We start from the raw sequence: 144,179 nt of genomic DNA, 5'->3' as shown, positions 1-144,179 counted from the left end.
TTTTTTGTCCTTAAACTTACTAACTTCATTGCTTATTAGCATTGTCCATCACTGGTTTATATGATTTCATTTAGGTCACAAAAATCTTTCAAGATAAAGGGGTACATGATTAAAAACAAAATAGAAGGAGTCCTTGGATCGAAAGATGGGATGACTAGATAAAATCTCTAAGGTCCCTTTTAATCTAACATTTCATGTTTTACATTTTTAAAATCAGCTTTATTGATGTTTAATTTACATAAAACAAAATTCACCTATTGGAAAGTGTAAATTTTAATAGGCTTTAAGAAAAGAACTTTTTTTTTTTTACTGGAAAGAAAAACACTAATTAGTAACTGGAGAATTGTGAGTTCTCCAACTTTTTATTTTTATATGAAATAATTTTATTTGAATATTTTGTGTTTAGCTTCAATATTGATGTCATTATTATCACCAGGGTGGCTTGCTCCATTTTTTAAGACCTCTAACAGAATTGTCCAAAGCACATTATCTTCATTTTTATGAAAATTATTTGATCTCTTGCACTTTTTAAACCAGAGCATTATGCTAGCACTGCAGGCATATTATATTAGGAAAGCAGGTTCTTCATTTCATGTTGTAGGTGAATGATCTCTATTTAGAGTTTATTTTATTCATTTAGTTTTAATTTAACCTTGAATAAACAAAGAATCACCTGGTTAAAAAATCAAGGTATACAGAGAAAATCTCCCTCTTACCTCGTAGCCCCATATGCTCATTGTTCCCCTAAATTTGAAATCATTTTACAGTTTCTTGTGTATCATTTAAGAGTTTATTTACTCACATATGAATAAATATAAATACAGGTCTTACTTTCCCACCTTCTAAAAAACACTGGCACCCTTTAACATTCACCATTTTCCTCTAGCCATCAGAGAGTCATTGTTTCTTTTCTTTTTCTTTGGAAAAAAAGTACTTTTATTATTTTTATAATTTAAGATTATTCAGGTTGAAATTTTCTGAAATGAAACACGGACATTCCATATGTCCATATATCCTATGTTCATTCATCTGTTTAATCCATCCCTTTAACAAAAATCTACTGATTTTCTACTGTGTCAAAAATTGTACTCATTTCTTAGAGGATTCAAAGATTATGAGTCTTGCCCTTAAAGAACATATAGTATAGTAGGAGATATAAGACAAGAAGCTATTAATAGATATCCATGAGAGACATATGAAATGCCACAGCAGTTAAAAGACGGCTTAACTGGGAAGAAGGTTACGGATCAAGGAAGGCACAGGGAAGAAAATGACCTTTGAGCTGAGCCATGAAATTTGAGTCTGTGTACCTGTGGAGATGAGGTGAGAGAAAAGGAAGAATATTCTATGTTATATTTGAACAATCTTGTTAGAAAGTGATAGGAACTCAAAGAAAGAAAACTTAGCAAGGTAACACATTAGCTCCTGCAGACAAAACCAGAAAAGACAAGACTGGTGTCAACAGCATACAAGAGTTTATCACTGTTAGCCTTTTCTCCCCCCTCCATCCTGCCTCTTTTTCTCGAGGCACACCCCTTCCTGTAACACGGGGTATGGTTGCCAATAATTTTGGTAGTAGCAGTAGTGTTAGTCACTCTGTTGTGTCCGACTCTTTGTGACCCCAGGGACTGTAGCCCACCAGGCTCCTCTGTCCCTGGGATTCTCCATGCAAGAATACTGGAGTGGGTTGCCATTCCTTTCTCCAGAGAATCTTCCCAACCCAGGGATTGAACCCAGGTGTCCTGAATTGTAGGCAGATTTTTTACTGTCTGAGTTGATACTGATAATTTTGGTGTCATGTTCTTATTTCTCTCAGTCTGAGAGTAAAGAGATAGTTGTCTGATTTGCTTTCAATTCAGAAATTTTGGGAATGAGCTGGTCCAGCTTGGTGATTGTACCCACTGTGAGTTGGGAAGGGAGATCCTGTATTTGGTAGCCTCACCAGAAACACATTGAATTGGGGAGCAGTGCTCTAAGGGTGCTGCTACAGAAGAAGGTAGGAAGGGGTGCAGGGCAGGTACAAAGCACGGAGGGTCATTTTCCTCTATAGCATGAGTGAAGGTATGAAGGCAGAAAAATTGCATGCTGTGCTTTGGGTATGGTAAGAAGCTCAGTTATGCTTCAGAAGCAGGGCTGGGGGCACTTTCAGATGCCAGTCTTGAGCTTATAAAACTCTGAAAGAGTGCTTCCTTAAATTTTGTACTTTAGGCAGGTTGTCTGTCTCAACCTAATCCTGGCCCTGTTTAGAATGAAAGAATGTTCAACAGTGTTGAAAGTCAACAGGCTGAGTACTTTGAGGACCAAGTTCAGTTCAGTTCAGCCGCTCAGTCGTGTCTGTCTCTTTGTGACTCCATGGACTGCAGCACGCCAGGCTTCCCTGTCCATCACCAACTCCCGGAGCTTACTCACCCTGCTTGTCACCCTGCTTATTTAACTTTTATGCAGAGTACATCATGCGAAATGCTGGGCTGGATGAAGCACAAGCTGGAATCAAGATTGCCAGGAGAAATATGACATTTGAGGGAAGTTTTGATGGAATGATGCAAGTAAAAACCAGATTGCAGGAGGTCAAAGCATCAGTGAAGAAATGGAAACCAAGAATGTTGGAATGGAAACCTCCTCTCTCATGAAGTTTAATGGTGAAGGGAATGATAAGGAAGGAAGTGCAACTTCAGGGGAAAGCTGGGAGGAGGGGGCAACAAGTTTATTTTCATTTTATTTTTGGTATTGGCAGTATCTGACCCCGAAAACAGTCGTCTGCTTCCATAGAATGACTTGAAGCGTTCCTGGCTCTCTTCCAACCAAAACTAATTTTCTACTGGCCTATGAGTGATGTCTGAATTGCTACCATTAGTGATCTGGGGTTATTGAATTAAAGGATTATCTCCTAGCAGTTAGTAAGTACCCTCCCAGGCCCTCATCTGTAAGTAATTCATTAAGCTTTTAGCAGCATTTGTGTGTTGTTGTGAATTGGTTTATCTGATTTTTTTTGGTGACAACTGAAAATGGATTTTCATACAGGGAGGGTGAAGAGCACTGAAGAGTTTTTGACAGTTTGGGATCCAACATCTGTAAAAAGGCAAAGGGAACAACCCACCAAAAAAAAAAAGAAAGATATGTGTTCAGTCACTCAGTCGTGTTAGACTCTTTTGCAACCCTACGGACTGTAGCCCGCCAGACTCATCTGTCCATGGGATTTCCCAGGCAAGAATATGGGAATAAGGTGCAATTTCTTAATCCAGGGGATCTTCCTGATCGAGGGATCCAACCCCCATCTCTTTGTCTCCTGCACTGGCAGGCGGATTCTTTACCACTAGCGCCACCTGGGAAGCCCCAAAGGAAAGGTAACCAGGTTCTAAGGCATAACCTGTTTACCTCAATTCTATCCAAGGCCAGCTTTCCATTTGCAATCTTAACTTCTCCCTTCCTTCCCAATGGATCTTTTTCTTTTTTAAAACCTTTATTTTTGGTTGTGCTGGGTCTTTGTTGCTGCATGCAGGCTTCCTCTGATTGCAGCAAGTGGGGGCTACTCTCTATTGTGGTGCACAGGCTTCTCCTTGCAGTGGTTTCTCTTGCTGCGGAGTCTGGGCTCTAGGGCACACAGGCTTCAGTAGTTGTGGCTTGCAGGCTTTAAAAGCAGGCTTAATAGTTGTGTTGTACCTGCTTAGTTGCCCTGTGGCATGTGGAATCTTCCCAGACCAGGGATGGAACCTGCACCCCCGGCACTGGCAGGTGCATTTCTATCCACTGTACCAGGAGGGAAGTCCTCAATGGATCATTTTTAAAGACACCTTTTGAGTAAAAACTTGTCAAAACTTGCTGGGAAAATTCATTTTGTCCCAGATAATAGAAAAAAGTACAGAACTTGGAGTCAGAACACCTCTTCTCATCAAACTCTCACGAGGCATGTGCAGAGGCAGAATTATCTTGAGGCAAATAATACTTGGGTTTCAAGATAACTCACTTGCACCTTCGGAGGGATTCTAGCAATCTGTTCACATGATCATGCATTTTTAAAAAATTAGCAAAAGAGGATACTTTAACTACAATAGGCTCTTTCCATTCTTATTTTCTGTTTGTCACATTTCCCCTAGTGCTGGGTAGCGCCTAAGTAATTACCGTAATTTTTGTGATCCAGTGGCTAAAGGGAAGTTGAGTTGAGTTGGAGATACAGGTAGTTTGGATTTAGTAGTTTAAATTGTTAGGGTTTGCTGTCGCTTCTTTGTATTGCTAGGTTGTTGCTAGCTGCTTCAGTGCAAGGATGTCTTGCAGGAATACTCCTGCCCACTGTACTGATTAATGTCATAACAGAATGTTTAAGGCTTTTGATCACAAGCTGGTTAATGAGTGTTACCAATGCAAATATTGTTTAAGGTGGGTCACTGTTCAAGGAAACTTGAAAAATCGTGAAACCTTATTGCTCATATATGACAAGAAACTTCATAGAGGCCTTCCCAAATTTAATACCAAATTATGTATGGTATTACCAACCATAAGCTATGAAGCTGAAACAAACCTTTTAAACCATGAATTACAAAAAAAATTTTTTTTTAATTAACCCACATTACAGGAAAGACTGAACTGTCTTTCTGAGATTGCACTATAAAATTGTCGTATAAAGAAATAATCAAAGAACATACGGAGGAAAAAAAGTAGGGAAAATTATTCTAGAGGTTGATACAACAGTTAATTAATAAAATGATCTCGTTACTGTTTGAATTTGGGATGTTTGTTGTATTGCCAGGTTTTAAAAATTTTGTAATTGTTCTTATTTCTTTTAATATCCAGTTTTGTATTCACAATTTTCTGTCCTTTATCTTAAAGACTATCCCCACTCCAAACTGTGGTAATTTCAACTTCTACAAATCTGGATTCTTTCCTGATCCCGTGACTTTGAGCAAGTGATATGAGTCCTAGTTTTCTTATCTGGAAGGTGAGAATCACCATATCTGCTGATTTACTATACAGGGTTTCTTTGAGGAAGTGAGATGATGCAGATGAAAGGACTTTGCTATTAGCTCTAAGAGCAGTACAAATGTAAAGTGGGAGCTCTGCTTCCTCCTCAAAAAACAAAACAAAACACAAAAACAAACCTTTCTCCAAGAGGTTATGTTATCTTTTCAGGATCACCTGTTACACTTGGGCATATCCTAACTTGCAAGATGGGTTAGGATCTCTGGAGAGTTTCACATAGAGAACAAGCATCTCCAAGCAGAGTAAAAAGCCAGGAAAGAATGGGCATAAGCCCATTCATTACCACTTTTGGAAAACCAACATACTGGGTCTTCCTGCTGAGTGTGGTGAGCAAAGCTGCTTCTGATACTAAGGATAGCATTTAGCATTTAAATTCAATAATATTCCACACACGTAGATGACATCTATTTAGAAAACAAATTTAAGAGGAGTTGTATAGTCTATTTCTTTGCCCTGGCATTTAACCAGGAAAAATGGGAAAAGGAAAGTTCCCTTCACTGAACACCTGTTATATGTGTGTGGTTTTGTGCTAGGTGCTTTATAGACATTATCCCAGGCACCTAGCACATATAATAGGTGTTCAGTGAATTTACAGAAATATCTCTGGGTAGTGTCAACCCCTTTTTGAAAAAGCAAAAACCAAGGCTCAAAGAATTGAGTGACTTGCCCAAATTCACAGTGATTTGGTATTTTAAGCAAGGTGTGCTTGATTCCACCCTCCTCAGATACCAGTCCACTGCTATGTCTTGCTTAGTCTAGTTTTCCTTTTTCTATTTGCTTGTCTGTTATAAGCTGATGAATCCAGCTCATATATAGTCACAACTGCCTGCAAAAATAATTTTATAGATCAATGTCTAGTGTATACACATAGATATTAGTTGAAATGCATACCTTATCATGAATTTATGGAAAATCAAGAATATATCCAATGTGATAGAATATGCTTTAAATGGTGCTTAATTTAAACATAAAATATGCTTTAAATGGACAAATCTTTACTAGTAATTTTAAATATCTGAAAATGTTTGAGCTGCACAATAAACTACCTTACTACCAACCAGACTTTTCATACATCAATTTAGTATGCACCACGTGAACCTAGATATTTGATTTGTGCTAGAAAATTCAAGACTAATCTCTTCAGCCAGAAAAAAAAAAAAAATGTAAACCAACATTCTCAGATTGCAGATTGACAGGTTAAAAAGACTTTCCTCTTGGCAGCTTTATATATATTTTATCAGAATTCAAAATTACACACAGTTCACTTGCTTCTTTCCATTAAATTTTAAAACTGAGATGTTTGGTAGCACGTAGATTTTCACTGGACTTTTGTGATTTATGATTTTAATGAAAACTCTGCCCCCTACCTCACCCCCAGGTTAGCCTAAGAATGAGGTGGAATGCAACACACTGTCTCAAAATTGTATGCTTTTTCTGAGTCTGATTTGTGTGTGTGTTTCTTTTTTAATTTGTAGGTCAAGAGTAAAACTGGGGAGGGAGTGAGGGAGAAGAAAGAAAGTTACTTGGGAAAGGGAAATTTCTATCATCTTATAGACAAAAATATTAGGAATTATATAGAATAGGGTTCAGAGAATGTAACAGAATTTTCAAAATCTATGGAAAAGACTATTACCTTACTTTTTGGGAAAATGTGTTTATGAGAAGATAATCTTCATATTATGAACCCAAAGCCACAGGATTCCGAAAAGCCATGTGCCTAGAGGGAGAGTCATCCCAGAAAATCTGAGAAGTAGGTACAAGTCATTAACCTGAGCTGGCAGGATTCAAGTGAATTTTGGGTCCAGTCAACGTAAGTCATCTTTGCAGTTCAAATGAGTATAGAGTTGCCAGAACTCCACTAATTCGGAAAAGAATCTTCAAAGAAGATCCATTAATTCATTCAATTTTAAAATGTTTATTGAGTAACTACTACTTAGTCGAAGCACTAGGAATATAAAGATGACAGATTTGGTCCTTGCCCTTAAGGAGCTTACACTCTGGGGCAGGGGAGTCAAACATACAGACAAATGCACAAATGTATTACAAACTTGAAGACGTTTAGGTAAGGTACGGTAGCAGCATTACGAAGAAAGTAGACAAGTCTCTGAGAGAAGTTCAGTGACTCAAGAAAGACTCCTTCAAGGCGGGACAGAAATGATGGACTGACAGGTTAGCAGTGGAGGTAGGGGGGCGAGGCTCCGGGTGGAGGACACCACTGGGCAAACGGAAACAGCCAGAGCAGCGGCAGGAAGGCGTGAAACTGCTTGTTCTGCCCTGGGATCGCCCTCACACCCCTTTGTCTCCAGACAAGGAGTTCGATCCCTCATGGTGGAGTATGTCTTAAGTAATTTGGGACTATAAATCCTAGCAAGTAGATCTGCAAAGCAGGATCTAGCCTGAGGAGATTTCTAAGAGTTGAAACAGAAGCGGTCAAGTTTCGAAAAGAAGGGGGCTCCCCTGGCGGCGGGGGCTTGCCAGAATATAACTGTGCGGTCGCGGACACTTGGTGCTCAGGGAGCCCTGCCCCAGGTCCTCGCCCCGAAGGCTGACCCCACGAATCGGCCGGGCGCGCAGAGCCCTCTCGACGCCTCATCTGCAAATCCCGCTCTCTGAGCTTGGAGACTCCCCAGCTCGTCCGTCCCTTCTCGGACGACTCACTCGGTGCCGCCGAAAGCCGGCGGCGGGAAATACTGTTCTCCGGCTCGGCCACGCTAAGCTGCTCTGGGCAGTGGATCCAGGCCAGACGCGGGTGCAGGCCCGACGCTCGCGACAGTCCCGGGGCACCCGCCGCGCCCTCGCGCTCCAAGCTCACAAACCGCCGCGCAGTCAAGAGCTCGAAGGCGGGCGCGCGCCTCAGCTGCTGCCAGAGCGCGCCTGTGCGTGTTTATCCCCTCCCCTTGGTTTTTATCGAATTCCTCCCCGGGGTTCGTTTCTTCGAGGTTTCTTTCCTCTAGCTGTGTGAATCAGGCAGTCAAACAATAGGAGAGGCTTGAGGCCTACGAGTCTGAAAAGTTCCCAGGGCGCCGGACGGAAAAGGTGGCTGTGTGGAGTTGTCACCTCAGAGAGTCGCGATCCGGACCCTGGAGGAAGGACCCACACCTTCCCGGGTATTGCAGGCCTACTGTGGGCTTCTGGGGAGCAAAGTTCGGGCCCCACCTCCTCGCTGCAGGCCTCCCCTCCTAGGGGACCGGCGCGCCCGCCGCTCCGGCCGCCATTTCCCAGCAAGCCTCCAGGGGGCCTCCCCGCCGTGGCCTTCCTGTCTGCAGCTCCGCGGCCCGGGGGCGGCCGCGCAGCCGAGGGACGCGCCCCGGCGCCCGGGCCAGTGCGCGGACAATGACCCCTTCTCCCCTCGCCGCCTCCTTCTCCCGACGCCGCCCCCCTCGCAGCCCCCAGACAAACCTATTAGCCATTCAGGCCGACAAAACCCCGCGGCCCCGCGCATTGTCCCGCGGAGCGCCCGGCCACCGTCATTAGCCCTGATTACGCTGAGCCGCCTGACAGCCCCGCGGGCAGCTCGGCGGACCCCCCATTCACCGCCAGCCCCCGGCCCCGCCTCACAATAGGAGCGGAAATCGTCCGAGCTCTCGCGTCCCGGCTGAATAGAGCGAAAAGCTGCTTCTCTTCTCCTCCCGCCCCATTCACGCTCTCTTTGGATACAATATTTTTTTTCCTTTTTGTTAAAATCGGGGAGGAAAAACGAGGTCAAGGAAGATTTGCTTGAGCTCTTTGCCTGTCATTTGTTTAATGTAAACAAAGAGGAGGTCCTTCCCCCCCCCCCCGCCCCCAGCCTCTTATCCCCTCCCTCGCGGATTTTTATAAACAAACTGGTGATGGAAAGGGCAGCGCGGGGGCTGGGGGTATGGGGTACCAGAGTGGCGGTGGAACCCGAGTGGGTCGCTAAAGTGAGGAGAGAGGAACTGCGGCATTTGGGGAGCTGGAGCTATATAGGGTTTTTGGTAGAATTGGACGGTGGTTGAAATGTTTAGAACCCGTAAAGGAGCGTGAGCTGGGGCTGAGGGTTAAATCTTCACACTGCTCAGGTTTGTTGAAATGTAAAAATTCAGCTTCTTTCTACCCTGCTGGAGTAACTGCTTTTGGGCAGTAAGTTACAGGAAAAGAATTTTAAGAAAAGAAAGAAAAGAAACCCATCATCATAGGTATGTCTTCAAATTCAGAAACCTTCAGCACTGCTACTAGCTGGAATTAAAAACAAAGACAAACCTTTTCTAGGCCCAGATAAAACTGACCAAAAAAAAAAAAAAATCTTCAAAAGTAAACGAAAACCTTTACAATACCTGTCCATGGGAAGATCTGGGCCAATTTAAACAAAATCTGTGTGAAGATTTGGACTAGTTTCCAACATGTAATCATCAATGAATTGATTATCCACAAAGAATCGTTATTTATATTTAGATACCACCAGCTTTAGATAAATATTAAGTCTTTTAAATAATATGTCACCCCTTAAGATGCTAAATAAAATTATATATAAATAAATCAACTAATTGGTGAAACTACTTTATAATGTAACTCTTAGGCAGCATGTTACTTTAAGCAAATTAGATGTACTTTAAAGAAAGGTGTACTTTATAGGCTTTCACCAAAGCAGGAAGAAAAATCCCCCATCACTGTTTTGTTGTTGTTCAGTCACTCAGTGACTCTTTGCAACCCCATGGACTGCAGCACGCCAGGCTTCCCTGTCCTTCACCATCCATCTCCTGGAGCTTGCTCCAACTTTCATCCATTGAGTCAGTGATGCCATCCAACCATCTTGTCCTCTGTCATCCCCTTCTCCTCCTGCCTTCAATCTTTGCCAGAATCAGGGTCTTTTCTAATGAGTTAGCTCTTCGAATCCGGTGGCCAAAGTATTGGAGCTTCAGCTTCAGCATGGGTCCTCCCAGTGAATATTTAAGATTGATTCCCTCTTTTTTTTTTTTTGCCACACAATTAAGCATTATTTAAAATTTATTTATAAAGAGAAAGCTTAGTTCTTACTAAGAATTATGGTTGTGGTTATGTTATGTTAACCGCCCCTCCTCCTTTTTCCCCCCTTGAAAATGCAGAATGGATACTTCCTTCAGCTTTTAGGCATCATTTGAACTGCTGAGTGGGGTGGGATTTTTAGACTCTTAAATTCCTTCATATCATCACACTAATTAGTCCTTTCCCTTCCCTCTTAGACTTGGAAGCGTCAGCTTAAGAGAGAAAAATTGCCAACTATTTTCTCCAAATGCTGGTGTGGACAGCTCTGTAGTTAGGATGGAATCTGACTGGGAAACAAGACTAGACATCTCTTGATTTTTCACTGAAGTGTGGATTCAGAACTAGGGTGAGGCAAGGGAGGCACCTGGAATGCAAAATTTAAGGAGGTACTCTCTCCCAGATGCTGTGCACTTGCTTGACCTTGAGCATGAATGCCTCCTTAAATTTTGTAGTCTACATGCCTCCCTTGCCTCTTTGGAGTCCTGGCCCTTCTCCTTTGCATTCTAGGAAGTTCTAGGAGTTCTAGAAAAGAAAATAGAGCCTTAAGGAAGCTCTACCATCCTAGCCTTTCAGGACACACAGAAGAGTATTTGCCTGCTTTCTAGAAGAACACCAGCTTGATCACACAGGCTTCCCTACTCCTTCTTTTAGAGCTCTTATGCAAGAGAGTTTTGACTGTCAACAAGTCTCTGAATAAGGGCCCCTGTATACAAAGAGAACTATTTATAAAACCCAAATGAGGTCAAATCTGTTTAAGTGATTTAGAAACCAAAAATCAGTCCTTATTCATGTCCTGGGCTTTCTGCATATATCTTGCCATTTGATTGCCTTTTGTCTTCAGTGACTTCACTATTTTTATTTGATTTGCACATCGGCACTTCTACCCAAATAAATTAGCAGGTTTTGGAACCAAAGAGCATCTGCTGAGGACACTGAAGCAAACTGAAAGAAGTCCAGTGGCGGATGTGGGGGGAGGGTGCTCCAAGAGGAAGTTCAGCTCAAGTGATTTTAAAGATCAATGTCAAATTTTATAATATGCAATCCATTTCACTAGGGAAAAGCTTAGAGTCTCCCCAGATAGCATTTACTTTTTTAGTGTAAGGACAATAGGTGTTTTTTTTTTGTTGTTATTGTTTATAGTATGTGTGTGTCTGTGTGCCTACACACTTTGAAAGGACAAATTTAATCCTGACAATATTTGATATTTTTAACTGAGGCCATTATAGGACAATGAGGCTCTAAATGACTTGTTTCATGTTTAATACAACGATTAGATTTTTAAAATTGCCAGTGCTTTCTCTGCAGTCTTCTATTTGACCTCACTATGTGACATGATTGCATCCTTTCCCTCATCTCAGTATGCCTTTTGTTGAAAATAATGCATTTGATTAAACCTGCTTCTGTGTTGAGAAGATGCTAGTCTAGTTATTACAACCTCTCCTGTCTTCTTTTTTTCCTGTCTTCTTTTGTCTTTATTTTAATGCAAGTTCAATCCCAAATACAGTAAATGCTCACTTGTATGATTATGGGTACCTACCATTTTTTGTATGGGCGGGGCCTCAAAGGAGATGGAAAACCTTTCTCATTGCAGAGCCTTTGCTGGAATAATCTTACTTCATAAAATAGAATTCACTTTTAAGCTGAGTTTGGCTTTCGAAATTGTTCCTGAAAGCTGAATGACTGTCAAGTGGACAAGCTATAGTTAGTTACTTGTTCTGGGAACATAGGGAGTTGCCTTACAGGGGGTAATTATGTTGCCAATTTCTAGGTTTAAATATATCACACATACATGCATATTTACATACATACATACATACACACACACATGCATACAATTTGACAAGGAAGTGGTTATGGACCTACCTTGGACTGTTTTAAAAATAATATAGCAGGAAACATCAGAAAAGGCAAAAGACATAGAGAAGACTCTCCTGAGACCATTGCGCAAGGACCCCTGCCTGGTGAAAAGAACAGATCTCTCAGTTTTCTTTTTAGGAATCTGAGAGCAGCTCCCTTAAGGTTGCTCACCAGGCTTTTATTGTTTGGCTTTTTCACACAACCAATTGGCTCCACCCTGCACCCTTTGAAACAGTAAATTCTCTCCATACAGAGAAACCTACCACGCAGTCTCTTAAATAAGTAAATAAACAACATATATATGTTTTGTTTAAAAAAAAACTTTAAAGCAAAAGTTATACATATATAATAGCGTCCTTTCGAGGTGAAATACCCATGGGAGATTCAGGGGAGGCGCTCAGCGTGCAGTTCGGGTTCTGGAGGCATCTTTGCAGCAAAATCCTTGGGAAAAAGCAAAGCAAGGAGAACGTGTAACTGGGTCGGGCCTCACCGCGGGCCCCTGTGGTAGCGGCCGGATGGCGCCGGTGGAGCAGGTCAGGCTAGGGCGGACATGGCAACCAAGCCCGCGGGTCCCTGGCCACCTGGATTCGCTGGGTTGCTTGGTCTCTCATTCTCTCTCTTTCATTTTATTTGTCTCGTTTTTTTTTTTTTTTAAACGCCGAATTCTGTTTCTTAGTGTAATTGGTGGGCAACTCAGATGTCGCACTCGCTGTCGCTGGAAGTGATGGAGATGGCCGAAGTGGCTGCCTTGCTGGACAGGCTGGCGGCCGGACTGGCGGCGGCACCCAGCCCCTCGGGCGTGCCGTCTTCCTCGGCCCTTAGCGTCCTGCCGGACCCCTGCGACAGGACCTGCTGCTGAAGTCTACCGGGAAGGAAAAGAAACTGGTCACTGTGCAAAACTAGCCACCGACCTCCCGCCCACTCCCACCCCTTGGTGCACATCCTTTAAGCCTAGCAGTCAGCCCCTCTTTCTCTGACCGGGGCAGTTACAGTGGGTAAGAGGAGGCAACAGAGGCTGGGCAGGGGGCCTTTGGCCACTGCTCCGGGAGCCTTGTGGATGGAGCCTTGCTCCATCATCCTTCTTAGTCCTTTCTTGGCTCCTTGTCTCCCACTCTTTGGGATGCTGTGCTCACAAGGTCATTCCTGGTTGTTGGTCACCTTTGGGAGATTTATAATACTGTCAGGATAAATGAGACGTCAGTGACAAGGACAGATGAGATTCTGGGCCAGGAGACCCCTTTCCCAGCTTGTGTCTGCCTTGGGCCCACCTCTGTGCCAGTACCCTGGAGGCCAAGTCTGCTCCAAACTAGAGGCGGAAAGGGCAGCCTGAAGGTTCCCAGGAGGGTTTGGGCCTGAGAGAAGGTTGGGTTCTTGGCCAAAATATTTGAGATCCACACACTGGGGAATGAAAAACCTCTGCCAAGTACTTTGCTGTTTCAGACAGGGCTGCCCACCCATAGGAAGAGCAGAACTCGACTTTCCACTTCTTAAAACGTAAGTTAGAAATTTCAAAGCGTTAGAGAAGGATGCCTTTGGACTTTAAAATGACAACACTAAACTGCCTCACTGCTAACAAACCAGGCTTCACCTAATAAATAACAGGAGCTTCGGCCCGGACTGACAAGAATTAACCTTGGGCCTTGCGGTCTTTAGTTGTTTCTGGGGTCTTAATTTTTCTTTCTTTCTCTCTCTCATTGTAGCCTTGGTATGGTGACTGGAACCAGCTGCAGGAGTGACCCCCAGGCGGCGAAAACCAGACAGAAAGGGTGGGGAATCCAGAGCCCGGAAGGAAACCCCCACCCAGGATCCCAGAACGCAGTGAGCTCACACCGAAGACCTCCATCCCATCCCAATTCCTGCGGAATCCAAGTCTCCAGGCCTTCGGTAAGGGCGCCGGGGGTGCGGTCACCGGCTCCCTCCCCGGTGAGTTAAGGCTCGGAGGTCTATAGGTACCAACCTGTTTTTGGCTGCAGCTGCCCGATCCCTTTGCCGGCGGTTTTTGAACCAGTTGCCCACCTGCGTAGGGGTCAGTCCGGTTGCCTGGGCGAGCTCACGCTTTTTGCTTGGGTTGGGGTAGGGGTCCTGCAGGTACCATTCCCGCAGCAGGTGCCGCGTGCGCTCCTTGAAGCAGTGTGTCTTCTGTTCGCCGTCCCAGATGGTGCGCGGCAGCGGGAACTTCTTCCGCACGCGGTACTTATCCACCGGCCCCAAGGGCCGTCCACGCAGCTTCTCAGCCTCCTGGTAATGAGCTTCGAGCCACAGCGCCTGCAGTTTGGCGTGCGACTCCTTGGTGAACTTGTGGTTTTCCAGGATATGGTAGAGCTCGCGGTAGTTGCCACCGTGAAAGGCCACGATGGCTCGAGCGCGCAGCACAGATTCATTCTTGTTGAGCGCCTCGCAGGCCGCAGGGGCCACAGGCAGCGACCAGAGGAAGCGACCCAGGCGCTCCACGTCGCCGCTCTCCTCTAGAGTCTCGCATACCCCGGCCACTTGCTGGGGACTGAAATTCAAGATAGGCAGCTGGAACATCGAGGCAGCGCCGGCGACAGCGGAGGCGCTGAGTCCGGAGTGGGACACGCAGCAGATGCCCGCGGACCCGGCCGGATGCGCCAGGCTCTCCTTGGTGAAAGCGGCTCGGGGCAACCGGGATGCACGGCCAGGGCAGAGGCGCAACCGCGGGGAGCAAGCGAGCGGGAGGGATTGGAGGAGGTGCCGACTCCGGAGCTCGGGTTCGGCTCGGCTTCGTTGGGGCACGCAGGCCAGCTAGCCGGCGCCGCTACTGGGGTGGGCGGATTGGAGGCGCGGGCGCCATGGAGACCCCCTGTCAGTCACTGGCCGGCTCTGCCAATCAAGACTGCGACCGGAGTGCCCAGGCCATTTCAGCACCTCCCCGCTCTCGACAGCGCCCGCCGTTCTCTGGTGGACTTCTCAGTATTTTGCAGAATTTGGAGGAGGAAAAGACGTGCCAGTGGATGGGAGAGAAAGACAGGCTAGAGTCGAGCCGCAGCCTTTCGCTACCACCCCCAGCCCTGTTCCTCCCTCTTCCCTGCAACCCCCCACCCCCACCCCCCGCAAGAGGCGGCGATGTTGCAGAAATCCACTTTAGGGAGAGGCGCTGCCTGGGTCAAGAGGCCTCCAGAGGACAAAGAGGACTGGGCCAAAACGAAATCCTCTGAGAGAACTCACTAAATTTAGTTGTAACGAAACAGAAAACCTTGAAGGGGAACACGAAAGGGGAGGGTGGGGAAGTGGATCATCCCTTTTTCTTGCCTGCACCCATCTCGGCATGCCTTTCCAGCTGCCAAAGCAGTCGAGTGGGAACCTAATCTGAAGCAGAACGAACCGACCTGGGACCTGTAGAAGAGGTCAGTTTGGACTTTACCCCCCATTACCTTCAAAAGCCTCCTAAAATCATGTAAAATCCGAGCTAGGACACTCTTCTGATAACCCAGGCGCTGACCATGAAGTGAAGCACTCGCAACAAAAGGGGCGCTGCACACCCCAAGTTTATACTTTTCAGTTTTTCTCCCCAGTTTAATGGACTTGAACAAATGTGGAGCATAGCCACATCTAGAGTGAGAAGTCACTGGTAGGTCAGGACAGCAACTTAAAAGCTTATTTCAAAGACCTTTTTAAAAAGTATTGATTTGCGCTTCTTGCAGGCTAATTTTGCCATACCCTCTGTTAGAATATTTAACTCTTGAGCTGGGGATAGAAAATCTAACCTTGGCCTTTGGGCCCAACAGTAACTCAGTAAAAGTAAAATAGAGAAGAGGGAACCACACTGATCGAGAAGGGGGTGCAGAAAGTGCTTCTTAAGCCGCTGAGCACTGATCCCTCCTCAAGAGAGGAAGGGCCTTCTTGGCGGCTTGGGACCAGCAGTTGAATTGATAACTTTATTGATTCCCAGTTGACATCTTCATCATACCGTTTTCTGAGAAGTAGGTCAAAAGTAACTACCATCTCACCTGGCTTTTAACAGGGGTTTGTTTAGTTTGAAGAAAATAATTGGGAGAGGGGAATCTGACAAAAACGCCAGGAAAAACCATCTTTGGAGGGCCATCCTTAGAAAGGTATCAGATGGGAATGTTCACTGCCGAACTGGACTGGGCCCGGCTGTCTTTTCTTTAGTATCAAGTACAATTTGTATGCGGCTTGTACAGCTTTGGTAAATCAGAAGGCAGATAGATAGCACAGATGGTTGGAGGTGTCGGGTCAGATCATGCTACGCCTGAGTGCAGGGCAAAGCTCATTCTGACGGAAAACCCTGATATTATTTTCACAGATCTTCACAGTTCACTCAAAAAAAAAAAAAAATTGCAAAGGGGAAGGAAAAAAGCCCTGCAACCATTTACATCATTTCTGTGAGATTGCCAGCCGCCTCAATGGAGAGACTTTCTTTTCTAAGAGCTTATTTTCATGGAATCCGACAGGGCAGGGGCAAAATAGAGAGGGTGATGAGGATAATGTCAAAGCACAAATCTTCTCTAGCTTGAGGAGACTTCCGAATCCGCCGCAAGGACAGCTTTTAGTGAGAAATATTGTAAACAAGGGCCAACAGTGTGCCATGTAGAAAACCCGGCAGGCGGGGTAGCGGTGAAGCGGAACCCCAGGAGGGCTATTTTCCGGTACTCCTGGACTGGGAAGAAAAGCACTCCCTCACTCCGATTTGCAGAGGTTTCCTAATTTTCGCTCTCGGGGTGTCTCCCCTCGAGGCTCTCCTTAGCCGATCGCTTTTAGATCGCCCTCGGCGTGCAGAAGCAGCAGAAGATGCGCGGGACCTTACACCTCTGGAGCCCAGAGGGGAGCCCCAACCTCTATACCTAGCCGCTGAAGGCGAGCAGAAGTTGTGGGTGCCCCAGGGGACCGCGCGTCCGCAAGCATTTTTGCTGCGTAATTTGAAAGTGGTGAATTCCGGCTTCTTACCCTAAGTCTTTGTGAGCAAGTCTTGTAATTTTCGGAGCCTGGGTGCCCTATCCAGAAAATGGGAACGTTTATTTCCAGATGTCCCCTCTGGCTTCTGCGCGTCTGGGGCTCTCTTGAGAATGGGACCGAAAGCCTAGGTTGGCCACGGTGGAGGGTCGGGAAAAGGGCGCTGGCTGCAGCCGCGGAGTCGGAACCCCGCCTGACGCGGCGTCTGGGCGCCGGGGCGCGCGAGTTCTCAGAAGTGTCTGGAGGTCCGGGTCTACGGTCTGGACATCCTATCTTCACCATCGCAGGGGACATCCCGCTTAATTTTATTAACTAAAGGGAAATAAACTTCTTTAGGGCACACTGCGATCGCGTATTCGTGCATCAGCTTCATTCTGGGAAGGGACAAACGGAAGGAATTTGTGAGCTCTCATCCCTGAAAATGAGAGAAGCTGCAAGGATTCCCATAGAAATAACTCCGCTGTGAGGAGGATGACCCCACTCCACGTTTGAAGAGCACTTTCCCAGGTTTGTTAGGTGAAGACTGGATCTTAATTTTGCGGAGGGAAAGAGTTTTACCAATTTTGGGACTTAGCGCCAACCTTGCAGGCAACTTACTACCCATTTTTATTATGTGCTTGACCGGGAAACTTGGAAGGCGTAGCAGCAGCCTTTGGGCCCATCTGGGCAGGTTTGGAATTTTCTGTGGTTGGTTTGCAGTTAGTAGTAGATTCGAGAGGCCTTGGATTCTCCCCGGAAATCCCTAGATGGCTATTCTTTCTGCAAACTCAAGACTTACTTTATAGAGAAAAATTTGGAAAAAGCATGTAGAAGACAATGCCCTGCTCCCACCCGCGGGGAAAATTCTGTGTCTAATTGTTCAGTGCGGAGGCAATTGGGCAAAGCGACTGCAGGGAGCTGTGAGGTTCATACCAGAAATCTCCAGAATTCAGTCTGGGACTTTTTGCACTTACCCGTCCCCCCTTGTTTTGCCCCTTCTGTGACTTTGGTCTCTAGAGTAGAGGGACACTTGGAGCCCAGGTTACACTCTGCTGAAAGATTTACCAGTGGAGACCAGTGTGTAGAGGTCAATACATTCTTATGTCTAGTTTCTAGTCTCTTGTCTTGTTTTGTCTTTCTTTTTTTATTTTTGACTTTTCATAAATCAAGCTGTAAAATAAATGATGTCTTTGTTTTCTTTCCTATACAATTCACATAGTCAGGGATTTTACAGATATAGTAACTGAATGCATCTGGATTCCTTGATAAAGACTTTTGCGCTGCATGTTAGCCACAGAGTGGCTAACAATGAGGTCCCAGCCTTTTGTGTATGTCCATTTTGACTTTGGGGGGAGAGGTCTTTGTTTCTCTTTCCTGAGCCTCAAAGCCATGTGTTGCAGATAGATGAGAATAATGTAAAAAAAAAAAAAATCTAAGAATAAAAAGGCAATTTACTGTCTTTGAAGTTACAGTATTAAAATTTCACACATCTATTCATACACTTAGTATACTGATTTTCAGATGATACCATATACATAAATATGGATACATGGTTTTTTATGTATTTGGTGGTCCAGATCTCCAGATTATGAAATTAATTTAGTATCCTAGTTCTAAAGTACCAACTATCCTAATAAGTTCCCAAGAAAGATAGCAATCTATCTTTTATGCATTCCTATCCTTCCTGTTTACACCTGTAACAAAGAACAGAGATGCCTCTTTTTATTCCTAAGAAAAAACACCATTTGAGAAATGTTTTGTCGATTTCCTGGAGCTGTAAAATTAACTGACAAAAAAGTATTACAATAAAAAATGTTGATCTAATTTTAAGAGATTGAGATATTTTTGTTATTTGCATAATTATTCACCATCTATTTTTTAAATGATGTAAAATTTCTTGTGTTGTTAAGTGAAGGAAATGTTTATAAGTTTAAATGTGGGAAAATGCACCATTTAAAAGTATTGATTAATTATCAGTAATGGTTTTTTAAAATGTTAAGCTGACAGTGCAACTCTGTGTTGACCTCCAGTTTGTGATTGCTCCTAGGTGTTTGGATGGTAATTTGTATCTAAGACAGAGAGTATATTAGAAGCTATACCACTTATTTAAGCTATGGTTTTAAATTCACTTTTCTCACTTTTCTGCTCCTGTGAGGGTAAGTCTAAATCTTGGGGTTAACCACACCACAGCATAGCTTACTTAGGGCTATGTATCAATGGATTCTTATGTGAAGGACTGATTCTTAAAAATGTAACTAGCATGTCATTTATAAATACTTTATTATCAGTAATGGAACATTAGTTGAATGACTGAAAGAATAATTAATTTGTAATTCTCTACTAGAGCTTTCTATTTTATTTTTTTTACCAGCAGGTTATTTTTGGCCATTTTTGAATCCAAGATCAAAATACCTTTTTAAAATATGCATAGATACTTTACAATTCAATGAAGTGAAAGAGTGTAAATCAGTTTATGTCTTCTGGCATGAGTCAAACATTATTCACATTAAATTGTGTGTATTATATGTTATGTATATGTATTAATTACATGTATTATATGTGTGATAAATAATAATTTCCCTTTCAAACAGTGTAAAATCAAATAGGAGCATTAGCCTCCAATAAATACTTTGAATTCTCTGAGTTAATCCAGTTCATTAGCAGAAAATACTTTGAAAGAATTACATTAAAAATATAATTTTTATGGTATATAACTTGCATATTTTGCCGCCCTTCAATGTAGCAAATCTCAGGAGGGCAATTATACTCCCTCCTTCCAGGGAACATTTGGCAATGTCTGAAGACATTTTTAGTTGTCACAAGTGGAATCTAATGTGTGGAGGCCAGAGATATTGTTAAACATCTTACAATGAATAGCATGGCCCTCTCCCACCAACAAAAAAATAGTGTCACTGTTAAGAAACCCTGCTTCAAAGGAACTCAAAATAATCAAGGCACTGACAAACAAAACCTGCTAAAATTCTGTTTATTCTGGAGTTGAAGCACTTTTAAAGGTGTTAGTGCCCTTTTTATTTCACCTTAAGTTTAAGCCACACCAATAAAATCTATTCCTAAAGACTTACTGTAACTTTGTTTCTTTTAAACATTTATAATAAATGATACTTATGGTGACTGAATACTTATAAATTTAGAAATATTTCTGGAGAAAGTGGGATTTTGTTTCTATCATGTTGGAATCTGTGTTCTTTTAGTAATTGGTGGGACAGACAGCAATGATTGAAGCTTTTGCTCAGTCCCTCTGCATTTTACAAGTGAATAAAATATGAAGTCGAAAGAGTTTAAATGATTACTTTCATTATACAGCTAGACAGTGACAGAAGTATGTTTAAAACACAGATTTAATCCTCTATTTATCACATACTTTGTTCTCCCTACCCAAGGAAGGTGGTCTAATTCCTGTTGAGTTTGAGGATGAGGACCTGAATCACATGAGTATTTACTGGTGGCTGCCATGTGTCCGGTTCTATGCTATTTCCTCGTGCTGTGACTCTCAAAGTTTGATGCACTCTAGTTCATGGATCTCAGAGAGATTGAAACAATTCTGGGTCTTGTCAAATAGTGTACCCTTGCAAACCCTAAAAAGGCCTTGAATCTCAAATGTGATTCTGGGATTTCAATTATATTCCTTGTGGGACAGGAATGTTGGAGTCTGGGTTTATTGAAGACCTTTCTCTGAGTCATCACACTGTATACTAACAGGAAAATGGAACTGAATCCTGCCTCTTGGGGAGTAGAGATTGGACTTGAGGTGCTATAAGGCTTGGTTTAAGTAAAAAAAAAAAAAAAAAACCTCCAAACTCTTTTGTCAGGTCTTTCAAAAGAATAACAGTGATGCGCACTAGCATTTCTATAATTAACAAGCTGTCAACATTTCTATTACGACCACAGAAGTCTATTACAGACCACAGAATTGTGATAAATGTTTCTTTAGGTCTGAAATGTTAGCCTTCATCTTCTTTTCAGCCTAAGGCAATTTTTGAAACCAATTTTGTTTCAATCATTTTGGATCAGTTGTGTGGTAATTTTGGAAGTGCAGATGCTCTAGGCCCACCTATTGAAATAAAGATTTTTAAATGGAAACACAGAGAGGAGTCTGCTTAAGCCCCAGTGGGGACCAGCTGCAAAGCTCTGGCAGGGAATTATATGGGCAGATAGTGAGAGTAGATTTGGAAAAAATTAAGAGACAGAGAAATGTGTGCATATGTCCTTTAACAGTAGATTTAGTTCCTTCAAACTATGGAATTTTAGTCTTCTCTTTTTTTGTTTTGTATTTTATCTGTTTTTACTTTCCCTATTATTCCTAGGTTTTGGTGAAATTAATATAAGAGAATCTGTCTTTACAGCAATTAAAATTTGAGGCTGAACTGATTTTTTTGAATTTTAATATTTAATTTTAATCTTCATTTAGTTAAATTTTCTTTCTACCCATCTCCTTTCTGCTTGACCATCTTTTTATCCTTGTCTGTCCTTTTATGGACTCAGAAGGTTCATATTTCCCAATGATTATCATTCTCTGTATTTAATAATTCATGTTTATTTTCTCTTTTTCTGTTTGTTCTGACTCCACAACTCCTTCCTTCCATTCCCCAAGTCTCCATTGCCAAATACCTTTTCACTAAACTAAGCCTTGTTAAATTGTGAGGTTGACAAAGACAAAGTGTTCATTTCTAAAAGTTGATAGGGGATAGGAGTGGTTTTCTAAGAGAAAAGGGGCATAGTGTTACTATAATGATGTTTTAGGGAAGTGATGCTTCTTAAGCTAAATTTTATGAAAGATAAAATAGTAGAAACAACAAGGACTCTTGAAAATTTAAATCATTGAACTAACCACATGGTTTTAAGCCCCAGTTTCCTTACTGGATAAACTGTATAATACTTATCATAGAGAATAGTTGTAGGGATTAAATGAGATTATGAATAGCCATTCCTTGCATAGTGCTTGGCTCATAGTAAATTTCCACATGTTTCCCACTTGTGGAAAACCATCCATTTAATCTATTAGTTTGACCCTCTATATTGGTGATGTCTCATTTTCCATCTTGTCTTTGGTCTCTGCTTTGGTCATCCTTTGGTGTTCTGCTTAGTCTCTTAAAACTTTCCAAACAATAGATTCCTTTGAAATATACCTTCCTGTTCTGTAGACCATTCACTGTTTCTTGCAGTAAATTAATCTAATGAAGTCAATAGATAGCTTACATGAAATTGCCCTGATATTAACCTTAACAGTTTCCTGTGGATGCCATAACAAGTTACCACAAACTGAGTGGCTTAAAACAACAAAAATTTATTCTCTCACAGTTCTGGAGGCCACAAGTCTAAATCAAGTACAGTGCTTATTTCAGAGACTCTAGGGGAGAATCCATGTCTTGCCTCTTTCAGCTGCTGGTGGCTTCTGGCATTCCTCGGTTTGTGGCTGCATCTCTTTGATCTCTGCCTTTTGCACATCCTCTTCTCTTCCCATCCCTTCCCTTCCCTCTCCTTTGCCCTTGTTCTCTCTGTAAAAATTCCCTCTGCTTATATTTTATATGTGCATGTGGCTGCATTTAGGGCCTACCTTATAATCCAGGATTATAAACTCCTCTGAAGATTCTCAACTTAATCACATATTTTGCCATAAAAGGTGATATTCACATATTCTAGGCATTAGGAGGTAAATATATCTTTGAGGGACTTTTTTTTTTCAGCCCACCACATCCCCTTATATGGCAAATATGCTAGTCTCAAATGTTTCTTGAAACTAAGAGAAGGGAACAAGTTTTAAGTAGTCAATCTGCAAGTAGAAAAATAAACCTTTTTGCCTTAAAAAAAATTATAGACTTTCACCTCAACATTATACAATGTCAAGATTGACAGAATAGTAAGCAAAGAATTTTTATTAATTTCATTTTTATATTGAACTTTGCTTTTAAACCTTCCCTTAAGCCATTAATTGAAATGAGCAACAGAAATAGTAGATTTATCTCATGGGATAAGATAAAAGAGAAGAGTCTAACCCTCTCTGCATGTGTTTAGTATAGCGTTAAAACATGTTATGGTACTACACTGAAGTATTATTCATAGATATAAGAAAAACTGCAGTTTAGTTTTCTTCATTTCAGTGAGTTGAAATAATAATTTAGAAGTTCTACAGTATTTCCTGGCTCATCAGTTGTTATCTTTCCTTTTTCTTGCTCTCTTAATTGTTATGTATGACTCTATTATTGCCTATAAACAGGACACTTAATATATTCTGCATCAAGGTGCACTGTTCTTCCTACCATGGCATTACTTTCCCCATCGTTCTCGCCATCCAGATAGGATTAGATTTTGAGAGTATTTTAACTTCCTTACTTTCTTTTTTCCCTGTTACCCCAACCTGAAAGTTTTTTTGAAATGGTATAGTACTTAGGAGTTTTCCTTGTAGTATGTCCCTTATATTTTAAGAATACTTATTTACCAGTTATTACACACACATACAGACACATGTATTCCTCTTCACTCTATCCCTCTGTTATGGTTCATTTGTTGATATTTAGATGTTTTTCTCATGTATTTTCCTCATCTGGAGTGCTAATTTTTTCCCCTACTAGAAGTACCTTTTGTGTTTTTTTCCTCTTTATAAATCGGTATATGCTCATTGCAATAAATATCCATATACTTATACAGTCAAAAGTGAAAGATTTTTGTAATATCTTTATTCCATAGATAAATCTCTATTAGTGCTCAGTGCATATCCTTATAGACTTTTTTTTCCTATACATAGAGATACAGATTTTTTTCTTTTGATAGAAATACTGTCATATTATTCATTTGTTTTATAGCCTTCTTTTTTCATGATAACATTTTATGAATATTTTTCCTGATAATAAATATGTTATCATTTTGAATGGCTGTATTGTATTCCACAGCATACATACTGTAACTTATTTAACCAGTTCTTAATGTTATTTGTTTAAATTGATTCTAGTTTTTCACCATTATAAACAGTGAAGCAATGACCATCTTTATGTATTGTCCATTTTTTCCTTCATATTCTTGGAAGTAAGATGAATGAATTGAAGGTTTTACATATTTAAAAATTGTTGTTTCCAAATTGTCATGCAAAAGGATTTTTATCATTTTTTTTCTTCTATCCATATGGTGTGAGTGCCATTTTCCCCTATACTCTGGCCATTAATCTTTTAAATCTTTGGCAGATTGATAGGTGAAAAATGGTTTCTCACTTTTTCAAAATAGCTGTTTCTTTTATTATTAATAAGATTATGCAGTTTTACATATTTATTGGTCATTTATATTTCTTCTTTTGAGAATTTCCCAATTATATCCTTGATTTGGGATGTTTGTTCTTTTTACTCATTTGTATAGTTCTTCCAACATTAAGGATACATTTTTTCCTGTCATATATATAAATATTTATTCCTGCTTTTTCATTTATTTTTTAACTTTATGGTGTTATTTGCCCTATAGTTTTTATAATTTTCACATAGTCAGATCTATTAAATCTGGTTCTGTCCCAGGTGTTATACTTAGTACAGTCTCCCTTCCAAGTTATAGAGATAACCTGTATTTTCTTCTCTACTCTTTCTAGATTAAAAAATTAAAAAAATTTAATCCATCTGGATTTGTTTTGTGATCTCATGTCAGTTTGGACTCTAACAGGATTTTCCCTCCCCCTTTCAAATCATTTTTTAATTCTTCCTTCTTCCTCCCTCCTTCCCTCCCTTCTTCCCTCCTTTCCTCCCTTTTTTCCATCCATCCATGCTCCCTTTCTTCCTTCCCTAGACCAAAAAAAGTAGAAATGCAACCCCTTTTATACCTGGCCCCATTATCTTTCTAGAATTTTCTTTCTTCAGTAAGAGTATAAATTTTTCTCTGTGACTTTTCTTTCTCCTTCTCTTGCTTCTCAGCTAATTCACTTCAGGCCTCAGAATGTCCTGGTAACCTCCTTCCATTCCAGACCTGAGTTTGTCTTTTGATAGCCAGGGTTCTCTTCTTTCTCTGGCAGTCTAGCTTGGCCTGGGTGTATCTAGACTATGCTTGTTTTCAGAATATTACAGGTGGGGTTGCCTAAGGTACCAAGAAGATTTGCAAGACTGGAAGAAGTTAGGAATGAATATATCATCATACAGGAAAGGAAGGCTCTTGACTTGGGCCTTAAAGAATGAGTAGAGATTTGAGTTGGAGATAATACAGTGATCTGGAGACTTTCTAGAGATTAAACCAGTGCTCTAAGAGAGTTCTTGGATTGAAAAGTGCCTCTGTTGTATATTTCCCAGAGTTTAGTTTTACCACCTCTGAATCCTGCTGTTATTTATCGATTGATAATTCTTTTCCCACAGATTTGAAATGCCACTTTTATCATGTATTAAATTTCTATATATACAGAAGTATTCTTTTGGGCTTTCTGTTCTCTTTCACTGATATGTCTATTTATTCTTGTGGTTCCACTATTATAGTTCAGATACATTTTAATATTTGATAAGGCAAGTTATCCTTCAGTATTTTTAAAGAAAAACTCTTAGGCCATTTGTGAATGTAAGGTCAGTTTTTTCAAGTCTTTATCACAACCTCAGCTTCCAGTGGAGTTTTCATGGAATTGTGTTGTTTTGCTAACTGGCCCCATATTTGGAGGCAGGGAGAGACTGAAGAAAGAGGTAGAGCACTGCAGACTGGTAAGTGGCAGGTTTAATAAGCAGGGAACTTGCTTATGTAAGACTTGTCTTGGTTGACCACAGGATGGGTAGATCTATGCATCTGCCTGCCAAATCTTAAAGTTTATATAGAGGTCTTAACTGGGTTCAGTCACATATTCAGTCCAGATGGTCTCAACAACACCTTACTCTCTTAAGGCTACATCCATGAAAACAGCTTCCACTGTGGAAATGGTGGGCAGAGCATTCATTCCAAAGACAGAAAGGAGGTGAGGAGCCTCTGATTGCCTGGATTTAGCTCCTGGGTCAGCTGATAGTCATGTCCTCTCAATGACCTCCTCCAACACTCCACCCCTGTGACTGGCTTTATGATCTTACACAGCTACTCTTTTCCAAAGAAAGAGTTCCCTGAGTGGCCAGCAAGGGGGTTCACTAGCATGGAGGTGGCTTGTTTGGTAACTATCTGGCCATCCAGGTGAGACATACCATTGCAAATTATAGTAGATGATGTCTTTCCCAGGCAAGAGAGGGGCTTTGGTATTTTCAGCAGGACAGTAGATTGATCCATGGTGAAAGTCAACCAATGTCTGTTTCCTGGAACTTCCATATCTTTATACTACTGAGTATCTCTGCAGGAGTACCTGGGACAACAGACCCTATTGGTTGATCATTCAAAAGTATTAAATTCAAGGTGGTTTTACCTGATACTGTTTTAATTTGCTTCTTTGATATCCTATCTTTCCATTCTATGAACCCAGCTGTTTGCTGGTTATAGGGGAGATTAAACTTCCATTCGATATCATGTTCTTTTGCCCAGTCTTGTATATCATAACCTTTGAAATGTGACCTCCAACTACTGTATATTTAGTGAAGGTATCTGTACATGGCACTCTGCTTCTCTAATCCCCTAATGGTAGCAGCCTGGTTTGAGCCATAGCAGGGGAAACCTTCAGTTAGGCCAGATGCAGTGTTCACACAAACCAAGTCATATTTAGAACCCTCACTTGGAGGGAGGGGGCAAATATAATCAATTGCCAATTCCTCACTGGTTGGGAACTTCAGTACATGGCCCTAGAGTCCTTTGGTAATTGCCTTGGGTGGTGTTTAGAACACAAAAGACATGTTACTGCATTAACCAAGTCACTGTATTTCAAGAGCTATCCAGCACACTTGACAGTATGCCATGCCACCCATATGCTATGGAAGGTGGTCACTCTTTCTGTGCAACCAATCTGCCATATATATTGAAGGGTCAGTTGCTAGGGCTTGTGCCTGAGCTAGGGCATCATCTTCTTGGTTGCCTGGATGTGTCAGTGTCTTGTGAACCAGCATGTGGAAGACAGAAATTATTGCCTGGAGCTTTTCCAGCTTAACCCAAAAGTCTTTCCATGTATCCTGACCCTACAAGGACTTTTACACGATCATCCACTCCTTAGCTTTCCATTGTCCAAGTCATAGGGATTAATGCTTTTATAACAGCCCAACTGTCGGTGCAAAGGATTAGTGATCAGAGTTGGTGAGTGATCACCAGCCAAACTGCTCTGAGTTTGTCTCACTGGCTGCTATGGTTTGTTTCTGTTTCCAGCCATCTGTATTTCAGATATCATCAGGAATTTCCTCCACTCCCTCTCTACAGACTGCAGGGGCTGCCACAGGAATAGGACTGGAGGCATTCAGAGCATCTTCATATTCTACAAGACTTAGTAGCACCTGTATTTCTAGAAATAGTGGGCTGGCAGACAGGGTGCTCTTCAGTTACATATAGGCATGCCACTTAGTCAAAGTGGGAGTCTGAGCCATAACAGAAGATAGTTGATGGAACATACTCTCCTTCTACCCTTTGATAGGGAGGGAAGTTCTTATCACAATATGCTGTTCTTTCATGGAAGATTCTACACTGAGGATAACTGTATACACTATCAGGAGCTGTTGCGCTATGTGTGTGTTGGGGGTGAGTGAGTGAGTGAGTGTTGGGGATGGGGTGGGTATATTGGGTTTCTGCCCACTTTCAGAGCTGCGGCCAAAATCCTAGGGATACTTTCTCATTCTGTTGTATCTGCTGCAGCACCCAACCCAAAGCTTCCGGGGTCGCAGATACATCTGACTCAAATGGCAACTCTGCATCGGAGATGCCCAGAGCTTTAATCTGCTTCACTAGTATTTTTGTCTTTTCAAAGGTAGATTGTTGCTCTCATTCCCAATCCCATACATGCCCTTTCTTACCAGACAGTACAAAGGATGGAGGCACTTTGCCAGGTAAGGAATAAAACCCAGACCTCCAAATTTCTATAAAGGCTTGTGCCTTTCATATTCTTAGGGGTTGGATAGGTTTTGACTTTATCAGTCACAGCTACTAGGATAATGCACATCTTACCCAAACAAATGACTCCCCCAAATGTTATGGCAGTGCCTGGGCTTGAATTTTCTATGGGTTCACCACCCATCTTCTACCTCACAGATATTCTAGCAAAGCCTACAAAGTCTCCTGCAGCAGTAGCAACTCTTCACACATTAACATAATATCACTAATGTAATGGGCCCATCTTACTGTAGTGGAAAGGAGAACAGAGACATATCTTGGGCTGGCATCCTGTAACATATTGTGGGGCTGAGTAGGTAGCCTTAAGGAAGCATTTGGAAGGCCTATTTTTATCCCTTCCTTCTGAACACAAATTGATCTTAATTATCAGAAACCTGTACTTGTCAGTCTTTTCCTTAAAACTCTTTGAAGATGAAGCACTTTTGCAGGGACCAATAACATATATTTATTAAAAATATATAAAAAATACAAAAAGTTTAGCATCACTTCTTATTTGGCAGTGTTTCCCATGTAATTTGATATATCCAATAAGCCTAATTAATTTAATTCTCTTTAAGATGAGATAACATATCTTTGAGATGTTCCAGGGCCCTCTAGAAAATGCCAGTTAGTTCAAGGTCAGCAGGACATTGTTTAGAATTTGATTTGGGTAAGTTTGTCCAGAGTATCAAAAGTTTTAAAACACTTGATTGAGTAGGACCATAGGTCACCATGAAACAATACTTACTTATCTGGTTAACCAAATGATAATTAAAGACCTCAAAGGCAAATACATAAAATTACATAGCTGTAAAAAAAAAATAGCCCTTTTAATAGAGGAGACTAAGTTTTCCTAAGTAATTAAATCCTGATAAAAACAATATGAAGCACAGGAAATTGTTCTGATAAAACACAGAATCTCTTTTTCTAGGCAAATTATTTAAAAGGTAAAAAATCTTTTCGTAGTCCCACTAAGAACAGACCAATAGCCCAAAACAACTTTGTCCTTTTCAGTTCAGTTCAGTTCAGTCGCTCAGTCATGTCTGACTCTTTGCAACCCCATGAATTGCAGCATGCCAGGCCTCCCTGTCCATCACCAACTCCTGGAGTTCACTCAAACTCACGTCCATCAAGTCAGTGATGCCATCCAGCCATCTCATCCTCTGTTGTCCCCTTTTCCTACTGCCCCCAATCCCTCCCAGCTTCAGAGTCTTTTCCAATGAGTCAACTCTTCACATGAGGTGGCCAAAGTACTGGAGTTTCAGCTTTAGCTTCATTTCTTCCAAAGAATACCCAGGGCTGATCTCCTTTGGAATGGACTCCATGCAGTCCATTGGAGACTCCAATTGGACTTTGGATCTCCATGCAGTCCAAGGGACTCTCAAGAGTCTTCTCCAACAACACAGTTCAAAAGCATCAATTCTTCGGCGCTCAGCTTTCTTCACAGTCCAACTCTCACATCCATACATGACTACTGGAAATACCATAGCCTTGACTAGACGGACCTTTGTTGGCAAAGTAATGTCTCTGCTTTTTAATGTACTATCTAGGTTGGTCATAACTTTCCTTCCAAGGGGTAAGCATCTTTTAATTTCATGGCTGTAATCACCATCTGCAGTGATTTTGGTCTCAGGCAATTATGGGCAGTGTTTTATTAATATTATAGTTATCTCCTGAGGTGTTTACATTTTAGATAAAATGTACAACTTCAAGGGACAGAAGATGAATGCACATTTTCCCCTAGGAATTTTGGGGTATATTTTTCTATTTTTAAAGTCTAGGGTAATTACTCTTAACAATATTCCATTGTATTAAAGTTTGGATGCCATGGGTCTATTCTGCCCATTTCATTGTCAATTAGTACAACATCCTCCTCTTTACTCTCCTCACTTTCCCAGAGATTCTACCTCATAGTGTCCTAATTAGGCTTTATGACAAGTGCATGGACCTTCATCCATGGCAGTCTGTGATCTCCTAGCTTTCCAAAATAGCATTCTAAGGTCTCCAACTTACTATTCTGCTCTTCCAAAATTGTCTGCCACCTCTGAAACTAGCAGAGTAGTAGACAGTTATTCTAACTTCAGCTCTTCATCCAACTTTCCAGCTCAAGTTAAATCTCTAGTTGGGTATTGGTGGTCAGCTAAACTGCCCACGATAGAGGCCAGCCTGCTATGGCAACCATTTGTTTCTCTTAAGTTCTTTATGTGTACTTTCTCAAACAAGCTCATTAAAGCAGCCATGTTTTGGGGGTGTTCTCATACTCATGGGGTGGTCCACATGCATCTGACATATGGGCCACCTCTTCTCACATGGAGGTCATGGCCAACTCAGGCTTTCTCTCCCAGATGATTCTTTTTCAAGGCCCATTTATTCCATCTCCTGGCTGGCTCACCAGTTGTTGGTTTGCAAACTGGTTCTCTGAACACAGAGAGCAAAGAGAGAACAAAGAAACAGGTAGACTACTCCAGATTGGGAGCTGGTAGGTTTAATAAGCAAGGGAACTTGGTTATAAGTCTTGTCTGGGGTGACTGCAAGTTGAGTAGGTCTCTGAACCATCTGACCAGATCTTAAAAGTTTATAATAGAGGCCTTAACTGGGGAGAAGGAAATGGCAATCCACTCCAGCACTCTTGCCTGGAAAATCCCATGGGAGGAGGAGCCTGATAGGCTATAGTCCATGGGGTCAAAAAGAGTCGGACACGACTGAGCGACTTCACTTCACTAACTGGGTTTAGTTACCTATATAGTCCAGATGAGCTCAACAACACCTAACTCCCTTAAGGCTACATCCTTGAAAATGACTCCCACTCTGGGACTGGGAAGCAGCGTCCATTCCAAGGACATAGGAGGAGTGAGGAGCTTCATTTGCCTGGGTCTAGCTCATGGGTCAACTGGCGGTCATGTCCTCTTGATGACCTTCTCCAACAAGTTGCCTTACATAAATAGATTAATTTGGGATAAATTGCATCTTTACAGTGTTCAGTGTTCCCATTCAAGTACATAGACTGGCTCTCATTTATTCAATTGTTCTCTCATGTCCTTCAATAAAATTTTAAACTTTCCTCATGTAGGAAAAACAGACATGAGAATTGAAAGAGCATTGTGGCTTGAAGTTATTATTATAAAGGTCTTAAGTCCTATACAACTCTATATAGATTTTAAAGGCATCATTGTAGTACAGCATAGTACAATAATTAACATTTACTATTGTTTAAAATGAATGAAAAAGTTTTTCCGTTGAGTCCCCCTGAATTGGTAGATATAGATAATTGGAAGGGGAAGAGGAGCAGAAAATGAAGTTAGAGCTTGAGGAATTGTCTAGGACAGGGTCATGATAATTGGCCTTTCCTGTCTTCCCCCTACTCCTGTGAATGCACCCAGACTAAAGTCTAAGAAAAAGTCTTCAATGAAATTGAGTAATTAGCCTGGGAAGGTATAGATCTTTCAAAGTGGAGAATTTATGCTTACTCAGGTCTTAAAAATTACGCTAATACATTAAAAAAATGAGTAAGGAGCCTGTGGGATTTAGTGATATGGTAAAGAAGACATATGATTCTTCTGTGTACAGGGGATAAAAAGTACGCTTAGAAACTGGGGAAAGCAAAATCTATATAAGAAATCATGGATCAAATGTGAAACAAACTAAATATGGTATGATTATAATCAATTGTTGAAGACTAAACAAAAAATTTAATTGATTTTGATGCTTGGAAATTTGATGCAAGTAAATTTTCAAACAGGATGTTTAGTGACACAAAATTCCATTGTCTCCACTTCTCTGCTTTCTTTAAAAAAACTATATAGGTGCAGGTGGTATAAACCCAACTTAGGCTGTCTTGAATTAAAAGAGAATTTCTTGACTTACAAACTGATTAGCTCCCTCTTCTCTATCTTGTTTCTGTGTTCACCTGTGTTGCCTTCATTTAGGGCAGGTTTTTCCATATGGTAAGAAAGAAAGTTATCAGCTGCTCACCCTTACAAGGTTTCTGGAGTTCACCAGCTGAGAGAGACAATTTCGTTCTGTTATTCTACACATACCAGTTAAGGAATGACTGGCCTCAGAGATGGAGTGCTGTGATGGGCCAGGCGATTCGTGACCTTGTCACATGTCCATTCCTGAGATCAGAGTCCTGTGGAAGCGAGATACGTAATGTTACTGATTCCTGTTATAAAAGAGGAGTTCTGTTGTCTGAGGACGGAGGCTTGGATATCCTGAGAAGCAAATCTTTCTTGCAAGATTCTGCCCTACTGGATACCAGGGGCAGTCAGGGGGATAACTTTAAACTTCTGATAAATATCTTAGTTACTGCCAGTTTAAAAGTTTCTCTTAGATAATTCTGTCTGTTTCAGAGATATGCTAAATCTTTTAGAGTTCCTCTGTCTTCCTCTCTAAAATGACATTTTAATATATGGGTAATGGAGTAAATATGACTTCATTTTGGGGTAGATGGGGCTTCAGATACATGTGGTTTCCTTTGGATCCTTTTTAGTCTCTGCTTTGGGATGGATGGTTTTACAGTATGGATTGGCCCCCGACTATTTGGAATGTTGTGCAGCCATCTGTTGCTAGAATCTGGGCTTCTAGACGTTTACCTTTGTAATTGAAAGATCATACACTTTGCCCTCTGCCCATACATCTATAAGTAGTCTCTTCACTAAAGTCTTATCACACGAATCATCTGGGGTGATTTTGTTCTAACTGTATTCTGACTGGTACAGAGTTGCTGACTGACTTTGAATTAGTTCACTGAAACCAGTGATTTAATATCCTTAAACTATTATCCAATCACATATGTGTATCTCTGATAGTAGTCATAGCTATCATTATCTGTTTCCATTGTCAAGTGGAGAGGTTTCTGAGAGCCAGGATTTTCTTCATCTTTATAAAGCCAGTGTTCAGCATACTGTGCAATTAAGTAGTACACAAAGTGCCATATAGTTCAGAGAAAATGCCGTAGACTTCAGAGAAAAGGAATATCTAGAATAGTCAGGGAAGGCTTTCTTGGGACTTGAACTCTGAAGAATGGGTAGATCTTGATTGGATCATAGAGAAGAAATTTTCCAGTTGGGAGGAACATTGACTACAAACACATGGAGACCTAAACAGACATAGTGTCTTTATGTGGGCTTCCCTCGTAGCTCAGCCGGTAAAGAATCTGCCTGCAATGCAGGAGACCTGGGTTCAATCCCTGGGTTGGGAAGAAACCCTGGAGGAGGCAAAGGGCTGCCCACTCCAGTATTCTGGCCTGGAGAACTCCAAGGCCTGTATAGTCCATGGGGTCGCAAATAGTCGGACACAACTGAGTGGCTTTCACTTCACTTCACTTCACTTCACTTCTTCATGAATCAGTGAGGGAACTACTTAAAATAGCGATTTTGTTGAGAAATAAAGTTGAGGTCAAATTATAGAAGATTTTCAAATAGTGCAAAGGCATTCCAATTTGAAGTGGAGGAATATATGGTCACATATATTTAAATTACATGAGAATCATGATGAAATAGATGTAAGAAAATCAGTATTGTTATAGGATGGAATAGGAAGAGTATGCAGTAAATCAAAGTGGAAAGGTGGTCCCCAGCCTGTTATAGTAATCCAGATGTGAAATGATGTAACCATTTTTTGAACATTTACCATTCATTCATTTATTCATTTAAGTATCTGTTGAATTTCCATCAGGTATCACGCATTATGCCAAGTGCTGGGGATAAAATAGTGAGCAAAAAAGAAATACAGTTAAAGAATTATGTGACATAAAGGATAGAATATTAAAGAGTACATTAAAATTTAAAATCCCACTTAATCAGATTTTAGAAGTAAGTAGACATATTTGGGGGAAATAGGCTTGCACCAAAAATAAAATCAAAGGTACATGAACAGTAAAACAATGAATGAGTCAGAGTAATATTTATTTATTTTTGGCTGCACTGGGTCTTTGTTGTGGCACAAGGGCTTTCTTTAGTTGCAGCAAGTGGGGGCTACTCTCTAGTTGGGTGCACAGGCTTCTCATTGTAGTGACTTCTTGTGAAACACAGGCTCTAGGGAATACAGGTTTCAGTAGTTGCGGCACCTGGTACGTAGTTGTAGCACATGGACTTAGTTGCCCTGCAGAATGTGGGATTTAGTTTCCAGATCAGGAATTGTACCCGTGTCCCCCTGCATTGGAAGGCAGATTCTTAACCACTGGACCACCAGGGAAGTCCCTAGTCAGATTAACATTAAATGGCATCTACAAGAAACAAAAAGGCTGATTTTTTTTTTCATTTGCCTAATATGGTTTGCACATATTTGGAAACCCACTGGCGTTAGAATAAATATCAATAAAGGTCAGCAGAGTTGTCAAACAAATACCTATATTTTATTGACTTGATAAATCAAGGAGTTGATGAAAGTATAGATCTAACTTGGTCACGGAAGTCAACTAGTTTCAACACAGGGAGTCAACTGAGAAAACAAAGGAGATATTTTTATATATCAGAGACATTTTTATGTTATAACAGAGATGTTTTAATATTAAAATATAAATTTCATCATACATATTTGAAAATCCTGGCATACTTTAATCCTGTTGTTTTCTCCACTGACCTGACTGCCATTCATGTAAATGAATTTGTGTTAGCAGATTCACATTGTTTCACTCCCTTTTTATGACTATTTTCCCTATAAGAACTGTTCTTAGAATGAAGTGGCTTTATTTCCTTGGAATTGCTTGTGAATTGAATTGGGATTATAGCCATTATAACAAAACACTGCTGTAACCTATTCATTGTGGCTGTCAAGGTGTTTGTGTTGAGGGGAGGGGAAAAGTGGGGGGCCTATTTTCATGGAGTCTACAGTATGGTGGGTGAGATAGATATTTATACAATAATTGCACAAATAATTTAGAAGTATAAGCATGTTAAAGGCTATTAAGGATAAATATATGAAATTTGACAATCGATAATTGGTGTTGCTGAGGCTGTGATGCTTTTTAGCTGAAATCTGAAAAATGAGTAGGAGGTTAGGAGCCAGCTAGTGCATTGTCCTTGTGATGGAAAGGAACATGTTAAGAACTGAAAAAAGGATGTGAAGTCTGGATTTCAGGAGGAAGATAAAGTTGGAATTATATGAAGAAGCAGAGATAGATAGGGACAGGATCATAAAGGGCCTTGTAAGCCATAAGAAGAATCTTGCCGTTTATTATTAGAAGACTAGAAAGCCACTGATGCGTTTTAAGGCGTGTGTATGAGAGACAGAGACAGAGTCAGAGAAAGTATAAAATTTGCAATCAAGAATTACTGTGTTGAAGGATGTATGATTAATGGACAAGAAAACTAGAGTAGATATGCAGCAAAACCAGTTTGGAAGTTATTACAAAAACCTAAATGAGAGAATGATGGTGACTTAGCCTAAGATGGTAGCAGTTGAGATGGAGAGAAATGGATGGATTTGAAAGATATTTAAAAGGATTTGTGGTGGATTATCACTGCAGATGGTGACTGCAGCCATGAAATTAAAAGATGCTTATTCCTTCAAAGGAAAGTTATGACCAACCTAGATAGCATATTCAAAAGCAGAGACATTATTTTGCCAACAAAGGTCCGTATAGTCAAAGCTATGGTTTTTCCAGTAGTCATGTATGGATGTGAAAGTTGGACTGTGAAGAAAGCTGAGCACCGAAGAATTGATGCTTTTGAACTGTGTTGTTGGAGAAGACTCTTGAGAGTCCCTTGGACTGCAAGGAGATCCAATCAGTCCATCCTAAAGGAGACCAGTCCTGGGTGTTCATTGGAAGGACTGTTGCTAAGGCTGAAACTCCAATACTTTGGCCACCTCATGTGAAGAGTTGACTCACTGGAAAAGACCCTGATGCTGGGAGGGATTGGGGGCAGGAGGAGAAGGGGATGACAGAGGATGAGATGGCTGGATGGCATCACCGACTCGATGGACATGAGTTTGGGTGAACTCCAGGAGCTTGTAATGGACAGGGAGGCCTAGCATGCTGTGTGTGATTCATGGGGTTGCAAAGAGTCGGACATGACTGAGCGACTGAACTGAACTGAACTGATATGGCAAATGATAGGAGAGGAAGACTGTCTAGGATAATGTCTAGGTTTCTGTTATATACTGCTGAATACTGGCCCCGTTCATGAAAAGAGAGAGAATTTTAAAGGTTCAGGATTAGTTAGGAGAAACATGAGTTGTGTTTTGACTTATGTAGGCAGTTAGATTGATGGATTTGGAACTCAGAGGTTAAGTGTTATGGAAAGCTCCTATTATTTTTGATTTCCCAGCATTTGAATCCATTTCCTATGCTTGGAGAAGTTCTCACCTTAACAGTCTGAAAGGACAAAAAGTGAACCATGAACCTAGGTTTCTCTCATCAAATGTACTCATTCAAAATTCTGGATTGGGAAAAAGTGATACAAAGAATTATGCCCTAGGAAGAATCCCCTCCTGGAAATGGTGGCAGTTGAAATAAGATCAAATTTATAGGATGGCTGTGGTACTAAACCATCTTGTGCTGGTAGTAATGATGTCAGTTGTAGCCCTTGATGTTTGATTGTGGTTGTGGTTTCTGGACCACTCATTCTAAAGTGTGAATTTGGGCATTGTTTCTTGCTAGAGCTTGGTTCTTTAGCTATTATGGAGATTTTGTGTTACACAATATCCTTTTTAACAAATTTGATTTTTACTTAAATCAGCCAGAATCAACTTCTGTTTTGTTTTGTTTTGTTTTTTGTTTTGTTTTGTTTTTTGTTTTTTTTTGCCACTAAATACTTGAATTAATACTAGAAGTCTATGCCTGAGATACATGTTTGTGAGTCATATATATAGTGGTAAGCTATAGACAGCTTCCCTGGTGGCTCTGATGGTAAAGAATCTGCCTGCAATTCAGGAGGTGTGGGTTCGATTCCTGGGTCAGGAAGATCCTCTGGAGAAGGAAATGGCAACCCACTCCAATATTCTTGCCTGGGAAGTCCCATGGACAGAGGGGCCTAGTGGGCTATATAGTACATGGGGTTGCAGAAAAGTTGAACATGACTTAGTGACTAAACAACAAACTATAGACAAAGATGAGAGTACTTAAACATAAGAGAACAGGATGAGAGGAAAGGGCTAGGATTGAGCCTCAAGAATTTATAAGATTTAGTGACTGAGTGGAAGAGGATGAATCTGAAAGAGGAGATAGAGAAATTATTAGACATAGGAGAAAAAAGCAAGTAAATACTGTATTCTAGAAGCCAAGATGTAGAATTATTCTCACTTTACATTTGAGGAAGCTGAAGCTTTGGTTAGAAACTTGCCCAAAGGTTTGACTTCACAAATGACAGAACCAGAAGTTGAATCTCTATCTGTCTAACTACAAAGACTATTTACAGAGTTGATTGGATGTATACAAGAAGTGGGCTAGTGATAAAGAACCCTTCTGCCAATGCAGGAGATGTAAGAGATACAGGTTGGATCCCTGAGTTGGGAAGATCCCCTTTGAGAAGGGCATGGCAACCCACTCTAGGATTCTTGCCTGGAGAATTTCAAGGACAGAGGAGCCTGGTGGGCTACAGTCCATGGGGTCGCAGAGAATCAGACATGACTGAATTGACTTCGCAGGCATGCACACACGCACAGATAATAGGATACAGCTGGAAATACAGATTTGGGTGTTTTAAGCACATTTTGAATGAATAATCCAACAAACATATAGAAGGGGGGTAGAGTTAAAGAAAAAGCTAAGATAAAAGTCTGTAGTTGGGAAGTGATAGTGAGAGGGAGAAAAGTAGAAGCCAAAATCAGAGGGGCAGCTAAGAGAAATGCGAAAGTAGTTCTTTTAAGAAAGTAGTGTCTTAGAAGTCAGGGTTAGGGTTACAGAAAATTTTAATGGGACCAAGTACAAGAAAGAGGAAAGAAGAAGGGAAGGGTAAGACTGAGAACATACCGTTATATTTGGACTAAATTTTTTTTATTATCTGAAAAAGCAGTTAAATGTGTTAGGGTATAGTGGTTGGGTTGAAAATCAATGAGGAAAGGAGTGGAAAGGAATTGTAGGCAAGAGACATGTTTTTAATTGATAAATTTAGCAGTGAAAGTAAGATTAGTACAGTGTAATTTTAATAGGCAGCAGTTTTAAATTAAGAATTTCTTTAGATTCTGATTTACATATGTGGAGCAAGAGGGGAAGGTGCTAATAATAGGTAGGGAGAATTTTAATGATTTGTCAGGGAAAATGTTTATGTGAGTCAACATCCTATAATTTTCCAAACAGAACATTATATTTCATTGAGATTTAGAGGGGAGAATAAAATTTATTATTTAAAACTCTCCAGTAGATGGAATATCTTCATCTTTAATGCTTTTCCAGAAGGAATTTCTGGAATGGAATAAGGGGTAGTGGAGTTGGTAGAACTCAAGTGTATTTTTATGAGAGTATATTTTATAAAGATATACATAGATGTAAGTAAATTGATTTCCAGATCTCAATAAGGTGGTTTTTCTAGGTCTCCACAATTTTACATAAGAAAATCTACTATTAAGTTGAAGTGGATCAGCTTTTTTGATCTGTCAAGTTTTCTTAGCAGTCATAGCAATGCAGCGCCAGCAAGACTAATGATAATTTAGCCTTCATGTCTATTGTCTCATATCTTCCTAAAAAAGGATAACTAATAAATATAAATAAGTATAAGAACAAGCCTTATAAATCTCTTATGTCATCAATTTACATTAAATTAGTTTTGATGACTCACTATTTTGATACTAATAAGCAGCATTATATCACATTATAATAAAACTGGTTATTGCATATATGATCTGAAGTACTTAAGAAAACTCGCTGAAAGTATCTTTTTCATATTAATAATCTGTGAAACAATTTAGGTGTAGGGAATTGAGGCAATTATTTACATCATTTTCACCGGGAATTAATCCCATGGGCAAAGGAGCCTGGCAGGCTACAGTCTATGGGATCGCAAAGGAGAACTTAGTGGCTAAACAACAATACAAATAATGAAGGCAGTTTGGGGGGACTATTTGTCTAAATCATTGTGAACAAGTTATAAACCATAAATTAAAAGTTATAAAGTGAATTCTTTATTTCACCTTAGATATGCAAGGTCTAAGAGTATAAATTACAAAGACAGCATTTTGGAAAGAAAATATTAATGTACATTTTATTTGAAACTGAATAAATACCACTCTCAAAATGTTTGTTAAATGAAAATGTATTTGAATTCTTAGACTTGCTTTTCAGCGAGTTTTGAATGCTGAATGCGAAATTGAATTTTGACGATTGATTCGAGTGGTTTTTGTTGTCATGTTAAGGTTAATGTCAATTTTATTGCTGTTCTCCGAAATGCATTTTAAACTGTTATTTTACGAGAGGACTGGCTAGTCTTAGGGAAAGAAAACAATAGCTCCCGACGGGTTCCCTTGCCTGGGTCTTGGGCTTCTGATCCCAGCAGGTCTTCTCGGGCGGCGGGATGCTTGATTCTCGCTTCGCGGGGGAGGGAGGCGTGAGCGCCGCCGCGCCGGTCTCGCGTGGAGTCAGACCTCGCTTTTCAGCGCGATCTTGGAGCTCCTGCGGTGGGCTTCGCCGGGCTGGGTGGGGCTGAGCGAGGTAGAGGCGGGGCTCGGACGTGTCTGTGTGGAGATGTGCTGTCGCGTCCTCGGCTCTCGCCACCCCGAGTAGAGTGTGGGATCCGGGAAAGAAGGGTGGGCGTTCGGGTCCCAGAGGGGGTCACTGTGAGGTGGATGGGGAAGAACTGTGTATGGCGGTTATTCCGAGGGCAGGCGGCCATGAAGGGTTTGCGGGGCTGGAGGGCCCTGTCCCCGGAGGTGACTGGAGGTTGCGTTCTGGGGGCTTTCCTGGCCCGTGGCCTCGCTTTCGGCCGCACTGCAGCCCGAGGCTTCGGGGGTCGCCGCGAGGCTGGAGTGTCGGGGACGGTCTCGGGTGAAAAGAAGCGAGTAGTCTCTGAAGGGAGTCGGCGAGCAAACTCCCCGCTTCAGAACGCGCGGGAAGAGTAGCTCTTCGACTCTGTGGTGAAGAGTGGTCCAAACTCCGCCTCAGGCGTGTTTTTTTTATTTTTTTTATTTTTTTTTATTTTTTTTAACGCGACTTGGTAGTCCAGTAAATAGCTCCACTTTTAGATTCTTGGTGGTAAATTCGCCAGTGTCAAATTGCACGGTTCCTGTAGGTTTTACCTAGCTGTCGGTGAAGGAATTTCACAATTTTGCTACACGTAATACGCCGAGAAAGGACATTCAGAGATACTGTTTATTGTAAAGAGCATGCCCTTTTGAGAAATCTGGGTGTCTGTGGACTCCAGATTATTCAGTGATTTATGGCACTACCATGTATAAACAATTGTGAAGTTTTAGTAATGCAACGACATTCAATTTACTATGTATAATTGTATATATTTATTTTAATATATATAACGACATTAATTTTTAAAATACCTGCCCAGTACCGAGATGAAGGGGTCTTTCTTTCCATCCACATTTTTATGTAATAATACTGTGTCAAAAGGTTTTTAGAAAATGCTTCCTTATTTTTTTTTTTAGCAAGTGTCGAAGATGAATGACAGCCTATTTGTCAGTCTGGACAGACTTTTGCTAGAATTTGGTAGGTATAAAGTGAAAATAAAGAAGTAGGTAACTATTTGTATTATCATTTGACATTTTAACAATGAAATGAAGTTACAAAAGAGTTATTTTATTTTAGTTTTCCAGTATGAACAAGATATAAGTACTAAAGAAGATATAGTTCAGCGAATTAATAGTAAGTAGTTTTGCATGACAAAGATGTTTTAATTTTTTATAGAATATAAGATGTTATGCAGTTGCTTTGTTTAGGGTAATTTATAGTTGGCATTAGAGCTCCCCCTTCTATCTAGTGACTAATAATAAGCTGTTTACCCTAGCTAGTTTTTCAGTAGTACATGTCAGTATTCTGTATTCAGCATTTAATTATTTTGTGTTTGGGAATTTTAAGTAGAAATCACTCATATTACATAAAAATATTTTTTCCTCAACACAGGTTATTTGAAACATTTGAGTAAAAAATTTTAAATATTGTTAGAAATCATCAAAAGTCAGTGGCCAGAATTAATGGATGCCACATTTTCAGGAATGCTAATTATCAAAATTAATATTATGAGTAGAATGACAAAGCAAATTATATAAATGTAGTGTTTTAAGATCCTACATAAAAACTATCCAAAGAAGCTACAATCATTATTTCTAATAGTTCTGAAAAGTTTAATAAATTTGTTTATCTTTTCTGCAACAAAAGAGAATAGGGTATTAAGAATTTGTTTTAATTTTTTAAAGAAATTACATTTGATTTTTATCTTGTGTTTACTCACTAGTGACAAAGAAATAAGTGAATTGAAGATATATTGAATAATGACGGAATTGATTAATAGAAATTTCACATTTGTCAAAAACAAAACTCTTACATTAGTATCATGTGAATAAATGTTTACATGAACTCATAACATCATAAGATACCATTGATCTTAGACATTTCTTAATCTAGCCCTCTTACATTAGAGATGGAACAGGGGACATTTCTCTTCAATCTCAAATACGACTTCTTAGCTTCTGGGTCTAAGACCAAGCCTGACTGTCCTGTGCTCTTTAGGGCCCTTCCCATCTCAAGCTTCACTTCCTGTCCATTCTTTGGTTCTCCTTTTTTAGGTCAGTTGCCATACCTTTTTTCCTACTGTATTTATTTTGAATTTATGATTTCTCCTTAAGAAAATAAATATTTCTGTTTTCTAGAATGCTTTGAAGATATTAAAGAATACAAAGCTACTGTTTGTAAGATACATGAAACTATAAATATGACAGATGAGGAAATTGGTCATTACTGTAAACATAGTAAAGAGATCAAAGACAACTGTAGTAAGTGAGTATTTTAAAGAAACTTTCAATAATTGTTATTAGATTATCTTATTCAGGGATATTGAGTTTATAGTTGAAGACACTGTTGCTTGAAAGTAGTATTTTATATTAGGAAAATGATGAATCAGGTCTTCAATTTCCTTGTTATAAGACACTGTAAAAGGGATAACAGAAGGTTCAAAAGAAAGAAGTAAGTGTTCTAAGTGAAGTGAAAGTCACTCAGTCATGTCTGACTGTGACTTCATGGACTATACAGTCCATGAAATTCTCCAGACCAGAATACTGGAGTGGGTAGCCATTCCTTTCTCCAGGGGATCTTCCCAGCCCAGAGATTGAACTCAGGTTTCCTGCATTGCAGGCAGATTCTTTACCAGCTGAGCCACAAAGGAAGCCCAAGAATACTCGAGTGGGTAGCCTATCCCTTTTCCAGGGGATCTTTCTCACCCAGGAATTGAACCGGGGTCTGCTGCAATGTAGGTGAATTCTTTACCAACTGAGCTATCAGGGAAGCCCTAAGATCTCTCTAGTTCAAATCCAGTTAGTATAAATATAATATTTTGAGTAGACTCAGAAAATTCCTATTAGATAAATAGATCTAAAATAATGTTCACCTTTGAATTTTCAAGATCTTTTTGTCTAAGGGAACTAGCCTAAAATTAGTAGCTTTTCAAAATAAAATGATTTAGTATCTTAATTCTTTCAGTATAGTCTCACATCCTACTCTAATAGTTATTATATCTATTAATATTATTTAAGACAAACATTTTGAAGCAAAGACTTTTTTTTTTTTACAAAGACTTGTTAATGGAACCTAACTGTATGATCAAGTACTTATAAAAAGAAAGTGTGTTAGCTTTCTGTATTTAATTTTATGTGGGCCACTGTCTTTGTATTAAGTACTATACTTAATCATACCTGTTTTAAAATGTTTTGTTATTTAAAAATTTCATAAGCTTTTGATTTCCCTTATTACTTTTTTTATAGTTGTTTTAAATAAAAGTGACACATGCCTAGTATAAAAATTCAAAGCATATACAAATATATGGAGTAAAAAGTCTCTCCCTGTCTGCAGTCCCCACCCCCACCCTGTCCTCTTTCTTATAGGTAATCACTCTTAACAGTGAGTATCCTTTCAGACCTTTTAAAATATACATTCAACACCATTACTACATATGCTTATTTATATGTCTACCTGTATTTCTGACTTTCCATGTCTCAAAAATGCAATCATACCATACTGATTTTTCAACTTGTTTTTAAAATTTAACAATATGTAATGTAAATGGTACTATACATGTGATGATTGTGTATAGATTTCATTCTTTTTTTAACAGCTCCATAGTATTTTATAGTACTGATGCATCCTAAGTTACTTAATTCTCCTATTAATATACATTTTGGTTATTTACAGTTATTTCCTATTATAAGCAGTATATATAGGTCTCCTTCCATATTTCTAGAACTGCTGCTATAGAATGAACTCCTGGAAATGGCATTGCTAGATCAGAGAGTATGCATGTTTAAATATTTGATAAGTAATTCTAAACTTCTCTCCAAAAAAATTATACTAACTTATACTTTCACCAACAATATATGAGAGTTTCTATTCCTCACAACCTTGCTAACGCTGAAATTATCAATGTTTAAATTTTTTTTGGAAGTATCATTAATGAAACACTATGTACTGTTTAAGTTTTTCTTTGAGGTATACTGCAGTAGGTTTTACCAGTGGTTTCCCTCAATTAGCTGCAATGGGTTCTGGAAAATTACTGGTAGTTTCTCCTTAGAACCTACTGTGTTCAAGATGTACTTTATACAAGATTATTCTCTGCTGGGTGCTGAGGACAGTTAGGATCTGTTGATTTTAATGCGCAAATACCTCTAGTTCATGATTTCAGCTTGTGGCTAAGCGATTTAAATGTGACATGAATTCATGAAAGTATGAGAAAAAAATATAGGTGACTATAATCTTTGAGAGAAGAAGATCTATGTCATCAAAGGTAGAAATCACATTGGAAACAGTGGTAAGTATACATAGAAATTAAAAAGGAAAACACCTCAAATTGATACAAAAAGCAAAAAGATTAAGTAGAAAAACATCAAAGAAGGGTCAATTTAAAAAATATAAAGTGCTTGTAGAAATTAGTAATAAAGAGCCAAAGCCCCATTAGAAAAAAATGGGCAAAGCTGGTAAATAAGTAAATACCAAAATGAAGAAATGTGTGTCTAATGAACATGTGAACAAATGCTCAATCTTACTAATAATCAAAGACATCCAAATTAAAGCAATAATATTATACATTATTGTACATTATTTTGTCTTTAAGTTTTACAGAAATTTAAAGAAGGTTCATACCCAGTATTGGCCAGCAAATAAGAAAATCACCTTGCTCACACAATGTAGGAGTATGTTGTTGTTGTTGTTCAGTCACTCAGTCGTGTCTGACTCTTTGCAACCCCATGGACTGCAGCACTCCAGGCTTCCCAGTCCTTCACCGTCTCCTGGAGCTTGCTCAAACTTATGTCCATTGAATTAGTGATGCCGTCAACCATCTTGTCCTTTGTTATCCCCTTCTCCTCCTGCCTTCAGTCTTTCCCAGCATCCCAAGAGTCAGCTCTTCACATCAGGTGGCCAAAGTATTGGAGCTTCAGCCTCAGTTCTTCCAGTGAATATTCTGGATTGATTTGTTTTAGGATTGACTGGTTGATCTCCTTTCTGTCCAAGGGACTTTCAAGAGTCTTCTCCAACACCACAGTTGAGGCATCAATTCTTCAACGCTCAGCCTTCTTAGTGGTTCAACTCTCACATCCATACATGACTACTGCAAAAACCATAGCCTTGACTAGACAGACCTTTGTTGGCAAAGTAATGTCTCTGCTTTTTAATATGCTGTCTAGGTTGGTCATAGTTTTTCTTCCAAGAAGCAAGTGTCTTAATTTCAGGGCTGCAGTCACCATCTGCAGTGATTTCGGAGCCCAAGAAAATAAAGTCTGTCATTGTTTTCATTGTTTCCCTATCTATTTGCCATGAAGTAATAGGATCAGATGCCATGATCTTCATTTTTTGGATGTTGAGTTTTAAGCCAGCTTTTTCACTCTCCACTTTCATCAAGATGCTCTTTAGTTCTTCGCTTTCTGTGATAAGGGTGGTGTCATCTACATATCTGAGGTTATTGATATTTCTCCTTGCAATCTCGATTCCAACTTGTGTTTCTTCCAGCTCGGCATTCCCAGTGAGGTAATCTGCATATAAGTTAAATAAACATGGTGATAATATACAGCCTTGATGTACTGCATTCCCAATTTTAAACCAGTCCATTGTTCCATGTCCAGTTCTAATTGTTTCTTCTTGACTTGCATACAGGTTTTGCAGGAGGTAGGTAAGGTAACCTGGTATTCCCATCTCTTTAAGAATTTTCCACAGTTTGTTGTGATCTACACAACAAAGAATTTTAGTATAGTCAATGAAGCAGAAGTAGATGATTTTCTGGAACTCTTGCTTTTTAGATAATCCAACAGATGTTGGCAGTTTGATCTCTGGTTCCTCTGCCTTTTCTAAATCCAGTTTGAGTATCTGGAAGTTCCCGGTTCATGTACTATTGAAGCCTCGCTTGGAGAATTTTGAGCATTACTTTGCTAGTGTGTGAGATGAGTGCAATTATGCAGTAGTTTGAACATTTTTGTCATTGCCTTTCTTTGGGATTGGAATGAAAACTGACCTTTTCCAGTCCTGTGGCCACTGCTGAGTTTTCCAAATTTGCTGGCATATTGAATGCAACATTCACAGCATCATCTTTAAGGATCATCTTTGAGGAATTCAACTGGAATTTCCAATACCTCCACTAGCTTTGTTTGTAGTGATGCTTCCTAAGTCCCACTTGACTTCACATTCCAGGATGTCTAGCTCTAGGTGAGTGATCACACCATCATGGTTATCTGGGTCATTAAGGCATTTTTTGAATAGTTCTGTGTATTCTTGCCAGGTCTTAATATCTTCTGCTTCTGTTAGGTCCATCCCATCGCTGTCCTTTATTGTGCCCATCTTTGCATGAAGTATTCCCTTGGTATCTCTAATTTTCTTGAAGAGATCTCTAGTCTTTCCCATTCTATTGTTTTCTTCTTTCTTTGCATTGATCACTTAGGAAAGCTTTCTTATCTCTCCTTGCTTGGATATATCTTTTCCTTTCTCCTTTGCCTTTCACTTTTCTTCTTTTCTCAGCTATTTGTAGGGCCTCATCAGACAACCATTTTGCCTTTTTGCATTTCTTTTTCTTGGAGATGGTCTTGATCATCACCTCCTGTACAATGTTATGAACCTCCATCCATAGTTCTTCAGGCATTCTGTCTATCAAATGTAATCCCTTGAATCTATTTTTCACTTCCACTGTATAATTGTAAGGGATTTGATTTAGGCCATACCTGAATTGTGCCTAGTGGTTTTTCCCACTTTCTTCAATTTAAGTCTGAATTCGGCAATAAGGAGTTCATGATCTGAGCCATAGTCAACTCCCGGTCTTGTTTTTGCTGACTGTATAGAGCTTCTCCATCTTTACCTGCAAAGAATATAACCAATCTGATTTCAGTATCGATCATCTGGTGATGTCCATGTGTAGTCATCTCTTATGTTGTTAGAAGAGTGTGTTTGCTATGACCAGTGCATTCTCTTGGCAAAACTCTGTTAGCTTTTGCTCTGCTTCATTTTGTACTCCAAGGCCAAACTTGCCTGTTACTTCTTGACTTCCTACTTTTGTATTCCAGTCCCCTATGATGAAAAGGACATCTTTTTTTGCTGTTAGTTCTAGAAGTTCTTGCAGGCCATCATCGAACTGTTCAACTTCAGCTTCTTCAGCGTTACTGGTTGGGGCATAGACTTGGATTACTGTGATATTGAATGATTTGCCTTGGAAATGAACAGAGATCATTCTGTCATTTTTGATACTGCACCCAAGAACTGCATTTCGGACTCTTGTTAACTGTGAGGGCTACTCCATTTCTCCTAAGGGATTCTTGCCCACAGTAGTAGATGTAATGGTCATCTGAGTTAAATTCACCCATTCCAGTTCATTTTAGTTCACTGATTCCTAGAATGTTGATGTTCATTCTTGCCATCTCTTGCTTGACCACTTCCAATTTAACTTGATTCATGGTCCTAACATTCCAGGTTCCTTTGCAGTATTATTCTTTATAGCTTCAGACTTTATTTTCACCACCAGACACATCCATAACTGGGCATTGTTTCCACTCTGGCTGAATCTCTTCATTCCTTTTGGAGCTATTTCTTCACTCTTCTCCAGTAGCATATTGGGCACCTATTGACCTGGGAAGTTCATCTTTCAGTGTCATGTCTTTTTGACTTTTCATACTGTTCATAGGGTTCTCAAGGTAAGAATCCTGAAGTGGTTTGCCATTTCCTTCTCCAGTGGACTGAACTCTCCACCATGACTAGTCTGTCTTGGGTGGCCCTACATGGCATGGCTCATAGTTTCATTGAGTTAGACAAGGATGTGACCCATGTGATTGGTTTGATTAGTTTTCTGTGATTGTGGTTTTCATTCTGTCTGCCCTCTGGTGGTAGACTTCCCTGGCGGCTCAGACGGTAAAGCGTCTGTCTACAATGCAGGAGACCTGGGTTCAATCCCTGGGTGAGGAAGATCCCCTGGAGAAGGAAACGGCAACCCACTCCAGTACTCTTGCCTGGAAAATCCCATGGGTGGAGGAGCCTGGTAGGCTGCAGTCCACGGGGTTGTGAAGAGTCAGATATGACTGAGCAACCTCACTTCACTTCACTCTGGTGGATAAGGATAAAAGGCTTGTAGAAGCTCCCTGAGTGGCTCTGGGGCAAACAGGTCTTGCTCTGATGGGCAAGGCCATGCTCAGTAGATTTTTAATCCAATTTTCTGCTGATGGATGGGGCTATTTCCCTCCCTGTAGTTTGGCCAAACTATGGTAGGGTAATGTAGGAATATACACTGGTTTATACCTTTTGGATTACATATCTGCATACTTTAAAGACTTTACAAATAAGCATGACTTTTGATTAAATGGTATCATTTCTGATAAATTTTTGTAAGGAAATAGGTATTTTCTAAATGATATAATGTACAACAATGTATTTATATCAACCTTTTATGATAGGAGAACATTGGAAGCAGCTCAGTGTTCAATATTAGGTGATAGTTTAAATGAATTTTGGTTCATCCATATGAATGAACAGTAAACAGTCTATTAATTTATGCTATATGTCAATATTTATTGACATGAAACGTGTTAACAGTATACAAATTGAACAAAACGTTGAAACAGCATTCATAGAATAAACTCAATGTAGTAATTGTGTATTTATATATGTATAATTAGAACAAGTCTAGACATATGTATGGAGAAGGCAATGGCACCCCACTCCAGTACTCTTGCCTGGAAAATCCCATGGATGGAGGAGCCTGGTGGGCTTCAGTCCATGGGGTTGCTAAGAGTCGGACATGACTGAGCAACTTCACTTTCACTTTTCACTTGCATGCATTGGAGAAGGAAATGGCAACCCACTCTAGTGTTCTTGCCTGGAGAATCCCAGGGAAGTTGGAAGCCTAGTGGGCTGCCATCTATGGGGTCACACGGAGTCAGACATGACTGACGTGGCTTAGCAGACATATGTACATCAAAATGCTTATAATGAGTATCTTTTCAGTGAAAATATAGTTCTTACAGAATTTTAAAAATATTTAGAATGTATGTATATATAACCTTTGATCTTATAATTCCATTTTGGGAAATATTGTTGAAGGAAATGATTGAAAACTCAGGCAAACATTTAAGTGCAAGTTCTTAAGAGAAACTTAGAGTAACTAAAATGGCTAACAATATTGGAATGAGTAATATGTTGTATTTATTAAAACCTTTACAGTGAATTTTTAGTAACAAAGAAAATGTATATAGTTTAAAACTAAGTGATAAAGGTGAATACTTTGGCCACCTGATGTGAAGAGCTGACTCATTGGAAAAGACCCTGATGCTGGGAGCGATTGGGGGCAGGAGGAGAAGGGGACTACAGAGGATGAGATGGTTGGATGGATCGACTCAATGGACATGGGTTTGGGTGGACTCTGGGAGGTGGTGATGGACAGGGAGGCCTGGTGTGCTGCGGTTCATGGGGTCACAAAGAGTCAGACATGACTGAGTGACTGAACTGAACTGAAAGGTGAATATGTTGTATATGTGAATATGATCTCAAATATGTTAAACTATATGTGTCTGCTTGTGAATGCTAAATCTCTTCACTCATGTCTGACTCTAGGTGACCCTATGGACTGTAGTTCTTCAGGCTCCTCTGTCCATGGGGATTCTCTAGGCAAGAATACTAGAGGGGGTTACTATGCCCTCCTCCATGGTATCTTTCCAACCCAGGGATCAAACCCACATCTCTTATGTCTCCTGCATAGGCAGGTTGGTTCTTTACCACTAGCACCACCTGGGAAACTGTTTATAGTAAAATATGGAAGTAAATTATTGAAATATTCAGTTCAGTTCAGTCACTCAGTCATGTCCGACTCTATGCGATCCCATGAATTGCAGCTGAGCACCACAGAATTGATGCTTTTGTGGTGTTGGAGAAGACTCTTGAGAGTCCCATGGACTGCAAGGAGATCCAACCAGTCCATTCTAAAGGAGATCAGTCCTGGGTGTTCTTTGGAAGGAATGATGCTAAAGCTGAAACTCCAGTACTTTGGCCATCTCATGCGAAGAGTTGACTCATTGGAAAAGACTCTGATGCTGGGAAGGATTGGGGGCAGGAGGAGAAGGGGATGACCGAGGATGAGATGGCTGGATGGCATCACTGACTCAATGTACATGAGTTTGAGTGAACTCTGGGAGTAAGAGGAGAGTGAAAAAGTTGGCTTAAAACTCAACATTCAAAAAAAAAAAACATTCAGAAAACTAAGATCATGGCATCTGGTCCCATCACTGCATGGGAAATAGATGGGGAAACAGTGGAAACAGGGTCAAACTTTATTTTGGGGGGCTCCAAAATCACTGCAGATGGTGATTGTAGCCATGAAATTGAAATATTAGTGGTTATTATTCAGTGTTGAGAATATGGATGATAATTATTTTCTTATGTATACATTTGTGCTTCAAAGGTGGATATGAGTACTTTTTGAATCTGAAAAATAAAAAAATATTAGAAAAGATCTGGAGGAAATATTTGAACAATACTTAGAATGTAAGCTGCAGTGGCATATGCTTAATTTTAGATTTTTCGCATTGGCAATATCTTTCCAGTCATGTAATAAAAACAAATGTGTAAGCAGAATATTCATTTTATACTTACTGTCTGATTTTATAATTCATTTTGGTCTAGTTTCTTTCAAATTCAGGAGGGTATAAATTTCTAAATTTGAAAGGAGAAAAAATCCCTTTATCCCTTATGCTAGCCCTGCTTATTTAACTTATGTTCAGAGTACATCATCCATGCAAAATGCTTGGTTAGATGAATCACATGCTGGAATCAAGATTTCCAGGAGAAATATAAACAACCTCAGATATGCAGATGATACCACTCTAATGGCAGAAAGTGAAGAGTCAGGCTCCTCTGTCCATGGGGATTTAACAGGAACTCCCAGGGACGGGAAAGCCTGGTGGGCTGCCGTCTATGAGGTTGCACAGAGTTGGACATGACTGAAGTGACTTAGCAGCAGCAGCAGCAGCAGCAGCAAAGAATCTCTTTTAAAATCATGGCATCTGGTCCCATCACTTCATGGGAAATAGATGGGGAAACAGTGGAAACAGTGTCAGACTTTATTTTTTTGAGCTCCAAGATCACTGCAGATGGTGATTACAGCCATGAAATTAAAAGACGCTTACTCCTTGGAAGGAAAGTTATGACCAACCTAGATAACATATTGAAAAGCAGACATTACTTTGCCAACAAAGGTCCCTCTAGTCAAGGCTATGATTTTTCCAGTGGTCATGTATGGATGTGAGAGTTGGACTGTGAAGAAAGCTGAGCGCCGAAGAATTGATGCTTTTGAACTGTGGTGTTGGAGAAGACTCTTGAGAGTCCATTGGACTGCAAGGAGATCCAACCAGTCCATTCTAAAGGAGTTCAGCCCTGGGTGTTCATTGGGAGGATTGATGCTAAAGCTGAAACTCGAATACTTTGGCCACCTCATACGAAGAGTTGACTCATTTGAAAAGACCCTGATGCTAGGAGGGATTGGGGGCAGGAGGAGAAGGGGACGACAGAGGATGAGATGGCTGGATGGCATCACCGACTCGACGGACATGAGTTTGAGTGAACTCCGGGAGTTGGTGATGGACAGGGAGGTTTGGCGTGCTGCGATTCATGGGGTCTCAAAGAGTTGGACATGACTGAGCGACTGAACTGAACTGAACTAATAGAATCTCCTGAAGAGGGTGAAAGAGGAGAGTGAAAAAGCTGGCTTAAAACTCAACATTCAAAAAGCTAAGATCAGGGCACCTCGTCCCATCTCTTCATGGCAAATACAAGGGGAAAAAGTGGAAGCAGTGACAAATTTTCTTTTCCTGGGCTCCAAAGTCACTGCAGACAGTGACAGGTGCTGCCATGAAATTAAAAGACACTTGCTCGTTGAAAGGAAAGCTATAAAAAACAGAAACAGTATAGTAAAAAACAGAGACATCACTTTGTCTACAAAGATCTGTAGAGTCCGTTTTTCAGTAGTCATGTACGGATGTGAGAGTTGGTCCATGAAGAAGACTGAGCACCAAAGAATTGATGGTTTTGAATTGTGCTGGAGAAGACTCTTGAAAGTTGCATGGATTGCAAGGAGATCAAACCCATCAATCCCAAAGGAAATCAACCGTGAATATTCATTGGAGGGACTGATGTTGAAGCTGAAGATCCAATACTTTGACCACCTGGTTCGAAGAGCCAACTCATTGGAAAAGACTTTGATGCTGGGAAAGATTGAAGGCAAAAGGAGAAGGGAGTGGCATAGAATGAGATGGTTAGTTAGCATCAATGACTCGGCATGAATTTGAGCAAACTCTGGGAGATAGTAAAATAAGGGGAGCCTAGAATGCTGCAGTTCATGGGGTCGCAAAGAGTTGGTTATGATTTAGTGACTGAACAGCAACAACTCTATAAATATTTATTCCAATAGAATTTCTTAACTAAGATCTTACGAGTGAGATGAGTGAGTGAAGTCACTCAGTCGTGTCCGACTCTTTGCGACCCCATGGACTGTAGCCCACCAGGCTCCTCTGTCCATGGGATTCTCCCGGCAAGAATACTGGAGTGGGTTGCCATTTCCTTCTGCAGAGGATCTTCCCAACCCAGGGATCGAACCCAGGTCTCCCGCATTGCAGGCAGACACTTTAACCTCTGAGCCACCAGGGAAGCCCTTATAAGTATGATGAGATCTTATATATCTTACATATCTTATAAGTATGGAAGATCTTATAAGTATGATGAGAAAGATAGCCTGATGCCAACACTCAACACAACACAGAGTGTTGCAGAGTATATTCCAGAGATGTCATAGCAGTATACAATCCAGGCATGTCAAATTTGTTCCTTCCCTAGTCATGGTTCCCAAACAAATTTTTTTTGTGAAAAATTAGTGGATGTTGATATTCGAACGTGGATGCAATTATGGTCATGGTGGTGATGATGGGAAATGGGAATGTTTTTCTTAATGTAAGCTTACTTTCTCCAAGAAAGGAAAGATTGTTTAAGTGGTTAAATTCATTTCTATTATTTCTTCAATTTATTATTCTGAGATGCTAATTACAGTATTTTTTATCCATAGCTGGAAGCCAACATGTGATGTATTTCATAAACATGAAGACTACATGCAGGAGCAATTTATTATTTATCAAGAAACTATTGAAAAAGACAAGTATAGTATAAATATTAATTTAAGCTTATCAATTCTATGTTAGTTTTAATAAAACATTATTTGTAAAAATATTAATTGAAAAACGTACACAAAATTTTTTTAAAGTAAATCCAGTGTTTTGGACTCTTTGGTTGTCATTGTTGGCCTACCTATTTGTTATAAAGCTCTTTCCAACCTTAGATATATTTAAACATATCCTTAACATAGTAACTATCAGTAGCAATATAAAGCAGAGTGCTTCAGTTAATGTTTTTTATGACTGAGTTGCTATGGTCAAACACCTTAGGGAGTAGCCAGTTATAAAGTTAGCTTATAAGAAAATTGGAATATTGGCTTTAAAAGGGTATTTTTATATAAAATTTGTGTTTTTCAGTTTTTTAGTGGGATATTATATTCTGATGGAAAAACACTAATATTTGTGTGGGTTTATTATGTGTTAAATCATTTGGTTTGGGGGATTAAATGTAGTTAGTGAATATAATGAAACAAAGTGAGGAACTTGGAACACAATATATAATAATTTCACTTAATTAAAAAAAATTGAAATGTTTGGGCATAGACTTGGATTACTGTGATGTTGAATGGTTTGCCATGGACAGGAATGGAGATCATTCTGTTGTTTTTGAGATTGCACCCAAGTACTGCATTTCTTTACCCAAGTACTGGCCCAAGTATTACCCCAACCACTAATGCTGAAGAAGCTGAAGTTGACTAGTTCTGTGAAGACATACAGCACCTTCCAGTTTTGCCAATAGAAGGCACTTGTCATAGCAAACACCCTCTCCCAACAACACAAGAGGAGATTCTACACATGGACATCACCAGATAGTCAATACTGAAATCAGATTGATTATATTCTTTGAAGCCAAAGATGGAAAAGCTCTATACAGTCAGCAAAAACAAGACTGGGAGCTGACTATGGCTCAGATCATGAACTCCTTATTGCCAAATTCAGACTTAAATTGAAGAAAGTAGGGAAAATCACCAGACCATTTAGGTATGACCTAAATCAAATCCCTTACAATTATACAGTAGAAGTGAGAAATAGATTCAAGGGGTTAGATGTGACAGAGTGCCTGAATAACTATGGATGGAGGTCCATAACATTGTACAGGAGACAGGGATCAATACCATTTCCAAGAAAAAGAAACGCAAAAAGAAAAATGGCTGTCTGACGAGGCCTTACAAATAGCTGTGAAAAGAAGAGAAGTGAAAAGCAAAAGAGAAAAGGAAAGATATACCCATTTGAATGCAGAGTTCCAAATAATAGTAAGGAAAGATAAGAAAGCCTTTCTCAGTGATCAGTGCAAAGATACAGAGGAAAACAACAGAATGGGAAAGACTAGAGATCTCTTCAAGAAAATTAGAGATACCAAGGGAACACTTCATGCAAAGATGGGCACAATAAAGGGCAGAAATGGTATAGACCTAACAGAAGCAGAAGATGTTAAGAAGACTTGGCAAGAATACACAGAAGAACTATTCAAAAAAGATCTTCACGATCCAGATAATTGTGATGGTATGATCACTCACCTAGAGCTAGACGTCCTGGAATGCGAAGTCAAATGGGCCTTAGGAAGCATCACTACGAACAAAGCTAGTGAAGGTGATGGAATTCCAGTGGAGCTATTTCAAATCCTGAAAGATGATGCTGTGAAAGTGCTGCACTCAATATGCCAGCAAATTTGGAAAACTCAGCAGTGGCCACAAGACTGGAAAAGGTCAGTTTTCATTCCAATCCCAAAGAAAGGCAATGCCAAAGAATGCTCAAACTACCACACAATTGCACTCATCTCACACCGTAGTAAAGTAATGCTCAAAATTCTCCAAGCCAGGCTTCAACAGTACATGAACCGTGAACTTCCAGATGTTCAAGCTGGATTTAGAAAAGGCAGAGGAACCAGAGATCAAATTCCAACATCCGTTGGATTATTGAAAAAGCAAGAGAGTTCCAGGAAAACATCTACTTCTGCTCTGTTGACTATGCCAGAGCCTTTGACTGTGTGGATCACCACAAACTGTGGGAAATTCTTCAAGAGATGGGCATACTAGACCACCTGACCTGCCTCTTGAGACATCAGTATGCAGGTCAGGAAGCAACAGTTAGAGCTGGACATGGAACAACAGACTGGTTCCAAATAGGGAAAGGAGTACATCAAGACTGTATATTGTCACCCTGCTTATTTAACTTACATGCAGAGTACATCACGAGAAACACTGGGCTGGATGAAGCACAAGCTGGAATCAAGATTACTGGGAGAAATATCAATAACCTCAGATATGCAGAAGACACCATATGACAGAAAGTGAAGAAGAACTAAAGAGCCTCATGATGAAAGTGAAAGAGGAGAGGGGGAAAAGTTGGCTTAAAACTCAACATTCAGAAAACTAAGATCATGGCATCTGGTCCCATCACTTCATGGCAAATAGATGGGGAAACAGTGGAAACAGTGACAGACTTTATTTTTTGGGGCTCCAAAATCACTGCAGATGGTGACTACAGCCATGAAATTAAAGGATGCTTGCTCCTTGGAAGAAAATTTATGACCAATCTAGCCAGCATGTTAAAAAGCAGAGACATTCCTTTGCCAACAAAGGTCCATCTAGTCAAAGTTCTGTTTTTTCCAGTAGTCATGTATGGATGTGAGAGTTGGACTGTGAAGAAAGCTGAGCACTGAAGAATTGATGCTTTTGAACTGTGGTGTTGGAGAAGACTCTTGAGAGTCCCTTGGACTGCAAGGAGATTCAACCAGTCCATCCTAAAGGAGATCATTTCAGCCGAATTAAATTCACCCATTCCAGTCCATTTTAGTTTGCTGACTCCTAAAATGTTGATGTTCACTCCTGCCATCTCTCCTGTTTGACCACAGCCTATTTACCTTAATTTGTGGAGCTAACATTCCAGCTTCCTGTACAATATTGTTCTTTACAGTGTCGAGATTTACTTTTACTACCAGTCACATCCACAACTGAGTGCTAATTCTGCTTTGGTCCAACCACTTCATTATTTCTGGAGCTATTAGTAATTGTTCATTGCTCTTCCCCAGTTGCATATTGGACATTTCCCAACCTGGGGGACTCAGCTTCCAATGTCATATCTTTTTGTCTCTTCATACTGATCATGGGGTTCTCGCAGGAGGAATACTAGAGTGGTTTGCCATTTCCTGTGGACCATATTTTGTCAGAACTCTTCACTGTGACGCGTCTATCCTGGGTGGCCCTAAACAGCATGGCTGATAGCTCCATTGAGTTATGCCAGCCCTTTGCCACAACAGGCTATGATCTATGAAGGGATAAGGAATATAAGTGTGCTCACAAATCCACCTGCATGAGAATCTGCCCAGGCCTCACCCCCATGCCAAAGTGGGAGTGCAGATAATTTTCTCAGATTTCAGTCCTCCTTCAGGAGCAGTGGTTACATGGTAATCTTCCTTGTACCTTTAATTGAGATCTTCTGCAAGCTTTAAGTAGGTATTCTATAAGAATCATTCTACCTATAGATGTAGTTTTGTTGTGTTTGTGGGAAGAGATGAGCTCCCTGTCCCTCTACTCTTCCATCTTTTTCTTCTCTCAAGAATATGGTTTTGCAGTGAACTGGATTGAACATGTTCAGTGTTGGAGGTGAGGAATGGCAAACTTTTTTTGCTAAAGGTCCCGATAGTAAATGTTCTCGGCTTTTTAAATGTTAAAGTGTTTGTCATAGCCACTCCAGTCTGGTATTTTGGTATATGAGCAACTTTAGGCAATATGTAAGTATTGTGTTCTAATTAAACTTTCTTTATGGACATTTGCAGCTTGATTTTCATTAATTTTGATCCGTCATGAAGTAGTATTATTATTATTTTGATTTTAAAAAATAATTTAAAAATGTAAAAATGGTTCTTAGCTCGTAGACTGTACAAAAACAGGTAGCACGTTAGATTTGGCCCATAGATCATAGTAACTGACTCGTCTTGTAGATCATGCAAAGTTCAGGTAAGAAGGGAGAGTTAATATCTTTTTTTGCAAGAATTGACCATCTCACTCAAGACTGGTTCTTGAAGAGATGACCATTCACCTCTACCCGAGTGGTACTGGAGGAGTTCCTCCAAACAGTGCTGAAATTTTCTTACAAAACAGTTGTGGAGTATGCAAGAATGATTGTGAACCCAAAGTTCTGTCACATAGAATGTGATAATTTTAGCGTAGAAAACTTAAGGAGATTTAAAGGCATAGTTATAAAGGTAGTTGAACTGGGAAGAATAGAGATTTAGAGGATAGAGATTCAAGAAGTAATCAAAAGAACCAGGTTCTGCATTGTCATGTAGGATGAGAAGTGAAAAGAGATCACTAAGTTGGACAAATTAGATCATTGGTAACCTTGGGAAGGGTGGATTCAGTAGAATGGTGGAAGTAGAATTTTAATTGAAGAGGATTAAGGAGTGAGGAACTCAGGTAGTGAAGAAAAAGTGTAGAGAATTGAAAAGTTTTACAGAGTTAAAAAAAGTTTAAAGGGCAGACAGTATTGAGTGAAGCAAAAATAAGTAGATTTTTAACTTGTCTTTAATGCTTAATTTAGTAGTTTTTAACAAGTGATTTTAGAAAGTTTTTAGATACACTTTTGTTACATTGATATCATTTCTTTTAATTTTAACAGAAAAATGTACCATGGTTATATATGTCAGTATAAAGATGTTTTAAAGCAATACCAACTAAAATACTCAGAAACACCCCTCTCACATGAATATTATGAGAAGAAAAGAGAATATGAAGAAATTAGAAACAGAGTGTTGACAAGTACTGAACAACTGAAAATGAATGAAACTATCTTTATGGAATTTTTAGGTAATAATTTTTATACATACTGTTTGATACATACATATTTTTGATACATACTGTTTAAATAACATTACCCTTTAGTGAAAAGAATATAATAAATCAATATGGTTTTGTTTTTCAGTGCCTGCTCCCTTTCCATCACTTACCAGTTGGACACTACATATGTATCCACAGTAGTATTTCTACTTAGAATTTTTATTTGATAAGTATTGTTTCTGTATTCTAGCTGTTACTGTGTTTTCCTGTGACTGTTACATTGATTTGGTTTTTTTGTTTAATTAAAAAATTAAGAGATTACTTTAAAAGTCATCTGGAATTAGTTTTCCTATATGTGCATGTCATCAGAAGCAAGAAATTTTAATGCAAATAAAGTGGTATATGTACTTGTGTTTAAGAGGGGTAAGTTAGCAACCAAACCAATAAAAAAGTTATTTTGCTTTGTCTTACCAAAGAGTTTCAATTAAATCAGTTGATTATTTCTATTAGGATGGAAGGTGGTAAGGACGTGAGTCACAATTCATTGGGTATCTACTTTGTGCCAGGAAGTACTCAAGAAGATACAGAGCTTTCTCATAAGGAGCTCACAGTTTGGTAGAGGAAACAAACATATAAACAAGTAATTCTAATGCAGTGGCATTGTTTTAGATGCTTAAGTAATTTTTAATTGGTCTAAGTCTCATCTCTTTGTCAAGGAGATCTTCTCCCATGATGGACTTGGAACTTTAATCCTCTTCCAACCTCCACAATCCTTCATATGCTTTCCTATCAGATTATAACTCCACTGTTTGTACTAAGTCTTCTTTATCCCTGCATTCTACCTTGCTTCATGCTGCTTCATCCTAAATCATCCTTTTAACTCCTTTGCTGTTTGCTCTCTTCATGTTTGGGTTTAGCTTATTCTGTACTTTGTTGTTCATTTGCTGCTGATCTAATACATTGCCACTGCATTAGAATTACTTGTTTGCATGTCCATTTCTTCTATTAAACTGTGAGTGTTTTAACTTTCAGTGGGAAGAGGCAGAGGTTGGTGGTAGATGCAGAAGGCTCAGCAGGGGTTTAGGGACTTGGATTGTAGAAAAGGATGAGACGTTGTTTGACAGACATGAAGAGGTGATGAAGGTGGGGAAAGTTGAAGATTAGGAGTTAACTGTCTATATCTAAAAATTTTAAATTGATACTATGATAATAGCATAGTGTTATAAATAATGTTCATTTGAAATTTTATACTCTAGCATATAAATCCTAAATTTTAGTGAAATAGGAAAGGTCTGGCAAAGATTTTCTCTGGAGTTCTTGCTCATTAGCACTGTTCTATATATTTAAAAAATTTTCCTAATGGATTGCAGAGTAACTTAGGAAATTGTAGAAACTAGTAATCATGCAGAAGTTTTGTTAGCAGCTGAGAGATTCTCTGCTTCAAATTGAGTGTAAATCTAGTTCAAGCAGAAAGTTCAAAGAGAAGATATAGCTCTCTTTTGAGTTCTCCTGGTGCACAGATGGACCATAAAGAGCAAGAAAAGGAAGACTGAGTGGATTTATAATGTTGATCTTAGAACAAATAAATTATAGAAACTAAAGCAGTTTAGTTTGGACTTGATTATGTTTATCATGCCAAATGACATGATAAACTTGGGTTAAAAATAAAAGTAAAAAACTGCCCTGTGAAAAAATTTAACTGAAAGAAAAAATCCTAACATGCATTTGTATTTTTAAGCTAAGTATATAATATAGACAAACAGTAAATTGACAGTTTGCCAGATGTTTGTATTAGTCTTTCTGCTGTTTTCAGATACTGTTATTCATATTGCATATATGATACATATATAATTAATTTTATGTAATACTAATTATTTTTATATAGTACTTATATTATAAATGTGAAAGTTATTTATATAACATAGTTCCTTAACATAAAAGGGTTAATTTGAGATATAAAACACAAGATATTCTTAAACATGCTAACCAGTTTTCCAAAAGATCATGTGACTTGAAGAAAGAAGTAGATGACATGGAAATAGAAATTAATTATTTAAACCAGGTATTAATTTTGTTATATGTTTCTACTATGTGTGTTAATGTATAAGTGTAATGGTATGTTAGATGATGGTCTAAGAAGAGCTGTTTCTAAAGCAGCTCAATAATTTATTTGCCTCATATTACCTTTGGAGCCAAAATGTTTTTAGGTATTGAGTATATTCAACTCTGAGTTTTGGAAATAGTTTAACTTTCTTTGAGTGCTAAGGAAAGAAGATAAAGAAAGAACAAGTTGGAGCTTAATAATAGATATTTAAAGGCATTGACAGAGCTTACAGCAGTGCTGTCAAAAAGCAAAACAAGTTATTAAATGATTTAAAAAACTTAATCTAGAAAATTTATGACTGCAGTCTTTATAAAGCTAGGCCAGAACTAGTTTTTAGCCTTTAAGATTAATGATACATGATGTTTTCTTGAATATATTTTTAGTGTCATCTATTGAAATGTGGCTTTAATTGATGAGTATGAGAGCCACCAAAGTCACTTCCAAATTTTGAGAAAAAGTTGAATGGCTAATTTTTAAAATTTTATTACAATTGTGTTAAAGATGGTATATTTATCATCTGTAAGCATGAAGTTCCACATAACAGTAATATCATTTTAGTAAGAAGAAAATGAGTGGCACTTTCTTTAAAATATATAGTAACTATTGGACGTCTCTATGTAGGGAATCAACATCTACATTGCTTCTGACTGTCCTTTTTAAAAAGAATGAAAGTTGATTGAAATCTAGGTTTCCTAATGGAGTTGTAAGGAAGAATAAAAGGAGTATAATTTATTGTTAATTTTGACTGTTTTATTAACTTTCACTAAAAGATTGTTAGTACTACCAAAAATATAAATCTTGTGATTATGTAGAAAAAAAATCATATTCATTAGGTAAGATAACCAAATGTTTCTTAATGCTTTGCAGGTATTTATTTTGTTTTGCTATGTCATTTTTCTTTTTAGCAGATTGCAAGACATTATGAAAAGAAGAATCTTACAGAAACTCTAGAAGAAAAAAGTAAAAAAGTAGAAAAGAGAAAGGAATTGAAAGAAAGGTATGGTGGGGGTTTAGCCACTAAGTTATGTTGGGCTCTTTGAGACACCATGGACTGGAGCCCACCAGGCTCTTTTGTCTATGGGATTCTCTAGGCAAGAATACCAGAGAGAGTAGCCATTCCTTTCTCCAGGGCATCTTCCCAAGCAGGGTCTCCTGCATTGCAGGCAGATTCTTTACCATTTTAGCCACCAGGGAAGCCTCAAGAGAAAGGTATAGGTAAACTTTAAAATAGCACTTTGTTTATGTGAACAGATATTCTACATTTAAAATTTATTACATATTCTATACAACTTGAGGAGTTTTAGCTATATAATATCTAAATATCTCTAACTTTAAAATATGCTAATTTTTACTTAGCTAATATTTAATATTATTCACTCTTCTCTTTAGAATTTTTGAAAAAGATCCACAACCTGTACTTATGTTGAACAAAACTGCTCAAAACAGTCAATTATTTCTTCCATATGAATCTCAGAAATTAGTAAAACCAATAAAGATGCATTCTTCAGAACCAAGAGTTATAGGTACAGTATCTGTTTATTATTCAAAAACTTAGTTTTGTTTGAGAACATAGAAGGAATAGAAAGGAGCAATTTTAGTTATCACTTGGTGTAAACAAGAGCTAACAATATTGGAGACTTATAGACTCATAAAGTGTCACTTTGGTTCTTTCTGAGAGCAAGCAATATGTGCCTTCTATACATAACATTTTTCTTTTTGAGAGAGAAATCACTCATGATTTTTTTAAAAAAAGAGTTTTAGTCTGGTTTCCAGCTATCATAAGAGGATGAATAATTATATATTTTTCATTTGAGAGGTTGTATTATCAATATGTATGATTAAAGTCACTCAGTTGTGTCCGACTCTTTGCGACCCCATGGTGGTGAGACTTGTGGTAATGATATTGTGAGTCAGTCACTGAGACATTTAAATCATGTTTTATTCGATGGATAGATTAACTACATTGTGCTAGGTTAACTACACTAGCTGTTTTATTCCCCAGTCATTTACATCACCACTCTTTGTTCTTTGGTTCCCTATTATAAAGATGTAGTTTTGTCAGCTACTTTCTAAAATTTAATTTTAAGAATTTACTTATTTATTTTTAATCAGCTATTTTTCATTTTACATACATGGTTATTATAGTAGCTGCTATATATTGAAGAATTAAGATTATGTAATAATTTCATAATTCTTTACTTTAAATATTTTGTAACTTGATTTTTTAAATTACAAGGTTAGGTTAAATGTTGGACATGACATTTGATTCTATTTCTGGCATTGATTTGAAGTTGTACAATTTAATAATCTAGATAAAAAAGAAGAAAGTTCTGTGAGTCAGTCAAAGCTTGCCAATATTGACTTCAAGCAAAAAGAAAATGATGCACATGTAGGTATTTCTTTTTTAATAGTACAAATGAAATGCTTGCATTAAATGATATAATGAATGTACTGCATTTAGGGTGTGTGTGTATGTTTGTGTGTGTTATAAATATATTAAACTAGCCATTAGTACAATCTCAGGATATGAAAAACTTAAGAGTTTTGTATGGTAGCCTGAGCATATACTGTAGCCTTTTCCTTTGCTTCTAAAAATAAAAGATATTTGAAAATATCAATCCCTGTACCCAATAGACCAAAATGTAAGAGACATTTCTGAAGGAATTAGATTGAAGAGGGAAATTGTGGCACCATCTCCATAATGTCATCATTTCCTGACTTCCATTGGTGTTTTCTTTTCCTGCTATCCTTATGCTAAGCTTTTACCTCAAGGTTATTTCATGATCAGAATAACCTTGTAACTTGCTATCATATCTTCCTTCTAGGGAGGAAAGAAGAAGGGGAAAAAACTGTTGTTGAGTCAGCCTCATTTTTAGGGATCTTTCATGGAAGCTCCTTAAACAATTTGTTAATGTTTCATTGACAAGAACTTTAAAACATGGTTACCTCTATCTGCAGAGAGGTTGACAAACATGATGGGGTTTTTGTTTGTTTACTTTTTAAATCAGAACATAAAGGAAATGTCAATTTTGAAGAAGATAGAAAAACTAGCAGTTTCTGCCAACAAGAATGAATCAAGTAGATGAAAAATAAGTAAGGATGTAGAGGATCTAACACAAATAGTAAGCTTTGTGCCCAACATACACATAATTCAGTTAAATTTTGTTCGCAGTATTCACCAAAATTGACTATTTATTAGAACAAAAAGGATATCTCCTCCATTCTAAAAAGCTGCTATCTTCACTAACCACAACATCAAAAAAGTTAAACAAGTTAAACAAAAAGATAACCTTCTCCTCAAAAAACTATTTGGTTGAGTAAAAAGAAATTCAGTTCAGTTCAGTCACTCAGTCATGTCCGACTCTTTGTGACCCCATGAACCACAGCATGCCAAGCCTCCCTGTTCATCACCAACTCCTGGAGTCCACCCAAACCCATGTCCATTGAGTCAGTGATGCCATCTAACCATCTCATCCTCTGTCATCCCCTTCTCCTGCCCTCAATCTTTCCCAGCATCCGGGTCTTTTCCAATAAGTCAGCTCTTTGTATCAGGTGGCCAAAGTATTGGAGTTTCAGCTTCAACATCAGTCCTTCCAATGAACACCCAGGACTGATCTCCTTTAGGATGGACTGGTTGGATCTCCTTGCAGTCCAATGGACTCTCAAGAGTCTTCTCCAACACCACAGTTCAAAAGCATCAATTCTGTGCTCAGCTTTCTTTATAGTCCAACTCTCACATCCATACATGACTACTGGAAAAACCAGAGCCTTGACTAGATGGACCTTTGTTGACAAAGTAATGTCTCTGCTTTTGAATATGCTGTCTAGGTTGGTTATAACTTTCCTTCCAAGGAGTAAGCGTCTTTTAATTTCATGGCTGCAATCACCATCTGCAGTGATTTTGGAGCCCCCAAAAATAAAGTCAGCCACTGTTTCCACTGTTTCCCCATCTGTTTCCCATGAAGTGTTGGGACCGGATGCCATGATCTTAGTTTTCTGAATGTTGAGCTTTAAGCCAACTTTTTTGCTCTCTTCTTTCACTTTCATTAAGAGGATCTTTAGTTCTTCACTTTCTGCCATAATTCACATGCTTTCAAATTACTTTTGGGCTATAGAAGAAATCAAAATAGAATTTTAAAACTATTTAAAAGCATACTATAACCTGTGAAATGTAGCCAAACTGGTCTTCAGAGAGAAGTTTATGTTTGAAAACAAATATATTAGAAAATAAGGAAGATTAAAATCAGCCAAACATTAAGTATTAATCTGAAATGTTGAACTTAAAATATGAAAAGCTTAACTTAAAATACAAAAATAAAATAATAATGCAAAAAGGTAGGAATTAACAGAGAAAAGCAGAAATTTATGAAATTTAAAAATTGAGTTAATTAATATAGCCAAGCACTAGTAAGTTTCAGCAAGTGTACAGAAAAAAAGAGAAGTCCCCAATCAAAAAAGAAAAGTATAAAGTGGGGAAACAGTGTGTATCACTACACCTATGAAAGAAATATTTTTGAAGTCCTAAGATGATACTATGTAAAATTATATACCAACAAACTTGAAAATTTAGGTGAGATGGAAAATTTTTTGGACAATATAAATTGCTAGACCGAAAAAGAAAAACATGAATAGATCAATAACTTAGAAGAAACAGAAATGTAAATGAAACTGAAATATAAATAAATGCCTATTTCCCTCTTTTCTCCCTTATTTCCCTCCCTTTTCCCTCTACCACACATGCCCTTCAGAACACTTCAGACTCAATTTTTCAGGTGAATTCTGTCAAACCTTAGATCACAGTTTCTCAATAGTGACACTGTTGACATTTTGGATCAGATAATTAATTCTTTATTGTGGGGTTGTCCACAGAAAAAATTAATTACTCTAGTGATCCACTAGAGTCCAGTAGCACCTCATCTGCAATTTGTGACAATCAAAAGTATCTCCAGATATTGTCAAATGTCTTCTGAGAGGCAAACAAAGATCATGGCATCTGGTCCCATCAATTCATGGCAAATAGATGGGGAAACAGTGGAAACAGTGACAGACTTTATTTTCTTAGGCTCCAAAATCACTGCAGGTGGTGACTGCACCCACAAAATTAAAAGACACTTGCTTCTTAGAATAAAAGCTATGACAAACATAGACAGTGTATTAAAAAGCAGAGACATTACTTTGCCTACAGAGGTCCGTGTAGTCAAAGCTATGGTTTTTCCAGTAGTCATTATGGATGTGAGAGTTGGACCATAAAGAAGGCTGAACACCAAAGAATTGGTGCCTTTGAACTGTGGTGTTGGAGAAGACTCTTGAGAGTCCCTTGGTCAGTAAGGAGATCAAACCAGTCAGTCCTACAGGGTATCAACTCTGAATATTCATTAAAAGGGCTGATGCTGAAGCTGAAGCTCCAATACTTTGACCACCTGATGTGAAGAGCCAACTCATTTTAAATCAGACTCTCATCCTGGAAAAGATTGAAGGCAGGAGGAGAAGGGGATGGCAGAAGATGAGATGGTTAGATGGCATCACTGACTCAATAGGCATGAGTCTGAGCAAGCTCTAGGAAATGGTGAAGGACAGAGAAGCCTGGCCTGCTGCAGTTCATGGAGTCGCAGAGAGTTGGACACGACTGAGCAACTGAACAACGACAAAAGCAAAATTTAAAAATGGCCGTTATAACAAAAATAAATGGATACACTTTCCTATTAAAGATATTTTAATTATAGGTAAAATAAGAAAAATCAATAACTCTTCAAAATGAGTGACTCGGGGAAAATGAAAGACTTGAAACAGACAGTATAAACATTAGTAAAGCAGTGATTTAAGCATTACATAAAATTTAAAGTTAAAAATAATATATTAGTTCTGCCATATGTGTCATACATGTTTTAAAAAGAAGGTTTCAGGATTTACTCTTAACTTGTTTTCCTTTCCTGTATTCAATTTTAGAGGGTATAGGGGATTTAGAGACACAGACATAAGTACAGTTCAGTTCAGTTCAGTTCAGTTGCTCAGTTGTGTCCGACTCTTTGCGACCCCATGAATTGTAGCATGCCAGGCCTCGCTGTCCATCACCAACTCCCGGAGTTCACCCAAACTCATGCCCATCAAATCGGTGATGCCATCCAGCCATCTCATCCTCTGTCGTCCCCTTCTCCTCCTGCCCTCAATCTTTCCCAGCATCAGGGTCTTTTCCAATGAGTCAACTCTTCGCATGAGGTGGCCAAAGTATTGGAGTTTCAGCCTCAGCATCAGTCCTTCCAAAGAACACCCAGGACTGATCTCCTTTAGAATGGACTGGTTGGATCTCCTTGCAGTCCAAGGGACTCTCAAGAGCCTTCTCTAACACCACAGTTCAAAAGCATCAATTAATTACATCCAAAGAATGCATCCAAGTACTGCAACAGTACTTAGATGCAATCTAAATAATGACAGAATGATCTCTGTTTATTTACAAGGCAAACCATTCAATATCACAGTAATCCAAGCCTATGCCCCAACCAGTAACGCTGAAGAAGCTGAAGTTGAACAGTTCTATGAAGACCTACAAGACCTTCTAAAACTATACCCATTTGAATGCAGAGATCCAAACAATAGCAAGGAGAGATAAGAAAGCCTTCCTCAGTGATCAGTGCAAAGATATAGAGGAAAACAATAGAATGGGAAAGACTAGAGATCTCTTTGAGAAAATTAGAGATACCAAGGGAACGTTTCATGCAAAGATGGGCACAATAAAGGGCAGAAATGGTACAGACCTAACAGAAGCAGAAGATATTAAGAAGACTTGGCAAGAATACACAGAACTATTCAAAAACATCTTCACGATCCAGATAATTGTGATGGTATGATCACTCACCTAGAGCTAGACGTCCTGGATTGCGAAGTCAAATGGGCCTTAGGAAGCATCACTACAAACAAAGCTAGTGAAGGTGATGGAATTCCAGTGGAGCTATTTCAAATCCTGAAAGATGATGCTGTGAAAGTGCTGCACTCAATATGCCAGCAAATTTGGAAAACTCAGCAGTGGCCACAAGACTGGAAAAGGTCAGTTTTCATTCCAATCCCAAAGAAAGGCAATGCCAAAGAATGCTCAAACTACCACACAATTGCACTCATCTCACACCGTAGTAAAGTAATGCTCAAAATTCTCCAAGCCAGGCTTCAACAGTACATGAACCGTGAACTTCCAGATGTTCAAGCTGGATTTAGAAAAGGCAGAGGAACCAGAGATCAAATTCCAACATCCGTTGGATTATTGAAAAAGCAAGAGAGTTCCAGGAAAACATCTATTTCTGCTTTATTGACTATGCCAAAGCCTTTGACTGTGTGGATCACCACAAACTGTGGGAAATTCTCCAAGAGATGGGCATACTAGACCACCTGACCTGCCTCTTGAGACATCTGTATGCAGGTCAGGAAGCAACAGTTAGAGCTGGACATGGAACAACAGACTGGTTCCAAATAGGGAAAGGAGTACATCAAGACTGTATATTGTCACCCTGCTTATTTAACTTACATGCAGAGTACATCACGAGAAACACTGGGCTGGATGAAGCACAAGCTGGAATCAAGATTACTGGGAGAAATATCAATAACCTCAGATATGCAGAAGACACCATAAGACAGAAAGTGAAGAAGAACTAAAGAGCCTCATGATGAAAGTGAAAAAGGAGAGGGGAAAAGTTGGCTTAAAACTCAACATTCAGAAAACTAAGATCATGGCATCTGGTCCCATCACTTCATGGCAAATAGATGGGGAAACAGTGGAAACAGTGACAGACTTTATTTTTTGGGGCTCCAAAATCACTGCAGATGGTGACTACAGCCATGAAATTAAAGGATGCTTGCTCCTTGGAAGAAAATTTATGACCAATCTAGCCAGCATGTTAAAAAGCAGAGACATTCCTTTGCCAACAAAGGTCCATCTAGTCAAAGTTCTGTTTTTTCCAGTAGTCATGTATGGATGTGAGAGTTGGACTGTGAAGAAAGCTGAGCACTGAAGAATTGATGCTTTTGAACTATGGTGTTGGAGAAGACTCTTGAGAGTCCCTTGGACTGCAAGGAGATCCAACCAGTCTATTTTAAAGGAGATCAGTCCTGAATATTCATTGGAAGGACTAATGCTGAAGCTGAAACTCCAATACTTTGGCCACCTGATGTGAAGAGCTGACTCATTGGAAAAGACCCTGATGCTGGGAAAGATTGAAGGCAGGAGTAGAAGGGGATGACAGAGGATGAGATGGTTGAATGGCATCACTGACTCAATGGACATGAGTTTGAGTAAACTCCGGGAGTTGATTATGGACATTGAGACCTGGTGTGCTGCAGTCCATGGGGTTGCAAGGAGTCAAGACATGACTAAGTGACTGAACTGAACATAGATTAATTAGATTAAGAATTAAGATTCACTTGAGTAATGAAGAATAAGGAAGACAAAATTTTAAGTTTACCTTAAATGTGTGTATACTATCAGGCATAGTAATTATACTTTTCAAAAACATCAAATTCCTTGAGACTCTTAAACCTTTCTGTTTCCCAGTGTTTGACTTAATGTTTTGTATGCAGTGGTTTCATTTAATGTTTGTACTTGTCAGTGTTGATAATAATAGTGATGAAGAGGTGGATGACAATGTTCTTTGAGAGCCTTGAGTAGCCATGGCAAGCAAAACATTTTATTGTTTTGTATAGTCAATTCTAATGCTTAATTTCTTTTGTTCAGGTATTGAATGACTCTGCTGTGAATAACCATCCAAAATGTACACATGTTACAGCTTTTAAAAATTCACAAAATATTATGCAGTTCAGGTAACCTTGAAAAATAAGAAATTGACTTATTTTCTGAAATGCTCAACTCAGTAAATAATATAAAAATGTTGTTTATTGTATTTTAGATTGGTAACTCCACAGAAACAATCAGATTGCAATCAATGGTTGGAAAAGAGAGATACAGGTATTTGCCATTTATATTATTCCTAAGAAATGGGAGTAACAAGTTATATCAGATTTTGATACTAGTCAAATAAATTATTTGGATGGTTTGCATCTCTGGCTAACTCACCCTGCATGTCTGGTTTTAAAATATGTTTTTCTTAAATATAAAAGAAATACACTTATTGTAGAAAATTTGGAAAATGGAGAAAAATATAAAAGAAGCAAAAATACCAACCACCCAGATATAACTGATACTATATATACTATTGTATATTTTTTTTCTCTATGCATATGTGGGTTTTTTTTTTCTTTTTGTTTGTTCCTTCAAATTTGAAACATACTATGTATATTACTTTGGGTCTTTTTCTTTCCATTTGATTTGCCCTTGAGGATATTTTTCCATGCCATTAAATAGATTTTATTTGTGATGACTTATGACCCCATGGACTGTAGCCTACCAGGCTTCCCCATCCATGGGATTTTCCAGGCAAGAATACTGGAGTGGGTTACCATTTCCTTCTCCAGGAGATCTTCCTGACTCAGGGACTGAACCCCGGTCTCCCACATTGTAGATAGACGCTTTACTGTCTGAGCCACCAGGGAAGTCCATAATATGTCTTTGCATGGGTATGCTTTAATTTATTTAGCAGTCTCTCACACTGAATATTTTGTTATTTCCAGATTTTTTTCTGTTATAAATGATGCTACTATATTCTTTTATATAAATATTTTGCTATCTTAGATTATTTTCTTTGACTAAATCATAGAACGGTCACAGGATATATATGTATAAATTTATTATCCTAGAGTCAAGTAGCTCTTAGAACTTTGATGCACCCTTGACACAGACTCATTCTCTATGTGTGTGTATCTCTCTCTCTCTCTATATATATATATTTATATATATACTGTATGCATACATATATATATAAAATATATAATATATCATAGAGACACACACATACAAATATATATATGTAGTTGCGCCTGATGCGAAGAACTGACTCATTGGAAAAGACCCTGATGCTGGGAAAGATTGAAGGCAGGAGAAGGAAGAGACGACAGAGGATAAGATCGTTGGATGGCATCACCAACTTGATGGACATGAGTCTGAGCACACTCCGGGAGTTGGTGATGGACAGTGAAGCCTGGCATGCTGCAGTCCATGAAGTCATAAAGAGTCAGATACAACTTAGCGACTGAACTGACTGACTGATAGTTGCCCAGTAATAAGTAGCAATTAGGCTATATAAAAGTCTTTCTCTCTTCTTGACTTATTTTGAAATTTAAAAAAATGACTCTTTCTGGTGGTAAATATATGCATATTCTGAATGGTCATATGATATACTATAAGCCTGTTCCTCTCACTCTCAGTATAGGATTCAACCAAGATAATATGCTTAGATGGATACTCCTCCTACTTTCTTCTGGAAAAAAGGATTATGACTTTTCTATCCAGGTGATATATTTCACCTGTTTATAATCCTCTGTATATGCTAAGCTGACAGAGTGTTAGACAGGGAGGAATGGATAATCTCTAGAAACAATATACCCCCTAATACAGATACATGGGGAAATGTATGTATCTGGCATGGTCCTAGCTGCCATTGAGCCTATGTGGTGAGGCTCTACACTCAAGAAGATATATAATTATCTTAGAAGAAGAAAGATTCTCTTCAACAGTCTCCAAGCCTATCTTTTGAAGAAGTTAATATATGTGAAAGTAGTAGTGTGATTAATGCAAGACGCAAACCTATAAAGCTTTCAGATGACCAAATTGGGAAACTTCTGTTCAAGATAGGAAAGAATTTCTTTAAAAAAATGAAAAACCCCATCATAAAAGAAGTATTGATAAATTTGGTTATATTAAAATTAAGAATTTCTATTCATCAAAAAACACTATAAAAAGAATGGGAGGCAAGAGAATATATTTTTAATAAAACTGTCAAAGGAGTAGTTTCCAAAAATGTGTAAAAACCTTCTACAAACCAAGAAGAAAACTACAGACAACCCAATTAGAAATGTGCAAAATAATTACGAACAGGCACTTCAAATAGAAAAACCTTTGTGGCAGATAAACATATTTAAAAAAATGTTCAGCAAATCAGGAAACTGAAAAACAAACCCACAATGAGATATCATTATACCCCCATCAGATTAGCAAAATTTGGAAGGTCTGACAAAGTTCAGTGTTGATGAGAATGTAGGACAATTAAAACTCACATAATTATTGGTAGAAACTTTGAATATGTCATTTATAAATAACTTACTGACATATAACTAAGTTATAATTGGAGCTCATAATTTTGTCCTGTGAAATTGAATAATTCCCTAGGGTAGCTCAGGATGGCCAGTTGCCACAACAAAAATTGGTGAATAGTTTCAAAACTAAAATTGGAGAATAGTTTTAACATCTGGTAAAATGGAAGATACACATACCCTATATTTTGTAATTCCACTCCTAGGTATGTACCTAGAGAAATACAAGTACATACATACAAATATATATATAGAAGAGTGTTAAAATCATTGTTTGTAATAGCCTCAAAACAGAAACACCCCAAATATCCATCTGTAGTTGAATGGATAGTATTGTGTTACATTGTGCTGTGTTTGTATAATGGAATACTTTACACCTATAAAAGTAAGCAAACTATGTCTATATGCAACAATATAGATGAATCTCATGAGTGTACTAAACCAAAAAAGCATGACAAAGAGCACATACATTATTATTTCATCATATAACATTTAAAACAGGAAAAAGTATATTGCTTAAGCGATAAACTGATAAAGCAAATCAGGGTAATGATTATCACAGAAGTCAGAATAGTGTTTACCACTGAGAAGGAGGCTATGGGGAATATGGGGCCTTTTGGGGAACTCATAATGTTCTATTTCTTTATCAAGGTAACAGTTACATGGGGTGTTCTCTTTATAATTTTGTTTGTTAAACTGTTCATGTAGGTTTTATTCTATTATTTTTACATATTAGATTGAAGTATCTAAAATTTCCATTTTTATTGACCAAGAACAGTTAAATATTGGCAGTTTCATATGGTTTAATTTGTTTTATTTACAATTAAATTTCAAAAAGAAAAAGTAGTTTGTTCTCATATAACAAACAGATGCTGAGTGTGGAGATAAAAGGACAATAAGACAATTGCCAGAATCAAATTGTGCTTCACAAGTAAGTCAAATGTTTTGTTTTGAATTCCTAAGCAGAATATTCTAATTTAAATATTGTTTTCATTTTAATTTCAGATTTGGGATAATGAAGCTTATTTATGTGAGGTCTGGATGTTATTAGCTTAGTAAGCAAGTTGCTGTGATGTTACAGATTCTATTCCTTGGAGGAGTTACAGATTTAAAAGTGAAACCACAAAAAGTTTACATGAAATATTTAAAAAATTGTCATTAATAATTGACTATATATATTGATACCACAACAACTAAATTATAACTGAAGAAAGAAATTTTGTTTGGTAAGATTGAATTATTAGCCAAGGCTGCCACAAAAATATCTTCAAAGTATTTTTAATAGTAGATAGCTTTAGTGATTATAGGTATAGGCAATGTACTATAGCTACTAAGGGATAAAACAAGAGAAACAACAGTAGTATTCTACTATAAAGAAATACAGGTAAAAAGCACACTTAAATTATTTTTTGTGGAGTGACCAAAATAAATTGTTTCCAAATGGAATTTGGTAACAAACATTTGAGAAATCATATTCCTAGCTTACCAAATGATATAAAGGGGAGTTAGTATTCAAGTCCTTAATTTTGTAGGGAAACTAGTATAATGAATTTATAAGGGCAAAAATTGTAAAGAACATAATCACTGAGAAAAAAGATTGCCCTTTTCTTTCAAAGTGAAAGTGAAAGTGAAGTTGCTCAGTTGTGTCCGACTCTTTGCGACCCCATGGACTGTAGTCTACCAGACTCCTCTGTCCATGGGATTTTCCAGGCAATAGTACTGGAGTGGATTGCCATTTCCTTCAAAGGAGTATATAAATCTTGACCCAGAGCACAATGTAGAAATTTTGAAAAGAAAATTATTTCTAACCATTTTTCTTCATCAATCTGAGTATATCCTGGTTGTGAGTTAATTTTGCAGGTAGGGATAGGTGAGATAGAGCTGGGAAGAAAAAAATGAGAAAATTGAAAATAATTATTCTCCTGTTTGCTGACAGATATATTTTGGTATCACTTTCACTAGTTATTCTTATTTCACTTATTTTGTTTATGAATTGAAAACATCATATGTTAATATTGATGTTTTTAACCTCACATATTTTTACATATGTGAGTTTATTAATGCAATAATATTCCTTATATAGCTTTCTGTTACTTTGAATTTGCAGATTACATATGCAGAACATTTTGGGAAGCAAATAGAAAGTAATAGTGATGAAGTAGAAGAAAGGGCTGGGATTTTTCCACGAACTTCTGAAATTCCTTTATTTTTACAAACTCCTGAAGATGTGAAAACACCTGACTCTGTGGAGAAATTACCTAAAACGCCCTCATTTGAAATGTAAGGTTTTAATTAATTATTATAATGAAAGAATCTATATATTTTGAATTATGTAAATAATTGATAGGAATAGTAAAATGCTTAATACCTCTAACTTTAAAAAGTTTTCTATTATGGAATATTTCAAATATACAAAGGAGAGAGATTAGTATAATGAACTCTCATATACCTACCATTCTGCCATCTCATTTTATAGACCTTTTTCCCCATTTTACCCTGAAATGTTTAGCTGAAGGTAACATGGATCCTGAGTACCTATCAAATTTAATATTACAAGATTTAAGATTTTCAGAAGAATAAAAGATGTATGGAAAATTTAAATTGTCAAGCTAAAAAGTTACTATCACATTTGGTAGATTGTAGACATCATTGAATAATATTCCAGCAGTCATTTTGCCTTAATGTTGTAGTGTCTTAAACAAAAACTGCCATTATTTAAGTAACTTTGATTGACATAAATATCTCTAACATCGTTATTTAACTTTGGAAACCACAGATTTGTAGTTTACAGCCAAAAAACTAATGCTATATTTAAGCTTTTTGTTTAGTTCAGTCTTTTCTTTAATGTTGAATCCTGGGATTCTTCTAAAATATGTGTCAAATAGATTTCACTTCATCAGGAATCTCTCTCCTGTGTTCTACTCTGTATTTTGAATTGCTAGTAAGATTTTTATGTATAAATGTCATGCTGTTGACTCAAACACAGGATGTTCCAAATGGAATTTATCTTCAAATCTGGGAACTGTTAAAGGGTGTTGCAATCGTATACTAAAACCTCTCCTTATGGATGAGAAAACCAATCTGTAAAGTGACTCATTAACAGTCATGGAGATAGTTATGGAGGTATCTTCAGACTTCTATTATTTAACACTTAATAGCAATATTAAGTGAATTTGAGTGTAAGCATTTTAAAAGTATTGTTCCTTTCATATTCACAACAGCTTTGTGAGATGTAAGCACATTATTATCCTTATTTTATAGATGAAGAAACAGAATCACAGATGCTGCAACTCATCAGTGATAGAGTTGAAATTTAAACCCAGGCAGTTCTGCCTCCAGAATTCATGGTTTTAACCACTGTGTTATATACTGACTTGTCTAACTATTTTTCCCAAATCATTTTATAACTTAACTCCCTTATGAAACAATCTGTCATGGCTGGCTTTTCATTAAGACTAAAATTTTGTGACTGCTTTCAAGATCTTGGGAACAGTTTAACATCAAGTTTAAGAACTTGGACTTTGAGTCTGTGTTGCTACATTCAGATCCCAACTCTGGCACTTATATTCTTTCAAGCAAATCATTTAATCGTTCTATGCCACAGAATCCTCTTCTATGAAATGGAGGTGATAGTAATGGTAGCTATCTCAGAGGGTTGTTTAAGGAATAAGTAAATTAATGATAATGGAAATACATAGAATAGAGCCTGACAGTATATGCTTAGAAAGAATTCATTATCATTTCATAATTGATTATTATACTTTATTTAATATTAGTCTCCACCCAAACCATGGGTTTTCTTCTCCATAGGTTTGACACTTCAGTAACTACTTCCTCCTTTTTCCTGCTATGCTAATTCTTACCTTTATAACATAGTACCTATGGTGCTTACCAGTCTGCAATATTTGATAATATGTATTTTACAATTTGATGATTTTCTTATTTCTCTATATCAGAAATAGAAATACGGCTACTGAGAGTCAAACACAAAAGGACTCCCCTGGATTTTCTTTTTTAATGAGTTATACTTCTCGATCCCCTGGATTGAATTTATTTGATTCTTCTGTATTTGATTCAGAAATCTCATCACATCAGGTAATATGAGAAGCTTGTTTTATTTCTAAAAAATTGTTCACTAGGACCTCAAAAAGTTTAATTCTTTAATATCAAACTTTCTTGAAGCAGAGTACAAAACAGAGACAATTTCTTTTAAAAAAAATTTTATTGAAGTATAACTGATTTACAATGTTATATTAATTTCTGCTGTTAATTTTTGCTATACAAAGTGATTCAGTTATACGTATATATTCTTTTTCATATTATTTTCCATTATGTTTTGTCCCAGGATATTGAATATAGTTCCCTATGCTATACAGTCAGACCTTGTTTATCCATACTATATATAAAAGTTTGCTTCTGCTAATCCCAAACTCCCAATCCTTCCCTCCCCTCCAGTCTACCCTTGGCAACTGCAAGTCTGTCTATATCTGTGTCTGTTTTTATTTTGTAGATACATTGATTTATATTGTATTTTTAGATACCACATATAAGTGATATCATATGGTATTTATATTTTTCTTTCTGACTTACTTCGCTTAGTATGATAATCTCTAGGTCCATCCATGTTGCTGCAAATGGGATCGTTTCATTCTTTTTAATGGCTGAGTAATATTCTATTGTATATATAATATATAACACACCTTTATCCATTCATCTGTGAATGGAAATTTAAGCTATTTTCATGTCTTGATTATTGTAAGTTGTGCTACCATGAACAACTTACAGGGGTATATATATCTTTTTGAATTACAGTTTTGTCTGGGTATATGCCCAGGAGTGAGATTGCTAGATTGTATGGCAACTTTATATTTAGTTTTTTGTGAAACCTTTGTAGTGTTTTCCATTGTGGCTACCTCAGTCCCACCAGCAGTGTAAGAGGTTCCCTTTTCTCCACAGCCTCTCTAGCATTTGTTATTTGTAGACTTTTTAATGATGACCCTTCTGACTGGTGTGAGATAATTGCTCATTATAGTTTTGATTTGCATTTCCCTAATAATTAATGATATTAAGCATCTTTTTGCATGTGCCTGTTGGCCAACTGTGTGTCTTCTTAGGAGAAATGTCTGTTTAGGTCTTCTGCCCATTTTTTTGGTTGGGTTGCTTTTTTGTTGTTGTTGAGCTATATGAGCTGTTTTAGAAATTAAGCCTTGTTGGTTGTATCATTTGCACATATTTTCTCCCAGTATGTAGGTTGTCTTTTCATTTTGTTTATGGTTTTCTTTGCTGTGCAAAAGCTTGTAAGTTTGATTAGCTCCCATTTGTTTATTTTTGTTTTTATTTCCTTTGCCTTGGGAGACAAGAAAACATAGGTGCAATTTATGTCAGAGACTGTTTTGCCTGTGTTCTCTTCTGGGAGTTTTATGTTTTGTTTCATATTTAAGTCTTTAAGTCATTTTGAGTTTATTTTTGTGTATGGTGTGAAGATGTGTTCTAAGTTTGTTGATTTATGCAGCTGTCTAACTTTTCCACCACCACTTGCAGAGGTGGTTTTTAAAAGATTCTGAGTATTGATAGTTTAAAAAAGTTCCCCCATTGTCTTTCTGCTTTTAACTTCAAGTGTCTCACATTGATTCTGTTTGTAAAAACAGAATCTCAGAATTTGAAGTGCAGTTAAAGGCAGTTTAAAAATTAGTTTGGCTTTATAGTTCTAAACAAGCTTCACGTATTGTCAGTGTGAAAAATTTTTCAGGTAATTAGTTGGTCTTTTCCTCTCCATGTATACGTAGAAACAAAAACTGACAGAATTAAAGAAATAGATGAAAACAAGTTTAGTCAGATTTTTAACACCCCTTTCTCAGCAATTGATAGAATTAGACAACACAATCAAGAAATATCTTACATAAAATCCAAACAACCCCATCAACCCCCTTGACCTAATTGACATTTGTAGAACTCCACATCCAACAGCTACAACATATTTATTCTTTTCAAGTGGTGATGGTACATTCACCATGATAGATCGTATTCTGGGCTATTAAATGGGTCTTAATAAATTGAAAAGGATATAAATCATGTAGAATATTTTCTCTGATCTCAGTGAAATTAAATTAGAAATCAATAACATATTAGGAAATTCCTGAATATTTATGCCATGGATCGAAGAATAAATTAGAAAAGATTTTAAAATGAATTATGAACATTCAGCATATAAAAATCTGTGGGTTCCTGCCAAAACCAGAACAAAATAACTTTAAATAATTAATAGAAAAGAAAGGTCCGTCATCAATGACCTAAAGTTCTACCTTGAAAAGCTAAAAAAAGACGGTAAACCCAAAGTAAGTACAATTAAAAATAAGAAAGATAAGAAGTCACTGAATTAGAAAACAAACAATAGAGAATATTAGCAAAGCTAAAGTTGGTTCTTTGAAAAAAACTAACACAATTTATAAACTTACTAGATTGATAAAGGAAAAGATTAGACAATTTACCTATATTAGGAACGAAAGAGAGGATATTATTATAGCTCCTACTTATTTTAATGATAAGACAGTATTCTGAAATAGAAGACTGGTAAGAGGAAACTTCAGTTTCTACATATTGAAATATCCTATAAACCTTTGAGCAATCAAAATAGTGTGATAATGGTACAAGGATTGATTGATCCATGGCATGGACAGTGTCTTGAAACAAAAGAATTTAGACTGTGGTAGGAATAGGGCCACAAATTAGGAGGGATAAATTAGGCGTTTGTTGTACACGTGCACAAGTAGATTCTATGTGCTTAGTCACTCAGTTGTGTCCGACTCTTGGCGACCCCATGGACTGTACCCCCCAAGGCTCCTCTGTCCATGGCATTCTCCAGGCAAGAATACTGGAGTGGGTTGCCATTTCCTTCTCCAAGATGCTATAGATGCATTAAATTTTAAAATGTTAACTATAAAATATTTCAGAAGAAATATAGGTGAATATTTACCAGAGCTTAGGAAGAAGAAGGATTCTCTAAGCATGAAACAGTGGGAGAAGAGGCAAAAGAAAATAAAAATGGTTTTGGTTTGGTTACATACAAAATTTTTATATGTCAATAATGTGATATAAAATATTTGCAATAATATGACAAAGAATTAAGATCTTTATTATGTAAAGAGCTTAGGGCTTCCCTGGTGGCTCAGAGGTTAAAGTGTCTGCCTCCAATGCAGGAGACCTGGGTTTAATCCCTGGGTCGGGAAGATTCCCTGGAGAAGGAAATGGCAACCCACTCCAGTATTCTTGCCTGGAGGATCCCATGGACGGAGGAGCCTGGTAGGCTACAGTCCACAGGGTCGCAAAGAGTCGGACACGACGGAGCGACTTCACCTTTCACCTTTCACCTAATATGTACCAGCAAGAAAATTACTGCCTCAATAGAGATATAGACAAAGTCCATTTGGTGACTAGTTAATTCACTGACAAAGAAATTCAAGTGACTTAAAAAAATCTCTGGGAAAAACAGCTTTCCTTATTAATTGTCAAAGTATATAAATCTGTGCATAGTAATATTTATTCAAGTATGATTTATATTAGAAAAAGAAATAGGAACAATCTAAATGTTTAAACAGAAGAATGATTGAAGCTATATGTTATGTCCATATAGAGGAATATTAAAATGATATAAAAGGATTAAAGTTTTAGAAGAATAGTTACATGGAAAAATGCTCATAATGTAATGCTAAGAGGGGAAAAAAGAGAACAGAAAACTATATTTAATTATCATAGTTTTTGAAAAGCCCGTTTTATAAAGGAAGCAGATTCTTTTGGCAGCAAAAGTTTATTTGAACTGGCATGATGCTATCAAACTGTATTATTTTATTATATAATACAACCTGATTTGTAAAAGGCCTTTAGAATAAAACAAAGTTAATTAGAATTTTAGGTTATATTAACATTCCAAAGTAGGAACTATCCTTGATACAATATGTATTGCCTATTAATATTTTATATATTGCCAGAGTCAAATCAATAAGCCTTATTTTAATACGTCAATGATAGTTTTAAAGATAGACCTCTTTTTAATTGCAATCATATTCTGTATAGAATGTTGCCATTTTTTCTGCTCTAATTATGCTTAGAAGAACTAGGCTTTGGAGTCTAATATAAATGCTATGCATACTGTTCTACTGATTTCATGAATAATATTTAATGGAAATTATTTTTCAGTTTAGTGAACATTATTCTTCAGGAAATTTAAATCCTCTCTCATCACAACAAGAAATTGGTAAGTAATTTGAAGTTTGCTATATATAAAACTTTCACCATTTGTGTTTAGCTTGTCTGAGTTTCTTAGGCACTTAGTTAATATTCTTTAAAAATTACTGGTACTTCTGCACCACTCACTAATTATTATTTTTAGCAATTTATCTTCTTCTCTCACTTCTCTCACTCTACCAAAACTTGCTTTTTCCAATATTATTGATGACTTCAGTTCAGTCAGCTCAGTTGCTCAGTTGTGTCCAACTCTTTGTGACCCCATGGACTGCAGCATGCCAGGCTTCCCTGTCCATCACCAACTCCCAGAGCTTGCTCAAACTCATGTCCATCGAGTTGGTGATGCCATCCAACCGTCTCATCCTCTGTCATCTCATTCTTCTCCTGCTTTCAATCTTTCCCAGCATCAGGGTCTTTTCCAGTGAGTCAGTTCTTCATATCAGGTGACCAAAGTATTGGAGCTTCAGCTTTAGCATCAGTCCTTCCAATGAATATTCAGGACTGATTTCCTTTAGGAGTGACTGAGTTGATCTCCTTGCAGTCCAGGGGCCTCTCAAGCATCTTCTCCAACACCACGTACAAAAGCATCAATTCTTTGGTGCTCAGCTTTCTTTATGGTCCAACTCTCACATTAATTGGTATTAATGACCTACCAATAACCAAATATTATGAGTATTTTATATTTATTATCATATTCAGTCTCTTCACAGCATTTGATATAGCTGAATATTCTTGTCTTCCTTTTGGAGTTTCTGTATTTCTTCTTTTTAAAAACATTTTTGGCTGTAGCCTGAAGCATGTGGGACCTTAGTTTCCCCAGCAGAGATCAAACCCAAGCTCCCTGCATTGGAAGACAGAGTCTTAACCACTGGATTGCCGGGGAAGTTCATGGATTTCTTCTTATCTTGCTGGGGCTTACTTTTTATTGCATTTTCTTTCTTCTTTTATCTCTTTATTAATTCATTTATTCAACATATAAATATATATATGTATATTACATATATAGTATAGTTGATATCCCTGGAAGAGGGCATGGCAACCCACTCCAGTATTCTTGCCTGGAGAGTTCCCATGGACAAAGGAGCCTGGAGGGCTACAGTCCATGGGGTTGCAAGGAGTTGGACATGACTGAATGACTAAGCATAGCACAGCACAGCAGCATACTTGATATCAGATACTGCTTCTGGTTGCAACGATAGAATAGTGGACAAAAATGCAAAGTTCTCATAGGGTTTATTTATGTTCTATCGGGAGAAGCTGAAAATAGACAACCTTTATATATCAGGTAATACACTAAAAACAGTTGGTATGGGTTTGAATTGGCAGCCAGACTCATGTGTCACAAATTTTAGTCTTAGGTTTAATTAGCTTTATAGAAAGATATGGGATAGATGATAACAGCATGTACAGCACCTTTGTCTCATTGAGCTACCGAAATAATAAACTAGCTACCAAAATAATAATAAACTTTCTTTTGCTACCTCATCCACAAGGGACATGTAAAGCCACTATGAATAAGAGGAATGGCACAGGTAAGTCATCTTGACACACAAAAGCAGCAGGCAATTTGCCACCAGTCTTTTAATACTATTCTAGTCATAATGCCCAGAGAAGGCAATGGCAATCCACTCCAGTACTCTTGCCTGGAAAATCCCATGGATATAGGAGCCTGGTGGGCTGCAGTCCATGGGGTCACTGAGAGTCGGGCATGACTGAGAGACTTCACTTTCACTTTTCATTTTCATGCATTGGAGAAGGAAATGGCAACCCACTCCAGTGTTCTTGCCTGGAGAATCCCAGGGACGGGGGAGCCTGGTGGGCTGCAGTCTCTGGGGTCGCACAGTCGAACACGACTAAAGCAACTTAGCAGCAGCAGCAGCAGTCATAAGGCCCAAAGACTTTGTATCAACTCACAGCTCCTCTAATTCAGATGTCATCCCACCCAGTAGACTAGGCAGACACATCATTCTACATTTACCATAATTCTGTATTTTCTAACAAAACAGTGCTATGAGGAGTCAGACTCCCAAATTCATTCTTCCAGGTGGGCCTGGATCAGCATGGGCTTGATGTTAACTCTAATCACTTGTAGGGATAAGTATTATGAAGAAAAGTTAAGCAGAGTAAGGGAAATAGGGAGAATTTGGATTGGGAAGATAGTTGCTGTGTTATGAGAGAATCAGAGAAGGCATCACTAAAACGCAGCATTTGAGCAGAGACCTGAAGGAGGTGCAGGTTCTAGGCACAGAGTGCAGAGATCTTGAGATAGGACTGTGCTCAGCATGTTCATTGAACAGCAGCTAAATTTATATGATTCGGATAAAATAAAGAAGGAAAAACCAGTAGGAAATTGAATCAGAGAGATTGGAGGGAGAACACACCATACTAGGCCCTTAGACCATTTAAGGACTTTGGGGGGCAGGGTTTCTGTTTGAGATGGGAAGCTATTAAAGAGTTCAGCAAGGAATGAAATGATCTGACAGGTTTTTTTTTCTTTTAAGTGGAGGCTAATTACTTTACAATATTGTGGTGGTTTTTGCCATACATTCACATGAATCAGCCATGGGTGTACATGTGTTCCCCATCCTGACCCTCCCTTCCACCTCCCTCCCCATCCCATCCCCCAGGGTCATCCCAGTGCACCAGCCCTGAGCACCCTGTCTTGTGCATCAAACCTGGACTGGCAGGTTTCATTTCACATATGATAATATACATGTTTTAATACTATTCTCTTAAATCATCCCACCCTCGCCTTCTCCCACAGAGTCCAAAAGTCCGTTCTTTACATCTTTGTCTCTTTTGCTGTCTCGCATATAGGGTCATCGTTACCACCTTTCTAAATTCCATATATATGCGTTAATATACTGTATTGGTGTTTTTCTTTCTGACTTACTTTGCTCTGTATGATAAGCTCCAGTTTCATCCACCTCTTTAGAACTGATTCAAATGCATTCTTTTTAAGAGCTGAGTGATATTCCATTGTGTATATGTACCATAGCTTTCTTATCCATTCGTCTGCCAATGGACATCTAGGTTGCTTCCATGTCCTGGCTATTGTAAACAGTGCTACAGTGAACATTGGGGTACATGTGTCTCTTTCAGTGTATATGCCCAGCAGTGGGATTGCTGGGCCGTATGGCAGTTCTATTTCCAGTTTTTTAAGGAATCTCCACACTGTTCTCCATAGTGGCTGTACTAGTTTGCATTCCCACCAACAGTGTAAGAGGTTTCCTTTTTCTCCGTACTCTCTCCAGCATTTATTGTTTGTAGACATTTTGATAGCAACCATTCTGACCAGCGTAAGATGGTACCTCATTGTGGTTTTGATTTGCATTTCCCTGATAATGAGTGATGTTGAGCATCTTTTCATGTGTTTGTTAGCCATCTGTATGTCTTCTTTGGAGAAATGTCTGTGTAGTTCTTTGGCCCATTTTTTGATTAGGTCGCTTATTTTTCTGGAATTGAGCTGCAGGAGTTGCTTGAATATTTTTGAGATTAATTCTTTGTCAGTTGCTTCGTTTGCTATTACTTTCTCTCATTCTGAAAGCTGTCTTTTCACCTTGCTTATAGTTTCTTTCATTGTGCAAAAGCTTTTAAGTTTAATTAGGTCTTAAATAATTGCTTGGCTGCTTTTTGGAGAAACAGACCTTATGGAAGCGTGGGGGAAATCAGGGGGATTTATTAGGAAGCTATTGAAATAATACAGGTGAAAACTGATAATGGTGAGGTTGAAGTCAGTGAAATTGGTAAGAAGAGGACAGATTTTAGTTATTAAAACTTTATAGTTATTTAGTTTTTAGTTTAGTTTTAGTTTAGTTATATAGTTATAGAGATTTTAGTTATATAGTTTTCTGAAGAGTTGTTAAGGATTTACTTATGGACTGGATGTAAAGATTAAGAGGAAGATGGATGATGCCAAGATTTTGATATGAATAATTGTAAGAATAGAATTAACATCTATTGAAATATGGAAGGCTATAAAAGTTAATTTGAGATTGCCACTGTCTTATACAGTGTTAGCTGCTCAGTCATGTTTAACTCTTTGTGACCCCATGGACTATAGCCCGCCAGGCTCCTCCATTCATGGAATTCTCCAGGTAAGAATACTGGAGTGGGTTGCCGTTTCTTCTCCAGGGGATCTTCCCAACCTAGGGATCAAACCTGGGTCTCCTGCATTGCAGGCAGACTCTTTGCTGTCTGAGCCACTAGGGAAGCCCTTGAGATTGACAGGAGTTAATTTTAGAAGTGTTATCATTGAAAAGTCTATAGTAGATATTAAGTGAAAGTAAATGGGAATTTTATATTTGAATCTGAAATTCAGTGGGGTGAGATGTATGTTTTGGAATTGTCGTAAATGGTTATTAAATACCACAATACCAGAATGAATCTACCAATTGTAGACATGCTTTGAATGCCTACTATCTAAAATATTAAATCTATTTACATTCTCCCCTTTGACTTTTTCATTCACTTGACACTCATTCATTTTAGCATTTTCAATTATTTTAATACAGGTGATGACCAAATTCATATCTTCCCTCCTGACTTCTCCCAATTCTCTTAAACTCCCATACATTACTTTTATAGCCTCCCCCTAAGTTTTATTGAGATAAAATTGTCATACACCACTTAAATAAAAATTTAAGATGTGTGACATAATGATTTGATGTACATATATTGTGGAATGGTATCCCACAGTAAGTTTAGTTAGCATCCATCATCAAATTAGATACAATAAAAATAAAATTGTTTTCTTCACCATGAGAACTTTTAGGATTTAATCCCTTAAGAATTTTCATATATATAGCACGACAACGTTGACTATGGCATCATGTCATTCTATCCCTAGTACTTATTTACCTTATATCTGAAAGTTTGTACTTTTTGACATCTTCATCGCTGGTAACCATTAATCTGATCTCTTTTTCTGTGAGTCTGGTTTTCTTTCTTTTCCAATTTTTTAGATTCCACTTATAAATGAAATTATATAGCGTCTGACTTATTTCACTTGGCATAATGCCCTCAAGGTCCATCCATGTTGTTGTAAATATCAGGATTTTTTCCTTTTTTATGGCTGAATAATATTCATATGTCTGTATGCATTTTTAGATATCTGACGACTTCTTTATCCATTCATTCATCAATGTACACTTAGGTTATTTCCATGTCCTGGCTATTGTAAATAATGCTGCTATGAACATGGGGGTGCAGAAATTTTTCCAAGTTAGTGCTTTGTTTCTTTTGGATATATTCCCAGAAGTAGAATTGCTGGATCATATAGTAGTTCTATTTTTATTTTTATATTTTAGGAACTTCCATACTGTTTTCCATAGTAGCTTTAGCAGTATATAAACCGAACAACAGTGCACAAGGGTTCCCTTTTCGGTGCATCCTCACCAACATTTATTTCTTGGCCATTCTATCAAGTATGAGAAGATATTTCATTGCATTTTTAACTTGCATTTCCGTAGTGACTAGTGACATTGAACATCTTTTCATGTTCTTGCTGGCCATTTGTATATCTTCTTAGGAAAAATACCCATTCAGACTGTCCATTTTTAATTGAATTACTTGTTTGCTGTTGAGTTGTATGAGTTCTTTATATATTTTGGATGTTAACCCTGTATTGGCTATATAGTTTACAAATATATTTTACAATTTTGTAAGTTGTCTCTTCACACTGTTGATTGTTTTGTTGTGCAGAAGTTTTTTCTTTTGCTTGTGCTTTTAGGTGTTATATCCAAATATTATTGCCAAGACGCAAATCAGGGATCTTTTTTCTTATATTTTCTTCTAGGAGTTTCATAGTACCCAGTTTTAAATTTTAAGTCTTTACACTGTTTTGAGTTAATATTTGTGAGTAGTATAAGTCGTCTATTTAATTCTTTTCCATATGAATATCCTATTTTCCCAGCACTGTTTATTGAAGAGGCTATCTTTTCTCCACTGAGTATTCTTGGCTTCTTTATCAAATATTAGATTTGTATGTTTGGGTTTATTTCTGGGCTCTCAGTTCTGTTCTACTGAGACAGTTTTGCCTCTTCATTTCCAGTTTCGAGGCCTTTATTTCTTTTTCTTGCCTGAATGCTCTGACAAGGACTCTCAATACTATGTTGAATGGGAGTGTTGAGAGTAAACACCCTACCTGATTGTAGAGGAAAAGCTTTCAGTCTTTTATTATTCTGTATGATGTTAGTGGTGGGTTTATTGTATAATGGCCTTTATTATGTTTATTATGTTAATGTGCATTTCTTCTATACCTAATGTTTGTCAAATGATACCTCTGCAACTACTGAGATGATCATTTGGTTTTTTCTTTCATTCTATTAATGTGATATATCACAATGATTGATTTGCATACATCAAACCATCCTTGCATCCTAGGTATAAATCTTACTTGAGCATGATGAGTGATCCTTTTAACATGATGCTTAATTTGGTTTGCAAGTATTTTGGTGAGAATTTTTGCATCTGTATTCATCAGAGGTATTAGTCTGTAGTTTTTTTTTTATGGTAGTATCTTTTTCTGGCTTCAGTATGAAGGTAAGCTAGCCTTGTAAAGTGTGTTGAAATGTTCCATCTTCTTTGATTTTTTTTTAAGAGCTTGAAAAAGATTAATATTAATTCTTCTTTAAGTATTTGGTAAAGTTCACAAGTGAAGTTATCTGATAGGACTTTATTTATAATTATATAATCGATATCTCTTTATATCTAAAACGTCTGTTGACATTTAAAACTCAGCATATCTGAAATCAAACTGGTTCTCTTTCTGATGTACCTGATGGTATCTCCATTTTCTAGTTGCTAAGACTGAGAACATCAGTCATAATTGTAAATTTTTTCTGTGCCTATGACTACGTTCAACAAGTCATCAAGTTGTGTCAGTTCTCTCTTTGAAATACTTTTCTTTTCTATTTTCATTATATGGAAATAATTAAATTTAAGACTCTTATTATCATTCACTTGTGCTATTTCAGTAACATCGTAATTGGTCTTTTTATCCTTTTAACTTACTTATAGATCATACCCCAGTTATTCTTCCTTATGCACAGTATTGACCATCTCATTGCCCTGGTTAAATACTTTTAATGTATCCCCTAGAGTAGCAAATTATGCTCCCAGTTTTCTAACCTAGCTCCTAAGCCTTTTCTCCTATTAAAATAATTCATGCTTTGGCTATACTGAAGAACTCACTGCATCCCTAATCTGCCCACACTTTCTTATCTACTTTTTCTTCCTGAAATCCTCAACTTCCATCTCTTTCTAACCATCTTTTCAAGACCAAGACTCTTCCATAAAACCTTTTATTTTCCCCTTTGACATTCCATTCCAAAAAAAGTATCTCCCTAAAAGGAACTAGATAAAGAATATTCTCTAAACTATAAAACTTGGGGCCCCGGTTGTCTAACAGTAAGTAAAGAAGATATTATCTGAAGACTGAGTTACTTAGTTTAAGAAAACTTCCCAGATTGACAAGATGGGCAGCAGTTGGAATTGACTTTCCATTAGTCGTTTTTAAAACATGGTAAAAGCAGAGTTTTGTTGTTTAGTTGCTAAATCGGGTCCAACTTTTTTGCACCCATGGACTGTTGCCCGCCAGGTGCCTCTGCCCATGAGATTTCTCAGGCAAGAATACTGGAGTGGGTTGCCATTTCCTTCTCCAGAGAAAAGCAAAGTAGCCATATTTAATTAGATTATTTCTAGATATGAGGCTGCTGTGCATCCTATTACAAATTATAAATTTTTAAGACATTTTAATGAATTTTTAGTTGTTATATAGAAATAAAAGTTATTTTCTATTTTGAAAAAGCTCTCTACTTTTCTGATTCTCTTTTTAAAATACATTTTCATACCTGTACTATTATTATGCTGTAATTACTTATGAATATATACAAAATCTTTTCTAATCATAGGTTCTTTGAGGGCAGGACTCTGTTTTATTCACCTTTGAATTATCCCCAGCACCTGGACTACACAGTAATCTTGAATAGTAATCTATTATTTTATTTATAGTGATCATAGTTTTATGAATATTTCATATGAACTTCTTTTCTTCTGAAATTAAAATAATGTCAGACTCATTTTTTTCAAAGGGAGATTTAAGATTTTCAGTTCTTCCTGGATCTTTAGCTATGTTATAGCTATTTTCTTTTGTTTAAGTCTTACATATGTATACTAAAGTCAGTGGAAAAATGAAGTGAGAAAGGGAAAGAGGAAGAATTCAAGATCAGTCTAGCCATCTGTCCATCCCTCTGTTCATCCATCCACCCACCCAACCTATTGCTGGTTGGTAAAGTAACCGAGATATTTGAAAATATATGAAATTTCAAAATGGCACAAAGTGAATTGTTTTGCTTAATGTATTAATTGAACTGGTTCTCTGTGGAAAAAATATAGATGCGTTAAAAGACTTACTTCAAATAAGTCTTTGGATTGCTATACATTTTAACTTGTTAAATATTAATTAAAATTATAATTAAGATATTGAAATTTTATTTTACAATTATAGTCTTAATATAATGAATGAAAAACAATATTTTTCTTTAATGGCAGTTCTTGGAATCATTAACCAAATAATTCTTTATGAGGTTGATTTCAAAAGTTCCTTTTAAATCTATAAAACTCTTTTCATTGTTCTGTCAATTTCCTTAAACAATGCCATGAAAAGTATATTGTAGTTACTCAATAAATAATAGTTGAATAAACCTGACTTATATAGTATGTTTCGGATCACCAGATCTTTTTTTTTTGTTTTTTTTTATTTTTAGTTTTTTATTTTTTACATTTTAAAATCTTTAATTCTTACATGCATTCCCAAACATGAACCCCCCTCCCACCTCCCTCCCCATAACAACTTTCTGGGTCATCCCCATGCACCAGCCCCAAGCATGCTGCATCCTGCGTCAGACATAGACTGGCGATTCAATTCACATGATAGTATACATGTTAGAATGTCATTCTCCCAAATCATCCCACCCTCTCCCTCTCCCTCTGAGTCCAAAAGTCCGTTATACACATCTGTGTCTCTTTCCCTGTCTTGCATACAGGGTCGTCATTGCCATCTTCCTAAATTCCATATATATGTGTTAGTATACTGTATTGGTGTTTTTCTTTCTGGCTTACTTCACTCTGTATAATCGGCTCCAGTTTCATCCATCTCATCAGAACTGATTCAAATGAATTCTTTTTAACCGCTGAGTAATACTCCATTGTGTATATGTACCACAGCTTTCTTATCCATTCATCTGCTGATGGACATCTAGGTTGTTTCCATGTCCTGGCTATTATAAACAGTGCTGCGATGAACATTGGGGTACATGTGTCTCTTTCAATTCTGGTTTCCTCGGTGTGTATGCCCAGAAGTGGGATTGCTGGGTCATAAGGTAGTTCTATTTGCAATTTTTTAAGGAATCTCCACACTGTTCTCCCGGATCACCAGATCTTTCTCCGTTCTTTTTCGATCATTTTAGGTAATGCCAAGCATTTATCATCTCTTTCCTGTTTAGCCCTATTTCTAAACATTTTCCTATTCCAGTCTTTCTTATTATCTTTTGAGAAATTCTTATAAAGGAGTTCAAGTCTTGTCATATCTTTGCTTGAAAACTTTTAATGGTTTCATCTTATCTACCAAGTAAAGTACAGATTCTGTAGTTGGATAGTCATTCATTTTCAAGCTCATAATTCTGTTATTTCTCAATGCCTCTGATAAATTGAATTGACTTCTGTTTCCCTTATATTTCTTATGAACATCTATTTCTGTTCCTCTGTGCTATTCTCTCCATCTGAGATTTTTTATTCCTTTTTCTACCTTATACACTAGCTTTCATGGTGGCTCAGATGGGAAAGAATTCAGTTCAGGAGACCCAAGTTCAATCCTTGGATTGGGAAGATTCCCCTAGAGAAGGAAATGGCAACCCACTCTAGTATTCTTGCCTGGAGAATCCCAGGGACAGAGGAACCTAGCGGGCTACAGTCCATGGGGTCGCAAAGAGTCAGATACAACTGAGTGACTAACACAACACTCTTTATATACTTGAATTGAAATTACATCAAATAGGGTTTGTTTGAAGTTGTTTAACCTTCCATAGTACAAAAGACAAAGCTTTGCACATAAGAGGAAGACAATTAAATATCTGATTTAATGTTACCCTATTTATTGTATGCTGTGTACTGTAATTTGGTAGGTTGTACAAGTTATGCAACATAAATTGCATGACACTGTAATATTTCTCTTCCTCAGGAAACTTATTTGGGAAACCAGAAAGAGAAGATGCCTTTACTTTTTCTTTTCCATCAGACTCTTCAACTCATACATTTGGAGCTGGAAGAGATGATTTTAGTTTTCCGTTTTCATTTGAACAGGATCAAAACTCAGCACTTTCTTCTGTAAAAGGGTTTTCATCTACCTCACAAAATACCACACAATTTACTTTTTTTTGAACTAGTTACTGATTTATTGAATTATTTTACTGGTCTGCAATTATCTAGGGCATAAATTTGTGTTGTTACTTAAACTATGAAGACCACTTTCTTTTGTTGATTAAATAAATAATGGGTTACCATAGTAACATTATTTGATTATATTGATTTAATATTGAAGGAAATTAAGCCTAGGTCATCTACATTTATTTTTATTTGCAGCAATAGCTATCATTATTTATTTTGGTTTTGATTTTGTAAGCTATATTCTTTGAAAACCTATGCTTCACTGCTACAGTAAAGAGAGTGATACTTTATAATGATCTTGAAGAATTTATGCTGTTGATATTGAATAAAATGTTATGTTTTATAATACAACAAAATTTAAATATTACTCATTATTTTAAGATGGTATCTTTAATAGAAGAAAATTAAATGTGAATGGCTAATTTATGAAAGTTGAGTGGTTGCATTAATGGTGATACTGTTAATATTTATTTTTGCTTAAACCTTTTTGAAGAACATTTAAAACTTTGATTCCTGTCTTCAACAAAAAATTCACCTTTATGTTTTTTATGTATTAATAGTATTTGCTTGTCAATCATTTATATAGCTTAAATGAAGAACAATTAAATTTTGATGAAATTGTATAAATATAACTACTCAATATCTTTGTACCTGTGCTTTTAAAAATTAATTATATTGAGTTATGAAGTAATAAAGAGTCTGACTTCATAATTTGATCTATGACTGTTGAAAGATTTTGAGCCTCACGTGTTTTCTTCCCCTCCTGCCCCACATCTGGTCAAGCTGGTAAGAAAGCCGAGGAGTTTCCTCCTTTGGCATCAATGGAATGTTCAAAACCATGTATAGGAACTTTTGTCATGGCCTATCCCTAACTGCCATAAAAACCCAAAGCTAGTATCTCCTTTCTCTGCCATTTTCAGACTAGGTTTTTAGATCGGGTCTGTTCTCCCCAGAAAATGTTATTCTGTAAGTAATAAGCTTTGTCATACCTATTTGGAGTATGTGGTGTCACCAGTCTCAATATCCAAACCAAATTTTGGGTGAAAATCAATCTTGCTTCTTCAGGATGTCTATATATCACAATTGTAGTAACTAAACCTTCCCAAACGTTTTAGATGTCAAAAGGATGGTATTACTAAGGGTAGAAAGAATTTAAGGAAACTTTGGACTGTTTTAAAAATCTTTAACAGCTGGTTGAATGATGAAAATTTCAGTTAAAAAGCTGGAATTTTTCTTTTTATATCAACTATTAATTTTATTGTTTATGATTTAATTAATTGGTGGTTTTGACATAATAAAGACCCTAACTATATATGAGAAAGGATAAAAATGTTGTAACTGGCTTGTTACTTAGTAAGAGGTTCAAAACTAGTTTTAGCTTTGAGCAGCACACTGATGGCATGGTTTATTTTTGCTCTTATATAGAGAAATGTCTAGCAAACAAGTATGGTTAGATTTACCATGTAAAGGTAAAATAAATGTTTTTAAAGTACCTACACTGTGTGTGACATTTTGAGGACACATAAAATTGCTAAAGATATAGCATTATTTATTTATTTATTTTTATTTCTTTTCTATTTATTTTTTTTTTAATTTTAAAATCTTTAATTCTTACATGCGTTCCCAAACATGATATAGTATTTAAAATTTTTTAAATATTTATTTATTTGGCTTAGTTGAGCATGTGGGATCTTTGTTACAGCTCTTGTACTTCACTCTAGTGCTGCTCGGGCTCCAGAGTGCACAGGCTGTCTCCCTGCCGTATGTGGGATCGTAGTTCCCTGACCAGGGATCGGACTGTGTCCCCTGCATTGGAAAGCAGATTCTTAACCACTGGACCACCAGGAAAGTTCCTAAGTTTTTATACTTAAGGAACTTAAAATTTAGTTGAGGAGACAAGTGTAGGAATCAATATAGCATGTTAAAATAAAATAGTTAATAATCACATTCTATAGCTTATAACTTGGTCTCTGCAAGGGAAGAGATTGAGGGCTCAAGAAACCTTTCTTTTCTAATTCTGTCATCATGGACTGGAAAGCCTGGGAAGAATTCATTGAAGAGGTAGGATGTGAATTAGGATTTTAAAGGTATGTAGATTATAAAATTCTTTCATAGAAGGTTGCCTATTTCTAGTTTCACATTTTTTATTGCATAATTTTACTGGCTAGTATTTAGTACGATTTCATTAAATGCTTGTTGGATTTATAGGATTGATCTGAATTTGTAAAGGAGGCAGTGAGGACTTTATATCCAGAGGGATGGTATGGGGAGGGAGGTGGGAGGGGGGTTCAAGATGGGGAACACATATACACCCATGGGGGATTCATGTTGATGTATGGAAAACCAATACAATATTGTAAAGTAATTAGCTTCCAATTAAAATAAAAAATTAAAAACAAACAAAAGATAAAACTACCACTTAATAGAAAAACCTGTAATCACTTTTTAAAATCCAGATGCATTAAAAAAACAAAAAATAAATAAAAATGTTCAAACCCTTAAAAAATGAAAATAAAAAATTTCTTGGAGTCTAAAAAAAAGAAAAATGGAATCATAAATTGTGTGGAGGAAATTAAAGAGTAAGCATATATAAAGTGTAAAAATTTTTTTTGGTTTATGTGAAAAATGCCATTGGTAATTTGATAGGGATTGCATCGAATCTGTAGATTGCTGTGGGTAGTATAATCATTTTCCCAAACTATTTGTTAAATATATCTTTCAACTTCTTTGACCTATGAATTATTTAGAAGTGCATTTAATTTCAAAATATTTAAAGTTATGTAAATATTTTATTTTTACTGGTACCTTAATATGATTGCATTGGGATTATTTAACATATGATTTCTATTCTTTTAAATTTGAGTCTTCTGTAGCCCCATGTATATGTGCTTGGTCGCTCAGACTGTTTGAGTTTTTGCAACCCCATGGACTGTAGCCCGCCAGGCTCCTCTATCCATGGGGATTCTCTAGGCAAGAATAATGGAGTGAGTTGCCATGCCCTCCTCCAGGGGATCTCCCCAACTCAGGGATCAAACTCAGGTCTCCTGCATTGCAGGTGGATTCTGAGCCATCATATAGTTTCTTTGTAAACAAATTATGTGTATTTGAAAAAAGTGTGTATTTGGCAGTTGTTGGGTATAATGTAGTAGTCTTATTGGTTAGATCAAGGTGTTTTGGTGGTGTTTAGATCATCTTTATATTTGCTCTTTTTTTTAATTTTTATTTTTACTTTATTTTACTTTACAATACTGTATTGGTTTTGCCATACATTGACATGAATCCACCACGGGTGTACGTACGATCCCAAACATGAACCCTCCTCCCACCTCCCTCCCCACAACATCCCTCTGGGTCATCCCCATGCACCAGCCCCAAGCATGCCGTATAAAAATATGGAACGCTTCATGAATTTGCGTGTCATCCTTGCGCAGGGGCCATGCTAATCTTCTCTGTATCGTTCCAATTTTAGTATATGTGCTGCTGAAGCGAGCACTATATTTGCTCTTAATTGCTAAGAAAAGGCTAATAAAAACTATGACTGGGTCTGCCCTGGCAGTCCAGTTGTTAAGACTTCGTCTTCCAGTGCAAGGGGTGCGAGTTCAATCCCTGGTCGGGAACAAAGATCTCACATGCATGGCCATAAAAATCCAAAACATAAAACAGAAGCAATGTTGTAACAAATTCAATCTCTGCACATACTCCCTCTAATAGTCTCATATGATATTGTGACTTTTGTCTCTTTGGTCAGAATGAAGTTGAGGAATGTGTGCTTTTAGGTGAGCACATTACCTGGGGTTTTATTACTAAGAAAGAAGAGGAAACTAGATATTGAGAAGTAATTAGTCCCATATTATGTGGTTTTTGTTTTGCTTCTTTATTTATATAATAGCAAATTTTAGGACTTAATGATATGTATTCTCCTTTACTCACCATATTTCATAGTATATTCCTGGGTACATTTATTTTTATGCTCAAATATGTCTTCCAAGGGTGTTTCCCAAGATGATTCTTGAAAAGTAAACCTTCTGAGGCCTTTTATGTCTGGGAACATCTTTATTTTTCTCTTTTATTTTTAAAACTCAAATTTCTTTTTTTAAAATATTGAAGTATAATTGACCTACAATATTATATGCATTTCAGGTATACAACATAGTTTTGATGTCTATGTACATTATGAATTGATCACCATGATAAGTCTAGTAACCACTAGTCATCATTCAAAGTTATTACAGTATTATTAATTATATTCCTATGTTGTATGTTAAATCTCATCTCTGTGACTTATTTTATAACTGTAAATTTATACCCTTTGATCCCCTTCACCCATTTTGCCCACTCATTCTCCTTTCTGGCAATCACCAGTTTGTTTTCTTTATCTATATCTGTTTCTATATTGTTTTGTTTTTTAGATTCCACATACAAGTGAAATCATACAGTATTGTCATTCTATGTCTGACATCTTTCACTTAACATATTGCCCCCTAGGTTCACTCATGTTGTTGCAAAGGGCAAGATTTAATTCTCTGGAGTTATGCTCCATTGTGTACACACACACACACACACACACACACATACACACACACACACATACACACACAGGAACATTGTGTGTTCCACATCTTTCTTATCAATGGTACTTTAGGTTGCTTTCATATCTTAACTATTACAAATGGTGCTGCAAAGAATATTGGGGTGTTTTCATTATCTTTGGATGTATACCTAAAGGTAGCATTGCTGGATTATATGGTAGTTCTATTTCAATCTTTTCAGTAACCTCCTTATTGTTTTCCATGCAGGCTATACAAATGTGCAGTTTCACCAATACACAAGAGTTCCTTTCTCTCCACATCCTTGCCAACACTTGTTATTTCTTGTCTTTCTGATAATACCCATTGCAAAGTGTGTAACGTAATGTCTCATTGTGGTTTTGATTTGCCTTTCTGTGATGGCTTTAATGATATTGAGCATATTTTTATGTGTCTCTTGATGATCTTTATATCTTCCTTGGGGAAAAAAGATCCTCTGTCCATTTTTAAATTGGATTTTTTTTATACTGAGATGTATGAGTTCTTTATATATATTTGATACTAACCCCAGGTCAGAGGTATCATTCTGTTCAGTTCAGTTCAATTGCTCAGTTGTGTCTGACTCTTTGTGACCTCATGGACTGTGGCACGTCAGGTTTCCCTGTCCATTACCAACTCCTGGAGCTTGCTCAAACTCTTGTCCATCAATTTAGTGATGCCATCCAACCATCTCATCCTCTGTCATCCCGTTCTCCTCCAGCCTTCAATCTTTCCCAGCATCAGGGTCTTTTCCAATGAGTCAGTTCATTGCATCAGGTGGCCAAAGTATTGGAGCTTCAGTATCAGTCCTTCCAATAAATATTCAGTGTTGATTTCCTTTAGGACTAACTGGTTTAATCTCCTTGCAGTCCAAGGGACTCTCAAGAGTATTCTCCAACACCACAGTTCAAAAGCATTAATTCTTTGGCACTCAGCTTTCTTTATGGTCCAACTCTCACATCCATACATGACTACTGGAAAAGCCATAGCTGTGACTAGATGGACCTTTGTCCACAGAGTAGTGTCTCCACCTTTTAATAAGCTGTCTATGTTGGGCTTCCTTGGTAGCTCAGGTAAAGAATCTGCCTGTAATGTAGGAGGCCCAGATTCAATTCCTGGAACAGAAAGATCTCCTGGAAAAGGAAATGGCAACCCACTCCAGTATTCTTGCCTGGAGAATCCCATGGACAGACAAGCTACAGTCCATGGGATTGCAAATAGTTGGACATGACTGTGCGACTAACTCAACTCATGTTGGTCATAGCTTTTCTTAAAAAGAGCAAGTGTCTTTTAATTTCATGGCTGCAATCACCACCTGCAGTGATTTTGGAGCCCAAGAAAATAAAATCTGTCACTGTTTCCATTGTTTCCCCATCTATTTGCCATGAAGTGATGGGACCAGATGCTATGGTCTTAGTTTTATGAATGTTGCATTTTAAGCCAACTTTTTCACTCTCCTCTTTCACTTTCATCAAGAAGTTCTGTAGTTCCTCTTTGTTTTCTGCCATAAGGGTGGTGTCATCTGCATATCTGAGGTTATTTATATTCTCCTGGCAATCTTGATTCCAGCTTGTGCTTCATCCAGCCTGGCATTTCGCATGATGTAATCTGCTTAAAAGTTAAATAAGCAGAGTGACAGTATACAGCCTTGATGTTTTCCTTTCCCAATTTGGAACTAGTCTGTTGTTCCATGGCCAGTTTTAAATGTTGCTTCTTGACCTGCATACAAATTTGTCAAGAGGCAGGTTAAGGAGGTTTGGTATTCCCATTTCTTGAAGAATTTTCCAGTTTGTTGTGAACCACACAAAGGCTTTAACATAGTCAGTGAAGCAGAAATAGATGTTTTTCCAGAATTCTCTTGTTTTTTCCATTTTCCAATGAATGCTGGCAATTTGATCTCTGGCTCCTCTGTCTTCTCTAAATCAAACTTGAACATCTGGAAGTTCTTGGTTCATATACTGTTGAAGCCTAGCTTGGAGAATTTCAAGCATTACTTTGTTAGCATCCAAATGGTGCAATTATGGGGTAGTTTGAATATTCTTTGGCATTGCCTTACTTTGGGATTGGAATGAAAATATCTTGTCCAGTCTTGTGGTCACTGCCGGGTTTTCCAAATTTGCTGACATATTAAGTGCAGCCCATTCACAGCATCATCTTTTAGGACTTGGAATAACTCAGCTGGAATTCCATCACCTGCACTAGCTTCATTTGTAGTGATGCTTCCTAAGGCCTATTTGACTTCAGACTCCAGGATGTCTGGCTCTAGGTGAGTGATCACACCATCGTGGTTATCTGGGTCATGAAGATCTTTTTTGTATAGTTCTTCTGTGTATTCTTGCCACCTCTTCTTAATATTTTCTGCTTCTGTTAGGTCCATACCATTTCTGTCCTTTATTGTGCCCATCTTTGTATGAAATGTTCCCTTGGTATCATAATTTTCTTGAAGAGATCTCTGGTCTTTCCCATTCTATCGTTTTCCTCTATTTCTTTGCATTGACCAGTTAGGAAAGCTTTCTTCTCTATCCTTGCTATTGTTGGGAACTCTGCATTCAGATGGATATATCTTTTCCTTTCTCATTTGCCTTTCACTTCTCTTCTTTTCTCAGCTATTTGTAAAGCCTCCTCGGACAACTATTTTGCCTTTTTGCATTTCTTTTTCTTTGGGATGATTTTGATCATGGCCTCGAACCTCTGTCTGTAGTTTTTCAGGCACTCTATCTATCAGATCTAATCCCTTGAATCTATTTGTCATGTCCACTGTATAATCATAAGGGATTCGATTTAGGTCATACTTAAATGGTCTAGTGATTTTCCCTACTTTCTTCAATTTAAGTCTGAATTGGCAATAAGAAGTTCATGATCTGAGCCACAGTCAGCTCCCAGTCTTGTTTTTTCTAACTGTATAGAGCTTCTCCATCTTCAGCCACAAAGAATATAATCAATCTGATTTTTATATTGACCATCTGGTGATATTCATGTTTGGAGTTGTCTCTTATGTTGTTCGAAGAGGGTGTTTGCTATGACCAGTGTGTTCTCTTGGCAAAACTGTTAGCCTTTGCTCTGCTTCATTTTGTACTCCAAGGCCAAACTTGACTGTTACTGCAGGTATCTCTTGACTTCCTACTTTTGCATTTCAGTCCTGTATGATGAAAAGGACATCTTTTTTAGGTGTTAGTTCTAGAAGTTCTTATAAGTCATCATAGAACTGTTCAACTTCAGTTCTTCAGCATTAGTGGTTGGGGCATAGACTTGGATTACTGTGATACTGAATGGTTTGCCTTGGAAATGAACAGAAATCATTCTGTCATTTTTGAGACTGCACCCAAGTACAGTGCTTTGGACTCTTTTGTTGACACTGAGGGCTACTCCATTTCTTCTAATGGATTCTTGCCCACAGTAGTGGATGTAATGGTCATCTGAATTAAATTTACCCATTCCAGTCCATTTTAATTCACTGATTCCTAAAATGTTGATGTTCACTCTTGCCATCACCTGTTTGACTATTCCCAATTTACCTTGATTCATGGACCTAACATTCCAGGTTCCTTTGTAATGTTGTTCTTTACAGCTTTGAACTTTACATCCATCACCAGTCACATCCACACCTGGGCACTGTTTTTGGTTTGGCTTAGCCTCTTCTTTCTGGAGCTATATCCCCATTCTTCTCCAGTAGCATATTGGGCACCTACCAACCTGGGGAGTTCGCTTTCAGTGTCATATCTTTTTGCCTTTTTATAGTGTTTATGGGGTTCTCAAGGCAAGAATACTGAAGTGGTTTGCCTTTCCCTTCTCTAGTGGACCACATTTTGTCAGAACTCTCCACCATGACCCATCCATCTTCAGTGGCTCTACATGGCATGGCTCATGGTTTCATTGAGTTAGACAAGGCTGTGATCCATGTGATCTTGGTTAGTTTTCTGTGATTGTGATTTTCATTCTGTCTGTCCTCTGATGGATAAGGATAAGAAGCTTGTGGAAGCTTCCTGATGTATCATTGCAAATATCAATTTTGTAGGTTGCCTTTTTTGCTTTGTTGATGGTTTTCTTCATTGTGCAAAGTTTTTTAGTAGTTCCACTTGTTTATTATTGCTTTTGTTTCTCTTGCCTGAGAGATCCTAAGTATTGCTAAGTCCAGTATCAAAGAGAGTACTGCCTATTTTTTTTTTTCTGGAAGTTTTATGGTTTCAGGTCTCATTTTTAAGTCTTTAATTCATTATGAGTTTATTTTTGTGTATGATGTAATGTCTAAGCTGATTCTTTTACATGTAGCTGTCCTGTCTTCCCAATACCATTTGTTGAAGAGGCTATATTTTCTCCTATTGTATCTTCTTGCCTCCTTTGTTGTAGATTAATTTGACCAGTATGGGTTTATTCCTGGCCTCTCTCTATTAAGTTCCATTGATTTATGTGACTGTTTTTGTGCCAGTATTGAATTGTCTTTATTACTGCAACTGTGTAGTATAGTTTGAAACAGGGAACATGATACCTATAGCTTTGTTCTTTCTCAAGATTACTTTGGCTATTTGGGTTTTTTTGTGTGTGTTTCCATGCAAAATTTGAAATTATTTATTCTAGTTCTGTGAAAAATGCCAGTGGAATTTTATAGATATTGCACTGAATTTGTGGATTGCCTTGGAAAGTATGGTCATTACAGTACTGTTTCTTCCAATTCATGAGCACAGTGTATCTTTCTATCTGTATCTTTAGTTTTCTTCATTGATATCTTATAATTTTTGAATACAGGTCTTTTATCACTTTGGTTAGACCCGTTCCTAGACTTTTTGTTCTTTCCCTTGAAATTGCAAATAGAATTATTTTCTTAATTTCTCTTTCTGATAGTTTGTTGTTAGTGTATAGAAATGATTTTGGTGATATTGAGCAACATATTTCTATATATTAATTTTGTATCCTTCAGCTTTACTGACTTCATTGATGAGTTCTTTTAGTGTTTTGGTGGTGTATTTAGGATATTCTATGTACGGTATCATGTCATCGCACATAATCACAGCTTTACTTCTTTTCCAATTTTCATCCCTATTTTTCTTGTCTAATTCTGTGGCTAGAACTTCCAATGCTATGTTGAATAAAGGTGGTGAAAGGAAATGCTTTCAGCTTTTTACCATTGAGCATAATATTGGCCAACATCTGCTGGATTATGGAAAAAGCAAGAGAGTTCCAGAAAAACATCTATTTCTGCTTTATTGACTATGCCAAAGCCTTTGACTGTGTGGATCACAATAAACTGTGGAAAATTTTGAAAGAGATGGGAATACCAGACCACCTGACCTGCCTCTTGAGAAACCTATATGCAGGTCAGGAAGCAACAGTTAGAACTGGACATGGAACAACAGACTGGTTCCAAATACAAAAAGGAATACGTTAAGGCTGTATATTGTCACTTGCTTGTTTAACTTCTATGCAGAGTACATCATGAGAAATGCTGGGCTGGAAGAAGCACAAGCTGGAATCAAGATTGCCAGGAGAAATATCAGTCACCTCAGATATGCAGATCACACCACCCTTACGGCAAAAGTGAAGAGGAACTCAAAAGCCTCTTGATGAAAGTAAAAGAGGAGAGTGAAAAAGTTGGCTTAAAGCTCAACATTCAGAAAACTAAGATCATGGCAGCTGGTCCCATCACTTCATGGGAAATAGATGGGGAAACAATGGAAACAGTGTCAGACTTTATTTTTTTGGCTCCAAAATCACTGCAGATGATGATTGCAGCCATGAAATTAAAAGATGCTTACTCCTTGGAAGGAAAGTTATGACCAACCTAGATAGCATATTCAAAAGCAGAGACATTACTTTGCCAACAAAGGTCCGTCTGGTCAAGGCTATGGTTTTTCCAGTGGTCATGTATGGATGTAAAATTTGGACTTGTGAAGAAAGCTGAGCACCGAAGAATTGATGCTTTTGAACTGTGGTATTGGAGAAGACTCTTGAGAGTCCCTTGGACTGCAAGGAGATCCAACCAGTCCATTCTGAAGGAGATCAGTCCTGGGTGTTCTTTGAAAGGACTGATGCTAAAACTGAAGCTCCAGTACTTTGGCCACCTCATGAGAAGAGTTGACTCACTGGAAAAGACCCTGATGCTGGGAGGGATTGAGGGCAGGAGGAGAAGGGGACGACCGAGGATGAAATGGCTGGATGGAATCACCGACTCGATGGACATGAGTTTGGGTGAACTCTGGGAGTTGGTGATGGACAGGGAGGCCTGGTGCGCTGCATTTCATGGGGTCGCAAAGAGTTGGACACAACTAGCGACTGAACTGATTGAACTGAACTGATGATGTTGGCTGTAAGCTTGTCATGTATGGCTTTAATGTTGAGATATGATTCCCTGTATACCCATTTTGTTGAGAGTTTTTTTTTAAATTGTAAATGGATGTTGAATTCTTATTAAAATTTTTTTCTGTATCTACTGAGATGATTATATGATTTTGGGGATAAATCCTGCTTCATCATGGTGTATAATCTTTTAATGTATTATTTAATTTAATTTGCTAATATTCTGTGAGGAATTTTGTATCCATGTTCATAAGTAATGTTTGCCTGCAGTTTTCTCTTTTTGTGGTGTCTCTGTCTGATTTTGGTGTCAGTTTGATGCTGGCCTTGTAGAATAAGTTCCTTCCTCTTCAGTTTTTTTTAAATTGCATGAGAAGGACAGGTGATAGCTATTCTTTTACTGTTTGGTAAAATTTACTACTTTGCTCAAACAAGTAGAATGTACAACACAAAAAGCAACCCTAATCTAAGTTATGGACTTTGGGTGATAAAGATGTATCAGTGTAGGTTCATTGATTAAAATAAATATACCACTCTAGTGGTGGATGTTGATAATGGGAGAAGTCATGCATGTGTTGCAGTAGGGAGTATATGGAAATCTTTCTGCCTTCTGCTCAGTTTTGCCATGAACCTAAAAGTGCTCTAAAAATGTCTTAAAAAATCAATAGAAAATTTAAACAACATATACATGTGTGTGTGCACACAGACACAGCTTTAAGCTTTCTATTATCTTACTGATTGCAGGATTATATAATCCTTTGGGGGTAATGGAAAATTTAAATATTAATTTTTTATTCATTGTGAGTGAATAGGTACTATAATTTCAGGAATCTAAATAGGTCACTGACTAGAGCTTTAATAACTGCTAGCTGAGAAGGGATTGTTAATAATTTTGAAGTGGTATTATTACTATTTAAAAATTTTTTTCTGATATTTCAAGGAATGAATGAACAAGCAATGTATAAACCTGGCTTGCATGTTGATGCTTTCCCTTTGAATTTCAACTGCTACCATATAACTTGCCTTAGAGGCTGAATGGCTCATTTAGAAACATTCCCATTGCCTTGCTTTTATATTTTACTCTTGATTTCTCCAAAGCTGACACAAGTCACATGCAATCAAATCTATATCCCTGGTGGACAGGCCTGTCCTAATATTCTCTGACTCACACCCAGGTTGTTTGCAGCTCAGCAGTTCTTCTAGATACATTACTTTGTATTCTGGTGTTAATATCCTTCTGAGAATTTGTCTCTTAAAACATTATTTAATAGTGTACCTTTTTGATTTAATATGAATATGATACTCTTTTTAGAACTTCAAACTACTCTACTTTTTAGAAGGTTATTTTGCCAAAGTATCAGTTCATGTTTTCAGATTTTTTTTTTTTGGTATGTTTTACAAAGTGTTTTCTCACAGTATATTTGTAGCTCCAGATTGCTAAATCATAGAGAGTATAGCAGAGGAATTATGGATGGAGTATTGCATTATAGCTGAGAGTGTGGACTCTGGAGTTCCTCTCTGGATTTAAACACTGAAAGATTCATGCCAAAGTGTGACTCTGAGCAACCATTTGTCCTGTTTGCTTCAGTTTCCTCATTTTTAAAATGGGGCTGCTGATCCTGCTCAAATAGAGTTGGGAATATTAAAGTGTTTGGGTTGGTGCTTAGCTCATGGTAAGTGCTTGAAGAATAGTGGTCTAATTTGTTTAGATGTAGAAGATAAGAGATTTTCATGCAAAATGTGATAAGAAAATTTGATGTTCAGGTTTTAAAAACATGTATTAAGAAATGCTAAACACATAAAATGATAGAGACAAAAGATGTTTTAAATTAAATTTTAGAGTCTGTTTAATAGTAAGGCAAGTATTCATATTAGTTCAATTATAACATGGTCCAAGTGGATGTGAAAAATAACAACTTGCAAAAGTCATACATGTTTTTCCTGCCAAGGAAGCGATAATTCTGTACTCTAACATGTAGTAAAAGGGTGACATTAAAATATTTACTCCCTAATCTCATTTTATTCTTTTGCCCGTCATAAATAATTCTAATTTTAGAATATTTGAATTATATATTGACTTTTTTATAATTAATAATAGCCTATATCTTTTGAATTTGTCTCTGAATTTGTCTCTTGCTTAAACTCTGTACTTGCTGGGTAGAAAAGAAAAAGATTTCAATAGTGAAAATGTGCAAACCTAATAATTAATTCAAAAAATGTTTGTTATGGTCTACTGAGTGGGAGTGATAGCCAGTACACAAAACTTGCATAAATACTTTAAATGTTCTAGGTAATGGCTTATAGGGCATAGGTCCTGAGGTAGAAACTTGGCATTTCTAGAAGGTGGAACTCAGTCTGGCCAGAGCTTGGTGAATGAGAGGAAGAGAAGAGAGGGAAAAGAGTAGTGTATTTTATCTAAGTGAAACAAAAAATACTCCTCCACAGCTATAGTAGCACCTCTTTAAGAACCTGAGTACACAAAACCAACCTGATATTAAAAGCATAGTTAAGACTGTAATACAAATGTTTTTTTATTTCAACATTACATAAGTCATTTACTGAGATAGCTTAAAACAGAAATGTAATTAATATTCCATGTCTACAAAAACAAAATCAATACAATAGTGTACATCTTCTTCTTTGTGATCAGAAATTTATGGGGGAAATTTTCTTATTTGTTTCCATTGATTAAAATAGCACCCATATGCTACTTGGACTTCCACGATGACTTTAAAGCATCCACCTGCAATGAGGAGCCGCAGGAGACGTGGGTTCAATCCCAGGGTCAGGAAGATCCCCTGGAAGAGGGCATGGCAACCCACTCCAGTATTGTTGCCTGGAGAATCCCATGGACAGAGGAGCCTGGCAGGCTACAGTCCATAGGGTCGCAAAGAGTCAGGCACGACTGAAGCAGCTTAGCACGAACACATGCTATTTACTCCTACTTATTTTCTACAACTTAGCTCAAAGGCATCTTTGCAAAACATTCTCTAATTTCAGTAAGCATATCTCAGCTTGTATGCTCCAAAAATACTTTGCCCATACTGTTAAAATAACTATTAAAATATTCACTTATCATTTATCTATTTATAAATTTAGGACTTGAGTTACACAAGGACAAGGATTAAGCTCTAGGTATCTAAGGATCCCCAAACACAGTAGTGCTTTAATTATTTTTGTAATTCTTGAGTGCTTCCTGTTTCCCTCACTTGACTATATCTAATTTGTTTGCCACTGCTACCTCAGATATAATCCAGCATGCTTTGTATCCCTTGTAGGTGCTCAATGAATATTCGTTGAAGAAAGGTGAATGACATAAGCTAACTCTGCCAGTATGCTAGTTAATCACCAGTGTCTAGCACTACTGTTTTATAGAATTTAATTTTTCCTGAGAACTTTTCTCATAATCCTAGATATGAGCTCCTTGAGAATAGGACTTGGTCTTTAATCTTTACAGCCCTAAGGCCTGGTTCTTAATAAATGATCTATTGTTGTTCAGTTGCTAAGTTGTGTTTGACTCCTTGCAACCCCATGGACTGCAGCATGCTAGGCTTCCCTGTCCTTCACTATCTTCTGGAGTTTGCTTAAACTCCTCTACCAGCGGATGCAGGAGACAAAAGAGTCACAGGTTCGATCCTTGGGTTGAGAAGATCCTCAAGAGGAGGGCCTGGCAATCCACTTCTGTATTCTTGCCTGGAGGACCCCATGGACAGAGAAGCCTGGCAAGCTACAGTCTATAGGATTGCAAAGAGTCAGACGTGCCTGAAGCAACTTAACACACACACACATCCACTGAGTTGGTGATGCCACCCAACCATCTCATCCTCTGTCGCCTCCTTCTCCTCCTGCCCTCAGTCTTTCCCAGCATCAGAGTCTTTTACAATGAGTTGACTCTTCACATCAGGTGGCCAAAGTGTTGGAGCTTCGGCATCAGTCCTTCCAGTGAATTTTCAGGGTTGATTTCCTTTAGGATTGATTATGATCTATAAATGTTTATTAAATTGCTTTGTAGCATGTAGTATATACATTTGGTAACTGTACATGAAGATAATTTGAAAAGTATTCTTAGGTGTTCTTTAAAGCTATTTATAAATACTCAAAATTGAAGTATCTATATCAATGGATAATTAGCTATATCTTAAGTATACTTTTTCACTTTTTTTGTTTTGTTTTTTAAGCAAAAAAAATGTGTGGCTCTGACATATATCACCATTGAATTATTACATTTTCTTTAGGGCATGAACTTGAAACAAATTACCTGAGAGAAATGAATTGCAATCTGAAATTAACTTAGAATAGCAACCTAAACTCTAATAGCTGTGGCCTTTTCTCTAAGTATCTTGAACAAAACTGATTTTACATCTTATTTGGTATTTAAACAGCATCTTGGAATTCTAGATGTAAGCAACAGACACCCAAGTCACACTAACTTAAACACAAAATACACCATAGATTTGGCTTCAGATTTGATTAGAACAGCAGACTTTCTTACTAGCATTCTCACTGATTCATGTCTCCTCCTCGAAGATGCTTTCTCTCCTTCCTATAAACTATTAGGATACCTCTCATAACATCTTGCATACATCCTTCATATAACATCACAATTTTAATTATATGAAGAATTATATACTTTATATAATTATATAATGTTTACTATGGTCAATATGTGCCACTAGACTATAGGTTCCAAAAGGTAATGGATGAAGTCTGTCTTGTTACCTGCTGTCTCCAGGACAGGATTTTTTACATAATACTCCATAAGTTTTTGTTTTGATTAAATAATTAAAATTCTTTTTGAACACAACCAAAATTTATTGGTCCATAAAACCTGGGGAAATAAACCCCAGACATTGTCATTATATTTTTTATTGATTAATGAAGCAGCCTCTTCTGCCCCAAATAAAAACAAAAAACTGTGATCATGCAGCAAGCCTTTTCTTTATATTAGGAGAAAAGATATTTCTGGAAGGCACAGGTGGCCTGAAACAACAACGGTTACAAAATTTTACCCCAGTGCGCTAGCTCTCTTGATATACACTAGTGCTATTTTACTTCTTAAGAATTTTCACCTGTCCATAAACATAGCTGAGTATTCTTTGGTTTAAATAATAAGGAGGAATACAAAAAAAAAAAAAAGCTGTACAAGAGAAACAATTCTTTAATTTACATAACTGAACATGTTTCATGATCAGTTTCTTCCTGATTGTAAAACTAGGACCAATCCAACTGTTTGGAATTTCATAGGACTTTATATATATTTTGCTTTAGTTCTTAAATGAAATGATATTGTTTCATGATAAATACTTTAGAATTAAGATCAAAGAATAAGCAGAGCGGCTGGATCAATTGTAAGTACTGACATAATGTAAAACTACTATTTGTATTCCTAGTTTGTCATTTATTGCTTCTTGTTAGTCATGATGATTACTTTGACAAGAGAATGCTGAAGGCTTAGCAATTTTTTCCAGGATTTCAAATAGAGTTACCTTTTCTCTAGGCTATCAATATATGAGAGATGACATCTGATGGTCAATGCTTACCACATCTTTGTAAGTTAAGATATGAAACTAGATGCAAATGCATGTATTTTTATAATAATGTTAATAAATATGGATTCATAAAAAACTAATAAGACATTCTATACTATAAGTACGTAAGAAAAATAATGCAAAATGTGTTTAGACTTACTCTTATAAGCAAGTAGTTTAGTTTAAATGTGTTAAATTTTTCTATTATGAGTCAACTATGAGAGCTGCTGTAGAGTAGGTTATTTTATAAAATAGTGGATCAGCTATTACCAAGAAATTAGAGATAAAATTTTTTATAATGCTTTTTTCATATTAACACAGTGTATATTTAATAAATATTAAATTTGGTAAATATTAACCTAGCAACTTGAGAACTGCCTGATCATTGTTTACCAAAATGAGCTATTTAACTTTTTTCATGAAAAAATAGACAACGTTGTATCCTTTGCTATATCACGTCTCACTATTCTATTAAGATATACATAGTTGCTAAACTTAATATATGTAATATTTATTAGGGGCTCCCCAGGTGGCTCAGTGGTAAAGAATCTACCTGCCAATGCAGGAGACACAGGTTTGATCCCTGAGTCAGGAATATCCTCTGGAGAAGGAAATGGCAACTCACTCCAGTATTCTTGCCTGGAAAATCCCATGGACAGAGGAGCCTGGTGGGCTACAGTCCAACTCCCAAAAGAGTCAGACACAATTTAACGACTGAGCAGCAACAAACAACAATATTTATTTTAATATATAATTTCACAATTATTTCCATGTTATATGTAATATAAATTTATTAATATCTGTAATATAATCATCTATTTTATATATGGATATCATATTAGTGGTAATTTTATGTGAGACGTGATTAGCTTATATATGGAAGAAAGGGGCACTTGAATTTAACAAATCATACCTTTCCTTTTTGTGAATTTCCAATCGTTTTGAGAAATAAACAAACTGCATACACATATCTATATATCTTTGTTTCTATATCTGTCTATAATCAAATCCAGTGAGTTGAATTAAATAAGTTAAAAAGGAAATATAGGAAGAGAAAGGAAGGAAGAAGAAGAATAGAGAAAGAAAGAAAGAGGAGGAAGGGAGGAAGAAAGAAATAATTTGATCATAATGATTACAAAATCCATTAAATATTTAGGAATAGAAGCAAAAAATGTGTGGGCTAACATGAAGAAAAGCATAAAACTTAATAGAGACATAGAAATCTGGAATAAATAAATAAATACTATAAAGATCACAATTCTCCCTAACTAAATCTATAAAATGGATGGAATTCTAAAATTCCAACAAATTTTTCTTCAAACTAACAACATATTTTAAAGCTAATTTGAAAAAATTAATGGATGAGAAAATTAGATGCTTCTGAAAAAAAGGAGAAAACTTACTAAAAGAATATAGTTAAAGCAATTTTTTAGTGTTATGGAAATAAATCTGGGAGACATAGTAGAATTATCATTAAAAAATATACCTAAAAATCCCCGGGCAAAGGTTTTGATATAGGTGGAAGGAAAGTGTTAAATTCAAAAGCAAGTGATCACTGAAGATTCCTATTTGAGTAGGCAAGTAATATGATAAAGTCAATATCTTAAAAGATTAATCAGTGGTGTAAAGGTTGAATTTAAAGTGATATTAAAGACAAGAAATAGGAAAGTAAGTTAGGAAACTACTGTAATAATTGATATTTCTTTTTAATTGAAGTATAGTTAACTTACAATGTTTTGTTAATTTCTGCTTTGCAACAAAGTGATTCAGTTATTCGGTTTATTTTATATATGTATATATGCATGCATGTGTGCTAAGTTGCTTCACTCACGTTCAGCTCTTTGCAGCACTTTGAACTGTAGCCCACCAGGCTCCTCTGTCCATGAGATTCTGCAGGCAAGGATACTAGAGTGGGTTGCCATGCCCTTTTCCAGGGAATCTTCCCATTCCAGATATTGAACCCGTGTCTCTTATGTCTCCTGCATTGGCATGCAGGTTCTTTACCACTAGCTCCACCTGGGAAGCCTATATATATGTATGTATATAGGCTATATGTACATGTATGTGTGTGTGTGTGTATTCATGTTCATATTATTTTCCATTCTGGTTTATCACAGGATATTGAACATAGTTCCATGTGCTGTATGGTAGGACCTTGTTCATCTATTCTGTATATACCAGTTTTCATCTGCTAATCCCAAATTCCCAATTCAAGCTTCTCTCACTCCTCTTCCTCTTAGCAACAACCAGTTTATTCTCCGTGTCACTGATTCCATTTCTATTTCATAGATAGGTTCATTTGTTTCATATTTTAGATTCCACATGTAAATGATATAAGGGATTTGTTTTTTCTCTTTCTGTCTTATTTCACTTAGTATGATAATCTCTAGTTGCATTCATGTGGCTGCAAATGTCATTATTTCATTCTTTTTTATGACTGAGTAGTATCCCATTGTTGGAGAAGGCAATGGCACCCCACTCCAGTACCCTTGCCTAGAAAACCCAATGGACGGAGGAGCCTGGTAGGCTACAGTCCATGGGGTTGTGAAGTGTCGGACATGACTAAGCGACTTCACTTTCACTTTCCACTTTCATGCATTGGAGAAGGAAACGGCAACCTACTCCAGTGTTCTTGCCTGGAGAATCCCAGGGACGGGGGAGCCTGGTGGGCTGCTGTCTATGGGGTCGCACAGAGTCGGACATGACTGAAGCGACTTAGCAGCAGCAGCAGCAGTGTTCCATTGTATATATGTACCACATCTTCTTTATCCATTCGTCTGCCAATGGACATTTAGGTTGTTTCCATGTCTTGGCTATTGTGAATAGTGCTTCTATGAACATAGGGATGCATGTATCTATTTGAATTAGTTTTGTCCAGATATATGCCCAGGAGTGGGATTGTTGGATCATATGGCAATGCTATTTTTAATGTTTTGAGGAACCTCCATACTGTTTTCTACACCAACTTAACATTCCCACCAACATTGTAGGAGGATTCCCTTTTTTCCACACCCTCTCCAGCATTTATTATTTATAGACATTTTAATGATGGCCATTCTGGCTGGTATGAGGTGATGCCTCATTGTAGTTTTGATTTACATTTCTCTAATAATTCGTGATGTTGAACATCTTTTCATGTTTCTTTTGGCCATTTGTATTTCTTCTCTAGAGAAATGTCTATTTATGTCTTCTGTACATTTTTTGTTTGGGGTGGTTTTGTTTTTGAGTTGTATGAGCTGTTTGTATGTTTTGGAAATTAAACCCTTCTTGGTCACATATTTGCAGATATTTCTCCCAGCCTGTAGACTGTCTTTTTATTTTGTTTATGGTTTTCTTTGCTGTGCAAAAACTTGTAAGTTTGATTAGCTCCAATTTGTTTATTTTTGCTTTTACTTCTATTGCTTTGGGAAACTGACCTAAAAAAGATTGGTATGACTTATGTTAGAGAATATTTTGCCTACAAGTTTTATGTTGTCATGTCTTATCTTTAAGCCATTTTGGGTTTATTTTTGTGTGTGGTGTGAGGGTGTAGTCTAACCTTGTTGATTTACATGCAGTTGTCTATCTTTCCCAGCACCACTTGCTAAAAAGACTGTCTTTTTTCCTATTGTATATTCTTGCTTCCTTTGTCAAAGATTAATTGACCATAGGTGTGTGGGTATTTTTCTGGGCTCTCTATTCTGTTCCACTGATCTATTTTTGTGCCCAAACTACACTGTCGTGATTACTGTAGCTTTGAGTGTTGTTTGAAGTCTGGAAAGGTTATGCCTCTTGCTTCATTCTTTTTCTTCAGGATTATCTTGGCAATTCTGGGTCTTTTATGGTTCCATATAAATTTTAGAATTATTTGTCCTAGTTCTGTGAAAAATGTCATGGGTAATTTGATAAGGATAGCATTAAATCTGTAAATTGCTTTGGGTAGTATGGCCATTTTAACAATCAATTCTTCTAATCCAAGAGCATGGGATATCCTTTCATTTCTTTGAATCATCTTTAATTTCCTGTTTTATTGTTGTTCAGTCACTAATTCATGTCTGATTCTTTGCGACCTTATGGACTGCAGCAAGCACATTAGGCTTCTCTGTCCTTCACCATCTCCCAGAGTTTGCTCAGATTCATATCCATTGAGTTGATGATGCCATCCAGCCAGTTCATCTTCTGTCCCCTCCTTCTCCTCCTGCCCTCAATCTTTCCCAGCATCATGGTCTTCTCCATAGAGTCAGCTCTTTGCATCAGATGGCCAAAGTATTAGAGCTTCAGCTTCAGCCATCAGTACTTCCAATAAATTTCAGGGTTGATTTCTTTGAGGATTGACTGGTTTGATCTCTTTGCTGTCTAGGGGACTCTTAAGAGTTTTCTTCAGCACCACAATTCAAAAGCATCAATTCTTTGGCCCACTGCCTTCTTTATTGTCCAACTCTCACACCCATACATGACTACTGGAAAAACCATAGCTTTGACTCTATGGACTTTTGTTGGCAAAGTAATGTCTCTGCTTTTTAATATCTTGTTTAGGTTTGTCATAGCCTTTCTTCCAAGGAACAAGCATCTTTTAATTTCATGGTTGCAGTCATCGTCTGCAGTGCTTTTGAAGCCCGAGAAAAGAAAATCTGTCACTGTTTCCACTTTTCCCCCATCTATTTGCCATGAAGTGATGGGACAGGATGCCATGATCTTAGTTTTTTGAATGTTGAGTTTCAAGCGAGCTTTTTTGCTCTCCTCTTTCACCCTCATCCAGAGACTATTTAGTTCCTTTTCACTTTCTGCCATTAGAGTGATGTCATCTGCATAGCTGAGGTTGATATTTCTCCTGGCAGTCTTGATTCCAGCTTGTGATTCATCCAGCCTGGTATCTCACATGATGTACTCTACTTAAACATTAAATAAGCAGGGTGACAATATACAGCCTGATGAACTTTTCCAATTTTGAACCAGTCTGTTGTTCCATGTCCAATTCTAACTGATACTTCTTGACTTGCATACAGGTTTCTCAGGAGACAAGTAAGGTGGTCTGGTATTTCCATCTCTTTCCTGTTTTATAGTTCTCAATATATGTCTTTCATCTCTTTGGTCAAGTTTATTCCTAAGTATTTTTTTGGTGTGATTTTAACAGTTTTTTAAAATATTTTCTTTCTGATATTTAATTGATAGTGTAAAGAAATGCAACCAATTTCTTTATGTTAATCTTATATCCTATTACCTTGATGAATTCATTTATCAGTTCTAGTAGTTTTTGTGTGGAGCCTTTAATGTTTTCTGTGTAGAGTATCATGTCATCCACATAAAATTAAATTTTACCTCTTCCCTTCCAATTGGATATATTTTATTTCTTTTTCTTTTCTGGTTTCTGTGGCCAGTACTCCCAATACTATGTTGAATAGAAGTGGTGGAAATGGGCTGCTGCTGCTGCTGCTAAGTCGCTTCAGTCGTGTCCGACTCTGTGCGACCCCATAGCCCACCAGGCTCCCTCGTCCCTGGGATTCTCCAGGCAAGGACACTGGAGTGGGTTGCCATTCCCTTTTCCAATGCAGGAAAGTGAAAAGTGAAAGTGAAGTCACTCAGTCGTGTCTGACTCTTAGTGACCCCATGGACTGCAGCCTACCAGACTCCTCCATCCATGGGATTTTCCAGGCAAGAGTACTGGAGTGGAGTGCCATTGCCTTCTCTGGGTGGAAATGGGCATTCTTGTCTTGTTCCATGTTTTAGCAGAAAGGCTTTCAGCTTTTCACCGTTGAGTATTGTATTGCTGTGGGTTTGTCATTCAGTTCAGTCACTCAGTCGTGTCCGACTAATAAATGATCTATTGTTGTTCAGTTGCTAAGTTGTGTTTGACTCCTTGCAACCCCATGGACTGCAGCATGCCAGGCTTCCTTGTCCATCACCAACTCCTGGAGCTTGTTCAAACTCATGTCCATCAAGTCAGTGATGCCATCCAACCACCTCATCCTCTGTCGTCCCCTTTTCCTCCTGCCTTCAATCTTTCCCAGCATCAGCATCTTTTCCAATGAGTTGGTTCTTTGCATCAGGTGGCCAAAGTATTGGAGCTTCAGCTTCAGCATCAGTCCCTCCAATGAATATTCAGGACTGATTTCCTTTAGGAGTGACTGGTTTGATCTCCTTGCAGTCCAAGAGACTCTCAAGGGTTGATTTCTTTGGCCGTTTCGTAACTGCATGGAGAATTAGAACTACTAACCTGATCTCTTGATACTTGTGACCCATGCCATTACTGTGTACTTTTACTTAGACCCCAAACTTGGAATAGTCATGAAACACCCATCTTTGCTAGGAGCACATTCGGGAACGAGGTGAAACTCTAGCTCCAGCAGCATGTTCAGGAACAAGGTGGAACTCTATTTCCAGCAGTGTGTTTCTCTTGGCTGCTTCCATATGGGGTGGCTGCTTCCGTATGGGGCTAGAGTCTTAAAAGTGAGTCCGTGTCCTAGCTGTGCCTCCAAACAATATAGATGGAAGTGCTGCTAGCGAGCATGAGGTTTCTAGGAACATAGGTGGGAATCCTAGATTGGAATTACAATGGGCTTCTTCCTTTGGTAGTCCTAGCTCTTAGCGGACAGAGAAAGCTCTCCAGTGGCTTCTATCTCAACTCCTTAGATATTCTTTCTGTGGAATCTGAGGGAATGAACTGGACAATGGCCCTTGTAGCTCGAGAACAAAAATCACTTTTTCCTCACTGGCCAATCCTCCACTGCCTCTTTTGCTATTACATATACTGGCATGGTGACACTCAGAAGGGACATCTTGGGTGTTTTGTTCATCCCTTTATAACTCACTGCTTCTACTGCAGTCAGGACTTTACTCAGAAATGTGCACAGGCACATGCAACACGGACGCGTCCCCTAGGAGTCCTAACTCGGAAACGTTCCGGAAAACTACTCTGTTACACTCTGGGTGGTGTCAGAAGGAAGGACAAATTAAACAAAGATCTTGGTTGTATGGAACTAAATCAATTTGGGATGCCATCAGCTCTGCCCCTGGTGCATCTCCACCCTGCCTTAATGGTAGAGTGAGGAAGGCTGAAGGCACCTGCGTTGTTAAGGGACAGACCAGGGAAGGATCAGTTCAGTTCAGTTCAGTCACTCAGTCGTGTCCGACTCTTTGTGACCCCATGAATCGCAGCATGCCAGGCCTCCCTGTTCATTACCATCTCCCGGAATTCACTCAGACTCACGTCCATCGAGTCCATAATGCCATCCAGCCATCTCATCCTGGGTCGTCCCCTTCTCCTCCTGCCCCCAATCCCTCCCAGCATCAGAGTTTTTTCCAATGAGTCAACTCTTCTCATGAGGTGGCCAAAGTACTGGAGTTTCAGCTTTAGCATCATTCCTTCCAAAGAAATCCCAGGGTGGATCTCCTTCAGAATGGACTGGTTGGATCTCTTTGCAGTCCAAGAGACTCTCAAGAGTCTTCTCCAACACCACAGTTCAAAAGCATCAATTCTTCGGTGCTCAGCCTTCTTCAAAGTCCAACTCTCACATCCATACATGACCACAGGAAAAACCATAGCCTTGACTAGATGGACCTTAGTCGGCAAAGTAATGTCTCTGCTTTTGAATATGCTGTCTAGGTTGGTCATAACTTTTCTTCCAAGGAGTAAGCGTCTTTTAATTTCATGGCTGCAGTCACCATCTGCAGTGATTCTGGATCCCCAAAAATAAAGTCTGACACTGTTTCCACTAGTTCCCCATCTATTTCCCATGAAGTGATGGGACCGGATGCCATGATCTTTGTTTTCTGAATGTTGAGCTTTAGGCCAACTTTTTCGCTCTCCTCTTTCACTTTCATCAAGAGGCTTTTTAGCTCCTCTTCACTTTCTGCCATAAGGGTGGTATCATCTGCATATCTGAGGTGATTGATATTTCTCCTGGCAATCTTGATTCCAGCTTGTGCTTCTTCCAGCCCAGCATTTCTCATGATGTACTCTGCATAAAAGTTAAATAAGCAGGGTGACAATATACAGCCTTGACATATTCCTTTTCCTATTTGGAACCAGTCTGTTGTTCCATGTCCAGTTCTAACTGTTGCTTCCTGACCTGCATACAGATTTCTCAAGAGGCAGGTCAGGTGGTCTGGTGTTCCCATCTCTTTCAGAATTTTCCAGTTTATTGTGATCCACACAGTCAAAGGCTTTGGCATAGTCAATAAAGCAGAAATAGATGTTTTTCTGGAACTCTCTTGCCAGGGAGGGATAGCTTTGGGGAAAGTCTGTCTCCACCCCCATCTAGAGCAGGGAGGGATGCCTTTGGTGGATTTGTCATAATAGCCTTTATATATTCACATATGTTCTCTTCCATTTTGGTAAGAGTTTCTATCATGAATGGATGTTGCATTTTGTCAAATGCTTTTTCTGCATCTATTGAGCTAATCGTGTGTTTTTTGTCTTTTCTTCTGTTGATGTGATATATCACACTGATTTGCATATGTTGAACCACCCTCTGGGATGAATCTAACTTGGTCATGGTGCATGATCTTTTTTATGTGTTGCAGATTTGGTTTGCTATTTTGTTGAGAATATTTGTATCTATATTTATCAAAGATATTGGCCTGTAATTTTCTTTTTTGATGATGTTTTTGTTTGGTTTTGGTATCAGCATAATGGTAGCTTCATAGAATGTCATTGTGAGTGTCTCTTCCTCTTCAGTCTTTTGGAAGAATTTGAGAAGGATCAGCAAAAGTTCTTCTTTTTCTGTTTGGTAGAATTCTCCTGTGAAGCCCTCCCCTGTGAAGCCCTCCCCTGTGAAGGCCTCTCCTGTGAAGACCATGGACATTTGCTTGTTGGGAATTTTTTTTTTTAACAGATTCTACTAGACTTCTAACGATTGGTCTGTTCAAATTGTCTATTTCTTCTTGATTCAATTTTGGTGGGCTATATTATTTCCAGAAATTTATCCATTTCTTCTAGGTTGTTGGATTTGTTGGCATATAATTTTTCACAGTATTTTCTTTTTTTCTGCATTATTGGTTGGTATTTCTCCTTTTACATTTCTTATTTTATTTGGTTTCTCTCTTTTCTTCTTGGTAAATCTGGCCAGAGGTTTGTCAATTTTATTTACCCTTTCAAAGAACCAGCGCTTGTTTTTATTGATTTTTCTCTATTGCTTTTTGATCTCTATTTTATTTATTTCCTCTCTGATCTTTATTATTCCCTTCTCTCTGTTGACTTTAAGTTTTGTTTGTTCTTCTTTTTAAAATTATTTTAGGTTGTAGTTTATTTATTTTGAAATTTTCTTATTTTTTTGAGGAAGGTCTGTATCACTGTGAACTTCCCTCTAAGGACTACTTTTAATAATCCCATAGATTACGTCTGACTGTGTTTTCATTATCATTTGTCTCAAGGTATTTTAAGTTTCCTTTTTGATTTTCTCATTGACCCACTGGTTTTTAAATTTTTTTTAGTAGCATGTTGTTTAGTCTTCAGGTAATAGTTTTTTTTTTTCTCATTTCTTTTTCTCTGGTTGATTCCTAGTTTCATGCTGTCTTGGTCAGAAAAGATGTCTGAGGTAATTTTTGATGTGTTTCTATTCGAAGTCCAATGGGACGACTGGGGATGGGAAAAAAGGGCAGATGAAGTCTATTAAAAGGAAAGCACTGGAAAAAACCTTCTCACTAATTGACTCTAATAGAGTTGAAAGGCCTCAATTATGATTTCTAGATTTCAAACCAGTTTTACCAAAAAGAATGATCAGTTTAGGGGGAGGAGCTGAAGATAACAGAGAGGAGAAAAGATAGTAAGTTTAGATTTTCATATATTAACCTTGAGATGGTGATCGATGACTCATGAGTGGAGAAGGCATTTGGAGATATATGACTTATGCTTAGAAAAAAGGATAGGGCTGAGAATATTTTAAAATTTCTCACTCATGAATAGGATATATATATATATATATATATATATATATATATATATATAAATCCTATACTTGGAAGATGGTTCAATTTATATTTAGATTATAAATCACTGGTTCTATGAGGTAGTAGCTGCGAGCAGAAGTCAGAGTTGAGTGCTGACTCTTCCGGCAGTCTCATGGTTAGGGAGTAAACAAGCAAAGAGTCAGACTAGGCAGTAAGAGACGTTAAAGGAGAATAAAAGTCAAGTGCATAGGGAGTTTCAAAGGGGTGGTCGTAGATTGCTTCAACATCTACTGAGAGAAAATAAGGACTTAGAAATAGTAAGGAGACCACTAATGGCTGTGGATATGTGGCTTCAACAGGGTAATGGAGGTGGAATGACAAGATTATGGCTAGGTGCTGAGGAATGCTCAAAGAATTTAGAACACATTTTGGTAGTAAATGAAAGATGAGACTTTAATTCAATAAAAATTACTATAGTACTTACTATAAAACCTAAACAGTGAAAACTAAGGAATGTTTCACAGGGAAATTTTAAAAGACCAAAATAAGTAGAGAGAGATATATAATGTGAGCATGCTAGTTGCTTCAGTCATGTCCGACGCTTTGCGATGCTATGGACTGTAGACTTTCAGGCTCCTCTGTCCATGGGATTTCAATAGACCAGAACGGAAGGTCCAGAAATAGACCTCACGTGTAAGTCTCTTGGTTTTTCAATGAGGGCAAGGCTATGCAACAGGGAAAAGTCTTTTCAACAAATGGTACTATAGCAAGGGGGTAAATACATGAAAAAAAATGAACCTCAACCCCCACTTCACAAAATTAATTTGAGATATATCACTGACCTAAATATAAAAATTTAAGCAATAAACTTCTAGAAGAACCATATGAGAACATCTTTGAGAGCTTATGAGAAACAGATTTATTGGGTTGACAACACCAAATGTTGGTGAGAATGTAGAGAAACAAGAGCTCTCATACATTGATGGTAGGAGTGCAAAATGATGAGTCACTTTGGAAAACAGTTTAGTGGCTTCCCATAATGTTAATTAAGCATATGTCTACTCTATGACTCAACAGTTCCATTCAGTTCCACTCATAGCTATTTGTCCAAGGGAGACAAAAACATCTCTAAAGAAAGATTTGAACATTAATGTTCATAGCAGTTTTATTCATAAAAGCCCCAAACTAGAAGGAACTCAAATGTGAATGGATAAACAAATTATAATGTAGCCATATAGTTGACTACTACTCAGCAATGCAAAAGAATGAACTCAACAACATGACAAATCTCAAAAACGTTAGCTTCAGTGAAAGAAGCCTTACACAAAAGAGTACATACTGTATAATTCTGTTTATATAATGCTTAAGAACAAAGAAATTCAATCTGTGAGGATAAAAGTTTAGTGTTTATATGGTGGGTGGGAATTAACTGGGAAAGGAACATAAGGGAACTCTGTGGAGTAATGAAAATGTTCTTTATCTAGATTAAGGTGGTGGTTACATGGATGTATACATTTATTAGTTTATAAAATTAACTTGAGGGTTGGTGCCTTTCACTTAGTCACTCAGTCATGACACTATGGACTGTAGGTCACCTGGCTCCTCTGTCTATGGGGATTCTCCAGGCAAGAATACTGGAGTGGGTTGCTATTCACTTCTCCAGAGAATCTTCCCAACCCAGGGATCAAACCCCAGTCTCCCACATTGCAGGCAATTCTTTACTGTCTGAGCCACCAGGGAAGCCCCTTTCACCATATCAGTTCAGTTCAGTTGCTTAGTCATATCTGACTCTTTGCAACCCCATGGACCACAGCATGCCAGGCTTCCCTATCCATCAACACCTCCCGGAGCTTGCCCAGACTCATGTCCATTGAGTCAGTGATGCCATCCAAGCATCTAATTCTCTGTCATCTCCTTCTCCTCCTGCCTTCTATCTTTCCCAGCATCAGGGTCTTTTCAAATGAGTCAGTATTAATTGGTTTGACCTCCTTGCAGTCCAAGGGACTCTCAAGAATCTTCTCCAACACCACAGTTCAAAAGCATCAATTCTTTGGCACTCAGCTTTCTTTATAGTCCAACTCTCACATCCATACACGACTACTGGAAAAACCATAGCTTTGACTAGACAGACCTTTGTTAGTAAAGTAATGTCTCTGCTTTTTAATATGCTGTCTAGGTTGGTCATAGCTTTTCTTCCAAGGAGCAAGCGTCTTTTAATTTCATGGCTGCAGTCACCATCTGCAGTGATTTTGGAGCCCCCAAAATAAAGTCTGTCACTGTTTTCATTGTTTCACCATCTATTTCCCATGAAGTGATGGCACCAGATGCCATGATCTCAGTTTTTTGAATGTTGAGCTTTAAGCCAGCTTTTTCACTCTCCTCTTTCAATTTCATCAAGAGGCTCTTTAGTTCCTCTTCACTTTCTGCATAAGGGTGGTGTCATCTGCATATCTGAAGTTATTGATATTTCTCTCAGCAATCTTGATTCCAGCTGTGCTTCATCCAGCCCAGCATTTCGCATGATGCAGTACATCATGCTTATTAAGTTAAATAAGCAGGGTGACCATATATAGCCTTGACATACCCCTTTCCTGATTTAGAACCAGTCTGTTGTTCCATGTCCAGTTCTAACTGTTGCTTCTTGACCTGTATACAGATTTCTCAAGAGGCAGGTAAGGTGGTCTGGCATTCCCATCTCTTGAAGAATTTTCCAGTTTGTGGTGATCCACACAGTCAAAGGCCTTGGCATAGTCAATAAAGCAGAAGTAGATGTTTTTCTGGAACTCTCTTGCTTTTTCTATGATCCAACAGTTGTTGGCAATTTGATCTCTGGTTCCTCTTCTTTTTCTAAATCCAGCTTGAACATCTGGAAGTTCATGGTTCACGTACTGTTGTACCCCAATCTTTTTTCTTTTTATAAAAATAATTTTATTTATTTTCAACTGTGCTGGATCTTCATTGCTGTGCAGGCTTTTCTCTAGCTGAAGAGAGCAGGGGCTACTGTCTAGTTTCGGTACATGGGTTTCTCATTGCTTGACTCCTCTTGTTTCGGAGCATGGGCTTTAGAGCACACATGGGCTCAGTCGTTGGAGTTCCTGGTCTCTAGAATACAAGCTCAATACTTGTGGTACATGGTGTAGTTGTTCCCTGGCATGTGGGATCTTCCCAGAAGAGAGATTGAACTCATGTCTTTTGCATTGGTGGACAGATTCTTCATCATTGAGCCACCAGGGAAGCCCACAAAATGATTTTTAATCCACAAGGACCAACAACATAAAAGAATTGGAGAAATAGGTGTTTTTTACATTTCTTCATAATATAACTAATTAATATTTCCTTACCCTGCTTTGATCCCTGGGTTGGGAAGATCTCCTGGAGAAGAAAATGGCAACTCACTCCAGTATTCTTACCTAGAAAATCCCATGGATGGTATTTTATCCCTGGCAGGCTACATACCATGGGGTCACAAAGAGTCGGACATGACTGAACGACTCTTCACTTTCTTTTCACTTTCACTTCAGGACCAATAACCACTTAAATATTGTTTCCAGTTCATTATTTGCTAGTTAGATTCCTATTATACTTTGAAGAATTATGAAAAAAAGAATGGAAAACTAATCATTCTCTCCTGTCCGTCATCTTTTGTATATTTTTAAAACTCTCAGAGTACAGTTATACCTAAAACCTAGTCCAATATAATAACACATATCCTAAGGACAGGGAGGCCTGGTGTGCTACGATTCATGGGGTCGCAAAGAGTTGGACACGATTGAGCGACTGAACTGAACTGAACTGACTAAAGGTTAAAAATGAAAGTGTTAGTCACACAGTCATGTCCAACTCTTTGTGACCCCATGAACTGTAGCCCATCAGGCTCCTCTGTCCATGGAATTCTCCAGGCAAGAATCCTGGAGTGGGTAGCCATTCCCTTCTCCAGGGGATCTTCCCAACCCAGGGACTGAACCCAGGTCTCCTGCATTGCATGCAGATTCTAAGGTTAATCACTGATTTTTTTTTCCTAAGCCATAATTTTTTCTTAAGCATGGTTACTGGAATAGTGGATGACTCAGTAGGTTTTCAATAAATATTTGTTGACTGACTATTTTTTAATTGGAGGATAATTGCTTTACAATGTTGTGTTGGTTTCTGCCATACCACAATGTGAATCAGTCATAATTATATATATATCTCCCCTCCCTTTAGAGCCTCCCCTCCTACCATCCCGCCCCTCTAGGTTGTCACAGAGCGCCAGGCGGGGCTCCCTGTGTTCTGCAGCTGCTTGCCCATTAGTTACCTATTTTACACATGATAATGTATGTATGCCAATGCTACTCGCACAGTTCATCCTACCCTCTCCTTCCCCTGCTGAGTCCACGTGTCCCTTCTCTATGTGTTGACTGACTTTTGACTAGTGACAAAAATAAGACCCCCCCCCCCAACAAAATAAGGACTTCCCTGGTAGCTCAGCTGGTAAAGAATGTGCCTGCGATGTAGGAGATCCTGGTTCAGTTCTTGTGTTGGGAAGATCCCCTGGAGAAGGGGTAGGCTACCCACTCCAGTATTCTTGGGCTTCCCTGGTGACTCAGATGGTAAAGAATCTGCCTGCAGGATCCTCTATGACCCACTTCCCAGAGTAATGGAAATAAAAGCAAAAATAAACAAATGGGACCTAATTAAACTTAAAATCTTTTGCACAATGAAGGAAACTATAAGTAAGGTGAAAAGACAGCCTTCAGAATGGGAGAAAATAATAGCAGATGAAGCAACTGACAAAGAATTAATCTCAAAAATATACAAGCAGCTCATGCAGCTCAATTCCAGAAAAATAAATGATCCAATCAAGAAATGGTACAAAGAACTAAACAGACATTTCTCCAAAGAAGACATATAGATGGCTAACAAACACATGAAAAGATGCTAAACATCGCTCATTATCAGAGAAATGCAAATCAAAACCACAGTGAGGTACCATATCATGCCAGTCAGAATGGCTACTATCAAAGAGTATACAAACAATAAATGTTGGAAAGGGTGCGGAGAAAAGGGAATCCGCTTACACTGTTGGTGGGGATGCAAACTAGTACAGCCACTATGGAGAACAGTGTGGAGATTCCTTAAAAAACTGGAAATAGAACTGCCATATGACCCAGCAATCCCACTACTGGGCATACACACCGAGGAAACTAGAATTGAAAGAGACACGTGTACCCCAATGTTAACTGCAGCACTGTTTATAATAGCTTGGACATGGAAGCAACCTAGATGCCCATTGGCAGATGAATGGATAAGAAAGCTGTTGGTACATATACACAATAGACTATTACTCAGCTATTAAAAAGAATGCATTTGAATCAGTTCTAATGAGGGGGATGAAACTGGAGCCTGTTATACAGAGTGAAGTAAGTCAGAAAGAAAAACACCAATACAGTATATTAACACATATATATGGAATTTAGAAAGATGGTAATGATGACCCTATATGTGAGACAGCAAAAGAGACACAGATGTAAAGAACAGTCTTTTGAACTCTGTGGGAGAAGGCACCTTGCCTGTGGGATGATTTGAGAGAGTAGCATTGAAACATGTATATTACCATATGTGAAATAGATCGCCAGTCCAGGTTTGATGCATGAGACAGGGTGCTCAGGGCTGGTGCACTGGGATGATCCTGGGGGATGGTATGGGGAGAGAAGTGGGAGGGAGGTTCAGGGTGGGGAAAACATGTACACCCATGGCTGATTCATGTGAATGTATGGCAAAACCCACTACAATACTGTAAAGTAATTAGCCTCCAATGAAAAAAAAAAAAAAGAATCCGCCTGCAGTGCAGGACACCTGAGTTTGATCCCTGGGTTGGGACGATCCCTGGAGATGGGCATGGCAATCCACTCCAGTATTCTTCCCTGGAGAATCCCCATGTACAGAGAAGCCTAGCGAGCTACAGTCCATGAGCTTGAAAAGAGTTGGAAATGACTGAGTGACAAAGTACAACACAGCACAAAATAAGCAAATAGATCGTTGAATGTCAATTAGTGTTGTAAGGGATAAAGTTAAAAAGCCACAAGCTACTTATATTTCACTCATTTAGTATGGACATCAGAAAGTGTCATATTCTATTGTTTCAAGAAAACTTTTTGAGCATTCCCTATGCCTGAGTTCTAGACATGAAATATTGGAGATAACAAAGCAGTGTCCCTCTCCTATAGATCTTACATTCAGTGGGCAAGAAAAAGTCAGTAAAAATGTGTCAGGAAGTAAGAAGTTGTATGAAGAAAACTGAGGAATTAGAGAAAGAAGCTAGAGAAGGCAAAGGTCGGAATCAGACAAGTGTTTGGTGCGTTCAAGGAGCAGCAAGAAGGATGAGTGAGAAAGAAAAGGTAGGCAATGAAGTCAGTAAAGTAAGCAAAGACTATATCAAATAGACCCTATATCATATATCATATATCATATATATCATATAGACCCTAGGGAAGGTGTTTGGATTTTTCTGAGAATACAATACTATGTCATTAGAGTTTTGAATTGAGGGACTGGAATAGCGACTATCAGAGTGACGTGAACTGATTTATGTTTTGAAAAAGTTAGTCTGCTTGCTGTAAGACGAAATGCAAGGGTTCAATAGTACAGCCTTTATAGTGCATACTTTTAATGATGACCACAGGCCACTATATAATTTTCAAGGCTCACATTTGAACTAGATAGGTAAATTTTGAAATTTAGAAGGCAAAGTTGTAACTTCTTTGAGATACATCTAAAGAAATATTTAGGTTTCCAAGTTCTTAATGACTGACATGGTGAAATATTTGAAGGTTAAAATTTGTTTCTTACTGACTCATGTAGTTCACTCATTTAAAAGTATTTATACTAACTATGCAAGGTTAGTCCTCTGCTAGACACTCAGGACATTCCATGCTCAGTAAAGGATGCTTGTTAAACACTGTACCTCTGGTATTCACAGAGTGATCACACAGTTATGCTTTTGTAAAATTTGTAAAACTGAGGCATTTTAAATGTAATCAGCTAAGGCCACTTTTGTAAGGTACTGGTAGCACATTTTAGACCCAGAAAAGGGAAAAGTGAGTTGGTGGCACATTTTAGACCCAGAAAAGGGAAAAGTGAGTTGGGGGCACATTTTCTTTGAGTTTAATGGCATATATTTAGGTAGCTTGCAGTTACTTATCTGTCTATCTAAGGTATTGTTCGGAGAAGGCAATGGCAACCCACTCCAGTGCTCTTGCCTGGAGAATCCCAGGGACGGGGGAGCCTGGTGGGCTGCTGTCTATGGGGTCGCACAGAGTCGGACACAACTGAAGCGACGCAGCAGCAGTAGCAGCAAGGCATTGCTAGATGTCTGAATAGTGTTAGAAAGGCTTTCAATACGCTCCCACGGCCCACTGTGCCTGCTCAGCCAGCAATGTGACACACAAGTGTAAGTCCAGAGTCTACAGCACCAAATGAAGGCATCCTGGGCACTGTGACTGGCAGCTTGCAAGGATGCTGCCTCCTGGTATTCATGTCCTGTGTAATTGCTTTCCCCTGAGTGTAGGCAGAGCCTAGGGACTCCTTCCAACTGAATAGCGATGGGATGTCACTTCTGTGATTAAGTTGCAAAAGAGACTGTGGCTTCCTCTTGTGAGTGCATTGTCTCTAGCTGCTTTCTCTCTCATATTCTTGCTTGCACACATTTCCTCTTGCACGAAGGCAGCTGCCATGTGGTGAGATGCTTAGTGTAGAGGCACAAGTGGAAAGGAACATTTATTAAGAATAACCACTTGAACTAGAATTAATCAGATTTCTATTTGTAACCATCAACCTATAAGAAACTTACAAACAGCAAAAACATCTTTTATAGCTGATATTGGAGAAATTTGATGGGAGTTTCTTACAATTTTCCTATAAAAATACAGGGAAATGTATTCCAGAGATATTTCAGACAATCAAAAATTTACATTTTCTAGACTTAGTGATGTTTGTAGTATATGTCTGTACCTTTTGTTCAGTTCAGTTCAGTTGCTCAGTCATGTCCGACTCTTTGCAACCCCATGAATCGCAGCACGCTAGACTTCCCTGTCCATCACCAACTCCCGGAGTTCACTCAGACTCACGTCCATCGAGTCAGTGATGCCATCCAGCCGTCTCATCCTCTGTTGTCCCCTTCTCCTCCTGCCCCCAATCCCTCCCAGCATCAGAGTCTTTTCCAATGAGTCAGCTCTTCGCATGAGGTGGCCAAAGTACTGGAGTTTCAGCTTTAGCATCATTCCTTCCAAAGAAATCCCAGGGCTGATCTCCTATAGAATGGACTGGTTGGGAGTAAGTGTATTTTAATTTCATGGCTGCAATCACCATCTGCAGTGATTTTGGAGCCCCCAAAAATAAAGTCTGACACTGTTTCCCCATCTATTTCCCATGAAGTGATGGGAACAGATGCCATGATCTTTGTTTTCCAAATGTTGAGCTTTAGGCCAACTTTTTCGCTCTCCACTTTCACTTTCATCAAGAGGCTTTTTAGTTCCTCTTCACTTTCTGCCATAAGGGTGGTGTCATCTGCATATCTGAGGTTATTGATATTTCTCCCAGCAATCTTGATTCCAGCTTGTGTTTCTTCCAGCCCAGCGTTTCTCATGATGTACTCTGCATAGAAGTTAAACAAGCAGGGTGACAATATACAGCCTTGACGTACTCCTTTTCCTATTTGGAACCAGTCTGTTGTTCCATGTCCAGTTCTAACTGTTGCTTCTTGACTTGCATATAGGTTTCTCAAGAGGCAGAGCAGGTGGTCTGGTGTTCCCATCTCTTTCAGAATTTTCCACAGTTTATTGCGATCCATACAGTCAAAGGCTTTGGCATAGTCAATAAAGCAGAATTAGATGTTTTTCTGGAACTCTCTTGCTTTTTCCATGATCCAGCGGATGTTGGTCCTATGAAGACCTACAAGACCTTTTAGAACTAACACCCAAAAAAGATGTCCTTTTCACTATAGGGGACTGGAATGCAAAAGTAGGAAGTCAAGAAACACCTGGAGTAACAGGCAAATTTGGCCTTGGAATGTGGAATGAAGCAGGGCAAAGACTAATAAAATTTTGCCAAGAAAATGCACTGGTCATAGCAAACACCCTCTTCCAACAACACAAGAGAAGACTTTACACATGGACATCACCAGATGGTCTACATGGAAATCAGATTGATTATATTCTTTGCAGCCAAAGATGGAGAAGCTCTATACAGTCAACAAAAACAAGACCAGGAGCTGACTGTGGCTCAGATCATGAACTCCTTATTACCTTATTGTTACTGTTACTTATTTTCTCATTTTAAATAAATATTCATTTTCTTACTTTAAAAAAACTGTGAAACTTGACACTCTCCCAAGAAATTTCATTATTCAATGTATTATGTTCAAAAATGGAATTATCACTTTTTAAGTGTTTTAGATGTTTGGGAAGATATGTTATAAAAAAAGATAAATAAGATGCTCAGGGGAAAATATGACTAAAGAGGCCCTTTTTCTATATATAGTGATATTGCAGATCTCAGCATTTAGTATGCATAGCACATAGAAGAGTCTCCATAAATATTTGTGAGAGAGGCAGGGAAGGGATGAATGAATTGTACAGAGTCTACACAGGACCACAATCTGCTCTAAATTATGATAGATGACTCATTATAACTATACTTTGTCTAAAACATTTAACACAGCACTCTGAGGAATAATTAAAAAATAGAAAGTTAAATTTAAAAGGTACGACTTTATTTATTTGAGTTTATGATCAACATGCAGGGTTTTCTAAGACTTAGAAGTAATTTTTTAAGTTAGTATAGTCTCTTAGCTATCATACAGCATCACACAAACATAAGGAAAGTAAGTAGAATTATCTCTCTTAAAAATAACTTTGCCTGACTTCCCTGGTGGTCCAGTGGTTAAGACTCCATGTTTCTACTGCAGTGGGCACAGGTTCAAACCCTGGTTGGGAAACTAAGATTCCTCATGCCACGTGGTGTGGGGCCCCCTACTACCCCAAACAAAACAAGACAAAAAATGCTTTCCCAAGGAGACATTTTTAGCAAGAGCAATTGAACTTTTAATTTAATTATATGGGCTTCCATCTATGGGGTCGCACAGAGTCGGACACGACTGAAGTGACTTAGCAGCAGCAAAGGCTATAGAACAAATAGGTATATCATTCTGTTTGTGATAAAGCTGCATGAGGCCTCTTAATGCCGCAGATATTCTTTTGAGTTGGTATACCACTTGCTTAATCCAATTTGTTCAGTGATAAACATAATTTCCAAGTAATTTTAGAATTATATTGATTTTTACCAAGATCCTAATAACTGAAGTTCATACTATAAGATGAGATGAATCAAATTGTAAGATGTATTCCTTTCTAAAGTGAAAACAATTATAAAACATCTTCCCTGTTGTTTCCAGTTTTTGTATCTAAATAATCTTTACCTGTTAGACATGGATTCATACTGAATGTAATAAAGTTAACACAAAACAGACATAAAATATGGAGAAAATATCAAAATAGAGATATTTTATTTTAAAAAATCTACAAATTTCTGGGGGAAACACTTCAGCGGATTATTGTATAAAAATGATTAATATTTAGTGTTAGGTTTTAACAGATGCAAAGGGAATATTAATATGACCCTATCTTAGTGCCTGCTTTCATTATGCATACTTATGTCAATTAGCAGAACTTATTAACTGGAAGGCAAATTTTTGGAACCAAATGAAAAGCAGACTCTGCTGCAAAATCAGATAATCAGCCACCAAATATCAGAGTTTATTAATGAACTTCATTTGTTGGTAATTTTCTCTTATTATATAAGCACAAAAAACTTATTTAATAATGGCTCCCCATACATAAATACTAATGCTTGTTCCATTTAAGAATTTAAAATTTGAGCTTTTTATCCATTTTTAATTGTCACAGCCACCTAAATATTAAAGAGTAAGACTGAATATTTTTTAAAGATTTATTTATTTATATTTGGCCGTGCTGGATTTTCATCATTTGCACAAGCTTTCTCTAGTTGCAGTGAGTAGGGGCTACTCTTCATTGTGCTGCACCAACTTCTTTTTTGAGGTGGCTCCTCTTGTTGCAGAGCACAGGTTCTAGGGTGCCCGGGCTTCCATAGTTGTGGCAAGAAGGCTCAGTAGTTGTGACCTGTGGGCTCCAGAGCACTAGATCAGTAGCTGTGTTCCACAGGTTTAGTTGCTCTGCAGCACGTGGGATCGTCCCCAACCAGGAATCAAACTCGAGTCCACTGCATTGGCAGGTGGATTCTTAACTACTGGACCACCAGGAAAGTCCAAGACTAAAGTTTTCTGTTTTAAACATTTCAAGCTTTTAGCTAGTTCTCTTAAGGAAAAAGCAGTGGATATGAAGATTCTAAAAATATTTTTATTTTGTTCCATCTCATTATGGATACAGAAAAATGGACAGGTTATCACTGCTGGATTCACTTTACTCCATGATTATAACCCAAGGACCAATCAAATCTTTACGCAGTTCACTGAAAAGCTGAGGATTTATTAAAAGGAGAAGGAAATGAATGAAAATGGGAAAATTAAAAGGCAAGTTTAAAGTTAATCCTTCAAATTCACTTTAAAGAGTTAGATTTTAATCACTTTAAGAAAACTACTAGGAAAGAATGACTTCTAGGGAACTAATGGTAGACATCAGCTTCTCCTTTTAAGTATATTAATTTATTAATTCATTTGCTCACCAACCTATTGTTCAACACATACAATATGAAGACATACTGTGTACTGAGCACCGTGCTAAATGGTGGGAATATAGTGATGAACCAAGAAGATATGACCCCTGCCCTCATGGAGCTTCAGCCTCCAAGGATGCTTAATCTGGCAAACTAAGAAATGCAATTTTTGGTTTAATTGGTAAGTTGTTTCCGATTCTGTGATCCCATGGACTGCAGCATGCCAGACTTCCCTGTCCTTTACTGTCTCCTGGAGTTTGCTCAAGCTCCTGTCCATTGAGTTGGTGATGCCATCCAACCATCTCATCCTCTATTGTCCCCTTCTTCTCTTTCCCTCAGCCTTTTCCAGCATCAGGGTCTTTTCTAATGAGTTGGCTTCTCAGTGGAGCCTCACAAATTGATAGCAATTTTAAAGAGCATTTTATTATTTGTTTTTAGAGGAATAATCTTAAAACAGTGTCAAAATGTGAAATAAGTTCAATTAAGATCATCACTTAGCCTTTCTGAAAAATAAAAAGACAACCAACTTATTGTTCTATCTGCACCAGGCTTAAATCAGTAATAACCAGCAGACAGGTAGCATGGAGCATGGCCTATAGGAAAATATATCTGTGCTTCATTTCATTACTGCTATAGACTCACTGAATCATCTTGAACGGCTAAGTCAACAACCAGGCTTACATTTTCTCACTTATAAAATTGGATTATCTATGAAGAATTTTAAGATATGTGAGATCATAATAGGAGTGCTCAGAGGAGCCACTTACTTCACACTATTATCATACATTATCACTGATGGTCAATAGGAAAGATATGGAAACAATATCCTGAAATAAAGTCAAGTTCAATGTGTTATGTAGGTTCAGGTGTTCTTCATAAGAGACTGAGACTTTTAGCTCACTATCACTCAAACTCACGTCCATTGAGTTGATGATGCTATCCAACCGTCTCATCCTCTGTTACCCCCTTCTTCCTCCTGCCCTCAGTCTTTCCCAGCATCAGGGTCTTTTCCATAGAGTTGGCTCTTTGCATCAGGTGGCCAAAGTATTGGAGCTTCAACTTCAGCATCAGTCCTTCCAATGAATATTAATGGTTGATTTCTATTAGGATTGACTTGTTTGATCTCCTTGCTGTCCAAGGGGCTCTCAAGAGTCTTCTCCAGCACGCGACAGTTTAAAAGCATCAATTCTTTGGTGCTCAGCCTTCTTTCTTGTCCAGGTGTCACATCTGTACTTGACTACTAAAAAACCATAGCTTTGATTATACAGGCCTTTGTCAGAAGCCTGGCATGTTTCTGGGGCTGCAAAGTCCCAGAAGTCCGTGCAGCTGCAAAGAGTCAGACATGACTGAGCCACTTAACAATGGAATATAAGAAATAAATTTTCTCGCTGCCCCATTGTATTTGGTGGTGATAGGGAGCACTGATCTGAGCTCACTTTCCCCAACCATAGAATCACATATCTATTATCACACATGCAGGCAGCTGTGTTTCATAGACAGGTTTTAGAAAGAGTCAAAGGCAGAGAATTAACACCTGCATAAAGGATGCAAACCAGGCCATCACATTAAAGAGCATAAATTGATCAAATGAAAATGTAGTAAATGACAGCCTAATGGTCCTCATTCTGGCTTCCTAATTCTCTGTGCGCACGATGCTTTTATGCACCACTGAAGTAGAGCCATCACGACCTTCAACTAGCCCCAGTTAGTCTAATTACAGCCTAATGCTCTCCAAATATGTCTGGCATAAAAGCCTGCATAACCTGCATTTCTTTAATTTTCATGGGTTAGATTGAACACTTTTAAAAATCTGAACTATAGTGTAACCTTATAGTACACACATATGTATTTTTATGGAAAATGTGCATTTAAACTGTCTTTAGTATGGTAACCTATCTCTGTATACAGATCAGAATTTGTGAAACTAGAGGAGTTTGAAAATTAATGAGAAAATGTGATTAAACTGCTATGAAAACTCTAAGTAAAAGATATTATTAATTTCATGTCTTAATTTTTTATTCACCATAGGCATGCATTTTTATCTTATAAAGACATGGAAAAAATTAGATAGTTTTTCAGTATATTATCAGTATAATAATAAAAATAGCCAATAAGCACTAATTACTTTACCTGAGTTAACTGGTTTAATCCTATAAGAACTCTAATCAGAAAGTACTATTATTATCACTATTTTAGAGATGAAAGCAAAGCATACTGAGTATTGTCTCAGGCCATATAACATGTAAATGGTAGACCTGGGATTTGAACCGAAGCAGTCTGTCTCTAGGTCAGATGTTTTAACTACTATACCAACTGTTTCTACAGGTGTAGAAATGCAAGTCAAGGTCTATTGTATGGGCAAGTGTTCTTAGACTGTTTCTTAGCTCACAGAACGTTCGTGAGGGTCAAAGAACCAGGTATGGGGCCGTCTGGTCTGGAACAACATTGAATATCATGCCACAGACCTGGTTCCTTAAAGCCACCTTGTTCTCCCTCTGGACAGAACATCACTCTTGAACTACTGACATCAGCCAAGCTGAGTTCTGGATGCTGCTGCTAGAATCTACTATGGCACCTCCCAAGACACTGGACATAGCTGTCACCTCACCAGAATTGAGTCTGCCAAGTCCCTACTTCTTTGCACGCCTAGTCTGCATCCAAGTCTAGCCTTTGTGGCTGATAATGAGTACAGAGAACACATCCTGCAAAGACATTGCAGGCAACACATTTGTTTCAGGTGAAATAATCATGTAAATCTTTGAGAAAGAAAGCAAGTTTTGATGGTTGATTATGTGTCACCACTGAGAGGAGCTTAAAGTCACCAAGAACATCCATTAATTAGGCACAATCAAGCTGTAGAGATAATGGAAAACAGGAGTGTTTCTTCAAGGATATATTTTCCATTCAGATTAGCAAAAAATATCTCTGAAAATCCTCAGAGGAAGTGAGTAATCACAGGCAATATCTACTGAGTCTACGTCTTTCTTTGCACTATGTTTCCCTTCATATGACGCTAATGGAGAAAAAATAGTTTGTTGTTTGAGTGTAAAGACTAAATAATGATAAATTGGTCGCCTGAAGTGCAGTAAAAAAGAAACAAATGGATGTGTGGCATTAACAGAGTTAATTATAGATGCAGATTAAAAGGCAAGATTAAGTAGTGGAAGAAAAGCAGAGAGTCACCTTCGGCCCAGACCCGCCAAGCAGCGGCGGTCAGTCACCTAGCAACAAGTTTCCTATCCCCGCTGTGCTCTTTAATTCAGCAAATCTGCTCAGGATGGCAGGCTGTTCTCCTGACAAAACGCATTATGTAGGAGACGGAGGGATACAAAAATCCACTGTACACAGCACTCTGCTCCCTATTGACCACTGATCCTTTCTCTCAATCCACAAAAGAGGCTCACATAATGCCCTGAAAGGAGAAGAGTCTCCACAGAGAAAACATTTGCTTGTAATTGAGATTGACTACATAATGAAAATGATGTTCTTTTTAAAATTCTGCTTGTTGAGGCCACACTTTTTGTCTCCTGGCACTCAAAACACATCCCTGCTGGGAAAAGGGGCAAACATTGTAAAAACTCAAAACTGTGATTTCTTTTTCTTTGCATTGAAAACGCCCATTCTATAACAAAATGGCCAGGTCCCTCTCCTTAGAACTTAAACAAGTGATAAGAAGGTAAACAGGAAAACTTCTATTCAGAGTTGCTGTCACAAATGCTCCCTTTGCTGAAGGCACAGAGGCTTTGCATGTGCATTTGTTTGCGTGACTAGACAAAAATGGTAGAGCGGATTCTGATTTTTCGATTGTGCCCTCTGGAAAAAGATCATACACTGCTGGTCAAAACTTGGTCACCATTTCAAATATGTGGGTTGAAACACCTATTAAAATCTTAACCTGGCTCAGAGACAAGGAGAGGAGAGAACAGCTCATTTCCTTAATCTAGAGGACACCATTAAAGTGACCTGTGTGGGGTTTAAGTTGATTTCCTATAAAAAGATTATGTTGGGATCTTTGTGAAGACTGATCCAGCACAGTCACAATTGTTTTAAAACATGAGCATTAAATTTATTAATTTTGAAATAATACTGAAATTATTTTCAAATTATTAGCAAGCATTAATATGTCTGGATTCAAAGACTTTTTATTATATTGAGTTGGCCAATATATGGAAACAGTGACAACCTGATACAAAATAAATGACTTTCACAACAATTAAATGATTTCCCTACACATTAACAAAATTCTGTTACTGCAAAATGCCTTCAACCAACATTTATAAGACACCTACATGTGCCAGGTGCTGTTCTAGATGCTGGGAATCCAAAGATGAAATGTACAGAATCCTAGCACTCAACAGAAACTGAGGACTATCACACAACTACAGCATGGTGGGAAGGGCAATGGGATGAAGTTTGGCACAGGGTGCAAGGGAGCACTTAGAGTGTTATACGGCCCAGAATGTAGGGGAAGTGAAATGTAGGGGGATGTATGGTTAGATGTGCGGTCCAAGTGAAAGAAGTTCTTGGCAGAGAGAAACCTATGAAAAGAGTCTAAAATGAGAAAGAGCATGGTGCTTTGAGTGACTGAGAAGTTCACTATGGAGGAGGCTAGAAGTGGAGAGGTATGCAAGGACCGGATCTCATGCAGCCTTGTGTGCCAGGCTAAGGACTTTTCTTGAGAGCAGTGAGGAAAGACTGTTAGATCTTACTCAGGGATAATTAGATTCTCAGTGACACAGGTAACCTTTTTTTGAAGTATAATTGATTTACAATATTGTATTAGTTTCAGGTATACCGCAAAGTGATTTGGATATGTGTGTATGAATATATATATATATATTCTTTTCCAGTATAGGTTATTTTTATACAGATGATTTTTATTTCCTCTTCCTGAGGCAAGCTCTCAGGTAATAAAGGAATTTTAAGTTACTATTTAAGTTAGATGACAGAGTCCAAATTTTGCTGAAAACTCTGATGGGAAAAGAGGATTGTTGGTTTTATTGAATGGTTGAAGGAGAAAAATAATAGTTCAGTTTTCAGGAAAGAGTGAGGTTGTGAGTCCTTGATATTACTGAGGCTGCACAGGTTGGCACAGAGTAACACAAAGCAGAAAATTCTTGACATTTGGGCATCATTATTATATTGATTAATACAACTGCATCAGTGACTAGATTAGAGTAACAAAACAGGTTATTTTTCCAACTTTCCATCCTTGAAAGTGAAAGTTGCTGTGCCCTATAATATATTAAAAGAAAAAACCCACTGGTATTTTTTTACTGTCTTAGTAAATGGATTGAATTGATGGGGTATGCACATTGTGCATCTGGGCTGAAAAATGGAAGATAATGTACAACACAAAACAAATCCGAAGAGACCAGTTTATTATCTACACAGAGACACGATTAAAGACATGTGACTGCACAGTATAGCAAGTGTCTAACAGTTAGTTGTAGGAAGGCAGAACTGTGGTGCCTGTAGGCATGAGCACCTCTCTGCACTTTTTACCCAGCCACCCCTCCAACCCATTTTCTCTTCCCACTCTGTCAGGATACAGTTCTATCTAAGCCAGGCAGAAGAGGGCAAGTCCAGTGTCCATATCAAAACCAAAGATGAACCAATTCTAAGCAATGATTTCGTCTCACTGCTGGATGTCACATCTCCGTATTTGCCACGTTGCTGATGACACCCAAAGCCGAGCACAGATCAGTCCAGGCACAGCATTTCTTGCTTGGATGGTTAACTAAATTTTTAAAAAGCATGTCAGAACTCGAGAGGTAGAAAGATCATGAAGGGTGACAAAATTGAAACAGTGCTGTAAGGACAAGAGTCACATTAACAGCAAACCCCATACCCCTCCATAAGTGAAGTTGTAACTTTTCCTTGATAGGGTATTTGGTATATTCTGTGGTAGAGCTGGCTCAGACTTTGTAATCAGCCCTTCCATCATTACATTTCAGCAGAGAGGCTTCTAAGATTAAATAGCTTTCCCATGGTACTATGTTCCATTTTTCCAGTAGAAATAAGTAGTTTGGATATATCCTCACTCATCCAAACCAGAACAAGTTTCTTGAATGGAAAGAGTTAATTTTTACCCTTTGCTACAGTGAGCAATGGCCAAACCAATGCTGATGGGCTTAGCAAACTTCAGCATTCCCTTCTTCCTTTATCCAAAACATATCCTTGCAAAAGTTTCTTAGAGGGTATTTCAAGAGCCACTCCACCGTAGCTTTCTTCTTTACCAGGCAGAATCCACTGGGAAAAATAGCATCACAACAATGCCCATCAGTTCCCTATAAAAGGTGAATTTAAACTCTCCAATGAAAATGGGCCATATCAAGTCTACATGATGAACCACAGAGAATTTATGGAACAGAATTACGTCAGGGTCTGTGAAAATGTAAGAATTAGGAAGTCTTACTCCAATAGTTTCTTTCAGAGAGTATGCTTAATAACTGCAAATATTACCTTCTCACATTTGTGTCTAATCAGTTAAACCACATTATCCTCCCTCTTAGCTTTCTCATAGAAGATTATCTGACATTTAGCATTCACCAGTTTTTCTGAAAAGGTTAATAGTTCACCAGCTGAAGTTAGAACTAAACAGAATTGATCATTCCTAAAACTTTTGGTTGAAATGTGAGGGCTTTGTGTTGACAGCCTAGGGATTGTAATGAGTCTCCAGTACATTCTTAAGGCTTGTTTCTTTGCCCTGTGAATGGAAAGAGTAAAATTATAGTCTCTAGGTGTTTTCCACGGTTCTTTCACATGTAGGCTTCCCGACACCAATTAAAGAGATTATGTCATCAAGTGAAAGGAAAGCTATAACTTGTATGTTAATGCTGTGATTACTTGAGACAAGGTCACAGGACCCAATGGCATAGCAGCTGACCTTCAAAAAATTAACTTTGAGCTCAATTCCTAATTAACCTTTTTCAATACAAGAAAGTATAATTTCAGGCCATCGGCCTCCCAAAATATTCACTTTTTCTTGTACTATAAATGTGTTACTAGAATTAATTATTAGTAATTGTCAAGAGATTTTTTTCCCCCTTAACAACATAATCTTTGAGGATGAATTTTCATTTCCACTCCAAATATTTGATTTTCCCAGTGAGCAAAACTGCAGAAAACACACTTAAACCTCAAGAAATATAGTGTTAAAATAAATTTATGTTGGTGCACAAAAATAAGTATTACACTTTGAATAATCAACATCGTGAGATTAGCAATCATGTGGACATATGGAAACATGTACATTTTAAAAGATTATATTGAAATCCAAAAATTTTCTCTTTGATTTAATGTTTTCTATAATTCTTAAAACTTTGCTCTGCTATGTAATATGTATTTTATTCCAGAAACAGCCCTCTGATAAAAGTGTTCTAATTATATTAGCTCTTATTTAGTCAGACCTGACATTAATAGCTGATGAACTTATTTCTAATAATCTTTGATATCCTCTGGCTGAACCAAAAAAAAGCAACTTTTAAAGTATTTCTACGTAATGAATGATTGAAGGGTTTGGGCCTCATATTCATGGTTTGCCTCTGAAGATTATAAGGATTCTCTAAATAAATCATATTTACATTATTTTGTAGTTTCTCTCTTATGACCTCCATATTAAAGTGACACTTATCAAATTTCAAAAATAGCATTTTAATGCCATGATATAGACAATACTTTCAATGCAACTTAAATTCTACTACTTGCTCCTTTGATCATTTTGAATCCACATTGTAAGTAACATGGGCCAAAATATTGTTTAGTAAATTACTCAGGAACAATCCTAGCAACATTTGTATGTTTCTGTTTTACATTTTCCCCAGTTTTGCAGTAGCAGTACTTTTTATTGTTAGTATTGGACAGTGCTGCACAAAATCCTGCAATAATTTAATGGTAAGAAATCATAATTATTACCCTTCTGGCTAAAATACCCCAGTATTCAGGCCTGAAGTGTATCATGGTAGAAATAGAGCAATAGACTTTTTAAAAAGAGTCCACAATAGGCTTTTTAAAAGAGTGTTTTTCTGCCATGAAGTACACTGGCAGATACAAATTTTTCATATACTTTGCCTTGTGAACAGTGTACAGAGGAATACACTGCTGTTTTGTTTATCAGTTGTATTTCTCTTGGAGCATTCATACATAGCAGGATTGAAAAGAAGAGCAAAGACCAGTAATGAGACACAATTAATGTCTTGCATAGGTTTCACTCAAATCAGAAAAATGACACCAAGGACATGGTAGTGAGCACAATAGAAAACAGTAGGAGCACAGCTGGAAAAGTTGCCTTGATATATAAGTATGCAATTGGCATCGATCCTTAGGCTTTTAGGATGAGGCAGGGGGAAAAAAATCTGCCAGCTCTCCATCCAATCTATAAATAAAGAAACACGTCGTGTTGGAAAAGCAAACAAAAAGTGCACTTCTTAAAGCAGATTGTATGTAGGTTTAACGTTGTTATAAAATTCTAAAAATCCTGGATAGGACAGCTCAGGGTCCTTGTAAAATGAGTGTGTGTGTGCACGCATATGTGTGTTTATGTATATACTTGCCAATGGGGAACTGGGCTCAGAAGGAGTTTAACATGGCTATGAAATGGAATTTTCAATTTCAGGGTACAGTAAAATGACTTCTGAAATCACCATCAACACACTTGTTCCATTCCTGGTGGATTCTTTTGTACTGCCTGATTCCCTTGAATTCATTTAAAAAGAAACAGTGTTATGACAGGATTGGGGATATGCTAAATTGGTCCCTTCTTCACTCGGTGACTAGGATGACTTAGAGAGCAAATAGACATCTAATACACACTATGGACATTTACTCTTTTTTTGGTCAGCTGAAATACATATCAATGCACAAAAGGTATTAATTCTAGAAGGGTCAGTTACTAATACATTTTATTAAATCTTAGCAGTTAAATGTGTTAAAAATATGTGTAATAGAAATGAAATAATTACTGGATTTTAGTCCTCCTCTAGAATTGTCTCCTTGGTACACAAAGATGAAATGCAGGGGTTCTTTCTCCAGCTCTCGTTGAACCCTCCCTATTCCACTCTTCTAAATGCCCTGGATTTGGGAAGAAGGCACTGTTCTCAAGTTCCCAAGGAGAATGCTTTGTTTAAAATATCCAGAAACCACTGCCACCCTCAGTGACTATGCATGCCAGCCATAGAATGCCATGTCCCATAAACATACACATTTCCACCATTCTCCATAACCATTCTACTTCCTTGACCCCTTTAACAGCTGTCTGCCTATTCATTAACACAACTTAAAAGTTTCACTGAATTATTATCCATATTATTTAATGATTATTTTATATTTAATATTTATATCATATATTTAATTTTTATCATCTAATAGATTATTCAATGAGTTATTTAAAATCCTAAAAGATGAGCTGTTAAAGTGCTGCACTCAATATGTTAGCAAATTTGGAAAATTCAGCAGTGGCCACAGGACAGGAAAAGGTGAGTTTTCATTCCAATTGTAAAGAAGGGCAATGCCAAAAAATGTTCAAATTACCATACAATTGTGCTCACTTCACATACTAGCAAGATTATGCTCAAAATCCTTCAAGCTAAGCTTGTTAAAGTACATGAACTGAAAACTTCCAGATATACAAGCTCGGTTTAGAAAAAGCAGAGGAAACAGAGATCAAATTGCTGACACTCACTGGATTATGGAGAAAGCAAGGAAATTCCAGGAAAAAAAAATCTATTTCTGCTTCATTGACTCTGCTAAAGCTTTTGATTGTATGGACCACAACAAATCGTGGAAAACTCTTCAAGAGATGGGACTACCAGACCACCTTACCTATCTCCTGACAAACCTGTACGCAGGTCAAGGGGCAACAGTTAGAATTGGACATGGAACAACGGACTGGTTCAAAATTGAGAAAATAGTACAATAAGGCTGTATACTGTCACTCTGCTTATTTAATTTATATGCAGAGTACATCATGCAAAATGCTGGGATGGATGAATCACAAGCTGGAATCAAGATTGCTGGAAGAAATATCAACAACCTCAGCTATGCAGATGACACCACTGTAATGGCAGAAAATGAAAAGCAACTAAAAAACCTCCTGATGAAAGTGAAAGAGGAGAGTGAAAAAGTGGCTTGAAACTCAACATTTAAAAAACAAAGATCTTGACATCTGGTCCCATTACTTCATGGCAAATAGAAGGGGAAAAAAATGGAAGCAGTGACAGATTTTCTTTTGGGGGGCTCCAAAATCACTGCAGTTGATGACTGTAGCCATGAGATTAAAAGTCTCTTGCGCCTTGGAAGGAAAGCTATGACAAACCTAGATAGCATATTAAAAAGCATCCTTATAATCAAAATTATGGTTTTTCCAGTAGTCATGTACGGATGTAGAGTTGGACCACAAAGAAGGGTGAGTGCCAAATAACTGACGCTTTGGAACTGTGGTGCTAGAGAAGACTCTTGAGAGTAACTTGGTCTGCAAAGAGATCAAACCAGTCAATCCTAAAGGAAATCAACCTTGAATATTCATTGGAAGGACTGGTGCTGAAGCTGGAGTTCCAATACTTTGGCCACCTGATGCAAAGAGCCTTCTCTATGGAAAAGCCCCTGACGCTAGGCATGATTAATGGCAAAAGCAGAAGAGGGCAGCAGAGGATAAGATGGTTAGATAGTATTACAGACTCAATGGACATGAGTTTGAGCAAACTCCAGGAGATAGTGAGGGACTGAGAAGCCCGGCGTGCTGTAGTCTATGTGGGTCTCAAAGAGTCAGACACTACTGAGCGACTGAACAACAACCACCAAAGTTTCACTGAATTATTCTCCATCTTATTTAATTCACAAACATTTGATGAACACCTCCTGTTTCAGTCCCAATTCAGTCTCTAGTTAGCTTTATGCCTTTGAGCAAAGCCCTTAACCATTCTTGGCCTCATGTCTTTTCATCCTTAAAATAAAATATTTAAAACCCCTAGTGATTCTATACAAACTCTCTTGTCTTTTGAAATCTTTTTCTGGAAAAAAGACAAAGCACATATAAATAGATATTAACACATATATCCTCAGTGTTTTCCTTTAATCAATTTGCTAATTGATACCTATGTACATATGGCAAATCTCATATCAAAAATTAAACTGCAGATAAAATATCATCACATTTCTAAGTTATAAGTGATAGGAACTAGATGGTATAACTTCGTTCCTATTAATTATAACCTCATTTCTTTCATTTAGCTAAAACATATTTGAAGTATCAAAATCCAAGACAATATGGGGAGTTAGATAATCCAGTGAAATTCACTGTAATGAGATTTGATACTTATACAAAGGTATACAAAAATGTATGTTGTTATTGTTGTTTAGTTGCTAAGTCTTGTTGCCTGACTCTTTTGCCTCCCTATAGATTGTAGCCCACCAGGCTTCTCTGTCCACGGGATTTCCCAGGTAAGAATACTGGAGTGGGTTGCCATTTCCTTCTCTAGCAAAAACGGATACACAGATGCAAAGACAGATGCCTCTATGTATGAAAAGGAAAATGTATATGGGTATAATACTTGCAGATGATTTTGTTTAAGTAAAACTGGGTGAGAATGTTGGGTAGAAATGCCTTTTAATCATTATTGGTGCATGTCAAGCATGTGTGAGAACATCTGAAGAGTATTTAACAAAGGAGTCTGGGGACTTGAGGTTTACAAATCCTTTAAATCATAGCATTATGAAGTAAGACACCGTGAAGGAGAAAAAGGCTCTGGGAGGGGAGAGGCTTCATCAGTCACCTCCCTGTGGACCGGCTCAGGGTACGGCTGGAAGTGTCAGGTAGACCCTGTCAGTGGCTGCCCTGGGCTAGCCTCCCAGAGCGCCGGGCTAGGAGCTGGAGAGCCAGGACTCCACAGGGAGCGCTAAAGGAAGACACTCGTGGGCCTGGGCAGAGCTGTGCAGCTTCACAAAGATTTCCTGCACTTCTCTGCAATTCAGTAGCACAGTGAGAGAAAAAGAGGGAATTGGAATTTTCAAAAGTGGCTTTGCAATTGTGTTACAATGCTAAGTGGGGGGGTGGGGGGGGGGGAGGCCATCCTGTGATTAGGACTCCGAGCTTCCACTGCGAGGAGCTTGGATTCTATCCCTGGTCGGGGGACTAAGATCCCGCATGCTGCACGGTGCCACCAAATAAAAAAGGTTTGGAGTCCAGCTTTCTTAAAAAAAAAAAAAAAAGCCAACACGCATCATAGGAGAATTTAGCTTGACGGTGGACTCAAATCTTTATATTAAATACAGTTGTTGCTGCTATGTCAATGAAACCTTGAATACTAAATTTATTTGAACTGATACTGATCATTTTTTTCAGTCGTTAATTTTCAAATAAACATCACTGGAATTGTTGGGAACAGGGTTTACTCCGCCACCTGCTGGTCATTTGAATATACTGCTGCTCTCCGGAGCTCGCCACAAAAAACAGCCTCAGCCCTGGTTGGTGAAAGCACCTTGCTATAAGGGAGAAGAAATCACCAGGCCTGGGTGGTGGTGGAAACAGCATCGGATTTGCCATCAGAAAGCCTGAGGCAGGCGTCACAGTTTATTGTTTCTTCTCGGCCAGCTGCCTAAGGTTGCCTCCATAACCAGCTCTCCTTTCCTTTCAATGTGATAGTTATATCCAACCCCTTAATTTCCTCCTCTCTGGCAGGTGTTATGAGACCTGCTTTACATATCTCAAATGGGAATATGCCTTTAAAACTGTAAGGAATTATATAAAGAAATATATTGGTCAGAATTAGGGGTTGAAATAACATCATACTGCCTGCAATCTGTATTTCACGTGGGCATCGTCACAAAGCTTTTAAAGTCCAAAATCTAACTGTAGTCACCTTAAGTCATCTCAAGAAAAATGTAAATATATAAATGCTTTATATATATTTGCAGGTATAGTCATCCAGTTTCCAACTTCAGAAAACCGCCCCCCCAACCTGTATCATCCTTCCATCTTTCAAAAACACCTATTCCAATAAAATCCTGAAAAGTTCCAAAAGTTTCTCTGCTTTGAACAGAGAAAGTACCAGTAATCATAACAACAAAATTACCTTCACGATCTCTTCTAGTTATGCTGAATTATAGTTATTCAAAATTAGTCTTCATGGCACTCAGGGGAAAAAAATGGATATATACAAAGCATAAAGGCCAAAATGGAAATGATTAAAATTGCCACATTGAACTCTTTTTTTTCCCCTACCAATTTCTTGATTTCCTAGCTATGGACTATTATCCTGGTTTTAAAAACCCCAGTAAAATTTCCACAATTTATCCTTGTGAGGGACTCTGGTTGAAATTTAATATAAATTTGCAGGTATTCACAAAAGACAGGTCAGGCAAAATCACATTCTCGCCAGTTGCTTTATTTCTTCACATAAATATCCCTTGAAATTGGCTTTTTCGTGCTCCTGAGTGGCTCTGCAGTCACTCTCACAAAACAAACATAGAATTCTGAATGTAAGCAAGCCACTAAGTCAGCTTCAGGGAGACAATGTCTTCCTTGTCACTTGATTTTGCCTTTTCTTTTTTAGAAGAGGAAAGTTTTCTTCCCCTCCTATTTGCAGACCACCCAGGAACTTTTTTGTTTTTCTATTTTAAACTGAGAAAGGGGAGAAAAGGAGGCTTCTTGCCCTTAGCAGTTCTGGGCTTTTCTCCCAATAGGGTAAGTTAATTATTTTAACCTACTGAGGAGGGGTGGCCGGGCGGCCGTCGTGGGCGGAAGGGGGAACAGGTGTTTCAAACACCTGCATTTCTAGGCTTAATTGCTCTGAAATCTTGTAGGGTCTCAACTGCCTTCTCCTTTCTTTACAGAGGCTCAGGGGAGGGATTCATTTGTGGAGTTCTTGACTAATTGTAGCATAAATATGCAACCACTTTTGGCTGAACAAATTATTTTCTTTAAAGTAAAGTCCAGGTAAATTTAATTAGGAAAAAGGTGATTGGCAGTTATTACTCTGAATGCCAGGATTAAAATCCTACTGTTGTTGAAAGAAAAAGGCAGAGTCAGTTGTCAACCATGTGTTAGCTGTTTTCTTCTCACGCCAGTGAGTTCAGGTAAAGAAAACCAGGATCAATGATTTTGGAAGTCTTCATGTTGTGTGACATATATACCACAATTCCAAAAAGTAATTTTTTTTCTTCAACTGAATGCATAGAAAACATGCTTTGAAAAGATGTCAAGATAACCTATGTACCAAAATGAATATTTAACATGAAATTTTATTTTCAGCTCAAGTGATTCCTTAAACATGCACGTGTGCATGTCCCTTCAGCCATCTGACTCTGCGACCCTATGGACTGTAGCCTGCAAGGCTCCTCTGTCCATGGAATTCTCCAGTTAAGAATCCTGGAGTGGGCTGCCATGCCCTCCTCCTGGGGATCTTTCTGACCCTGGGATCCAACCTGCGACTCATGTCTCCTGCATTGGCAGGCAAGGTCTTTACTAGCGCCACTTATAGTGTATAATAATTGAGTGCTTACTTTGTGCCAGGCACTCCTTATATATATTGTCTCATTTAATCCTCACCACCAACCCTGTGAGATATTTTCTATTGCGAGCCTTATTTTATAGATGCAGAAGCTGAGGCATAAGGAGACTAATTAATTTCTCCAAGGCCAGTGGTTAATAGAGATTCCTACACAGGCAGCAAGGTCTATGGCTCCCATTTGTATCATTCATTCACTTAAAGTCGGTCTCCCTACATTGAACGGTGGGTTCTCCAGGAACACTTCCTGTTGATTTCTAAGGGTGGTAGTGGTAAGACAGGGATTAGAACTTCAGTGCTGAGCCAAAAGAACCAAGAGTCCTGTTTTCTAGTCCAGAGTTGTGAGAACAGCGTCTTTAACAAATAATATGGGAAGATTCTAGAAGAAGCACAGCACTCCAGGATGTACCAGGCCTTGGAGCCAAGAAATCTTGATTGCAATTCTGACTTGGAAAACTAATCATTTTGGAACGAATCCCCCTGCTCAATGAATAAGTAATCTGTGGTCCAGAGAAATTACAAGAGGTTTGGTCCAACCTTCACAGTGGGGTCAGAGTCCAGTGCAAGATTATAATCCAGAAATACTGTTTCACAGCCAGTGCCTTTTCATTCCCAGTGACCGATTTTTCTTCCTTAGGTGAGGATAATTAGACCAATCAATTGGACCAACAATTTAATGACCTTGCCATGTGACTGACTTCTTGTGTACTGGTGAAAAGGGCACTGGAATGGAAATACAATCTGTTACTGACTTAATGGTTCTCATCAGGCAGCAGCTAAATGTGCTCACTTGACACAGAAAATCAGGTGTCAACACTGGCTGACTCTGGCAAGTAAACATTCTGACCTCAAACAAAGGAGCCTTAGTTCTTGCTTCCGCTTTCCTTTCTGCCTGCCCATTTTCACCTGTATTTTCAGGCTGTGGAGGTATGGACACAGGAAAGAGGGGATTCCCCACTGGAGGCCGCCTGGAACTTCCCTTTGTCTCCTGGCAGACCCCAGCTCTCCATTAGGCCTGGCTCCACCACCATTTCCTCCTTACAGCCTGTCCCAGTCTCCTTTATGACAATAAGTCACCCTGGAATGGAGGTCAGTTAAGATATTTTAAAACCATGAAAAGGGACGGCTGCACAATTGCAGCCTGTGTAATGTGTCCAAGATTCCTTTGGGACACACTAGGTCTTAAGGCAGGAGGTTATGATACAGATTAAATGACGAATTTCAGAAGAAGCCCAATGTTGCAAGGAAAGGAAGCTTATATGATTGGTTGTATCTCAGAAGAAGGGCAGGTATATAGAAGGTTGGTGCATAACAAAATTTGAGCATAAAGAGAGCTCATTCTAGCAGCTCCTGGGTTAGTCTTAGAAGGTCCATCCAGGTGTTTTGAGTTTCTCAGATCAATAGTCCTTACCACAATACAGAGTGATCACTAATTACCTTTGCCCACACTTGTATTATACATAGTACTAAGTACTGAATAGCAGTGCTTCTTAAACTTCAGACATACACATCAGTCATCTGGGGATCTTGTTAAAGATTCTGATGTAGGATGTTCCAGGTGGGCCTGAGAGTCTGCATTTCTAACCAATTCTTAGGTGATGTTGATGCTTCTGGTCTGTTGATCCTACTTTGAGTAGCAAAGAGATGCTGTAAATTCAGCTGATTATTTAAGAAGACAGCTCTGTACTACTGAATAATAGTGAATGAAAAAACGTAAAGTCTTAGGGGAGGATTTTCAAAAATATTCATTGCACTTTTGCAAGTATTCCACTAACATTGTGTGGCTTGGCTTACATTTTTCAGATATTTGAACTAGTTGAAGGAATGTGAACCAAAAAATTGCTAAGTCTAACACACATGTTTATAAAGTTCTTGTTGACTGTGATGTATAAGTCTGCATTTTAGATGTTTAAGGGTTTAAGAGAATCAGATATGCTGAAGTTCTAACTGTAGTTTGAAAAAGCAAAAGGAATTTGAATAACTATATAAAGTGGCATAAAACTTTAGGGGAATTTGATCTTTAGGTAATGTGTTTGGGAGTGTTCTCTTTTTTCTTATGATCTTTCTATGCTCAAATTTTGTTATGCACCAGCTTTTCACATACCTGCCCTTCACTTGAGATACAACCAATCACATAAGCTTCCCTTCTTTGCAACACAGGGCTTCCTCTGAAATTTCTCATTTAATCTGTATCATAACCTTCTGCCTTAAGACCTAGTGTGTCCCAAAAGAATCTGATCTTTTAAATTTAAATTAGTTAAATATTAATCAAAGAATTAGACAAAGAAACATGTAATTAATTTGTAAGTCAAATAAAAATTATAATGAAAATGGGAAAATATTGAGAATGGAATGACAACAAAATATTACATATAAAAACTTGTGGGATAAAGCTAAATTGATAGTTATAGAAATATGCATAGTTTCTAGTACTCAACATTAGAAATGAGGGAAGGATGAAGTTAGAAGTTAGAAAAAGAATAACAGGATAAATTAAG

The 144,179-nt window shown here is 37.9% G+C and overlaps 2 protein-coding genes and 1 non-coding gene across 3 annotated transcripts; 1 reads left to right on the top strand and 2 right to left on the bottom strand.

The window, feature by feature from the left end:
• Nucleotides 1–12,507: 12,507 nt before the first annotated feature.
• Nucleotides 12,508–14,421, bottom strand: SIX6 (SIX homeobox 6). The gene is made up of 2 exons (XM_069596751.1): nt 13,772–14,421; nt 12,508–12,676 (listed from the first exon to the last, which is right to left on the bottom strand). Exons 1-2 carry the CDS (start codon nt 14,341–14,343, stop codon nt 12,508–12,510), a joined length of 741 nt encoding a protein of 246 aa, XP_069452852.1. The 5' UTR covers nt 14,344–14,421.
• Nucleotides 14,422–40,221: 25,800 nt separating this feature from the next.
• On the top strand, nt 40,222–89,934 carry C7H14orf39 (chromosome 7 C14orf39 homolog). Its single transcript, XM_069597519.1, has 16 exons — nt 40,222–40,270; nt 41,431–41,557; nt 52,341–52,430; nt 57,067–57,254; nt 57,370–57,412; nt 59,166–59,286; nt 60,234–60,325; nt 60,718–60,851; nt 61,641–61,717; nt 68,045–68,130; nt 68,217–68,275; nt 71,385–71,446; nt 72,623–72,795; nt 74,472–74,610; nt 78,709–78,766; nt 88,997–89,934. Exons 1-16 carry the CDS (start codon nt 40,222–40,224, stop codon nt 89,194–89,196), a joined length of 1,698 nt encoding a protein of 565 aa, XP_069453620.1. The 3' UTR covers nt 89,197–89,934.
• A 2,654-nt stretch (nt 89,935–92,588) lies between these two features.
• LOC138444512 (U6 spliceosomal RNA) lies at nt 92,589–92,695 on the bottom strand. The gene has a single exon (XR_011258529.1). It is a non-coding gene; the product is annotated as a U6 spliceosomal RNA (small nuclear RNA).
• Between the last annotated feature and the right edge of the window lie 51,484 nt (nt 92,696–144,179).

The sequence above is a fragment of the Ovis canadensis genome, chromosome 7 (assembly GCF_042477335.2).
Source record: "Ovis canadensis isolate MfBH-ARS-UI-01 breed Bighorn chromosome 7, ARS-UI_OviCan_v2, whole genome shotgun sequence".
Classification (NCBI taxonomy): domain Eukaryota; kingdom Metazoa; phylum Chordata; class Mammalia; order Artiodactyla; family Bovidae; genus Ovis; species Ovis canadensis.
Note: the sequence above shows the minus strand (reverse complement) of the source record. Positions and strands in the feature narration are given on the sequence as shown.

Excerpts from the sequence above, each read along its gene's own strand:
- SIX6 (XM_069596751.1), bottom strand. The coding sequence starts at position 14,343 with ATGTTCCAGCTGCCTATCTTGAATTTCAGTCCCCAGCAAGTGGCCGGG. Across the intron at positions 12,677-13,771 it reads GCAGCTGCAGCCAAAAACAG|ACTTCAGCAGCAGGTCCTGT; the intron begins GTTGGTACCTAT and ends CCTTCCCGGTAG.
- C7H14orf39 (XM_069597519.1), top strand. The coding sequence starts at position 40,222 with ATGAATGACAGCCTATTTGTCAGTCTGGACAGACTTTTGCTAGAATTT. Across the intron at positions 59,287-60,233 it reads AAATTAATTATTTAAACCAG|CAGATTGCAAGACATTATGA; the intron begins GTATTAATTTTG and ends TTTTCTTTTTAG. Across the intron at positions 68,276-71,384 it reads GTTGGAAAAGAGAGATACAG|ATGCTGAGTGTGGAGATAAA; the intron begins GTATTTGCCATT and ends TATAACAAACAG.